The following is a 129,044-nucleotide window of genomic DNA, read 5'->3' as shown; positions in this document are numbered from 1 at the left end:
CCTAACCAACTGCCTTTCTAAAAAAGTATCTGACTTTTTGCTGTACATTTTTTCTTTTGTATACTGGTATTGCCAAATTTTTCTGTAGTCAGAGTACAATATTTTCTTTTAACAGCGATCAACTTCTTTTGAACTTCTATTTTTGCAGTCTTTTGTAGCAGTAAAATTATGGAGAAATATTACAGATTGCACAGAGCTCAGGAAATGACAGGTTTCAAGAGTCTGTGTATTTACACTGACATTTCACAGTAACGGAAATAAAAGGTTCCACCCTCAGGATATCACATTCACACACCCCTGGATTTATGTGTAAATATTGTGTTTTGTAGGATTTGGGGCCTGATTAACTTTTTAGAATATATATGAGTATTTCTTATACCATGTTTTACTCTCAAAGTACATGTAACTCCATTTAATTAGGCTAATTAGCTATGGTGTGACTGTGTGATTGTGTATGTGTGAGTGAGTGTTTGTGTGCAGATTATGTCACTCATAAGTTTTCGGTTCCATCCAGCATTTCATCTCCACCACCTCTCCTTTCTAATTATTTATTATTTCAATCACCCCCTATTCATCAGTTCATATTCATTCACTTTAATGTATTTTGTTTCTCTGCAGGCGCCTTTAGATGAAGTGGTAATACACCATGTTTAGTCTCTGGAACTGTTACTGCTTTAAAGCTGCCGTATTTCTGAGTTTGTCTCAGGCACTAATGTAAATAAAATGCTCATGCAACAAAACCTGCGTTCATTATTTTGTCGCTGTCACAACTTCTGATGGATTTATAATAGCCACTGCGTAACAGCTTAACTTTTTACCCTGTCATCAAATCATCCAAATCACATCCCAAATTTTTATACTATGCAACAAAAGTTGTATTGATTATAATTACTATGATAAATTATGATAGTACACAGTTGAAATAGTCTGATGAATATGTTTGTTCATTTTATTAAAAAAAATCAAATATCAAGTTGTTCTTGAAAATTCAGTTGCCTGATGAATAAAGAAAAACAAACTAGTATAAGTATATATTTATAAATATATAAATATGCATACATATATAAGTTATTTTATATTGTTATAAGTGTGTGATATATAATGAATTTTCATATCAAAATTAATCATTTTATTAGGAATGACTTGCTGTATATTTGTGAAAAAACAGTAAATAAGTTATTTTTTTCATGACAACACATATGCCATAACAAAAATACGCAATACTGAATATGCTTTAGATTTTATGAAGTCAGAAGTGGAAATTTTTGGTTATCTGCTCGTGGAAGCTGTTATGAGTCTATTTGATCACCAGGTGGTGTTATGGAGCAACCAGTTCTTGACAAAGCAGAAACTGTCCATAAGATTTGTCAGCATTTAAAGTTTCCTCCTCAGCCGTCATTCTTTCCAGTGAATGGCCTTTTACTTTGAGAGTTTCTCTCAGCTTATTACATTTTCTCTGCTTTTTTGGCCTCTCCTGCTGTCTCTGGCCTGCCGTCGGTCCACCCGCGCTCCACTCCAGAGCTCGTCCTGCAGGTTTTATAAGCTGCTTGGCACAGCTGTTCCTCCACATGTGTCTGCTTAGATCATAGTCTCTGAGCAACACTGTGCTGTGGATGACAAGTCTCTTGTTGAATGTATTTTGGAAATGGATAGAATAAGCTTACTGTATTCTGGTGTGTTCTAAAAGAACCACTGCTAAACCTAAACACCAAATTTATGTTATCAAGCATCTTAACAGATACTGGAGCATTCCTAAAGCATGAAAAGAAGTCTGAGAAGCAGTTTCAGTCTTACACACAAGAATGTGGATTGTCTTCTTTTGCTCTTTCATGTCAGTGCAAACAGAAATTAAGTCATAACATTGATTTGCTCAAATTCAGACTAAAGATATGACTTCAACTTCATGTGAGTTTTAGTCTTGGTTGGGGTCATCATATTACATTTGTATTATTCTTTGTCTCAGCAGCCTCTTACATATGTTTGCTTATCTCCAGCTCTTATGTCACTGTTAAAGCATTTTGAGGGAAAGTTTTGTATTTGCATCATCTTCTTGTCCCATGCCAACATGCCTTTCCTTCTGTCTGTCGCTTCTCTCATCACAAGGCTTTACTTCCAGTGTCCAGTTGCTTGGTAACCATAGCCTGAAATACTAGGCTCTTCTTTTACCACATAAAAAAACTGGCTCAGTTATGCAGTCATTCTTGTTCCAGCCTTTTCTTAAAGTTCACATAAAGCCCTGATTGACTAATTTCCTTTGGTTCTCCACAGACTGATCCACTCCTGTCTAAAATACTGTTTAGATTCACCATATCCTGAGCTTTTTTGATTTTATCTGACTGGATCAGCTCTGTTCCTGGACTCTGCTAGAACTCTGGTCTCTTGCTATATTCAGCATAGCTTCTCCCCCATTTAGCAATAAATCATTTTAGCTTTGACTCTCAGCCTCTGTGTCATGCATTTTGTTCTCACTGTTGCTGGCAAACGTGGACACCTCCTGCTGATGAAGCTAAATGTTTCTCTGTAACCACAACATTTCAGATTGCTGATTTGAAGCAAGATATGTCTCTTTCTGCAGAACTGTTCTCAGCCTGCCGATTGGCAGATGTTATCCAATGTGACTGACTCCTCCTTCCTTCCAAAGATCTACGGGAATGTAAACAGAAACGACAGGAAAGAGAAGCCATTCTTGAGATGCCATCACGGGAAGTGCTTGAACTCTTCAACTGAGACAGTCAAGGACCAAAACAACTGTTGCGTCAGATTTAAGCTCTCTTTTTTTTTTTCTTTGTTTGCACAGTTTTAGGGCACAAACACACCTTTGTCAGCTTGTAAAATCAATAAGAAGTGTGAGAAAATGTATCTGGCTCCAATATATTTCAACAATGCTTAGTTGGGTATAAACATTTTTAGCCATTAGAGATCCCTAAAACATAACTGAGTTTACTCTAAAACCAAAGACTTAAGCAATTAAGTCAGCATTGTCTCCATCATCTTTGAGTTTCAGGACCTTCATCCTTTATTAACCTTTAATATGAGTCTGTGCTGGGTAGCGTTTACATTGGCATGACTTCTTACAGACTCGGCCTTTGAGTCTGCCCCAGCAGAAGTGGCGTGTGTTTACTTTGGACTTGACTCTGCTACATCATATACACACCCATCCTGCAACATACAACAAGACAAACCTCCTAACCTGTATGCCTTTCCCACCTTCCCCTGATATCTCCCACTTCAGTGCAGAAAGTCATGGGCTGAAAATAAAATCTGTATGCCTGAGTGGTGCATCGGTCCTCAAATGTTTCAACTTCCCTCTAACTGATGTGGTCGTCCACAGCTTCCTGTTTGTTCCCAGTTCGGTAGCATGTGTTAAGCTCTGCAGTGGCTGTGCCTAACTTGTCGTGGATCAAGCGTGTGGTATTATGAACTTATAAACATTCCAGTTTGTGCTACACAAACATTTATCTGATATTTTTGGAGACTCAGACTGTTGAGAAACTTAAACTCAATTAACAAGGCTTAAAATTCACTTCTTTATCCAAATGGAAGTCTAACTAAAGATCTAAGTACTGAAGTTTGTTTGTACTATAACAACTATTATGGTCATCTACTGGGCTTTATATGCAGTAAAAGTATCTCTTAAGATTCAGAAAGAACACACAAGCCAGTCCACATTCACACATGGCCATTAGGGAAAGTTGGAGGTTGGGGTACCCTGGGGCCATATGTTAGGGTCAGAGAAGTAGTCTAAGTGCTGGGCTGGGGGCAGTCACACACAGTCCTGTGGAAGCAGTTGGTCTTGGGAGAAGAAAGACCTTTCAGTCTGGAGGACACATGCAGACAGCTGGAAGCTTTGTGTTGCTGAATGAACAGCCTGCTGCCCACCATGCAGTGTGCAGTGTGACATTAAACTATGTTTATACAAGTTACAAAAACCCTCTATACAGTATCTGTCATCTTACCGTGTAAATTTCTGTGTTTAACACACTGTTTCAAGGTTTTACAACAGTGGATAGCGACATATTTAAAGGGGTGGGTCACTTTGAGGTTAATGAACTATCTAGAATTTTGAAGTCTTCCCAAGAAAAATCGGATGGGATGTTTATTTATAGAACTTGTGTATGTGTATGACTTGAATATGTTCAAAGAATATGCAACCTTTTTTGGTCCCAAGAGGAACTTTATGTCAATTGTTGACAAGTAAAGCATCTTTAGGCCAGAATACACCTGTGTCGCCCTGCTGCAGCACGTCATATTACTTGCATTAAGTGCTGCCGCTAGCAACAACACAAAGTGTTGCAATACAGTTGACCACACAGATTGTAGGATGTGGTGAAGTTCCCAAATGTAGATGTCAATTGTTAGTTACCAGAAAAATGTGTGTTTTGATCAGAGATAATATGTCTTGAAAGCATCAGAGCTTCAGACATAGCTAATACCATGTACTTGTTTGTTGAATTTACTAAACTTACTATAAATTACTGAGCATACAAAATTTACTGTAGTGCTGCAGAAGCAGGGAAGAGAACAACATTTTAAAAAGAGAAGCAGAACTACAAGAAGATCTGCTATGGGACGTGATACAGGATGTACTTGCATGGAGCAGATATAATTGCGAAACATGTTATTTCAGGAGCAGCTACACTTAAAAACTGGACAGTGTCAAAAAGATTACATGGGATGGCACATCATAGCCACTGTTGACTATAATGGGGACTATAGCACAAAAAAAATAGGAGTGTCTGTCTTGTCATTATTAACCCCAATGTGCTCTGGCCTGTTTCTATCATGTTTTCATCATTAGCCAACTACTTTTGATTCCTAATCTGAAGTAAAGTGACGTTATTTCCTAAAGACAACCAGGAAGTGAGAAAGTTTTACGGCAGCAGTCTCCAACTCCGGTCCTCATGAGCTTCTGTCCTGAAGGTTTTAGATGTCTCCTACTACAACACATTTCTGCACAAGCCTGTTAATGATCCAGTGATTTGAGTCAGGTGTGTTGCCTCATGGTAGAATCCAAAACCTGCAGGACAGTAGCTCACGAGGACCAGAGTTGGAGATCCCTATTTTAAGGTATGTTGTTACTTTACTAAACCAACTGGCAAAATATCCATCAGTCGTAGTGGATAAATTCCCCTTCCAACTAGAAATATGCTTGTGATAAACTATAATTGTTTTGCATGGTATGGAGCCATCTGGTGGCATCAACAGAAAACTTATGTTACAGGCAGGTTCAAAAACTCCAGGAAGGGAGAAAACAGGTCAACAGGCCAAAGAGAAGGGCTGGAAAAGTTCAGGAGAATCCTCTGACGATCTGGTAGTGAGCAGCAGTGAGACTACTGCTTATCTAGGGAGCAACACAGGTGGAGAACATTAGTAATTAGAGTCAGAGAAAAGATGCCTTTAGAGGTGGCTGGGAAATCCCAACCCCAGCCCGAAACTGTGACAACATATTAGCCCGTGGCCATGCTTTACTAAGTCATGGCCACAAATTACCAACACTTAAGAATTAGATAATTAACTAATGGTCATACATTAGTTATGTATGGGGATTTATGGCTATAACACATATGTAACACATGGATTTTTGATTTGATTTCATTTCATTTTAATCTTCATTTTAATCAATATAAACAACAAACAAAGACCGGTATGCCATTTATCAGCAGCTTGACCACCACATTATTGTTCTCCAAAAACTACTACAAATCCCACGCAAATGGGAAAGGCCACCTCCTCTATGGTGGCCCAGGAGGGACACAAGTCCTATTTAAAAACTCCAATGTATTACAGAACAAGATGGTCTAGTAGTATCCTCCAGTTTCTGATAATTAAGCGCAATGTTTTAATTAGTAAAAAGCAACTTAATTCGAGGGCTTAAGGCATACGGTTAGAAACAAAAACAACATACAGAATTTGGATAAGTTATCAAGATGATAGTTACACAGCCACAACTTAATTATCTTGTTCACAACCGTTAGTAATCCATGGAAACAACTTGGTAACACATGGCCATATATCGTTCCCACACATATGTAAACTGTGGTCACACCATAAAATATATTATCTTTAAGTGTCACCAGACAGGCAGTGATTAAATGGGTTAACTTTCTGTCAGCTGAATTTACAGTCAGTCAGGCTTTTTCTTTTGGGGAATTTAATAATTGCTGAGCACTGAAGAGTACTAAATAAAATAAAGTAAAAAAGATGGAGAGAATTGAAAAGCTTCCATAGTAAACCTGCAGAACAAGATGTTAGGTTGTTCTACTTTGTTCTGTGAAAATCCCCAAAATACTGTAATTTGTACAGTTCCTGTTGTACTATTAGCACTACATTCCATTCACAGTGGGCTGCTACCTATAACATGTAATAAGATTTAACCCTTTGTAGGGAGGGACCATTCTAGCGCTGCCTCCTGTGTTTTACCAAATTTGATTAAGTTCATGCAAATCATTCCTCGGCAACCCACAGAGCTCCTCCCCAGAGGGCTTGCCCCAGAAGTCACTGCAAGGCTTATTTGGTGCTGTGATCCTACAGGGAACAGAGGATTTCTCAGATCGAGCACAGAGCAAGACATCCAGCCAGTCCTCCACTGTGAGAAACACATTGCGGTCAACCTGCTTTGTTGTTCCCACTGGCTGGAGCAGTATTGTCATGGAAATCTCTTGTTTTGTTTTGTGCGTGTGAGAGTGTGTATATGTGTCTGAAATACCCAGCAGTGGGGTGGGACAGACTAGAGAAAGCCAAGAACAACACAGTACTGCTGTAGTGTTGCCACCCACCCTTTTTTCATTCCTTTCTTCAATCTCACCTCATCTTCTTCCCCTCCTTCAGCACCCATCCTCTGTCCTCCCTCTCCCTTCTTCCATCTCAGTGCACTCAAAGAAAGAGAGGAAAAGAATGTTGATCAGGCAGGAAATCACCAGGGTGGGATACCATCACTCCTCCCTTAAAAGCAGGAGGGGGTTAAAATCTTTCAGATCTGGTGTGTTAGTGCTCCAACCAGCTGATAGGGTGGAGCTCCCCCCAGGCTGACACATACAACAAGAAGCAAACTGTATGACGCAAACTCTGAATGCATACATGCATGAAAATTATTTAAAAAGTAAAAGAAAAAAGGTTGGTAGGAGCGTATTTTAATAAATTGCATAACATTCAACCCTTGTTTTTCTTCTTGGGTGGGTTTGTGATTAAGGCAGAAGACGCTGAGCAAGTTGAAGGTAACATATTGTAACATGAACAGAGGAAATGCGGTCCTGAGGTGGCCCTGAAGGTGAAAGAGCAGGGTGAGGGGATGGCCAAAGCTACACAAGCTGGAGTCCAGCACACACACAGATGTGGTATGCAGGGCCTGACTGGGAAGTTATTTTAAGAGAGAGCACTTCTGGAAATTCACTCAGCGTTGTCTCAGCACTGCTTTTCTTTACCAGTGTTGCTCGACAGGCCACCCCAGTAACATTGCAAAATATATTGTATCACATTTTGCCTTTCTATTACCTTCAGAATGGATTTCTAGTGATATACTCAACATGCCTGACTCATCTCCACTTGGTTTCGATAATACCAAAACTAAGCGTTTGTTATCCCATTACTGTTTCACATTTCTTGCATTTTTCGGAGTGCGAAATTTAAATGGTTAAATAACATGACCAGTGCAAAGCTAACTGAGATGTACCCAAAATAAAGAATTTATGAAAGATCCATTTCACTTAAAACAAAATGAAAAAAGAAAGGGAAGGTTATGTAATGAAATCTGGATTACAGTCAGTGCATTAATACTTAACATATTTAGCAGCTTAAGGAGCCATCAAACTCAAGATAACTTCTGAGGGTGTACTGTTTTTGTTTTTTAATGAAAATAAATATTACATACACATACATGGACAAATGAGTAAAAAAAAACACAAGAAATCCAAAATATTGCCACAGACAACATAGGTTTTTCAGCTTTGTTTTGTAGTTTTGCTGCATCCAAGGAAACTGTGTCCTTTTCATGAGAATTTACTGTAAATTAATTCTCCTGAGAGCTCTAAACACAACAAACACCAGGAATGTGACTTGTTGACAAAGTGGGTGGATGTTTTCTTTGCTTGTGTAAAAGATTCCCTGGGATCTGTCAAATTTCTGGTAATATCTCTTCACAGTTTAGTCTCCAACCAAGCAAGAATGCTTGAACTCTCTGTCAAGAGGAGGGAGTATCTAGAAGAAACCACAAGCTACAATGTAGAAGGGAAATATTTTGGCTAACGTTTCACTCTTGAACACCAGGATAGGACTTTTTCTTATCTCATGCCTTTGCTGGGTGATTTTGCTCTGCCATTTACACAGGGTGTGTGGCTGAGCAGATAACTAGTGCCATCTTATCCACTCTTATTGCATGTTATTTTATTGGTGCATTGTTTATTAATGCTGTCTGAATCTTGTACAACTGTCTTCTCCTACTTGAAATAAATGTTTTTAAGTCCTGTAGGTCACCTTATTGAACCTTTTCTGCTTTATTAAACAGATAAAAAGGTAAAGTATAATGTAAAAGTTTGGGCACTCATACTGAAAGACAATAGGTGATATTGTAAGCAAGGTCAGGGCATTATTTTTATTTTGTTCAAGTTTGGAAATACCTAAAATATTAATGATGTGTGTCACATTTGGCCTGATTTTATATGCTATTATATACTAATATATAAGCTAAATACTGTTAATACTGATGTTTTACACATGTATTATTATTATTATTATTATTATTATTATTATTATTATTATTATTATTATTATTATCATTATTATTATTATTATTATTATTGATTTTATTCATTATTGTTGTTATTGTTTCTACTACTACTTTACAGCTGTGTTACAGCATCTGTGTTGTTTAGGATTGAATTTAGTGGTATTATATAGATGATTATTATTATTATTATTATTATTATTATTATTATTTTGAATATCTCCTCTTTTGTAATTAATTACATATTGTAATCTTATATAAACATTGTACATGTTATCATTATTATATTGTTGTTGCCATCGTAATGAATGTACATATTGTTATTGTTGATAATATGGTTGTTATTATTAAATAACTTCATTCCAAACATGTATTGTGATTTTGATGTATATGCTGAATATTGTTATTATCATTATTATTACTATTATTGTTTCATTATAATATTATGTGGTTATTATTAATAATGTGACTATGGTATATTTAATTACTGAAAATTGTTGTAATTTTCTAGGTTGGGTTTCAATAAGCTTCTGCTTCTTTCCATTCTTTTTGAACAGGGACATTTCATTGTGTTGATTTTTTTTTTGTTTTTTTGTTTGTTTGTGTCATTGTTCCTTTAATTTTTATATTTTTGCCTTCATGTTCAACTAAACTTTCTCAATCAATCAATATTTTGTTTTGTTAAGGTTTGATTAAGGGATGCTAATGCTTTGCTACAGCATGGTTAAAAAAAAAAAGGACAAATTTCATGTTAAATTTTTTCAGAAAGTTGACCTTACAGATAGCAGTCTTAGTGCTGTCTTTCTCTAAAGTACCAAGCATGTAGGATTTATCATGCAATAATCATTCAAAAACCTTTGACCAGTTCGCTGTTAAAGAAAAATTTCTGATTGGGTCGTTATTGTTTAATCCTCAGACTTTTGTTTAGTGATGGTTCTTTAACTGAGGGGGGTTTTCATACTCTTATTTAAGTATTGGAAATGTGAGCCACACTCTTACCGAAAACACTGAGGTCAATAAAAGCACAATCCTCTGGAAACATTTGGCAATATATACGGTAAGGGAGCAGTGAATCACTGACCTCGGATGTCTGTGTTGGAGGAATTAAAACTTTTTAGTCACGCTTGGTTGTATAATTTCTGCAGTCTGATGTTAGCTTTTCATTGTTGATGTTTGTCCTGTCCATTTCGGGAACAGATTATTCGGTCTACTGGCAAAGAATGGGGTCGGGGTGGCTTTCCAAACTCTGTCTATGGTTGGCTGACATGGTCACTGTTATCATTTAGATGTCAGTTTAATAAGAAAAATAGAAATTTAAAGTGTATATGAGGTCTTATTGCCCCATGAAAGTAATGACGTCCACACTTCTGTTTATTATTGGTGATTAAAGTTTTGGGGATTTGTTGTGTTGTTTTGAATTCCTTTTTCTTTTTTAGTTGGCTCTCATTTTAAAAACAAAACACCATTCCCCAATTTGCACACTTTTTGTCATATTTCATAAAAATGTCCCCCTCTGTTAATGATTCACAGCTATAAGCCAAACCATAAAATACACTTACCAAACATTTTATAATTCAAGTTATTTCTCATTCCCACTGTCACCAGTCCCTGTCACATTCTGCCCAGCAACACTCCCCAGTAATAACTCTCCTGATCATCCACGCCTGTTCCTGATTATCCTGCCACATACACTCCAGTCATGCACCACAGCAGTCAGTCCCCAGATTGCTAAACAGCCACACCTGAACCCAATCTTCTCTCCCAGTCCATTTATACTCCAGCGCCACACACATTCCTTGTCAGACCTAATCGGCGCAACATTGTTGGACATTCCTTGTTCCCCTTCCTGGTCCCAAATCATCTGGCTCCTCTCTGGACTCCTGTTTCCCTCCTGGCTCTATGTTCCGTAAGCTCATCCTTGAAGGAACACCCAGTGTGTCACATGCATCCACTCTACTAGAACCCCTTGCTATAAGATTGTATGGAGGACACTGCATGGTTACCCTTGTGCTGTCTTTCTAATTATCCGAGATTAAATTTGTGACCAAAAAATATTTTCCTTAATCCTGACAAAGTACAATTTATATCTAAACAAAGTTGGTTTAATGCCAACCAATTCTGATACCAAACAGCAAAAAGAGTGGTCTAACTTGGAAATAATAAGAGACTCAAACTACAGCCTTTAAATAAAACTAAGCATGAAAAAATGATAGTTACAAAACATATGCCATTACCAATCCTTAAACTTCCTATCCTGGATTTTGTTGCTCATTTATAAGGCTACATTAGCATCATTATTAGCATCATTGCTGTATTTAAAGCCCTCGGGATCAGTTGCTACCAGCTCCTGCTACCAAAATGGCTCTGGTTCAACACAGGATGGACACAGGACACTGGTACATTTACAGCAGATTATACTGGGTCCTGTTTATGGAGTATTGGTCATCTGCAGATCAGATTTGTGCTGACGAATCAGACTGAAACCAAGGGGCTAGGTGTGTGGTAAAATATTATTCTTCACCGGGATGATTAGTAGTTGTAAATTTGAGCCAACACTAACAAAATTTACCTCATCTGTGTTTCTCTTGGAATGACAAATCAAGACCCCACTTCCGTCTGTGCTACTTCACTGGGTGGAGTCCAGTTGAGCCTCGTTTTCCATTTGGTTCATACAGTATGCAAGCTCACTAAGCAGAACCAAACAGGTGTAAATGATTCATGTTTACAGTTTCAAATTTAGTTAAAAAAAAGAATAGATTAAAGGTAAACACAAACACACATAGAGTTTAAGTGATCAACTGCCATGCCATTGTATAAACAGCTGCTGGGATTTCTATGGGAATGGTTTTTCAACCAAGATAATCAGATGTAAATACATTTTTTTTTCAACTACTTAACCATATTCAACTCAACTGTAATCACTTTTTTGTGTTATTTGCACTCAGTAGCTCTGCTGCATTTTAATTGCCTCAAGTAGAGAATGGCGTCACACTCAATGTGACAACAAGGAAACCATGCCAGCTGGAAGAAAAGATGCATTGTGGACATTTGCATCAGGCTTTTGTTTACACTTCCTCAAATGCAGAACTTTCTGTTGCAACACGGCCTGCAGTATGTTCAAAAATAGCCTCCATGTTGCAATATGGACCTTGATACATGGATCCAGCCCACATCACTGTCTGAAACAGAGGTGAGATGGTGTAAATATCCACAAAAGAACTTTCACTTCACAAAACAACTGTTTTGACATTTATTTTAGGTTTGAGTTGTTAAGCTGCACATTTACACATCTATCACTGCTTGTCCTTTGCATGTGTGTGCTGGGTTTTTGTATTTTTAAAAAAAAAATATGAGTTGTTTGCATGGATTTTGAATAAATTGAATGTCTATAATGTCATTAAAGATGTAATTGAAACTGGGTCATGTTTTAGTAACCCTGATCCCCTTGTTCATAGGTCAAATGTTTTTCTAATGTTCTAAACTGAGGGAGGTAAACAGGAAAGAGTCTATTTAAAACTGAAAAGTGAACAACCTGAGGAAAAGAGGGTGAAGGGCAGAATCATAAACAGCAATCCATCACTTAAAGGACATCTTGATACCATCCACCAACTCAGTTTGGCTCCATTGTTTTATCCTAGCTAAGAGTGGCATTTGTTGATGTCATCATAATACAAATGTGATCATGTGGAAACATCAGTTGTGTCCTAGTAGATCTCCAGAAGCACAACACAGGTATCATCACTGATCCCATCCATGTTGGGGGGGGGGGGTTTACTTGCAGAAAAAAAAGAAAATCATGGAAAATGCAAGTGGAGTCTTGTGAATTTGAATAGACCAAGTTCCCATGTAAACTCAGTTGTGTTTTTATTGCCATTTTATGGACTAGTGGAGGGTTTTTTTGTTTTTTGTTTTTGTTTTTTTGACCAAGCAATTAGAAAAAAAGTTGAACTAAAGTTTGGTTGCAGACCAGCTGGGGTCTTTGCCATAAAACTCACCTAGAAAAGTATAGTAAGTAAGACTTATTAGTATAAGAATAAAGACAGAGACCATCTGTAAAAACAGATGATATAGAGAAGAAGCTTTCAATCAAACATGACACAATGATTTTTGTGGCTTTTGTTTTCCAGAGCAGGAATGTTGTTTACAGGGACACGACAGGGTCTCAGGAATGTAAGCTGGCTTGTGAGGAAATGCTTGTTGTCTCCAGCGGGAACTTCCACAGCCTGGCTGCAGAACCAGAGGCGAAAGGTCGACAGGGGAGTTCCTTGTTAAAAGAATTACTCAGACTGAACATGTGATGTCATCACATTATATCCATGACCTCACATGAGCACGCATTGAAAAAGTGGGGACAGAAGTTCTTGCTTATCTGGAAATGAAGACAGTTGTTGATAGCTTTCATCTTCATCCTAAATAAAGTTGAATCTGCGTCAGTCTGGGTTTATCAATCCCCTGGATGGAAAAACATTAATAATATCTGTAACTACCTGTTGAATCAAAGCTGTATGTGGGTTGTTATACCATATCCGGGATATATCTGGTGAACTGCATAGAATAATAGGTGGTTATAAAACTGCATTTAATAAGCAGCATCAATCCTAACTATCAATAACACAGTGGGTAGTGAGGAATACAATCACTGTCCAAAAATCCAAACTATTTATGGCTTTGTGCCTTTTATTGATGTCAGTTGCAATGGTTGAATTTCTTCCAGGTTTGATGTTTGGGTGGTTTCATTGTGCTCTTTTTCTGTATTGTGTCATTTTGCCGCTGGATCATAATGTACTCATAGACATCTGTTAGAGAGCCATTGCTCTGTAACTTGTACATCTTTATTTTATTTGGTATACTGCACAATAAATTATATAAGGACCACTCGGCTCACAAATGGCAATTGTAGAACATGATTGTTCCTCATTGCATCTCAATAAAATCATCATGATTAGTAAGGGGTATAAAAGTAAACTTGATAAGGCTTGAATTTATAAACTTCTGGGTACATTTTTGGAAACAAAAACTGTAAGAAAGGCCAGCGTACCAGTCCAAGTCCAGGTCAGAGCAGTTTAAAGAATGTTCTCAGTCAGCAGACTATAATAAAAAAAAATAGTCCACTTTGAGGTCACCTTTTGGCATTCAGCAGAAGGTTTTGGAATAAAAACATTTTCAATCATGAAGCACCTAAACATAATTGTTTGCTGAACTTCTAACTCTTTTTTAAAAGGCTTAATAGAGTTTTAGTATTAGGGGGTGGGATTAAATAAGTTTGTCTTCTTCCCACTCCTTTTCTAGCTACAACAACAGGTATATATATGAAATGAGAACATGTCTGTGATATAATGAAAAATATTGTTATTCCGATTGTTTCTTTTGCTTTGTTTTCTCTACCCAGTGTGGGTATTAAAGACATAATATTGAACAATGTAATTATTGTTCTATATGTACGATATATCTATTTTCAATGTACAATATATTTATTTTTCAATGTTCTGTGGTTCGAAATAAAGAAATCAATCAAATCAAATTTAATAAAACAATAAATAAAAATGCAGCTACTAAAGAAAGAAGACTATCTGGGTAAGGAAAACTTGCATAAATAATTTTGCATTGTTATATAAGATTTGACAAATGAGACTCATTAAACATTTTCTTTTGATTAGTCACACAGCTATTAACCCTCTTGTGTTGAGAAGGGTTTTGATAGTCATAGTCATTTATACAGAAGTACTTAGATTAGAAAAACAAACGCTGCAGTTTCCATGTGATGACACAGCAGTCTAGTCTGTATTGTGTTTGAAACAGAGGTTGTTGTCTGGATGTAGTAACAGCTAATTGTGATCCTGGACAGATTGTTTTTATTTATCTGGTCTAAGTCAGCACAGTTCTCCTTGTTGTTGCTTTTTTTCTCTCTTTTTCTCTCCATAACGGCCTTTTGTCTAGCTCATTTGCTATCTTTAGATAGATCTTTAGATTTAACAATCTGCCTTCTTTTTTATTTATGAGTCATTGCTACTGCTGGTACTTAAAATGCACTGCAGGGAAACTATCCACATGTAACTCACACGTTTCCTGTTCAGGCACCTGACAAGAAGAGGTTTTAAAGTGAAACACTAGCACATGTACACTCATAGATCAACTGCATGATCAGTCAAAGCAAACACTTGTTACAATTTGTGTCAAGTATTCTTACGACATACATTTTCCAAATGCCATAAACCACAGGACTGTGTCACGCCCTGTTTCCTTGCGTCATAGTAACACAATTATTACTTATTAAATATGTTGTAAACTCATGTACAACACCTTTTACAAATATTGTGGGAAAACAATGAGCAGGTCAACTCATACAAATACCTGAGGGTTTACGGCGATAACAACTTAGGCTGGCACACAGGTGGAGAATGTCAGCACCCGAGTCCATCAGCGGTTGCATTTCCTTTGGTTCTTTGTTTTGCAAACTCTTTGGTGTATGTAAAAATATTATGTTGATTTTTTACAGAATTACTATTGAGTCTGTTTTACAGTATGCAATTTGGTGACTTGATGATAAAGTCAGCAGTACAGCAAACTACACAGGATCTGTTCCAACAAACTACCTTTAGACAGGCTGAGGGTATCTTATCCGACACCTCACGTTCTGAACACCACATACTGAACTCAGGTATAAAATACAGGATCCTTCTCTGTAAATATAATCAGTGCAAACATTCATTCATCTGTCTGTCAGTGATGATAATTAATGAGGGGATATGTCGTGAGGAACATGTGAACAGGAAATCCATGAGGCTAAGTAGATAACTGTGGGTCTAACTACTAAGCCAGCTCTGTAGTGGTCCTCTTTTAACTTTATTTATTTATTTTTATGTTTTGTAATGGTTATTGTGATATGGGTGTATATCCGTTTATGTTGTCAGTGCAGCAAAATCCTCTGTCCAAGATAAATTTCTCCCTAAGGAGACTAATAAAGATCCTTTGACTTTGACCTTGATTAGCTCATTTTGAATTTTATGGCAGCAACACAACTTAGAAAGTTGGAACAGGGTGATATTTGTCATAGTGTAGCATCTCCTTGTCTTTAAAACTGTCTGTAAATTGAGGGATGTTGTCCCATCCCGGTCTGATGTGGGATTCTAGCTGATCAACAGTCCTGGGCCTTTGTTGCAGAATTTTTTTGTTTCATGGTGTGTGAGATGTTTTTGTTTGGTGAAAGGTCTGGTCTAGCTCTTCTCCCACAAAGCCATATTGTTGCTATTGGGTTGTAATATGTGGTTAACATTGTTTTGCTGAAATATGCAAGTCGTTTTGAAATAGACGTCTAGATAGGAGCAGATGTTTCTCAAAAATCATTATGTATTTCAGCATTGATGGGGACTCCACATATAGCAGGATTTTGAACTGTTCACTGATAACAAGCTGGATGGTCCTTCTCCTCTTTTAATTTGCAAAACATGGCATCCATGGTTTCCAAAAGGAATAAAAAATTTTGACGCATCTAACCACAGAACAGCTTTCCATTTTGCCTCAGACCATTTTAAACAAAGTTTTACCCAGAAAAGATGGAGGTATGTCTGGATTATGTTCATTTTTGCATTATAGAGCTTTAAGGCGCATTTGTGGATCCCACGGCAGCCTGTGTTCAGACAGTGATTTCTGGAAGCTTTGCCAATCCCATGTAATGATTTCTAGTAGATAATTATGCCTGTTTTTAATAAAGTAATGCCTGATGGCTCAGAGATAACAAGAGTCTCATGTGAGATTCCTCCTAATTGGGTGAATTGTTTCTTTAAATTATACACTGTAGATGGTGCAATATTCAAAGTCTTCATATGTTTATGTTGAGAAATATTTTTTTGAAATTGTTTCATGACTTTTAGATGCACTTTTTCTCAGAATGGTGAATCTCTGCCCATCTTTACATCGAAGAGACTCTGCTGCTCTGAAATGTTCCTTACATACCCAGTTATGCTACTGCCCTGTTACCAGTTAACTGACTTAGTTGTTAAAGGGTTTTTAACAACTAAAGGCTGTTTGTTTCAGCCTTTTATTGCTCTGTTCAAACTTTTTTAGAATGTGTTGCTTCCAACAAATTCAAAATAAAGTAACACTTCCTATAAAATTTAAAATGCTTGTTTCAACATATCACATCACATCATATGATGTTTGTTTTCTATTCGGAGTAAAATATGGGTTTATGAGATTTGCTAGGCACTAGATTCTGATTTTATTCATATTTTACACAGCACCAGGGTTGTTTTTGGTTGATAGTACTCAAAGTCTGTTTCTAGTCTGTGGAGCTATTCCATGTTTCTAAGTCATGGTTCAACTTTTTCAGCTTTCACAAGCTATTAACAAATTTTTTATATCAGTAACAGCTAAATCCACAAAAGGACAAGCTGATGAGACAGATATTAATATGACTGCTGTTATTGTGAGACAGTCTGAAAAAAGAAGGGAAAAAATACATTTGCACACACCAGGGAACAAAATAATTAAAAAAAAAATTATTGGGACTTTTCTTAAAAGTGTGAAAGTGTTTTGGGTCCAGCCCACTGGAATGTCCTTCCTCGTGGCCAGGCACTTTGAAACCAATTTGACTTTGGGTCAAAATACAGTCTGTTCCAGCAAGACGTATTTAAACTAAGATGAATGTTTTCATCAAATGTCTTGTCTAGTTATATTGTCGTGGAGCCAATGTGACCTTAAAATCTTACAGGCATCTTTAATCTACATTGTTAAAAGTGTGTGTGAGCTCGTGTTTTTAATACACATAACCAAACAGCTACATTAAAAAAACAGATTAAAAAAATAAAAAAGATCTATATAGCTGAATGGAGCTGAACCTACAGGCTTCACTGTGACCAACAATATTTTTACTTACACTGTGAAGCCGAGCCACCATCTGAAAAGCATTTTCTGATGTGTCTCATGCATCTGGAACAGGCCAGACAGAAATATGACTCACCCTTACTTCTTCTAAGAGTGTGAATGGGGGTCAAGGAGACACAGAGATGGAAGAAGTGAGAGGAGGGACATAAAAATATGGGAAAAGTGATTAAACAAAATAGATGAATGCAAAGCTTTAAAGGCTGAATGTAAAATAGATCTAAAGAGATATATTGATAAAAAACAATATGGATAAAAAAATGCTGGAAGCAAAAGGTCCAATTTAGACAGATAATAATTCATGCTGTGAATTAGCACTTTTTTCCATTTATTTATTTTTGTAATTTCATAGTATTTCATTTTGTTTATCCTTTCCTGCACCAAAAAACTAAACTTTGCTTTGTTCTAGTCTAGACATTTAGTCTTGTTTTGTGTCCTATTTGATACTTCGGTAGTAAACAAACAGCTCTATTTTTGTTACACTCAGATATAAGTTGGCAAACTTTAGTTACAGAAGGGCAATAGCAATGTTAGCAACCATTAACTATTCTCTAGTGGTTCTTCTCACACCACAATCAAGTTCCTTCTGACAAACAAGTCTTTTAATCCTTTTAAGTTTTTTCAGTGTCGAAACACCATCATATATCTTTTTTTTTAACTCAGCTTAGCTTGGTAGCTCTTCTTCATACAACATCACTGCATAATGCATAATTTTAAAATGTTTTTTGATCATTAAAATAATTTAAATTACTTTTTCTCAGAATTTCCAATAAGGCAGCAGGCTATTTGGAAAGCAATATCCTCTTGTTTGAAAAACACTGGTCAGTTCCACAGAGGGCATGTTTTCATCAGCTTCAGATCCACTCTGCATTCAGACAACACACGCATCATTGTATAGATCTATACAGTTTACTCTAAAGTCACCATGAAAAATGAATACGATTAGGATGACATGGAGAATGACACGCCATTTGCTGACAGGCATACACTTACAGAAGTGTATGACATACATCACTAGAAAAATTGCAAATCGGCTTGAAGGAGGTTATTAGTGAAATCCTCAGGTTCTGTAAGGGACTGCTTTCTAACTTAGGGGTTTGGATTACCTAAAGAGCACCCACATGAATCTTAAGGTAACACTATAACAATCCAACAACATAACAGTAGTTTTTCTGATTAGTGATATTTTACTAAGGTTTTGTAGGATTTTATTTCCTTGCTCTTCAGTCCTTCTGTGTGTATCTGTAAACCTGGATTCCCCTGGTTACAGACCCATCATGCATGTTGATTTCAGCATCTGTTACCTTTGTTTCCATTACATACAAGGGTTGATGGATGCGGCAAACTTCGGTACCAAAGGTCAAGCTCATGTCCAAGTCTTCAGCTCAGTCTGCTCAAAAAAGACTGAGAATGATGCGTGTTTGTAGTCTAACAGTTTATGCAGACAGTTGTGGTGCTGGGACCTAAAAACATGTGCTGCTATGGACTTCAGACTGATTTCTCATTAAGGCAAACTGGATTTGTCATGTCCTCCGAGGTATGCTGCTGAGGGTACCAGAGGAGTAGTTTTCCTCCCCATGCAGACCGTGAACCCTTCTTTTACGCTGCATATTTTTTCTTATTTTTTATAGACATCTGCTGGCACTTTGGGCCATAACGCTTTTACCATGTGCCTCTAAAGTCGCACCATGGGCCTAACAGAGGTCCAAACTTCTCCCTTAAGAGGAGCCAATCACGTTGCTTTGGAAACCAAAGAGCATAAAAAAAAAAGCCAGGTAACATAATACTGAATCAAAAAGAGACCAGGGACAACAGGTATTTTATTCTGTCATATCGAAGACTGCTCTGCTTCCAGATGCCTTTCTTTCTTTTTCTTTCTTTCTTTCTTTCTTTCTTTCTTTTTTTCTTTCTTTCTTTCTTTCTTTCTTTTATGTTAATGATCAAGCTTTTGCTTCTGTGCCACGCTGGATCTGTTCCCTTCTACTGGAGAAGAGGTGATTAACTCATCCAGGCTTCAACTGTGTCTGATGGAAAAAGCCTCAAAGAAGGCTAAGTTGACTGGTTTTCATTCCCCTCTCCACTTCCTCACTCACACAGATTTGGTTGCTACAGAGAAGTGCACAGTTAGCACTACTCTGGCACCACCTCAAGGTTTTGGAACTTTTTCCAAGGTGTCATCTTACTGCCATTGAGGTATTTCTGCTTCCCTAATACTCTGTGGTAAGTATCACAGAAGTGTGTTGAGGACAAATTCAGTTGGTTTGAAAATTCTTTCTAATTCTGCTTTCACCATTCTAATTAGTGGAGTGATTTCTGGTTTGAATTTAGCTTTTCATTCTTCTGTAATGCTTCTGTTTCTGACTGAACTTGATGGTAGCTTCTTCTGGAACATATCAAGAAGGTGACATCATCCCAGTTCTCAATTTGCATACCAAAACCTGAAGATATTACCATCACACCCAGGTTTTGGCTTCATACAGGCTCTTTGCTCCTCTGTAACTTAGACCCACATGATACTTTTTTTTTACAATAGATAACCTGCAATCCTTCGAAATCTGTATACAGTGTGTCATCACAAAAATGAGCTGTTTGCTTAAAGATGATGAACCTCTACTACTGCAACACCTGCTGTGTTTAAAACAAAATTAGGTGGGAGCACGTTGTCATCTGGATTAGCACCATCATCTCACTGATATGTGTTGATTTGAGCTGTCTGAATAAAATGCTTTCATCCAAAACATCTGGAACACCTGTTTTTCTATTGTTCTAGTTTATTATTATTATTATTATTATTATTATTATTATTTGTAAACTCTTTCCAAGAATGAAGTCAACAGGAAAGCCTCACTCATTAAAAGAAACTTAAAGAAATGCTCTTGAACTAATGTGTGTAAAACATTTAGGGAATCACCTCATTAAGAAGGAATCACCTTCAATAGATGCTTTACAAAAAAAAGTAATAAAGTAATATTTTTTAACAGGTATATGTTGTACACACAAGCTTTGAAAATTTGTTTTAAGTGTTAGAGAAGAAAACATATTGAACATGTTATATGTGGGTTTCTTTAATATAAGCTATGCTTCAAGGAATCTTAAAGGTTATTTTTATATAATTTATGCTTGCTTGGTTTTTAAAAGTACTGAAATAAGTATATTCATAGGCTTTTTATTTATACATTTGTTTTCTTTGATTTGTTTGATTTATTTAAAGAGAAATATTATTTCCTTTATTTAAACAAGTTGACAGTTTCCTGAGTTCTCCATGAAATGTCTGAGAAGCTCTTTTCTTAAGACATAACAGAAGCAGGGTTTCACTACTTGCTTTTCTATCATAAATGTAAGGCTCTTTTCATAGCAGCATGTGTGAACCACTTCTTGTTGCTGTGTGATAGTTTCACACAATTATGTAAATGTAAATTATGACACAAACTCACCTGTTAAGCACATTACTGATGCATTAGAGAATAAAATACAGTAAATAGTCTAAGAGCTAACACTAGCATACACAGCAAGCTGAGAGAAAAAAACAAATCTTTGTTCTGAAATATCTGTATTTTACATTGTCTGCAGCTCAGGCGTGGACAGTTGGTTCTGATCCCTCTTTATGACACAATATCATAACAAATCACGTGTCAAACTGGCCCAGGTTGTTAAAACATGGCACTGCAGGAACAATGTAATAGCCAGCAGGTTGTAAATGAGTCAAAATCACTTTGTAATTCCTCTGTCACATATTAACTCCAAAAACCTTGGGCTGTACTGTCATTCCATTCCTCTATGTTTTGTTTAAAAACTTGCTGCAGATGTTTTATATGTTTAACTTGGCAGATCACTATTGCTACTGACAGTACATTTAGTGTCAAATGGGAACTCAAATTTTCCAACTCTTAACTGGGAAAAAGTAATAAAAAAGAACTCAAATTAGAAGACAGGTTGTCTGGTTGGGATTATAAAAGATTTGGCAAAGGTCTGGCTTTATAATCTCATTTCTTAAGTTGAGAAAAATATATAGCTGTTCAGAAGAATTTGCTTACAAGAGCAAAGCAAAATATCAAAAGAAATGCAACTTCCCACTGCAGTGGTACAGTGAATGGAGCATAACTTATGATGTCCTTACTCGCTTATATATATGTATATATATATATATGGTTCTTTGGATCGATGTGTGTCAAAACCTGACAGAGAATACACATAACAGATGTCCACTCCATCACAAACCTTGCATTCAATGTATAAGATACTGTTCGTCTGAGACCTACTGACAAGATGCACACATATTTCTTTGAGTTCCATATATCTTATAGCAACATCACTGCTCTCACACACACACTTCTGGCTGTCCTCATTTTGGGTATATTCAGGGCAAACTGCTGTCACAAATATCCTGACATAGGGAGTGCAGACAGAAACAAACAATATGTTATATGACACATTAGTGAATTCATGGCCTTATGTATATTAGAGATAAGGATCAATTATAGATAAAATATTATGCATTAAGATTCAAAATAAAAATTGATTTTTTATTCAACCTGTGCGTGCTTATGAGTATCACAAGGCTTTGAATAATTTCTGATTAACAAAAACAACAAGCACAAGAAGCAATCATCATCATTACTTTTTATTAAGATTTATATGTCCCCTTCCCTTAAATCAAGTGACAAATGTCTTACTGAAAACCATCTGTTATTTCAGAGACAGAAGCTGAAGCATACAGCCCCCCTCTACTTATTAAGTCACACAACCATGTTAAGAAAGACCTGTGTGAAATACCTGGCATTGAATGCATCATGCAGCGTTTGGAGTAAACCATCAAAAAGGATTTTCACTCTTTCTTTGTATAAATTCTGTCACAGTCTTTAGTGTCCAAGTTTCTTTGCAGAAGGTTTTTTTTTTCTTTTTGTCTTTCCAAATGCTCTCTTCACATTTTCCTCAGAGCAGAAAGTATTAAATTACAAAACCAGAGAGCACATCTAACTGCACAACCATAGGCAGTAGTGCAGTTGCAAATCTCAGATTTCTTTGGTCATGGACAAACTGCAATGAACACAAACGATGACAGCAATATTTTTTTTAAAAAAAAAGGAAAAGTTTGAAAAGCAAAGGTTTGTTCTGAAGAGAAACAAACATAAACAGCACAAGCTGCAGATGTGGACTAAACAGTACCATTAAATGAAGCAGCACTGAGTAACACAGACACACACACTCAGATCATTTGCTTGCTGAGACACCTGCATGCTGAATCAGCACTTTCTTTCTCCTTATAGTTATGTGAGACTCATAAAACGTTTTAACAGACAGAAATTGGTCAAAGAAGTTGAAAAAAAAAACATTCCATTTTTCACACACACACATGCATTCAAACACACCACCTAGAGATCAAACCCTCCTAATGAAGAATCAGTGCCTCACAACTGGCACTATTGTTGATTTAGCAGCCACATGTCAAGCAAGTAAAAGCATTCCTAACACTTGTTGAGGTAATGCTTGTTCCTGCAAGGCAGGCAACACATAAACCTCTACAAATAACGTAGTGCTAAACACAAGTCACCATGAAAGTTTCCTCTTGATAAACATAATAAGTAGTTATTTTTTTTAACTTATGCAGAGTCATGTGGGTTTCAAATTCTCATAATTGCTTAAGTCAGTAAATGGGCAAACATTTTTACGCTTCACAAGAGCAAAATGAAAACAAAGGTGCAGCTAAATCACATCAGATATAAAAAATGATAATGGTGTATGAAATGTTACTGCAGGAATAGTTATTTTTAAGAAAGATTCATAATAAAGCTATACCTCTGTCATTTTGACCCATAACTGTTTAGTTTAGCTAAGCATAAAAATGGTAGGTTCTGGGAAAATGCCACTGTCTCACAAGCTAACAGCTCATCCAACACCTGACTCATTCAAATTAACATTTTATGTACGATTATAAAGTGTTACAAAACCAGTAAGAAGTTGCACTTTTACCAGGAACTCATGCTTACATCTATCATTTTAAATTATGAATTATTAAACATCAAACTCTTTAGCCAAGGCTAACAGTTTCTGCTCATTTTAAGCCTCTAAGTTAAGCTAGGCTAACAATGTGTTAGCTATAGCTTTGGATTCACAGGATCCATTTTTATTGTTACTCATAGATTTGTGATAGGTTTCTTTATACTGGTTATACCAGATTAGGTGTACATGTAATAATTTGATTTGTTTTTATTGGTTTTCATTTATTCCACCCATCCATCCATTATCTATACTGCTTAGTCCAATTCAGGATTGTGGGGAAGCTGGAGTCTATGCAAACAATTAGCAGGCAAGAAGCAGGGTGCACCCTGGACAGGTCACCAGTCCATCGCAAGGCCTCTTTACTTTGAATTTTATTTTATTCTTTTTGGCCCTAATGCTTTACATTAGCTTTTCTGAAAGAAGCTCAGAAAACCTTAATTTTAGTGCCTATCTCTTTAAGTTTAGTCACTAACTGATATTAGTCACTGCCAAATGGGAGGTGAGCATGCTCAGAAAGCACGTGATAACTAACCCTTCTTCTTGTATTGTTTATCCTAGATGCAGAAAAACTAGATGCCAGTCTTCCTGGTGGTACTTTGTTACCATGCATCTCTATTCATCTTTACTTTTTAATCAAATTTCATGAAATTTGAAAGGTTGTTGTAAATATGTTTACTTGAATATTATGATTGCTTTGGGTAAAAAGAAAATACCAAGATCTCTCCCTGGGGTAAAAAATGTCACAGAACTACTTTTTTTCTACACTTTCCATATTTTAATGGTAAGTATGATTATCTCAAGTAGTTTTTTTACATTAAAAAAAATCTTTGGGCAATGAGGTGCTTAAAAATTATTTTAATCACTGACTATAATACCAATGAATAAACAGTATTTTAGATGGTTTTATGGATCTCACAAGGGCAGCGACTCACAGTGACAAGGTCTTCTACTGCAAAAACTCAGTCAGCTGTTTTGGTCAAATATCGGTTCGAAACTGCCAGAGCATGATGTAGCTGCTCATTCATTTTGAGTTGTACCAAATATAGCCATGAGGCAGGCATTAAACAAATGTCCTACATATGTATTCTATTTAGTTAACAAGGTGTTTCAAAAAGTTCAGGAGCAGCGTCTTCTGCTGGAGAGAAAAATTCCCTTTTGTGTTGGTTTTCATTTGAAACTCTGCAGACCTTTTTCTATACAACAAAAACTGTATTACAAACAAATTAATGGAGAATCCTTAAAATTGTAGTAAAAGCTTTTTTTTAATTAACAGAATACCCATCACCCTATCCAGGAGAGTGAATGTGTATTTTTATTATGGCTACCTGAACACTTTTCATAATATATATTTAAATCTGCTGCTACATATAAAGATACTTTTTTTACTTTTGGAAAAACAAAATTGCACAGCTATTGACACATTATAGTCATGCAACATACACAACCACAAAGTATGACCAATACACGGTAAAAACATGTGCAAACTTGTCTGAAAACTCAGCTCATGCATTCCAGCGACTTGTCCTGTGCAACACAAGACAAACATCTCACCTAAGAAGATTCCATCAGAATGCCACATACCTTAAAGGCACACACTAAATGAACATAAATTCACTAAACCAAACTAGTCCCAGTAAGTCTTTGCCCCGATGCAAAGCTCAGACAGGCATTTGTGACTTGGTATAACTAACATGAAGCTCAAAACAGGGAACACCTGAGCTGGTTGTGTTCTCAACAAGATATCAGTAACATTCCACTAATGTATACAATGTTAATCCAGAAAACTCAGATGAATAAAATCTAGAATATTTATTGAGTATCGATAGTTAATCCAAAATATAATGTGTATGCTTTTTGTGTTTGATGGTTTTCAATACATTTTACATATCAGATGTAACTTGAATTGATCCCTAGAGAAGCCAAAGTGCATGATGTTTGAGAGAAGGGGACAATTTTAAAAACAGAACCCGTTTTATGGCTTTAATACATTATAGAACCATCAACTATAGATCCACTATGACTTTAAACCTATGCTCTTACAAACACCTTAAATTATGTAAAATAAACAATATGGTGTAACGTTGCCTATGTGAAGTGTATTTCAGAAATTAAAGATACAGTAGGTCTTTAAAAAAAAAGGTAACTTTGAATCCATCAAAGTGAAGGACAAACTGGTGTAAATCTTTCCAGTAACATCCGCTTTAATGGTCTTGTTAATCTGAGCCAAATGCCTCGGTAAAAGAGTCAAGACTTGAATCTTGCTTTTCTTTTGTGTTTTTGGCATCCTGACATTGAAGGCAGTTTGGTGTCTTTACAGACAGTCGTACATGCGCAGGGTGCGCTCCAGTTGCTGGACAACACGCTGATAAAAGGCTATCTGCTCCCTGAGGTAGGCCTGCATCATGTCTTTGAAGTCCACCTCTCGTTGTTGATGAAAGTGGCTCATTTCCGCTTGGAGGGCGAATCCCACAGTCCGGCAACGTTTCCTAATGCCATCTGCTTCATCCTGGTCCATCTTCCCTTCGTCACTCATCCGCTGACTCTCCTTCACCTTGGCAAAGGCACCTGAATTGAGACAGACATAATGACATTGACACTTAGGTAAACTGAGTTATTGCATAAACAGGCTGGTTAAAAGCTACACATCATCTAAAATGTAAGCCCAGTTACCAAAAACATGGTACAAGATGGATTGTAGATAACCTTTGTGGTATGAAGCAATGTGATTTGTTGTGTTTTGACTTCCCCAGTTCTTGAGATAACAATCTGAGATTTCTACAATGAACAGAGTGATAGCAAACAATGCAGAAAAATGACAGATTTTGTTTCTCAGTACAATAAAAAAAAAAAAAACATACACATCCTTTAGGTGCATCATGTACTACCTGTTGCGGATCATCTAAAGAATGCTTGCCAGTAATTTTAAAAATGGACATTGTTTAGTTTTTATCAAAACAAAGTAATTAAAACCACTGAAAGTAACCAGATGATGATCAGGAGGATCAATCTGTGACTCTTGGTGAATGACTGTTTGTGTTTAGTAAGAAGAAATAATGGTGGTGAAATACAGTCGAGCAAGTATTGAGCTAAATTGGCTAAAACATTAGCTTGGCTAAACAGATATGGAGAGATTTGTTAGTGAGCAAACTAAAAAGGCTAAATTGTTAGCTAAATGCAGTTAGTTTGTAGCCATGATAAAAAAATCTACAGTAAATTTATGTCGTAGCCAAAGATCGCTTATAAAATAGGTGCAAGATCTAACTGTTGCCCACCACCACTATTTACCATAAGCTAAATTAATAGCGGTGAGATACAGCTAAACTGGCAAAATTTGTTAACTTGGCTGAAAATGTGAAATTTTTTCTAGTGAGCAAAGCTAAAAGTTATAATTGTTATCTAAATGCAGTTAGCTTGAAACATGAAAACATAGCTAGCTCACTTAAAGGTGCGCAGTTAAGTTACAGACAACGAGCCTGCTCATCAGGTCAAAGGAGAAGGGAAAACTAGAAAACTACACTCTATATTTTTAGTGTAGGTGAGGGTGTGAACTGTTAGCAGTAGTCTGTCATGGAGAGAAATGTTGAAACCTGAACTTTCAGGTTAGTTCAGTTAGGCATTAAAACTAGTATCCTATTCACCAAACTGTTTGTTAGAGTTCAAAACCACATGCATACACACACTCAGAAAATGAAATACCAGTTCGGTATCCACTGTTGTACTAGTATTGTATCTCTGATGAATGTGTTGTACCCCAATACTGATCTTTATAAGCTACAAATAATTATTGACTGTTAAAGGTACAACAGCCGTACCTCTGAATGTACCACGCAACAATCCTTAGTCCCTTAAACCCGGCATCCTCAGTCCTGATCCTCAAGGGCCAGTGTCTAGCAGGTTTTAGAAATTATCCTGCTGCAATACACCTGATCAAGACGGATTTGTGCAGAGCTTGATGTCAAGCTAATTATCTATTGATCTGAGTTAGGCTGGGCTTACACCAGAAGACTTTTTAAAGATTTGCACAAGACTCTGAAAGACTACCAGCTCACATCTAAAGACCAATGTTTAGAGTCTTAAGTCTCAGCCTAGTCTCAGACTGAGATTTGACAAAGACCGTGAATCTATAGGGTCACAAATTACAAGACTGCAACTAGATTCTTTTAGCATTTTATTGTGACATGTTGGACACTTGATATGGAACAGGGCTGATCTGCACACAGTAAAGCAAGCAAGGGGAGAGTTTCCCTCCAGGAGGAAATTACACATCATCATTATTAAGTGTGGCTTTGCATCTCCACCAGGTGTTACACCGACTCATCGGAATCTGGAGGGATGAATGAGTTTTACTGTATTCTCTTATTTGTTATATCATTATACTGTAACACTGTAACGCAGATCCAAGACTGGAGAAAGGATTGAAGTTAAACAGCGCAGATTACCAGCTCACACCTAACGACCGAGATGACAGGAGCGCGCTGTGACTCCAGCAAAACTCCTAAGATTTCCTAAAGACTTCCGTTTTTAGTCTGCAACCGTGAAAATCGTTTGGTGTGAGCCCAGCATTAGGGTGTATTGCAGCAGGGAAACTTCTAAAACCTGCAGGACACTGGCCCTCGAGGACCAGTATTGAGGATCCCTGCCAGTGAGGTATTTTATTTTCTAAGTGTGCAGCATGTTCCTCACAGTTCCCTAAGCAACAATAGGCTCCTTCAACCCCCCCCCCCCCCCAAAAATAGGAGCAATTTTTCAAACATCTTTCAAGACTTCTGCTGTATTTTGGTAAAAGCGTAAATATAAAAGATGAAAAAAATTGGGCACACAAAGCAAAACTCACTAAAGGTTATATACCGTATTTTCTTTTAATTAGTTTCAGCGCAAAGTTAAACATAGAGTTAAAATAATTTTATATTGCTCTTTTAGTGGATTGAAATTCCAGTGTGATGTAGTGGACGATGAAAACGACAATGTTATGCTACTGCTGAAAACCAACATTGTTATCCCCCACCCTGCCTCGTCCCAAAATTAACTACTGGAAGCTTTACATGTTATAGGTAAAGCAGCGAACACACCACACAATCATTACTTGTTTTACTGCATACCAAACGTCTGGTCTCAGTAGGACAAGTTGGAACCACATTCATCCAGAATTCTATGAAGTCACTTTCCAAGTGCAGAACATGGCAGCCCAAAGGCATGTTGCAATGATGCGTTTCCCATCAAATTACTGAGTCTGTCTCAATCACATAACAGGAAGCAAAGAGATTTCAGTAAGACACTGCAAATTTACATCTCCTTATCTACTTCTACATCAATCAAACTTGCAAGACTAGTTTGGACAAGCTAGGTGTTCAGAATTAAATGTCCCTACCAGCAAAAAATCCATTAACTGTATCCATGGGGTCATGCTACACTGCATTTTGTATGTAATTCCTGGCAGAAGTGTGGGAAAGCATGAACACCACATGGAGTCTGTTCCAGCAGAGAGACGGTAGATTTCAGTCTGTGGTGTTGACCTACATTCATGTATTCTGCTTTCCACATGAGAGGAGAATGTGCATCACCAGATAGCACGTCTGTGGAACATAAAGGAAAGGCACTCCTGTGTGTATGTGTAAAGAGGCGGAATACGACAAAATCTTATCAAAAAGAAAGCTTGAGATGCTTCTTGCAGCTAACTCTATTCTCTAGCTTGGTGCTAAACAGGATTCTAAACAAGACCTGTTTAGGTGCAAAATCTAATCAAACGGAGTTTTTTCCTCGTAGCTAATTCAGTTTGTAGCTAAAACTTGCATGGCTATCATAACCAAAAAGAAAAAAAGAAAAAAAAAAAAAACACTGACTAAATGAAGAAGAAATGTGAAAATAGAGAGCTGGACAGAGTACAAAGCAGTTTCTCTTTTCTCAAAATTTCCCCTGCTTCTTTTTGTCCACTAAACAAATGACAAATGATACACAACCAGTGGTGTGCAAAACCATGATTTCTTTATCTTTCCCGAACAGACAAGCTACCACACTGTTCTGCATGTGACAGATTTATGTGTATGTGTGCTGGGTAGATAGGGGTACTTGACAGGGGTTTGAAGAAACAAGAAAAAAACAAGCCAAAGAAGAGGAAGAGGACGGTGAAGCTGAAAGCACAACATAACCAGTAGGTGATCCATTAACATTTAATGGGGTGATGACTACATCATCATCAACACTCTCACAGGGGTGGCAGGTTAACAACTTGGTCATTTTGTCAAAAGAGATGGACCCTTAAATTTGCTTTAAATTGCATCCTGGGTATTACCAATTTTAATGCCTTTAACAGGTTTTCTTTAACACCAGAAAAAGCTATTTAATGCCCGTTTCACAACCACAAGAGCGCATTACATTTATTCCTAAATTTGTCATTAACTACATCATAATATATGGGACAGCCAATTAGAAATATAGAATTTGCCTATCCTTTACCATCTTTCTTGCTAATGTACTTGCAACAACAGTTTTTGTAACAGATGGCGTTGACTGAAGCTCCACAAGAAAAAGATTAAAAGCCTCCCGCTGATGTAATCTTTTATTGTCTGAGTGTCTGCCAATGCCCCCAAAATACCTAAACTAAGCTTAGATAAACAACAAAATATACATGGTAGATGTATTCTCTGTGTTGGGACAAGGCGGAACAAAGTATGCTATCTATAAAGTAGTGAGGAAGATTAACTATCAGACATTCCCACAGTGTCCTCCCCACATCCCTCCAGGCCCAAAGTAACTGCAGGACAGCTACAGGAAGTGCAAAAAATTCCCTGCAATGCTTTATCCATTTCTTGCCAACATAAAATATGACAACGGAAATCCCGCCTTAAACTTATATTTGTTTACAGCAAAACCACATGCTATCACATGTGTAGGATGTGTGCTTCTGCTTCTGGGTTAGTTTTGACAGCATTTCCCCAGTTTCCCTGCAGCTGACTTCATATTGAGCAACATCAGCATAATTTTTCTTCACAGATTCTTTAAAGATCCTGGCATTAACACAAAGCAGTTTTAAGACAAGCATGTGTATTATAATTGTTTCTCGTCTGCTATCATCAGTTTCAGTTCCATCTAATTAAACTTGTTCTCCCTTCCTGTTTAAGCCTTAGAGGTGGCATCATAAAAATAGAGTGGAGCCTCTTCAGCTGAGACTAGTTAATATCAATCAACCAATCAAACTTTATTTGTAAAGCACTTTAAATAGCAACACATTGTGCTTTAAAAAAAAAATTCAATCTTAACCCATCAAGCACCCCCCCCACACACATACACACTCATACATGACATATACTTACGCATACATATAAGCGAACGCACATACATATACATAAAATTATGTTCTCCACAAGCACTATCCAAACTTTCATCAGTTGATTTGGGAAAACTTAAAACACTGAGCATAGACAGACAGACAGACAGATAGACAGATAGATAGATAGATAGATAGATAGATAGATAGATAGATAGATAGATAGATAGATAGATAGATAGATAGATAGATAGATAGATAGATAGATAGATATCATCAACTCTGGGTATTGCGTGCCTGAAAGAGGTCACTTTTCCCACTTTAAAAAGATGCTGTGGATGCATGCTTTTCTTATAGTGTATCTGTTCTATTTGTAATGCACTAAACTGACTTCATCTTTACAAATCAAGACATGCCTCCTCAAAGAAAATTTGCTTTCCCCCTATCAGTTACGTGGAATGTAACTGCAACTTCAGCTTCTGGGGGAAAAACGTTTTTATGCCTTTAGTGGTGTGTCGAGCTATAAGGAATCTAACAGTAGTGGATAATATATATTAGTAAGCACGGCTACCAGTACAGCAAAGAATGACCAGCTGCAATACAGACCACAAAATATACACCTCAAATTTTCCCCTTATGTTTTTGAACTGTACATCATTTCTCTCTGAAAAGTAAAGGTGAAAATATATTTAACAGATGGCAACATTTTCAAGTACAAGAAAAAATGCTGTTGATGTGGAAACAACTCACTGAAACAGCCACTTAACACACCAGTTCATATACAACTACAATATAGACTTAACTTAAACATTGTAAGTGAAGCTTTGTAATGTTTAAGAGTCCTGGCTGTAATAATCCATTCTAGGTCTGCATAAGCACTGTGACTCATCAGTGGACAGTAAAATAAACTAATCTGGGAATTGGGTTGAAAGACTTCAAACATCAGAAGGACTTACATGACTGAGCAAGATTAGTGAATGTTATTGATACTGGACAGATTAGTAAACATTTGCAAGCAAGGACAAATGAGGCTTGTTGTAGCAACACACTAAACGTTGGTAAAGGGTGTGTGCATGTGTGTGTGTGTGTGTGTGTGTGTGTGTGTGTGTGAGCAGTGGCTGACGTCTGTGTCAAGCACCACAATGAACTGATGACATAGTGTTCTTTGGTGCTACTCAAACAAGAGAAGTTAGGAAGCCATAATAAAAAGCTTATAAAATGTTTTATGACATAATACTGAACACATGTGTTGCATCTAAACTGAAACCATCAAGTCTGTGGTCACGCCAAAACACATGGCTGGCTGGTGAGCAAGCTATACAATATGCTGTCGCTGTAATAACTTCAATAACATGTAATTTATATCTTGTCAGTAAAATTTTATTTTTTATTGTAGCTTTTAATAATGCCACAATAACTCAGTGGCATCATTTTAGTTTTTCTAATGTTTAAGCATAATTGGATATAGAAATCTGTTAATTAATCTTATATAAATAGAAAATCTTGACCAAAAGGTTGTTTTCACATGCTGTCAATGTATATGTGTGTTTATATGTATGACAACACACAGCAAGGTGAGCTCAATGTTAGCATCACATGCTGTTTGTTTTAGCATCACATTAGCTAAATTGTTAGCTACCCACAAATATAAATATAGCAGCCAATACTGGGCCATAACTCACTGAAACCACTTCTAAATATCACAAAATTAGTTCATTTTTATATTATCATATAACAGGTCCAAAGCTAGCAACTTAAGCTAACTTTTGCACTGTGGTAGTTTTACTCAAAAGAAATGTGCCTTGTTTGCTGTTGGAAATTCTCTTTACACATTTTTTTTCAACTTTCTTTGATAGTGGTCACTGGAGACATAGCCTGACCCAATTTCTTTAGCAGAGCCAAGCTCCTAAGCACAGCCAGTCAGGCTGCAAACTTTACCAATCACCTAAAAGGATGGGAGATAATTGTTCCAAATTCAAGTCCAAGAAAAGATAGGACTGAAGTAGCAACATCTCTGCAGCACCCACTCTATGTCTCAAATGCAAAACTGATCCCATAAGACTTATCTCTCAAAACTACAGAGAATCTAAATCAAAGCATTTGCCAGCACAGAGATTTTCCTCTGTAACAAAAACTCCACTGTTTATCAGACCAAGTAATCACACTCAGAAATGTGACAGCTAGCTTAATTAGTCTGGGGCTGAGGTTCATCTGGAATTATGCTGTCGTTATCAACCTATAATCATGGCCTGTGAATCGTGGTTGAGAAGAATAACTCGATACATGAGATGAAGGATGAACATACTGAGCCCTGTTAAACAGGCTGTGTCTCAAACAGAGCAAATGCTTTATATCGAACATTATGTTTAAGTGCACAGTGCATTCACAGTGAAATTTAAGCAAAAACCCAGTGCACTGAACTTACCCAGATGATGACCTAAAATCGGCCAAAAATCCAGTGTAAAACTATGAACACTACACACACTAAACGGATGCCACTTTCGACCAGTTTTCCAGAGGTGGATAATGGCGGCCAACAACTCAGTGGTACTGGTGCAGGGGGAGGCTATTTTATAAAGTCATTCGATCATAATTGTAATGTGTATTGCAGAATGCTACTTATCTCATCCATTTCTGACAGCAGTTATGAATCTGATCATTTGTTACAGGCTGCAGTTATACCGACTCAGTAGAGTTAGCACACATAAATGTTAGCAGTTTTTTAGGTGCTTTTGCAGATGTAGATAGGCTATACGTGTTCCAAATAATGAATTTTATAGGTTCTCTATGTTCTTTCATCGTTGTTGAACCTCCAGATTAAGCACTGTAGTGTCTATGATGTAAACAAAATAGACCCTAATCTAAAAACTGGTTCGGAAACAATGGCAGTTGTTAGAGAACCAGCCCGTTTCGATGGTACCACTGACTAAGCAAAGGTTTAGAAGATAATGCGCTTAAAAAAGCTCAAGAAAACCATTTTGCCATTCAGCAGAGAGGCCACACATGTGCTAGTCTTTGTGAGGCCATACAAGTTACACATATTGCCATATTTCAGAGAAATATATCTGCTGGTATGTTTCTTTAAGTAGCATGGATGCAAAACATGAAAAAATCATAAGATGAAATCATGTATGAAGGGCTATATGTTTACATTATGACATTATATGGGACCAGATCTGAATTGTCCAGACTGAGCTGAAAAAAAGATGTAAGATGTATAGGTATCTTTTATAATGACCAAAACATTGTTTAATTAATAACTGTAGTAAATTGCAGTAGTGTAATTACTGTTAATGTGTAAAAGATTGAGGTGTGTAATTTTGTTCTGCTTGGCTCTGCCAGATTTATTTATTTTTATTTATTCATTTTATTAAGTTATATTGATGCATTTGCAATGTTGCAGGGACAGACGAGGACACCAGGACCCTTATTTACTGACGGGCAGCCAATCCCACATTGTTTGCTGGGAAGAGGCGTGCCAGTATTGAAGCTTACAAGTAAGTATAAATGTAATATGTGCATCAACTGTTTACATTAGCTGCTGAACAATTTCAAATGAACGTGGGCAGAGCATAATTTATAGGCAGTTACTAACTGGATCAACACAATTGCAAAATATTGTAATATACTCTAAACTGCATCTTTTTCTGTGCTTGGCAAATATAACTAATGTTGTACTTTAAAAATGCAGTAAAAACTTTGCTGCACTCCTGTGTTTTAGCATCATCCTTACTGCATTCCATTTTTCTAAGTATAATTGGTTTATTGCACCAATTAAAAGCGCACCGGGACACACTTCCTAGCATTCATTCAGGAAAAATTTAGACTGTCTTCAGTTTATTGCTTTATTCTGTATATTAGAAGCTACCAAATCCAGTTTAGGTCTATGCACGTGCCATCTGTAGGTAAACAGAATAAACAGATTTTCATATCACAAGGCTGCAACACTACATTTTAGCAGCTGAAGTAGCGTATTTCCCTTTTTAAAGGAACTGCTTTGGTTGATAAACTGACCTTGATGAAAAAAAAAGATTTATTGTGGCATTGCAATGTAAGTAAATTTGTGCAGTCTTACATAATGGTGTGAATGGGTACCGATCAGGCAATTGATGATATTTAAACTTGATAAATGAGAGAAGAGGAAAACATAGACATGAAAGGAAGGGAACATCATGTGCAGAAGAGCCGAGAACTGAGAAGAAGGGGGAAAAAAAATACTTGAGAAGTGAGGAGGAAAAACAGAGAAACTGCTTTAAGAATGCGTGACAGGGTCAAAAGAACTCTGCAATATCATCCACTGTTTAGAGTTAGCCTTAAAAGCTTTGAGGACAAACATGAAAAAAAAAACTGCTGAGTAAGCTAACTATAAAAACTGTTTAGAGCAGCCAATCAGATGCACGGATGAAGCAGAGCTGGAGTTTTCATCCTCTTATGGAATGTGCCTACAACCCATTTTAAGATTTAGCTCCAAGGCTCATCTTTATTCTTAGAGGCCGTTAAGCAATAACAAAACATAGAACATTTTTCTGATTCTTCTTAATAAAGTGTGATGAAAACAAAAACACATTTTTTTTCATGATGCTTTGGAAATTGTAGTCACCAGAAACATTTAATCAGCGACCTGCCAAATTCCTCGGCAAACTCGAAATTCCTTTGTGCTGATCCACAAGTTTTAGGAACATGACCATAACTGTTAAGCCTGTAGAAATATGACATGCTTCCAAAAGCTCCTAAACTCAAATCAAACACTGTTGATTAAATCTATGTGCGAAGATGTTCAACAGATGTTCTTTTTTTTTTTGTGTAATCTGTATTTAAACTATAACATACTTCATACTTCCACAGACGGTTATAAATCTTCCCATGTGTCGGACATTTATCCTATCACAATGTTTACTAGCAGGGATATGCTTCTTCAAAGGAAGGGTGATTCATTACCCTTAATAAATACTGTTTATCTCAGTATTCTTTTGCAATGGGATTTGTTTTGTACCTTTTCAGTTTAGCTTTCATACATTGTAGGAGGGGAAATGAGCGTTAGCGCAGTGAAATTAAAAGTTGGACTGGATCTGGATGAGCGTTTGGATTTGCAGTTGTCACTGACTGGCTTTATGAGATTTTGTTTACTTTGAGCATTTGGCCAGATCTTGGCTTCACAAAGTTTAACATAAGACCATTATAAATGGTTAGATCATATTATACTTGTATATCTTTTTTGTTATTACTTGTGAGACAGGAATTATGATGTCTTCAAGGCCTTCTGTTGTGTTTCTGATTGTAACATTACATCAGCTCTTTGGTTGTGGAACAGATGTACTGTTTCCGCTCTGTAAACTTGTCTAGTGAAAAGTGCTGCAATGGCTGAAAAGAGGGAGAACAAATAAGAGTAAGATAACTCCTGTAATAAAATATGTTTGGCCAGTCTAAGTATTAACAGTCCTTGAGCTGTCACAGCACATGTATCCATGCAATGTGAGTTAATCAGCATCATTTTAACACAAGAAAATTTACTGATAACTGTGCTCTCCTCTGAGAGATATTGTCTCCAAGCCAACCAGAAGTATTATGTTGGTATGTTGGTATTGAGTGTAGCCATACAAGATACTTTTTGAGAGTTTAGAATTCATTGTAAAGAATAGCAACTTTCAGCTAAATACTAGTAAAAACAAATGATGGACGCTTTAGATGCACTCTTGATCCACTGGAATAGGAGAATTGCATATTTTATTTCCAGTAAACTAAGAACAAATTGATCAAACTATGAACAAATACAGACAGCGATCATTTTTAGCTCCCACTTATTCCTGACAATTAATTAAAAGCTATCTTACAAGCTGGTATTGTGACAATAAACTCAAACAGACTCAAGTTTGCATGACCAAGGTCAACAGACATTGGCCCTCTGGTACCTGTTGCCCACCCTCTGATCATCTATCCATGGTAATGTTTCATGGCCTCCTGAGAAACATAGGCGTCCACCATAACCTGGATCATATCCCTGTATACCACAGTAAAACTTTGTCACAGAATTGTTGGAGTTCTACAACTGCCCTGGGCCTCGCACACAACCAGATAACCACCCGACGACCTGCTCAGAAGGCTCAACTGACTTTACATCAGGATGTTCATTTAAGGTATGAAAGGGGTCCCTGTTCACTAACTCGGTTTCCAACCTTAAACTTCAAAGCAGTTCCATGGTTTCACCCAGGTTGTCCATTGAGTGTTCAGGTACACAACTGTCCTCCCTCCTCTGCTGGAAGGACTGGGAGCAGGGAGTCAGAGACCCACGCGACGAGATGATAATAGCTTTATTATTACGGTACATTGTAATAATGAGTTAGGCAGTTATAAGTCAATTACCTTAGTTTTTTTATCCCATATGTATAAATGATTACAAGCCAGCAGTAGAATTTCAGCGTCTGTGCCGAATGTGCTCTTTAACAGCGTTGCTGAAACAGGCAGTTTGCTGCATGTCACAGCAAGAAAAGCTTCCATGTCTGACAGGGAATGTCTACTTTCACCACTCTACATCACGGGTCGCAGGTCAAACACGTAAACAAAGAGCCACTCTGACCTCACTGAATTGTTGTGCTAGATAAGCTGTCGGAGCACCGTTTCTAAGGCTGCACACAGGTCACTTGAAGATAAACAGTGGATCTTCACCTGATAGAGCCAGAGCTGTGGAGATAAGAGGAGCCTCTCTTTTCCTGTGTTGTGACTTAGAGGCAACTTCATCTACAGCATGTGATGAGCAGTGTGGTTAGTAATATATGCACCCTGATGGAAAGGATTAAATTGAGAATTGTGGTGACAGGGACACTGCTCACCCACAGAGAACTGGAAGGTTTTCATTTGCGCAACAATTTCTAAACATTTTGAATAACAATGGAATTGTTCAGAACCTAAAATATTGACTCAAAACAATTACTGTCACAGCATAACTAATTATGCCTAAAAGCTGTTTTTCAACCACAGGAACGTCCTCCCTCTAAGGGGTCCTTTCCTCAACATCATCCATTTCCACCACAGGATCCAGGAGCTAAACAGAATTTTGAAGTAGAGATTTCCACCTCAAAAACAGCCCTGGTAAAGAGGTAAACACCCATTACAAGACCAGCTATAAACTTTGGTGATCTCGTATTATTTATGTTACCAGCATTGTCTATCTCCTCCTAGTGGGGAGGACTTGTGGTGTTGGACTAGCAGAGTTTAATAGTCATGATTTTTGAATTTCCAGCTCAGTCATCAACAAGTTCCCTAAATTTTAATAGCTACCAACAAAAGTCTTAAAATTTGTTAACTTAAAGTTGTAATGCAGTTGTTACAGCTAGTAAATACTCGTATACTGCAGCTAGAATACACGACTACTTATCTAGCGCTTTTCTAGTCATGTTGACTACTCAAAGCATTTACACCACATCACATTCACCCACTCATACAGCACTTCTACTGTTGCATACAAAGTGCTTTACTCTATTACACACCATCATACCCTGATAGACACATTAGGCGGCAACGTGGGGTTCAGTGTCTTGCCCAAGGACACTTCAGCATGTAATCTGGGGAAGCCTGGAATCAACCTGGACTTTTAGGTTGGCAGACAACTGCTTTTCCTTCTGAGCTACAGCTGCCTAAACACGTGGGGCAACCATGATAATCGGGGTGTGATTAAAAGCAAGTATATTCTTGGACTTACTGATAGAACAGAAAACTTAATGTTGCATTAATAATATCTCACTGCCTAGCAAGAAACTTGCTCTTGTTTTTAACTCCACATGTTCAAAATCTTCAACATTAGCACATTTTGAATAATCTTAATCAGCTAAAATAAAACCTTTCACAGATGCAGGCTGTTTTGCTTTGTGTACACGTGTCTCGAAAGTTACCAAGGCTTGATATAAGGTTTGGTTTTTGCTAAGTGAGATTAAAGAGCTGGTGATCAAGACTGAATTGTTTAATGAAATGCAAAGTTTCCAATGATATAATCCATTTTCAGACAAAAACAGAAAATTACTATGGCCTATTTTTTTATCTAAGCTAACACTTTTATGAGCTAATGCCTTTCCAATGCCACAAAAATCTGTGGTTCTCTAAGAGAAAGAGAAAGGCAGAGCTGGTAAAGAAAGAGTCCTCTGAGACATCTGTGATCTCTGCGACTGTGAAACAACGCTGCACTGGGCCAACACACACAGGAATGCTGAAGCATGTGGATAGGCAGTGTGTGTTAAGACGAGGGCCTTTGTCAAGATTTATGAGTAAGCAGTCAGGAGAAAGAGAAACTGTTCCCTCTCTACAATCGCCACAGTCAACCAACCACATGACATGCAGTTTGTGTTCGAAAGGTGTGATAACCGGGCCACCGAAAACTCATGAAACCCAACTCTGACTTCTCCAGTTACAGTTTGGATACCTGCTGACAATGCCCTACTGTCCCATTTGTTCTAACAAAAGCACTATCGTTTCTGTAAGATTATACAAACAAAAAGCCTGTACTCCTGGTCAGCTTTAAGAAAACTTACACAACACCATGAAGCGTTGTGCAGCCAAAACAAAAAGAGACACATGTGGGCACGCAGTTAAAACCCTAATGCTAAAAGTCAGAGGCCTCTCTGGTATTCATGCCGCTCAAGGGGGCATTTGGCACACATATTTCCTGAGAGCTGGTAAACAAAATATGTTTTCCCTCAAATGATAGAGCCCACATGTGGTTTTTTAATGTGTTGCCATATGTAGGCCAACAATCCTCTTGTCCATTTTAAAACTCTGACTGGCTTTCATAGGATGACTGGAGGCATCCCATGGGAGCCAGCTCATTCTTAAACTGAACAATGCACTATTCTGGACTGGAAATGTTTTACTGTACTCTGAGCAACAGCTGAAGGTAGAAAAAAAACATGGACTCTCCACTTTAAAAAGACTCGAAATGGTATTATGTCCCATCACGTGTAATTTGAACCTACAGGCATCGTAAGTGATGACAACCTTTAAGTTTATCCTGGAAATGCACAAGAAGAAGATCAGGGGGATGGGAATGCTAGCGTGGGGCTAATTCTGGTGTCTGTGAAGCATCTTCCATTAAATTGTAACAGAGAAGCTCCGCCTTCTGTCATCAGCTGTTTGAGGTAAACATACTGTGACCAGAAGGAGGGGGGCGGTAACTTGGACGATGGCTAGAACAAAGACTAAAATTTAAGTCCATACAGTTCATTTTAGATAAAATTATAGTTCAAGTTTGTTTTCAATGTTTCATTATTGGTAAAATAGGCTCCAGCCCCACTGAGCCCCTGCATTGGAATAAGTAGAAAATAGACAGATTCTTGGTAAAAGTGTTAGCTTTAAAAAACAAAAAAGACTATTATGTTTTCATTCACTGGAAAGAAAAAATCACTTCTTTCTAATCAATTACTTTCACTTTCACCTCTGATGAAATCTCACAAGTGTTAGCTTTATTCTGACGCCAAGATGGTTTACACAGAGTTTATATTTGCGGAGAAATAATGAATTCTTTTTGGCTATGTCATTTTTAAGCAGAAACCTAAAAAAGAAGAACTTTGGGGCTTAAGGATTTACTTATTTTGTTTGTTTGTTTCTTGTTGTTCTTCACTTTTTTCTGTTTCCATTCACCTCTTTTAAATTAGCATCTTCAAAATCCACAAAACAATCATGGAAACCCATTTAATGAGCAGCTGTGACAGGGTTCTGTGGGAGCAGATTTTATGAATGAGGAGGCATCTAATAGGAATTACAGCAGTTTGTTGCTCCAGTGCATAACTCAATTGGCAATGATAACCCCACTGCATTGGAGTTGCTAGCTGTTAGTATTTTGCTCATATGAAAACAGAGCTTGCTCATCAACCAGTGGGACTTGAAAATGAGGTGGGATATAAGAATAAGCACAACAACAGGCAACATCGATGAGCTCTTTTTAATTTGTAATAGCTGGAAAGGGTTTGCAGTGGACTTGGGGAGATTTGGCGAGAGCACCGCTGTGGTACCTGTAAATACTAAAGAGTTGCCTTCCTTTCCTTGGTAATTTTCAGTAGATAACTACATCTAAAAGCAGCACAGTGAGAAATATCACTATCTTTAATGCTTGGCTTTACAAGCTGTAACACTGTTTAAAATATAACTGTAGCCATTATACAATTACCCAGAATACATCCTGCACGTTAATTAATGCAAAGCTCTTTAGTTCAAAATATACAAAGTTGAGGCTCTTTTAAATAAATAAAATATCTTTTTTTTTATCTAATTTTGGAAAAGGGTGAAATGAGACCATATTAGGTCCGTAACCCTTGTTAGTCTCGGTTTCTTTTAAGGCCTCAGATCTCATCTTACGCTGTGTGTGATCCGATCTGGGTGGACAGATGCCTGCCCTGTGAAAGTGGTTTCACTCTATTGTACGCCCTTTCAAAGCTCCAAGAAGTGTTTTTTTTTTTGTCTCAGACTGGAGCCATGAATGTTGTTGGGTGTAAAATCTACAGAATCTGATATCTACTTTAGCTCCCAGAAATATCACATGTAATTATTAGTGTAATTATATTCTTATCTCCTGAGAACACACATCTAAGAATTCAGCTCTGATTGAGTGTAATGCAACGCAAACATGCAATCATTAAATAACTGCAAACACTCAGCAGGAAATAATAAATAAATAAAAAAAAAAACAACAAACAAGTGAATGTAACAAGCTGTGTGTGTGGTTGCAGCCTGCAGTGCTCACATATTCTTCTAACAAAAACCTCAGAGACCATCTATTCTATAACAATACAATCTTATTAACCCATTGTATCAAACCTTTTCATTTTATTCAAATTAAATCAGGGTTTAACTCTGAGATTAACTTTGGCAGATTCAGAGTACTGCAATGTACTGTTAAGTTCCAGCCTCTGCATCAGATAGATTTATGTTCTTTGTTACTGAAACCAGAGCAAAAGCCCAGTGAGACAGCTCAGAGGTGGATGTCTGCAGGGGAAAAGATGAAAGAATTAACCAGATGTGCAGAGACTGAGAAAACTGAGAAAAAGAGGAGAAAGTGGCTGATGGGGCTCATTCTGATAAAACTCTGATGCAACCCAAAACCTCCTTCTGCTTTGGCCTATTTTATCTATTGCAGTTGCTGCCCACCACAACATCCTGACGCCATCCCTGTAGCACACTGGAGTCACAGTTAGAAACCAGCTCCTGTATACCTCAGTGAAGGCAGGCAGGGTAAAAAGCAATAAGTGGATAAAGAGGAGGAGGAACAGTGCACCGGAAACAGCCGACCTCAGTTTTGTGTTTGAGTGTTGCCACAGCTGTATCTGGTTGAGCACAACACCAGTTACATCAAAGGAAGTTATCTGGACAGACAAGGAAGACCCAGCAGAGGGAAAAGGTCCCTGCCTGAACAAAAACACTGCTGCACAATGTCCTCATGTGCTGTGTTTGCATAAGGGGTAAAATTCCAATATTAAACTTTAAGTGACTTGTTTTGAGTAAATTATCATATAAACTGTGTCTATAAAGAAATTTGCCTAACTATATGTGCCATCTCAGCTGATGTTTTCTCTTACTGTTAAATACAGGTTCAGTAGGCCACACTCATACATCACACTGCATATTAAAACGTGCAAATCTATATGGGACCATTTTTCTAAATGTGTCTTACCCAGTAAAAGTTAAGCACTGGTGGTGCTGAGGTGGTCTGGCGGTCAAATTCTGCTTGGGGGCAAAAAAAAGGGCTTGGGTCAGCCTGCGTGTTCTTGGCAAGTGCATCAGTCTTATGCTAAAGTCATGATTTTCCATATCTTTACATCTAGCTTCCAACCAGCCAGACTTCTGATCTTTTAAGTGGTTTTCTGAAGGTCTTAAAAAAGCTTTTCTTTGGACACTGGTTGCTTTATTTTAGCTTTTTTTAGTCTACTGACTGCTAATGGACTAACACTTTAACTAGTCCAATAGCTAGACTACTGGTTTGTCTGAAATGAACTGTACCTGGCTGTTCTTTTTGAGCCACTTAACAATGATTTGTGAATCATTTAAGCAGAAAAAGGCACCTAACTTTCTAACTTGAGAGATGAAACAAGCGACTTAGCAAAGAAGCTATTTAAAACTGTATCTTTAAGCATTTTGTCCTGCACCGGATGCCTCTACTTTTTGTCAAAGCCTCATTAAAAAAAAGTCTCTATAAAGGGGTGTCTGTCAAGAAGAAGAGAAGCAGGGAGAAAAGGCTGAGCTATGCCAAATGACCCAAGAACTGGTCTAAAAATCAAAGGCAACAGGTCTTATGGTGTGATGAATCCTCCTCACAGCGTGCACCCGAACATTACTGATGCAGTGTGAAATCATCTTGAGAGAAAACAGAACAAAAGGCAGCCAACAACCAAAGAGGAGATTCGGGAAGTCCTTCAAGAAACTTTGAGAACTTTTCCTTAAAGACCAGCTCAGACAGAACTCCAGGAGTAATTTACTTACACCTTATAATGGATATATGGTGTAAGTAAATTAGTGTTAAACTGTATGTATACAGTATCTCACAGAAGTGGGTACATCCCTCGCATTTTTGCAAATATTTCATCATATCTTTTCATGGGACAACACTATAGAAATGAAACTTTGATATACAGGACACCAAACTATAAAACTAAACTTTGATATTCTGTATGTCAAAGTTTAATTTCTATAGTGTCGTCCCATTAAAAGATATAACGAAATTTTAGCAAAAATGTGAAAAATGCGACTCGCTTCTGTGAGATACTGTATATCAAAAGATACAAAGGGCAAATCACAATATTCCACATCGTGTAGTCCTACAAATGTATGTATTTCAGATTTTTCATAGTGCAAATAATGATCAAAAGAGTAAACACATTTTACTTTTTACACATCTTCACATTACACAATTTAAATTAAAGAATAACAATAATAATAATAATAATAATAATAAGAATAATAAGAATAAGAATAAATTTAATTTTTATTGCACTTTATATTACTGAGAATCTTAACGTGCTACAGAAAACTGGAATAAAAAGAGTCAACCAGTAAACTATTCACATTAGTTACAAAGACACCAAGAAAATAAATCAAATGATTAATAGTGTGGGGTGGGGGTATATACATTTATTCTCCTTGCTATATAAAAGCATTATTATCCTCCAAGTGTGGGCCTATCAGACCCAAGCGCCCTTGGGAAGGTGAGGGATGAGGCAATCCCTGGCCACCAGCAAAAGACATGAGTTATATTGACTCAGCCCCAATCACTGTTACATTCTGTGATAAACATAAAAACGTTTCAGTCTTATCAGATGGATGATCACATGACAAAATCTCACAATAGTCTGCAGTCTCAGGACATTGCCTTATGTAAACACTGACATATGTAAACAAGTTCTGATTCCAGTTTCTTATATATGAATATTTCTTGTTTCTCTTTGACAGGAAAGTGAAGATTGTTGGGTTGTGGACTGTTGGTTTGAGGACGTTTTCTTGGGCTTTGGGGAACAGTGATCAACATTTTTAACCATTTTACAGAACAAAAGCCAAACAAAATAGTTTTTATTTACTTGTGGTATCAGTAGTAGCTAATTATCAGCAGCAAAGTTGATTAAAAGCTGTTTAAAAAGTTTAATCTTTCTTGTATTTATAATTAATTTACACATAATTAAAGTAATCTTGTGCCAAATTAAAAAGCTAAATAAATATAATTTAAAAATTATATGATTCATAATCCGATTAGCTGACTAATCAATTACTTAAAAAATGCCAAGAAATCTTGTCTAAGAGAACTGCACACACTATTTATTTTTCTTACATAATGACAGCAGAAATGCAATTCTTCCTGCAACCTTTCATTCTTCTTTAGTATCCTTGGATAATTTGGTTTCTGTGAGTATTATCAACAGTTGCTACTGTTTAAAATCACAAGTTTAAATGTTAACAGACAAATGGCAGAAAGAGGGGAGTCATGCAACTTTCAGAGAAGTGACTCAGTCCTGTTGATCACAACAAGGCAGTACAAGACGCTTGCTAACATTAGCCACCTGATGGTTTCATCATGTGACACCAACCACACACAACCAAGCTTTGAAAAATTAATTGTATTTTTTTGCTGACTCTTTATTTTGGTCAGAGGGCCTGGATTTTTCCTTATTAATTCCTTGGTGGGGTGACTTAAAGTAACTTGCTGAATTGTAAGACAAATGACTGCTGTGATAATGAGAGCCAGCTGTTTACTGGTGATAACATTTACTAGCAGCTTTAATCCGTCCCCACTGGTACAGCCCTTCCCTTCCTCCTGAACTCACCCTGATCAGCTGATACGTGGCTTGTTTGAGAGCTGACGCAGAATGCTGATTAACCAACACCCTGTCTGCACAGACAATCCTTCAACATTAAAAGTCAACACTTAAGAATTTATGAAAATCAGTACAAACACAACCGTGATGATGCAGAAAAATAAATTACTGTAACTGTTACAGAACAATGGCATGCTTTGTGATTTCAGGTCAGTAAAGTTAATAATAAACCAGCCCTGTGCCAACATCCGACGGCATCATTTATGAAAACGTATGAGAAGGACTTCATGTGTCTGCAAAAAGCTGTGAGATTATGTCTTGAGCTGATAAAGTCTATAAAAACTGGTTAAATGAGAAGGTAACTGCTCAGTTATTTACTCATCACATCATAGCTGTCAGCTGTAAGATCACTCTGCAGTAACGCTTTAGCCTGTTTGTGCCTATTCCATTTGCTAATGACAAAATTATGTACGCATACTTAGCATTAATGTCGTTAACAAGGTACTACAAGTTAAGTATTACACTAACACTTCTAGGGCAGGGTTCTTCGAGGGCCACCACCCTATAGGTTTTAGCTGTTTTCCTGCTTGCACTCACCTGGCCCAAATTAATGGCTCATTGGCAGGTTTGTGCAGAACCTGAGAACAAGGTGTCGAGAAGATCTGCTTTATTTTAATTGGGTGTGTTGAAGCAGTGGCCCTCAAGGACCCGAGTTTAAGAACCCCATTCTAGGGTATGTTGTTGTTTTCATCTAAGCCTTCAATTATTTAGTCACTTGCTTCATAATGAGATCCAAGATTATATCTTGAGAAGCGAAAGTCTGAGAATATTTGGCTTTTTTTTCTGCAAGATGGCTGAGGTGATTTACAAACCAATAAAAAAAGGTACAAAGTGACCAATTTTAGCAACATATGAAGACTCTTCCTTCAAAGATAACACCTTATCTCAAAAGACTTGTTTGCACAGATTGTCAAACTCCATTGTTGTAAATGTCAAAGGGAGAGAATGTGATGGTGCATGTGTGTGAGTGTGTGTGACCTGATGTTCATTCTTGGGTGACACATAAAGCATGCTGACATAATGATTCAGGCTTGGGATTCTGATGTTGTATGTCTGTATATTTGTGTTTTTCTGTGGGTGTATGATATGGGGGATTGGCTAATCCTGACCTACTCAGTGATCCATAACCAAATAAACTGCACAGATTGATTAGTAAAACGTGGTCACACTCCATAGGTTTACCACATTACCATTCCTCACTGTTAATGAAGCTTCTGCAAAACCACATCATAGCTAAAGGGTTAGTTCATGAGGAATTTGACATCTTGCAAGGCTACTATGGGTCTGAATCTCAGAGAATAAACAGGTATGTACATTTGCAACCTCCCATGTCCTCTGATAAACTCTTATGTGCTCAATGGCTGAAAAAACTAAGTTATTATCCGCTTTAGATGAAGAGTTATAGCTGATTATTAACCTCAGACAAGCAGCAGGAATTAGGAAGCTTAGACACATTCAACCATCTGTACTGATTATGGATGAGATCATCTCGTTGCTTCCCTTTCAGAAGTTTGTAGGCATTAGAAAAATGAAAAAATTCATATTTCGATCATTACCTTTCTGTAGATGGATGATGTCAGGGAAGTTCGCAAGCAGGCCTTGATAGAGGGACAGCTTATCCAGCATATGGAAGAGGTCATACTTGGGTTGCTCTGCAAACATCTCTCCAATGTTCTCATAGGTGCGACCAGTATGGGAGATGGCATTGTTGAGGGTGTCTGATTTATAAGGAGGGTCCAGCATAAACGCCTGGCTTATAGACTGGAAGGCATTTCCCAGCCTCTGGAACTCCTTCCTGAAACCACCAAGGTGTTTACGTACCAGCTCCGACGCAACATGCGTGAGCTGCATCACGCTGTCGTCCATTTTCTTGGCAAAAGCCTTGAAGTTGTCGACCCTCTCCTCAACGTCCTGAAGGTCTTGGTGCTCGGTAGGGATCTGGAGGGTCAGCATGAAATGGGCACCCACCATTTCATCTTTCTCTGCCCGCCTCTTGCCCAGTTTCCACTGTTTATCGTCAGCACACATCAGAAAGTGCTCAAAGCCTTCATACTGAGAGAGGACTGGGTGACTGGTCATGTGATTCATCCATAGTATCAGTCGCCTCTTGCGCTTCTCGATGAAGTCTTCCTCGAACCGCCCTGTGGCCTGCTTCTCAGGGAGGTGAGGCACAGAAATCACAGTGAACTTGTGCAGTAAGCGGTTGTACAGCCAGTCAAAGTGTTTGTATCGTCTATAGACAGGACGCCCGGTGTGGCTTGGCGTCACCCGGTATGAAATGTAGGTCTTAATACCCTTGAACTTTGTCTGTTTGGTGGGGTCTTCAATGGAGCAGATGAAAGGCTGTGGGTTGTCCTTCCACTTGGGCCCCAGAGGACCCATCTCAATAGTGTAGGACTCAGCAATCTTTGCCATCATGGGGACGTCACCAAGCACAAATGCCTCTACCCCTGAGCGAACAAAACTGGAAAATCTGTTCAAGTTTCTTCCCACCATGCTGCCCTTCCTGGAGCTGGAAATGCTGTCTTGCCCAGATACTGACTTGGCCCTATAGTGCACATTTGGGTTGTTGGAACGCGAGCTCTGATAGACATGTCCATTAGCTCCAGAGCTCCCGGTATTATCAGCATCCTCCACCACTGTGGATCTGTCGTCCCAGTCGTCCCAATCATCATAATCATCTTCATCATCAATCTGCACTGAGTGAAGCAGGGTGTTTGGGGTGGATGGGAAATAGGGGGAGTCATTTCCTAAAGAGCCTGCTGGACTTATGGAGCAATCCGTCACGTTGGAGTTTGAGCGAGTACGAATAATCTCCACATAGGATGCAGGGAAGAGACCTCTCTCTCCTCGGCTGTTCTCCCCCTGAAACCAGCCATTCACTGAGTTTTCATCGAAGATAACCAATTCCTCATTCTCCTGGATACTGATCTCTTCTTTGTTTTCACTTAAAAAAGTGTAGAGGGCTCTGGCTTTAACTGACATCTTGATACTCCAGAGTGTCCTAAACCAGAAACTTCTACATGCCTAAATTAAATGATGGCATGGTTTTGGTGCACGCTGTATTGGAAACTTTTGAGACTAGCCTACTGTAATATTAAAACTCATCTCATGTTACATGACAGTCATTGGAGCAGACATGCAAAAGTATAAGCTGACCTGTTTAAATTTAAAGCTCTGATGCCAAAAGTTACATAAAAATACAACTTCTAAACCAGCTAATCTAACAATCTTAGCCCACTGACAATATTATTCTATTATTACTGTATTATACCTAAACTTCTACCTCTACCTTTTGGCTATAATAACATAATATGACCCTCTTCGAAGAGGGAGTATGTATTTCCGTTCACATTACAAATAAAACAGGTTTTAAAAAAAATCCATCAAAAGGCTCCTCCAAAAGCACCGGAGGTCGTTTTAATCCTCTTAATTTGGACTGTTAGTTCTCGATGTTCGCTTATCAGACACTTTGTCATCACGGAGCCTAAAATCGACTCGTGATAAACATATTTCCAAGACAAAGTCGTCCGGCGTCAAGAAAAACAGAAGGATGAGTAATGGTATCCCAGTGCATTTTGAGCCTGCGCCGCTTTCCCTCTCAAGCTGAAACTTGCTGCGTTTTCCTTGTAAACAGGTTCCTGTGCATCTTCAGTTTTGTAGTTTTATGCTCACAAACGAAGAATTAAGAACCAAACGATCAGAAGAAAGTCACGCATCACCAGCCAACATCATCATTTTTAGATTATTTCTCGGCGCGCTGTAAGAAAGTAACTCTTTCCATGACGTGAGGTTCAGACAATTGAATGCAAGTTCGCCTTTTTTTCTTCACCAGCTCCTTTATGTTGTTTGAAAAAAGTAGAAACAGGATCAACACCGTCCCCGGTAGGTGGATCATGGTATTACAGACAGCACTAGTTACAACATCCCAGGAATACTTTATGTAATCAGGCCTCAGATGATAATTACCATTGATTAGGCCTTTTGATTTTGTGTGTGATATAATCTAGATTGTTCAATGACAACAAAAGGACACGTTAAATGTCTTTAGTAAGGACTACCGCAAAAATTATACTATTATCTATGGGTTTGGCTGGGAAAAAATCTTAAGCACAAGATGTTAGTGCTCTTATTTAATGGAACACTGTCTTGAAAGTTTAGGAAAGTTGTTTCTAAAGCAATAAAACATCCACACGCACATTTGAAACCTATAACATTTGAAACGTCGAACTAATTTTTAAGGGTTTTGTTTGTTTATTTGTTTGTTTGTTTTCTATTTAAAATTTAACTCAGTACACCGGAGATCAACAAACATTTAATTTTCATAATGTTTGGTTCTACAAAACTAAACTATGTGGGCCTGTCATGAAGTATTTCTATAAAGAGAAAATTAGTTAAACTCCGGAATAGTTTGGCGCTTTGGGTTGGCCCAAATAGAATTTGCCTCTCCCAGAAGAAAATGACAGCGTGACGTTTTAGCACCAGCCGTAGCAGGAGCTAGCTGCCCGGTAATAGTTAACAGAACCTCTGAACTTATTGTTTACTAATTAATTCTATGCTGCTGTGTAGTTTGTAGGAATTTGAATCTTTTAATAACGCTGTTAGGACAGGGTTGCTAACTGTTCGTCAGTCTGCACAATGTTACCAGATGTAGCGCGAAGCTAGTTGCTAAGTTTATATGATTGACTACATGCGGCAGTTAGCAAAACAAGCGACCAGGGCTTTTGCCACACTTTTAAATTCAGCGAGGCTCCTTATTAGAGGACAGGATATTTGCCTTGTATATGTATAATTATTGTTTAGGTATTGCGCAAAAATTAATTCAGTAAAGTTAGAATTTGTTGTAGATCAGTGGCACATAACTTCGATTTCAAATGTACTTTTGTTTTAAATTACTTAATCTGAGATTCTTAGACTCCTGATTTGTTGTGCAGAAGTTTTCAAAAAAGTTGAATATGAAAGGATGCTGGTGTTGACAGTGGCTGAAATGTTGTTACTGTAGTCCCGTTATAAGGCCCTAATGATTGTATTCAGCATACGTTGAGGTCTAATGTTAGTGAAAAGGGAAAACAGATTTGTCAGTGGTTGTCCTTTCTAGTAGATTATGAAGGAAAAATGTCAATATTCTCCCATCGTATCTTATCAGGAGTAATGATCTGCTAATGTTGCTTTTTTTAAATGTCATGTGAGATGACTTGGAAGTTAATTTCTTAGAAAGTTTGCCTAGACATGGCTTAGCCGATTGTTTAAAGGCCTGTTTAAGCATTTCAGTTGGATTTATAACCGGTCTCTTACTTGGATGCTTAAAAACTATTGAGAAATCCCTATTCTTTAAATAATAGAATTCACAGTTGAATCAGTCTCTATGTCAATGGAGCAACATTAAACCAGAACTTTTCCATTACTGTGCTTTACATATTTATATAGACACATATGCAGAAATATGAGCAGGAAAATGGGGATGTGTGAAATGCTGATCTGTCAGAAAACAGAGGAGTAGTAAATTACATGCGTATCTTTGCCCCAGGACCACAAATAAATGTAATGTAACATGAGCTGCTTTGCAAGAGATAATTGCACTGTATGTATTTATTGTTGCGGTCAGCATTCAGAGTTTACAGGTGTCCCATCAGAAAGAAATGGATCTGTCTTGCAAGTGGCTCATAAAGTTAATGAAAGACCTGCTGCACAAATGAACTGTCCTTACTTCAGGCTTACATAGTGTGATTTAAAAATAAAAAATAATCAAATAAATTTATTTCTTTTAGTTATGATAAAAAACATCTAACTACTGGTTTATTTGCAGTGTCCCCATGGATGACCTGGCCCAAGCCCTCTCAGCCAGCTTTGCTGTGTCCAAGGAGCTCAACAGTACAGCCGCCCCCCACCCTCGGCTGGCTCAGTACAAGAGCAAGTACAGTGTGCTGGAGCAGAGTGAGCGGCGCCGGAGATTTCTGGACCTGCAGAAAACGTAAATATCCTCCGCATTTAGTGTTTGCCCCAACCTAACATTTTTTTTTTTTTTTAGATGTTTACATTGTTAACAGGCTCTTTAGTAAAGCCAAGGGCCATGTATTTATTTATCTTTGGAATTAAAACCAGATCAAATGGTAAAAGAAAGTACACCTTCTCTCACTTCAAAAATTTTATGCATTAAAACTAGGGATGTCAAATGATTAAAAATTTAAAGCAAATTAATCACAGCTTACAAATGAGTCATGATTAATCACAATTGGTGACTTTGCCTGAAATCTGCCTGTTTTTACTGTATTATATCGAAATAGCCAATGCTACAAATATTTACTGTTAACCGACCTTCCCTTGGGTAAACATCAGATGTCCAAGGGTCAGTAAATGCAGCATGTAATGTACTTCTATTGTTCTAAGATAATAATTCAGAAATCATATGTCATCATCTCATCAATCATCTCCTTGGTGAAAATTTCTGTTATAAAACCACCAGATGTGACGACTGAAGTTAAACAGCCAACATTGATGAAGAAACTCTGATGAAACTGATCATCTGGATAAAAACAGGTTTTTCCTTTTATCATTGAAGTGTAAGTCTTTGTCCAGCAGTGGTAAAAGTCTTACAGCAGCTTCACCCAAAGTAAACACCTGTTGATTAAATAGATCATTGTTTTACAAGTTTTTTTTCACAATCTTTTTCATTAGATGATCACTTTAGTTGTAATAATCAGTGCAATATTTAAAAAATCTAGAACTAAAAAAACGGTCTCATTGTTGCCCCCCATTTCCTGGTCAGTGCTCGTGCCTGCCCCCCCCCCCCCATCTAAACTCTTCTAGACCCGCCCCTGCACAGCTGAAGCATAAACCCTGTCTACCACCAGACAACTACTGTCTGAGAAGGGTCCTGCCAAAAACAATACTTTTGGGTAAATATGTGATGGTGTGAACCATGAACCGTTAGTTACCGCCATTAATGTGTTATTTTTGACAGCCCTAATCAAAACATTTAAAAAATCTGGTGAGTACAAACTCAAATGAGCAATCCCTGACATTATTTAACAACAAAATGTTGAAGCAGTTTTTAAAAAAGCTACGTCCACCTTTTTTGCTTTCATAAGAACTTAACTCATTAGCAGCCAGGTGCTGCTAATCCGATATACTTAGCTGATCATCAGTAAGTGTAAACTCCCATTTAACAGCAGTTGTTTTGGCAGTTTGCTGTTTTGGATTCTTAATTTTAGTCTTAACTCAATGCCAAGGAGGAAAGACATCAGCACTGATCATAGTTTAGCAATTGGTGCAGCCAATCTATCTGGGAAGAGTTATAAGAAAATTTCCAACATATTTTTAGTTCTCATTACACAGTGAGAACAATTATTCTGGAAAGTGGAAAACATTTGGGATGGTTGTCAATTTTCTAAGAAGTGGACTTCTCAGCAGATTCTTCCCAAGGTCAGATCATGCAACGCTTAGAGAAACTGGTAAAACTAAGAGCTTTTTCTCAGACGCTACAGGCCCCAGAACAGTACAGTACAATCAGAAAAAGACTGGACCAAGTATGGTTTGAAGGATTTCAAGGAGACCGCCTCTTCTCTCTTAGAAGTACATGGCAGCATGGCTTAGGTTTGCAAAGTTGCATCATATCAACTGAAACACATCATATCAGCTATCGAGCTCAGTGTTTCAAGGCTGATGATTGGAGCTTGTTTTGCAGCCACGGGACCTTGGACATCTTAAAGTTATTTAGTCAACCATGAATTCCTCTGTATGCCAAAGGCCCTCTGTCTGACAACTAAAGCTTGGTCCAAACTGGGACATGCTGCGAATCTACAACAAAATGGTTGAAAAAGGAAACAAGTAGGGTGTTGTAATGGTTCAAAGTCCAGACCTCAACCTGAGTGAAATGTTCTGATGGTGCTATAAGAGAGCTGTGCTTAAAGAAATGCTGCAAACCTTAAGTGAACTGAAGTAAAGTTGTAAAAGAAAAATGGACCAAAATTCCTCCCTAACAATGTGACTGACTGATAACATCGTATGCAAAACGATAGGTTCAGGAATGTGAATGCTAATGGTGGTTCTACATGTCAGTGAATCATGAATGCATTTGGTTTTTCAAACACTGCTTTAGTTTAGTTTTGTTACATAAATAATTTGAGTGTATCGTTCATCTCAGGTTATATTTATCTTTTTGTAAGACCTGTTTCTTGATGCTTTTTTTGTTTTGTTTTTTTTTTAGCTGCTTCTTCATTTTACTGTCATATTTGGTAAAAGGCTATAGCAGAAATCTCTGAAGGAATATTTTCTTTTCTCTTTCTAATCTCAGTAAAAGGTTAAACTATGTCAACCATGCACGGCGCCTGGCTGATGGGGACTGGACAGGGGGAGACAGCGATGGAGAGGAGGACATGGAAAAGCAGGAGGAAGGGGAACAGGGACAAGATGGCAACACAGAAGAGGAGGGGATGGAAATTGAGAAGAGGAAGCTGCCAAAGCATTATGCAAACCAGGTCAGTGTTTGATGTCTTTTCAACCAGAGAGATTCCCCCTTGCTCCTGTTTGAGAGACAACACTTTCTCCCTCTGGCCAACAGAGGGTGCTTGAGGTTTGCAAGATGCTCTGCCCTTCAGCATCACTCATATACTTCCATATGTATTCTTTGACTCTTTAATGCAGCATCAATAAAGATGAAATGTTTCTTAATCCTCCTTAGCTCATGCTGTCAGAGTGGCTGGTGGATGTACCATCAGAACTGGACACTGACTGGCTGATGGTGGTCTGTCCTGTGGGGAAAAGATCCCTAATTGTTGCCTCCAAGGTAGGAACCAGACACCGGTTTTCTTTTCTTTATCTGAACTTCCAGAGTTGTGTCTAAATCATAAAATTACACTTAAAGACGGAGACACTTTGTGTGAGTCTCTTTTATATTTTCTTCCAGCTACAGTCAGTCTGACCAGTTTTTAACAGGAGTTGCTGTGAACCTAATGTACTTTAACAGCAATGCTGAATCCATATTTTGTAACTAGGCCTTTAAATTCGGTGCTGCTTTCCTGGAACTGGGGAGGATGATGTGATTGCATCTGTGAATATGACAATCCACTTTGTCCAAGCAACCCCATTAAAGAGCAATAGGAAGCGCTTTGATGGAGAAAGACCTTTCAGTCCAAAAGTAAAATAAGTTTGAAATGTGAGCTGAATTACTTGCAGAAAACTTAATCAAATATTTGTGAACTTTTTTTTTGCGTTTTGGTGAATTACTTATTTAGCTTGTTTGCACTTTTTTTTCTTTTTTTGGGTCGCCACTCTGGATATGTTTCAGCTTGCAAGTCTTTGATGCATTTTGCATCTTCTTGACACCTTTTTTACTAAGATGTACACAAACAAAAGAACAGCTTTTAAATCTTTACGCATCAATATTTTGTTTGCTTTTTTTCATAAATCACTTAAGCAACTTCAAACTTGTTTAAAACTACCAAACATTCAGTAATTTTCTGGATTTTAACCCTTTAAATGTCATTTTAATTATTTATTATTAGTGGTTTAACATTCTTACTGTATTTAGCCTGATTCAGCTGTTTTCCAGAGGGCACATATGACCCTACATAAAAAATACTAATTAATTACTAATTAATAAATACTAACATTTGACAAGACACAACCAAATAAACAAGGAAAGATTGAAACCAGCATTTAAAGGGTCCAAATTATGAGAGTAATTGAATGTTTGTTAATTTGAGTAGATGTAAAGTAATTTATGGGGAGGGGAAAGCCAAACAAAATATTGATTTATGATTATTTGGTAGCTGTTTTTTGTGTACAGGTTTGCCACAAAGGTAACAAAAGGGTAGTAAATATGAGAAGGGCACACGGGTTAAGGCTTCACTTGGTTATCTTACTTGGCTACTCAGTTTGTGTGTGATGCGTTTGTGTTACTTGTCACATAACTAATGATAAACTAATTACAAATAAAAATATTGAGTTTCTTCATGCCAGGTTGAGGAGATACCAAATGTTTGACCTATTTCCATTTTGAACAAAATTTTCTGTGCCTTCTTTTAAGTTCCTGTAAGCCCCCCCCCCAAAAAAAACCTGGAGACAAATTAGAAAAGTGGTGTCAGACAGTTACGAGAAAACCTGTAAGTAAAATGAAACACATCCCCAAACATGCCATTATTTAACCACAAATAACTTCTGCAGAAATCTCGGTATCATCATCAAGGATTTGTAGAAGTGAAATTAGCTGTCGATTAACTTTTGGTAAAAAAAAAAAAAAAGTGCTTTCAGTCTATCGTTTGGTTTGTTAACAAAAAAAAAAAAACTCCTCCAGCGTCTCTTATTGTGTAATAGCCATCAATGTAAAAGCAGTTTACCTCATAGTGTCTGTTTTATCATAAACGAGTAATCGCAAGGCTTGAAATTCCTGTGAATTACCTTATCTCTAGTGGCACACGCAAATGTCTTTGACAAATCCTGTTCTATGGTGCAGTATTATGACTGCAGCAACAGTCATCTGTTTCCTCATTCATGATTTCAAGACTTGACCTCAGAGGTGACTAATCTTTGAATCAGCACTTTACAAAACAAGAACTGAGTATTCTGACATCTGACGGGAACAACTGTTCAGTTGAATCAGACAAGTTTATTTCCTTTGAGCATTTACTCTCATTTGTTTGATTCACTCAATTTTACACTTGGAGGCTTTTTATCTCCTCAGTGAGGAATTAGATGACTGCAGGGATTTCCTTTGCTATTATTGTTGAAATTTTTCATGCTCTATCTGTTTTAGATCTCATTATCTGATTAACACCTTTCAGAACTCGTGCCATTATCTTCCTACTTCAGTGAACTTACTTCCATCTTAACCAATCAGACAGCACTTTGTGGATCATGTTCTTTTATTTCTCAGGTGCTTTTAATAGAATTCAGCTGCTCTTTTACGTGAGAAGCTCAATAAATTCCACATGGTTACCTCCACAACTACCTGGATTTATGACTACCTTACAAACAGACCACAGTTTGTGAGACTGAATATTTATTATGTGAGATGGTGGTCAGCAGCACTGGAGCACCACAAGGGACTGTACTCTCACCATTTCTCTTCACACTAAACACCTCAGACTTTCAATACACCTCTGAGTCCTGTCATCTGCAGAAATACACTGATTACTCTGCAGCTGTGGGATGTATCATTGAAGGAAGTAGCTGAGTACAGAGAACTGTTCAGTCACTTTGTGAGATGGTGCAGAAAGTTATCACCTCATCTTGAACACAAACTAAACAAAAAAGATGATTGTGGATTTTAGACTGAACAGGATTAGGTTAAGCAGCATTTAAATCCTGGTAGAAGAGGTGGTGGAGGAATCCAAATACCTGAGAGTTTAGCTGGTTAACAGACTGGACTGGAAATGCAACACAGAATATTGCACAAGCTGCTGAACGTAATGGCCAATTAATCACATCCTCTAAACCCTATATTCTCAAACTGTGGTACGGTTACCACCAGTGGTACACGAGAGCCCTCTTGGTGGTACTTAGAGGAAAGTCATAAATATTTTTTAATAAAATTATTAAACATTAAGGGTCGCGGGTAAGCTGGAGCCTATTCCAGCATTACCAGTGAGAGGCAGGTACACCTGGACAGGTTACCTGTCCATCGGAGGGCCAACACATAGGGGACAAACAACCACAACAGTGGGAGGAAGCTGTAGAACCTGGAGAGAACCCACACATACACGGGGAGAACATGCAGACTCCACACAGAAAGGCCACAAAGTTTGAACCTCCCCCTCCAGCTGAGATTCAAACCAGCGACCTTCTTGCTGTGAGGCTGTGGTGCTAACCACCACACCACCGTGCAGCCCAGTTCCTTTATGAACTGTCCATAGCTAATAGCTATGTATGTTATAGCTTAATATGTTTGCTACTGTATGTTCAGGTTTTTCATGATGGTGGTACTTGGTGAGCTCGATATTTTCTCATGTGGTACATACTGTAAAAAGTTTGAGAACCACTGCTCTAAACAACACATTAAGGAAACAACACCGTGTGTGATTCATGCTTTTATCACATCAAGATTAGATTACTGCAATGCTCTTCTTTCTGGTCTTCCAAAGAAGTACCTGAACCAGCTGCAGCTTGTACAGAACGCAGCTGCACGTCTGTTGGCAAAGACCAGAAAGAGGGCCCACATTACACCAATTTTAAAGTCTCTGCACTGGCTCCCCGTCAGCTTCAGAATTGATTTTAAGATTCTTTTATTGGTTTTTAAGTCTCTTAATGGTCTTAGCCCACCTTATTTATCTGATTTGCTTTTATCTTATGAGCCCACTAGACCCCTCAGGTCCTCTGGTACTGGCCTTTTAACTGTTCCCAGAGTAAAAACAAAAGCCCACGGCGAGTCCTCCTTTTATTTCTACGGCCCTCGTATGTGGAACAGCCTGCCTGAGGACGTGAGGGGAGCACCTAGTGTGGATATTTTTAAAAACAGACTCAAGACCCAACTTTTTAGTTTAGCATTTTAATCATTTCTTTTATTATTACTATTGTATTTATTCATTTCTTTATTCTTAACATACAGGCTGTATTCAGCTTCTATTTATTTATCATTTATGTATTTGTTTTATCATTCTGATTCTCTTATTTCACGGGTTCTCTTATTTTATGGGTCTTAGCAATATTGCTATTACTTTTATATCCAGGGTTGGTTTTTAGATTGTTTTAGATTTGGTTTTACAGTGTTTTATCTCAGTGTTTCCCCACACCACTAGACCCCAGAATTTATGGCAGCGTTTCCTTGGTCCTTTTAACTTGCTTTTACCCTCTGTGATGTGTGTGTGTTTGATGGGAAGGGGTGGGCTTGCTGCTATTGGGTTGGGGTTCTGGGGGATTTTACTCTCTGTAAAGCACCTTGAGTTGCTATTTCTATGTATGAAAGGTGCTATATAAATAAAGTTTGATTTGATTTGATTTGATTCAGCCAGAAGCCACTTCAGGTCTGCTGCAAGGCAGGTTCAGAGGTTTGTTCCTGCTAGCAGCCATCACTCTGCAGACAAAACAACAACGTACATAAACTCAAATTTGCTTATTTCAATACAAATAAAATTAAAATTACTCAGACATCATTATATTTATAGATGACTATTTTTTATACATTTAAAATTTTCAACATTTATTTTGTATTTATAAAAATTATAAGGTTGACTGTGTACTCTGGCATCACATGGCAACAACTCAGTTATTTACACAGTGCAGATGACTTGCTAAAGTTTAAACTGAGCATCAGAATAGGGAAGAAAGGAACTTTTAAGTGGCTTTGAATGTGGCATAGTACTCAGACGGGCTGGTCTGAGTATTTTAGAAACTGTGGATCTACAGGGACTTTCACACAAAACCATCTATAGGGTTTACAGAGAGTTGGCCAAAAAAGAGACAATATTCAGATTGCAAAGTTGTCTGGACCAAAATGTCTTATTGATGTCAGAGGAGAGTGGGCAGATTGGTTGGAGACGATAGAAAGGCAACAGGAATGCAAAAAAACTATTGTTTATAACCAAATTATGCAGAATGGCATCTCTGAAAGCACCACATGTCCAGCCCTGAAGCAGATGGGCTACAGCAGCAAAAGTCCACACCAAGCACCGCTCCTGTCAGCTAAGAACAGGAAACTGAGGCTACAATTCACATGAGCTCACCAAAACTGAACTGTAAACCTACTGAGCATTGTATTCTGCATTTTAAACAAAGTTTTGCACCATTTCAGAGGTGCTTTTTAAGAATTGTTTACCGTTCAATTAAATGAAGAGTTGCCGGGCGGCCATCATCCCTCTGTGCACGACAGCCGTGTTTTGGTCTTTAATTTTTGTTTTCGTCTAACTTTTACACAAACTGTTGCAGGATTTTTTTATGCCGCATCACATAATGACAGTGGTACAAGACTACATTTACACACTTTATGTAATTTTAATAAGTATGGAGCCAACCAGAGGAGGAAACACATTTATGTTGCACTGATCCTTTTCTCAATCAACCTTGAGTATGTCCTAAAAATGTCAGATTACAGACTGTCAAACGAAGGATAACAGTGCTCTCCTCTCTCCTGTATTGTGTCTGTTTTTTGACTTTCTTCTGAAGGGTTCCACTGCAGCGTACACTAAAAGTGGCTATTGTGTGAACCGTTTCCCCTCCCTGCTTCCCGGTGGGAATAGACACAACTCTGCAATGGGAAAAGGTACTGTAGGTGGGCTGGTTGTATGTGGAACACAGGGCTTCATTATGATAGGCCTCTTAGTTTTAAACATTTAGAGAACTCTTGAGTTGAAGAGTTTAGTTGTGATTATCACAAAGAAAGATGTTTTAATGCTTTGAATTCCCTCCAAGAATAATCCGACCTTTTAGTTTGGCTGATTTTGATCCAAAATCTCCTAAAACTACTCTGTTCTTAAATCTTTGTCAGATAGACAAACTGATAGTGGTTCATATTTGTGTGGTTATAAATTTAATTTAGTGTGTTTTCAATGCAGACTACACAATCTTGGACTGCATTTACAGCGAGGTGGACAGAACATACTACATCCTGGATGTCATGTGTTGGAGAGGTCACCCAGTTTACGACTGCCCGGTAAGGCTGGTTTGTAGTCCACTGACAGTCCAAGAATGCTTGTCTAATTGCTTAAGTAAGAGTGTCTGGGACACAGATGTGCTTTTTTTTTAAGCCACCTTCTTTTCCCTGAAATTAAGCCCAAAAAAAGGTATTTTGAGGTTTGAGACTTTGTTTATAGTTATTGTTTTCTCATCAACAGACAGAGTTTCGTTTCTTCTGGCTTCAGTCTAAGGTTCAGGAGACGGAGGGCCTCTCAGAGATTGCCAAACGAAACCCTGTGGGTATCTGCACCAGAAACCATGATCTTTTCATGCCACATGTGCGATTTCAAGTTTTGAGAAAGTAGCATGCAGGAATTTTAACAGTGCTTCAATTTTACAAGTCTGGAGGGATTGAAGACCATTCTCCCAAATATGGCCCCTTAATTGGTGTTTTAATGATGTTGAATTCAGATTTGATGACTCCAGAGGTCATGTCATGTAGTTCATATCATCTTCCTACTTACTGAATCCTTTAGTGACCCTTAAATCCTGAATGGGATCCCTCCCATCAGAACAAAAATGCCTCATACAAGCAATACAAGATTTTCTTTTTTTTTTTTTAACCTGATTTCCACATGTGGGATAAATAAAATCCCGGACTTCAAAGCAAATTTCCTCAGGATGAAAAGAAATGAAGGGAAAAATCAAACTCTAGTTACAGTGTTCTGTATTCATACAGAACTAAACTGATTATTACTCACTAATCTTTAAGATTTTGGTGCTTTGAAGAAGTCTGAGAGAACTTTGGGTTCAAGGCCCACATCTTAATCTTTAGTACTTTCATGGTGCAGCCCAGTAGGAACTAAATCAGGCTTTGTACAGTAAGCTCACTAGAAATTTGACACCAAGATGAATTGTGTTTGGAATTTAAAACATTGTGGTTTGGTTTTGTTTGGTCCAACAGTTCCGGTTTGTGAGTCTTCAGAGCGCAAACTGCACAGCAGAGTCCATTCAGAAAGCTTTGACAGCAGAGTACAGCTTCAGTGTAAGGATGAATCTTTAAGCACTTCTCTTTTTCATTTCATTAAAAAAAAAAATACATATACTGTATTTCTTGTTTTTATGTCTTTTCATTCTGATTTTCTGGCTGCAGGTGGATGGGCTCCTCTTCTACCACCAGCAGACCCACTACACCCCCGGCAGCACCCCTCTGGTAGGCTGGCTTCGCCCTTACATGGTCACAGACATCCTGGGCATAGAGGTTCCTCCAGGACCCCTCACCACTAAGCCGGACTATGCCAGCCACCAGCTGCAGCAGATCCTGGAACACAAGAAACCATCGAGTGAAATCCGACCGGCTAACAGAAGTGGAGGCTACGAGTTGGAGTACCTATCCACGCCAAGCCAGGACAGCGGGGATACTTTGAACTTTTTAAATCAGAAGCCAATAAGGGAAGCACACATGGAAATCTGATGGAGACACCTAACGAGATGGAAACGCTCCTGTAGTGTTTCTGCAGGGTGGCGGCTCACATGTGGCTTCTTAGAATAAATCGAACTAGTTGCAAAGCATGGCTCATTTTAATCTGGCATTATCAATGCCATGAATTAATAGAGCGATGCTGTACACTGACATTTACATGTCGCAGAAGTTTGAAACAACTGACGTCTTAAGTGTAATTGCACAATATGTCACCACTATAGTTCCAGTTTAACAGTGTAAGCATTGTTCCTAACATCAAAGGTAGCCAGAACATGACTACAGTGGATGAGAGGTGAGACAAAAAGTGCAGCCACGAGAAGTTTGTGGGCAGGTTATATCTTGCTGCTCTGCACTTTTTGCAGTTTGGAGGGATCTTGCATAAAAGTCATCCTGTCTTTGCTGTTATTTTCTTTTAGGTTTTGCAGCTGTTGTTAATGCTTACTCACCAAAAGAAGCAGCAGTTTTAGCAGGTCATTAGTTTCAGCATCAGTAACAAGCTTGCAGGTGGATCACTCATTTCTTTTGGTGGTGGTTTATCATAGACTAGTCAGATATGGACTTTTGTAATTCAATGGTAAATTTCATTCACAAATGTTTTTAGGTGTGACTTTCTAAATAAATGTTTTTTACAGACAGCTACTAAACATCCATGTTTTTGCAATTAAATATACAAAATACATATATTTTAAGTAACACAAATAGTGAATGAAATATTTAAAGCTTCATTTTTCCTATAACAAAGTTAATAAAAGCCTAAATTATAAGCCACTAGACAACAATTTATACCTGATTGTGTATGTGTCAAAACACAACTGTGCTTACTGACATTCTAGAGTATGGCATGACATGAGTCACTGCTGACACCATGGCTCATAAGCACAATGAATTAGCACCCACCCACTGCCATGTATTTAACATGCAGGACTATTTGTGTAACTGTGAAGACCAGGGAGGAAACCGTCAACAGGAAAAGACATGAAAAGTGTTTGGCATGGTTGTAAATTTGGCTTAAGCAGCTTGTGCCAGCACATCCTCTGCGAGAAAAGACCAGTAACATTAAGTTTTCAGATCCTGCCTTGTCTAAAAGTGTATAATTCACAAGAAAATTAATTTATTTTAGATTAATAAGTTACATTCCACTTTCTAAATAAACAGGGTGGCGGTAAGGACCGCGATCTCAGAGCAAGAAGGTCGCTGGTTCAAGCCTCAGCTAGGAAGGGTTTCGAATACAGCCTTTGTGTGGAGTTTCTATGTTCTTCTCGTTTATGTGGTGGTTCTCTCTGGAGACAGTGTCCATACATGTTAGGGAGAATTTAGTGACCAATTAACCTAAGGGTGAATGCTTCTGTGAGTGGTTGTCTGTGTGTGTTAGCCCTGCAATGGACTAGCGACCTTTCCAGGCTGTACTCTGTCTCTCGCCTGCTAATTGCTGAGATAGTCCTGAATTGGAATAATCAGTGTAGAAAAAAAAGGAATGAATAAAGAAACGGTCACAATTTTTAAGGGATCCACACAAAACTATCATTACCTCTGCCAAGGCTGACGTTATGTTTTCATTGTACGTTTGTTAGCAACATGAGTCAAAAAGTAATGGACAGATTTTGATATAAATTGAATATGAAATTTTTAAAATGGAATAAGGAACAAGTGATAATATTTTGGGGGTGATAATTATGGCTTCTAACTTATGCCCAGAATCATTGGCAAAACAAATAAGAAAATGACATCATGATAGATGTTATATTATGATTTTTTTTTTTTTTTTTTTTACCCGAATCATATTGAAATTCTGAATCTGGTGATTCTGAAGGTTAAAAATATAGGGGATACTTGGTGGGCTGTTGGGGGGTTTTCTCAGTGACCCTATGGCTTGGCAGAGATCTCTGCGAAGTCATTCTGACAGCTTAGCTTTGGTTTAAAACTACATATTTCCACAACTATTTGAATGGCTACTATTAAACTCTGTGCAGGTATTCGTTGTCCACAGAGGATGAATCCTACTGATGAAGTGATCCTTGGCTTTTCCAACTGCTCCATCAAGACTTCATCTCAGGTTAAATATCTTTAAGTTGAACAGATTTTGAGATGGAGCTTTATGATTCCAAATTTGGTATCTTCTCTTCCTCTTACATCTCCCCAAGGTTCAGATTTTTAAAATCTTAAAACATAAGATTTCTGTAGTAAAACATGAAGTGATAAATGATATGGTCCTTAAAATTGATAGTAGAAAATTACTAATAATGCATTGAAGTCCATATTTTGGCTAATCCTTGACATGCCGATGACACATTTTTAAAAATAATCCCCCATAATTTAAAGAAAAAAAAAATTGTGGGTTTTTTCATACAAAAATGTTACCATCATGGAATCGAATTGGCATTTAAAGGATTAAAATCCCAATAATTATTCAATATTTGTTTTGATCAGGAATGAAGTTGATCAAGTTGAAGGAGGACATTATTGTCCTTAATGACTGAAGAGCGTAGTAAACTTCAAACTTAAACAATACAGTAATAATGCATCAAATGGTAATTATTGACATATCCATGACAGATTAAAAAATAATCAGATGATGGGAAGTAGCTTATTTTCTGTTTTAAATAACAAAAAACACTGTGACAAAGTAATCGAGTTGGCACAAAGGGTTAAAATCGTCAACATCTTTGAATGTTTGGTAGTCTTGAGCAGGGCTGAAGTTGTTTGAGATCTGTTCAATTTTTCAAGGGGTTCTTTGGACATTGGACATTTTTGTCCTTAGTTAAACTGACAAGGGTTAACAGGTCTGTAAACAACACAATACCACTGTCACTTTTTAATAAAAACTAAACCAAAATGCAGAAACAGTGCGTGAAAATTCCTTTCAGGCTGCCTCTATTGGAATTCAGAGGGTGAGTGGGATCCAGATGTTGCTCATCAACTGGATTTTAATAATTGATCATCAACAAATGTGAACACCTTTTTAAAAGTTGAAGTTTTAGCAGTTTAATGCTCTGGAGCATTTAGGTGTTAATGCTCAGCAAATAACTTAGAGAAGCAGTAACTGCTTCCCACCAATTTGGAAGGGTTATAAGGCCATTACCAGACAATTTGGAGTTTGTCATTCTACATGAAAAAAGATTATTCACAAACAACATGGAAAACACTCAAGACAGCTGGCAGTTTTCCTAGGAGTTGATGCCTCAGGGAGCTGATCCCAAGGTGAGACCGTGCAATGCTCAGAGAAACTGTAAAAACCTTTATCTATACTCTATACTCTGTAGGCCCCAGTTAGCATGTTAAATGTTAAAGTGTATGACAGTACAGTTAGAAAACGTTTGAACAAGTATAACTTTTTTGGAAGGGTTGCCAAGAAAAAGGCACTTCTCTCAAAAAGACCTTGGCAACATTCTGCTTGGCTGAAAATCAAACAGCATATCAGCAGAAATGCCTCATACCAACTGTCAAGCAGGGTGGCGGAAGGCTGATGATTTGGGCTTGTTTAGAAGTGGTGGGATCTAAACATCTTGCAGGCATTAAGCTGACCAAGAACTCCTCTGTATACCAAAGTATTTTAGAGTCAAATATGAGGCCATCTGTGACAACTAAAGCTGGGCCCACATTGGGCCATTCATCAAGACAACGATGCTAAACACAGCAGCAAATCTACAACAAAATAGCTGGAAAAGAACAGAATAAAGCCTTTGCAATTCCAAACCCAAGACCTGAACCTGAATGGAATGTTCTGGCCTTTAGAGAGCTGTGCATAAACAGATGCTACAAACCTCAAAGAACTGTTGCAACATTGTAAAGAAGAGAGGTACTAAGTTACTGAATTATGGAGTAAACTTAGCTTTTTACACTCATCCTTGTACTCCAGAAACATGAGCAACTTCTGGCAGTAAAAATTGTCATCAGGTCAAATTGTTACAACTCATCAGAATCAGAAAGGCTTTTATTGCCAGGTACAGTAAATGGCATTTACAGTACTTGGAATTTGTAGTGTCTGGTGCAAAGATAGAGAAAAGCGCGCAAACAAACAATCTATCCATCCATCCATTTTCTGCCACTTATCCGGAGTCGAGTCACGGCGGTAGCTGCTTAAGCAGGGAAACCCAGACATCCCTCTCCCCGGCCACATTCACCAGCTCATCTGGAGAGATCCCGGGGCGTTCCCAGGCCACCCAAGAGATGTCTTCATTGACAGACTGTCCTGGCTTGTATTCGCGATCTTGTTCTTTCAGTCACTACCCACAGTTCGTGACCATACGTGAGGGTAGGAAAGTAGATCGACAGGTAAATCTAGAGCTTTGCCTTTTGGCTCAGCTCCTTCTTCACCTCGACAAACCGATGCAGAGTCCACATCACTGCAGACGCCGCACCGATCCGCCTGTTGATCTCCCGCTCCATCCTTCCCTCACTTGTGAACAAGATCCCAAGATACGTGAACTCCTCCACTTGGGGCAGGACCCTATTGCAAACCCGGAGAGAGCACTCCACCCTTTTCCGGCTGAGGACCATGGTCTCGGACTTGGAGGCGCTGATTCTCATCCCAGCTAGTGAGAGCTGAAGATCACGGCCCAGTGAAGCCAACAGAACCACATCATCCGCAAAGAGCAGAGACCCAATCCTGAGGCCACCGAACTGGATCCCCTCAACACCTCACCTGCACCTAGAAATTCTGTCCATAAAAGTTATGAACAGAATTGTTGACAAAGGGCAGCCTTGGCGGAGTCCAACCCGCAATGGAAACAATTCTGATTTACTGCCGGCAATGCAGACCAAGCTCTGACACCGGTTGAACAGGGACCGTACGGCACTCCATACCCCCCACAAGAGTCCCTTGGGGAGTCCACAAAGCACATGTAGATTGGTTGGGCAAACTCCCATGCCCCCTCAAAGACCCTGAAGAGGGTGTAGAGCTGGTCCGCTGTTCCACGACCGGGACAAAAACCATACTGCTCCTCTTCAATCCAAGGTTTGACTATCCAACTGACCCTCCTCTCCAGCACCCCTGAATAGACCTTACCGGGGAGGCTGAGGAGTGTGATCCCCCTGTAGTTGGAGCACACCCTCCGGTCCCCCTTTTTTGAAGAGGGGGACTACCACCCCAGTCTGCCAGTCCAGGGGAACTGTCCCCGATGTCCACGCGATGCTGCAGAGGTGTGTCAGCCAAGATAGCCCTACAGCATCTAGAGCCCTAATGGAACTCTTGGCAGACCTCATCGACCTCCGGAGCCTTGCCACCGAGGAGGTTTTTAACCACCTCAGCGACCTCAGCCCCAGAGATGGGAGAGCCAGCACGAGCTACCCCAGACTCTGCTTCCTCATCAGAAGACGTGTTGGTGGGATTGAGAAGGTCTTCGAAGTATTTCCTTCACCGCCTCACAACGTCCCGAGTCGAGGTCAGCAGCACCCCATCCCCACTGTACAAAGTGTTGACGGAGCACTGCTTTCCCCTCCTGAGCCGCCGGATGGTGGACCAGAATCTCCTCGAAGCCGTCAGGAAATCATTCTCCATGGCCTCTCCAAACTCTTCCCATGCCCAAGTTTTTGCCTTAGCGACCGCTGAAGCTGCGCTCAGCTTAGCCCGCCGATACCCATCAGCTGCCTCTGGTGTCCCACAGGCCAAAAAGGCCTGATAGGACTCCTTCTTCAGCTTGATGGCATCCCTTACTTCCGGTGTCCACCAACGAGTTCGGGGGTTACCGCCACGACAGGCACCGGCAACCTTATGGCCACAACTGCGGCTGGCCGCCTCGACAATAGAGGCACGGAACACAGCCCATTCGGACTCAATGTCCACCGCCTCACCCGGGACATAGTTGAAGCTCTGCCGGAGATGGGAGTTGAAACTCTTTCTGACAGGGGACTCTGCCAGACGTTCCCAGCAGACCCTCACAACACGCTTGGGTCTGCCAGGCCTGGCCGGCATCCTCCCGCATCATCTGAGCCAACTCACCACCAGGTGGTGATCAGTTGATAGCTCTGCCCCTCTCTTCACCCGAGTGTCCAGAACATGCGGCTGCAAATCCGACGACACGACTATAAAGTCGATCATCAAACTGCGGCCTAGAGTGTCCTGGTGCCAAGTGCACATGTGGGCACTCCTATGTCTGAACAAGGTGTTCATTATGGACAGTCTATGACAAGCGCAGAAGTCCAACAACAAAACACCACCCGAATTCAGATCAGGGGGGCCGTTCCTCCCAATCACGCCCCTCCAGGTCTCGCTGTCATTGCCCACATGAGCACTGAAGTCCCCTAGCAGAACGAGGGAGTCCCCGGAAGGAGTGCTCTCCAACACCCCTCCAAGGACTCCAAAAAGGGTGGGTACTCTGAACTGCTATTTGGTGCATAAGCACAAACGACAGTCAGGACCCATCCCCCCACCCGAAGGCAGAGGGAGGCTACCCTTTCGTCCACCGGGGTAAACCCCAACGTACAGGCGCCAAGTCGGGGGCAATGAGCATGCCCACACCTGCTCGGCGCCTCTCACCAGGAGCAACTCCAAAATGGAAGAGGGTCCAGCCCCTCTCAAGGAGAGTGGTTCCAGAGCCCAAGCAGTGCGTCTAGGTGAGTCCAACTTGATCTAGCCGGAACCGATCAACCTCGCGCACCGGCTCAGGCTCCTTCCCCGCCAGAAAGGTGACATTCTTTAGAGCTAGCTTTTTCAGCCGAGGATCAGACCCCCAGGGTCCCCGCCTCTGGCAGCCGCCCAGTTCACACTGCACCCGACCCCTATGGCCCCTCCTGCAGGTGGTGAGCCCACGGACGGGGAGGCCCTTGTCACCCTTTCGGGCCAAGCCAGACCGGGCCCCATGGGTAAAGGCCCGGCCACCAAGCGCTCGCCTCCGTGCCCCACCTCCAGGCCTGGCTCCAGAGGGGGGCCCGGTGACCCACGTCCAGGCAAGGGACACCTTGGTCCTTGCTTTCTCCTCATCATAGGGGGGATTTGAGCCGCACTTCGTCTGGTCCCTTCCCTAGACACCTGTTTGCCATGGGTGACTCTACCAGGGGCATGAGCCCCCGACAACATAGCCGCTAGGATTGTCAGGATGCACAAACTCCTCACCACGATAAGGTGGCGGCTCAGGGAGGAAGCAAACAAACAAACAAACAAAAGGCTATTTTCAAATATATCTGTATTTTATATATTAACACAATAAAATTAGATAAGAAATAGAATAAGATAAAGAAGTGACTTATGAGTTGGTCAGGGGAGTGGAGGGGGTCACTTGGGGTGAGTTGGGACACTGTTCAGCAGGCTGACAGCTGCAGGGAAAAAACTGTTTTGGTGGTACTGATGGACCTCATCAGCAGCAGCCAAAAGATAAGATTATGATGGATCATGTATTTGTTATTGCTTGCATTTTTACACTGGAGAAGAAAAAACAAAGAAACCTGATTATAATCTCATACTTTTGTTCTTATGATTGTATCACAATAGCTTTCACAACCAACACAGAACATTAACAGATAAAAATAGCACATCGAAACACATCTGTGCAGATAAAGATGAGTCTTTCTGGGAAATGTAAATAACCTGTATAGGAAGGTGCATGATGCAGTTGAAGAAAATTGAGTGTGTTAAGTCCTGGAAAGCATGAGATATCACGGAACATGTTGCAACACTGAAAGCTGTCAAATTGGGCGTTTTTGTGGAATTTCCTGCACCCTACATATGCACAAGGAAAATATGATGTAGGTTACAATAGTACTAAAGTAATATGTGAAATTTAGACTTCAAGTAGCTTGAGTTCTTCTTGTTATTTTGCATATGCTGCAGTTCCTAGAAAACCGACTAACCCAATACAGTTAGATGCTTCAAATTCAAGCTGAACTCTAAACTAAGCGGGCCTGTGAAAGAGAGCATATTCAGCCGTGTGGTTAGTGCAAGATTTTAGCTATGACTCAGCAGCACCCATCACTTTCCAAGAATTGAGCACCTGTCAGTTCACAGTTACACTTTTGAGCACTCAAAGTCTCCCACACAGACACTCAACGTGTGCTTCAAGTTTTTCTGTTATCTGTGAAAACTCTGTGGCAGAACACCTGAGGAAGGAAACAGTTTCTGTTTCTTCTGCAATTCTTTGACACAGATGATTCTCACGTCTTAAAAAAACTGAAAAAATATTAGTGAAACTGCAGAGCTTCACTTATTATTCCTTCATTGTATTAGATTCTAACTAAAAATAAATGCAGCATATTTAGTTTTAGTCTTCAAGTATTCTTCCAAAACCACCATACAGAATGTAACATATATGCGAGTAAAAAATGTAAATGCTTGTTTAGTCAATGAATCCCCTTTATATTATATTCCCACAAAGGAACATGGCATCTTTAGGCAGCACTGGGTCCACATTGGTTTGCTTAGTGCATTTGTAATTCTTCCAAAGTCCAATTAAATGTGTTTTCACCACAGTCAATTTAAGATAAGTCATATCTGGTAGATGTCAAGCAAGAGGCGCTTACACTACTGATTTTCTAGAAAGCCACAAATAACTAAACCCTTCACTAAAGTTATTTATTAGTACAGTGTGTTAAATTGGCCCTTTATTTTGAATACTTCATGCTTTTTTTTTTCTTTTTTTTTTTTTTCTATTGGGGTGGGGATTCCAGGAACTGACACTATACGGGCTGGACTAAGGGCTTACCATTTGCATTTTCCCAAAGGATGTGACATCAGCTTGTTTGACAGGAAGTCTATTGTTGTCCACTCCCTTTCCCCTTTTGGTTTTCAGCCCAGACTTTCTCACGCCTCCTAGTTTACCATTTGTCTATTGTTGGATTTTGTTTTTTTTTTTTTTTTGTGGAAAAAAATAAATAAATGGATTTCATGTACCTATCATTGTCGACCTTTTCATAGAAAAAATAAACAGTCTGGTGGTCTCCAATTTTGCATAGAGGCTGAACGCAATGTTTAGTGAAAAGCTGAACACGGAGTCTGTCCAACCTTTTGACCTCTTTTGTACCACATCACTTTTACATTCTAATTAAAACACATAAACATAAGGAAAAGAGGGGAACCAGTAGTCTTACAGGAAATGTAATGTCCTGACTGCACTTGAACTAACCATCCTGATGAAACAGTGAATCAGCAGCCCATAAAATTCCTTGGGGGACCAGCAGTGCGTCTGATGCTCATGTTACAGTGGCTTTATAATACTGTTGGGTACTAACTCATTCCTATGTCATACAAATCCTGTAAAATATACTGGAATATAATGTAGCCTCTGGGATCCATGAACTGAGAGATTCACTAATTACACTGCCTTTATGGAAAGGCTAAGTCATACTCCCTTTCACTCTGTTTCATACATTAGTAATGTGAAGTTATGGTTGGAGAGAGCTGTTGTGATGTAAACTTGCAGCTACAAAGACGTGCACAACAGCAGCATGCAAACACAGACAGATAAGATGAAATACAAATGCATACAAAGCTTGGCTTATCTTGTTTTTACTCCTAATTACCTTGAAGTTCATTTATGCACACTCATACAAAGTAAAATGTTTATTCACTCATTTGTTTAAGCTAGTTCGCCAGAGTTGGCCTCCAAACTAGACATCATTGTGTGGGCGGAGCCAGTGGGGTGTTTTGTCAGTTTTGTCAACCACTGGTCTACTGAAAATACCAAATGCTAGCCTCCTCTATTCTCTCCATGTTAAAGTTCTCTAATGTGCCCCTAGAGGAATCCTCCAGCAATAAATATCATACATATGCAAGTACATGAATAATTATGCTCATGATGGAGCTGCTTGCCTACACAAACATGAGGTTAAAAACCAAGTATATTCTATATATAATACATATATTTTCAAAACAGTTTGTTTCCTATATATATTTGTGAAATGTGAAGCTACAGTAGCTGTTAGCTAACTTAAAAAAACTTTCATATTTATATTTTCCTGTTTAAAAATATTAAACAGTACAATTAGCTTTAGCAATACAATTTAATTTCCTGACGTGACAGTCACTTAGAGCCTACTGTTTGTCACACAATCCCTTTCACCTAATCTTTTTACATTAGGTTTTGTTGTAAAACAATTAATGTCATGATAAAAATTATCAAGATAAATTAAGAGTTTTTTTTCTTTTGGAAATGCCTAAACTAGCTGTTTTGACACTTAATAAAAGCACTTTAAGCTAATTCTAACAGACAAGATTTACAGACAATTAGCGGTAAAGATGCGTAGTCTGCACACTTCAAAGTGTGTAGACCCTGAATTGGTACACAGCTATATGTCAAGCATAGTTGTGAGTGAATGGTGGCCTTCAGTGGCCAAAATTCTTGCAAGTAGATCCAATGGTCCCGGGTAAAGCTATGATTGCACTGCAGGTATCTACTTTTGGGGTCTCTTAAGGCATTACTCATCTGAAAGGGTGTTCTAGGATCTACTAATCAAAGAGTGTACAACAGCTTTAAAGCTCAGAGGATTTTCACTTCATACACAGAGTTGTTTGTCCATTCAGAGACACTGTAGTTGGCACAAATATGCCATGTAAGTGGACCTACTGCAATTATATTCTAAGACAATAAAAACATAACATTTGATTTTGTTACACGCTGCACCTTAGGCTTCAGGGTAAGTTCAAACAAACATCTTTATCAACAGCTAAATTAGCCTTCCCCTAACTCTGCAGGTGTAGGTAGCATGGTTTGACTTATCGGGGAGCTAAGGGGAGCTCAGCTCCCCTGAAAAGCAGATGAGCTGCCCTAAAGACATTTAGCTGATACTTCAGGGGGGAGCCCTAAAAAATAGTCCATTTTCAGGTTACATTTAATTTTTCCATAAGTTTCCTGATGTTTTTTTTTTAAAGAATGGCACTAATTTGTCAGCATTGTGTGTTGATTCATTCATTTAATTTAATTAATTAATTAAAATCTCTGAACAACACAGGTGATCTGTTCTGTCAGCACCATTGATTGTTTGTTGTGTGAGCCATGCAAACAGCGACCACCTAGTTTGTTGCTTTTTGTGGCTGTTAACAGAAGTCCCTGTGTAATTTGAGCCCTGGTTAATGGCATTATTCAGATTAAACTAAAGACTTGGTTGTCTAGGGGCACATTTACACTTGTGTCTTTTAGTCCGCTTTAAATGAACCCTGATACAGATCAGGGTTCACCTACATTCTGCCATGACCATACCCATGGGAATGCTGTAGGGCCTGATGTAACACACTCTGGTGCAGTGGATGGCAGTATGCACCTATTTACATTTGTTTGCAACCCGCTATAGAGAATGCACAGGTGACGTCACCATGGCTTTCTCCTCCTCCGCTTTACTGTGATAAGCTCACAAGTAAAGTGAAGAGTCATTACGATGCAGAAACACTAATTAATAATTTGCAATCTGCTGAGCAATGAATAAAATCCAGGTTTAGGGTTACCACCTGTTTCCTTCTCAGAAGTCTGTGTTTACCTGGTGTTTGATATGAATTTTAAAACTACCAATCATTAAATGTTCATGCAGCCATTTTTTAAAAAGTAATGGAATAATTACGTTCCCAAGTAATTTGTTATCTTTATAATGTTATAAGTCTGTTACTAAGTCAGTTACTTTTTATGAAAAGTAACTAGTAACTAGAATTAATTACTTTTTAAATTAATGTGCCCAACACTGGTGTTTATTACGTTGCCCTAATTCATTTTGCTATTATTAGTCATAATACTTTATTCTTTCATGCAAGACACTCTGCAAAGACAGCCAAAAAAGAAAGAGCTGCATGAGGCAGATAGTTAAAACATGTTTAGTAGGTACCAGCAACACACACACACACAAAACAAGAGCCAGAGTAAGCCACTTCCTAGAAGCGTTAACAGACTTTGTATGTTGCCATGGGAGCATGTGACACTGAGGTCATATCTGTCTGCTGTTCTTTTTAATGTCTCTAGTTTTATGTTAGAATTTGCTGATACAGTGTTGTTCTGTATGGGCCAGGAGTATCTTCACCTTTGCAAATGTGCCCCTTCCTTGACTTTGAGCACCTGGCCCTTTAGATGGGCCTGGGTAGGATGCAAGATGGATGCCAAATTACTTGTTGTTCGGGAGCGAAAATATGCCAAAGCTCAGTGGTGCTTCTTTAAAATTAAAGCCATATAGAGACGAGTTGAGGTGTGTCCACTTAAGTTTTTTATTATTAGTTATTATTATTGTTGTTGTTATTTTGACATTTTGTTCACATGGAACCGTTTTGGGAGCCTGAAATAAAAAAATTCTCATCATCAAAATCATCAAAGGCTGTTGTACAACAAAATTTAAAGCATATATTTTTAAACATCGGAAATAAAATGCTACTTAGTAAATGACACCTTGTGCATCCAATCAGTTTTCATTCATGTACTGTGTGTTTTAGTGAGATCAGCTGGAGCTTTGGTAACAGAGTAGTTCATGTCAATCCTTGATTTTTCAGATTTCATTAATGAAACACGTCTGAGAAACAGCACAGTGCAGATGATTCATTCCAATAAAATAAAATAAAATAAAACTAAGGCTGTATGTTAATAGTTACCATAACCTTGGTTTTATCAAAGGACAGGATTTAGTCAGAATGCATCATTTGTGGCAAGAAGCTGGCTAATAAACAAAAATTAAAACCAAGCATGGTTGTAGGGGTCAGGGTCTGTACCAAGATTGCCAAGATCCAGGCTCCCTCCTCCCTGTGTTTTGTGTATGTTTTATGAATGAAAGCGTGGCTCAGCACGCTCTTGTCATTTTGGTCTTAACCACCAGGGGGTATAGCAACATTCAGAAAGAAAGCCAACAGTCTCTCTCATTGTTCAGGGCTGTGTGTGTATATATGTGTGTGTGTGTCACTCTCCCGCAGCGTAAAAGGCGACGTTCAGAGCTAAAACCTTTCGATTCATGGCATGGAGGAGTCGGCTAACTGCTGCAGCCCTCTCATCTGTGACACGTTAGGTGGATGAGGAGGATACCATGTTCTGATCCCCGTTATTATCGAGCTGAAACAAACCTTCGTCAGGCAACTCGACTACTGTCCTCTCTTCTCTCCTTTTTTTTTTCTTCCCTGCCTTATTTTCCTTCTCGGTTAAATCTGGCGCATCACCGTTTTCAATCAACTTTGGATAGCAGATTTATGCCGTTTAGCCTGCGTGAATCGCAGCAACAGATTATCAAGGAAAAGAAATACTGAGCTCTCTGCGGGGTTTTAGATGCTTCCAACTTTGAGGAGGAGGAACAACCCCTAAACCTCTCATTAAAAAAAAGATTAAAAAAAAAACACGAGGGACGAATACAAAGTCATCTCTGTCATCTCCCACTTCATGAGAAGGAGAGGTTTCGGGGAAAGGTGATCAGAGAGTTGACGGGAATCATGGCAGCTACTTTATCGGCGGAGGAGGAACAGGTAGGCCTTAAAGAGTATTTATGCTTATACTTCTTCGTTTCCGGGCGATATCGCCCGAGATATTTCTCTCCCGACTCTACCTGGAAGGCATGTTTTTGTGCCCTTCGCCGTGTGCGTGCATACCGCAGCAGTGCGCAGTGGTGGCTTTGTTTGTTGCGAAATGGTCTCGAGTGCAAAGCGGAAATATTCTATCGATTTCTAGCGCGTTGTTGTCCTCGTTGCATCACTGTCAGTTCCTGTCCAGCGGCTCAGATCATGTTTGGAAACACGGGCCGAATGTAAAATGTTTTCTCATATTTACGGGGAAAAAATTGTGGAAGAAATGCTGAAGCGATTCCTGCTTCCTCATTCAGAGATTTTATTTTACAGTGCAAACTTGTCAGCGCCCATGGAGCGTTAGTTATGTGCATATTTAATGTCTTTTATGCAGGTACTTTACACCCACATTACATTTCTTTTCATTTATGTCGTATCACAAGTCAAGCTTCTCCTTACTGACTTATTTTGAAGGCAGAACTGGTTAGAAAACGATCACAAAACAAAAAACCAAGCCTTTTACATAAGTTTGCTCTCATTTTTACTTTAAAGCTCAGTAAGAATAGCTGACTTTTATAAATGTCTATAACACTGATCAATGAAGAATAAGTTCGTTAGTCCAGTTGTTTGACATTCCCCCTTTGTTCTTTTCATAAAGATGTGGCTTTAATTTAGTAGTTTTAGTCATAAAAACAAAGCATTTAAAAGAAATCCACTGTGAACATTTAAATAGTCCCTTTCACATTTTTTACACCACACTTCATTGAAATGTATTTTAAACATGAGAAGCAGCAGTTTGTAGTTTAATTATGAACCTTTATGATCTTGGATTCATATTTTGGGTTGCTTAAATTTGACTTCATTGAACGAAGGCTGCACAGTATATCAAATATTTATCATTAGTGCAATAACATGCACAGCTTCAATTAACACAGACATTTTGACTTGAGTTAGGATGAATGGGTGTATTAATGAGGACTGCATTCCAGTTTGAGAAAGCTCTTCTTTTGTGCTAGTGATGGGATAAAAGAGCATCTTTCCCAGAGGATCCTTATTGGTGGATCCCTGTTGATTAAAGGCTGAGGCTTTGAGGAGCAAAATCTCCAGTTTTACTGCAGATATGCAAGAAAATAATTTAACTGTTTGAAAATGGTGTTCAAAAAATGGAAATGTTTTGCATGTTTCTCCAAGTACAATGCAGAATATTAAAGAGTTCTGTAGGAATATCAGTGCATAAAGGCCATCTCTGAGCCCTCAGCCAGCACTGCATCAACAACTGTCATTCATCAGCAGCTGACATTACTACATGAGCAAACTATTGCTGTTAGAAAATGTCATCAGTCATAAATGTCACAGGAAACAATACCAAAAAAAAAGAAGAAGCCTTACATAAATTTTGTCCAAAGGCAGAGTCAGTTTCATTATATTCTGAGGCATCTGGGATGAACCATCAAACCTTGGATTCATGTATTATTGCCAAAGAAATCAATACTCCAGATCTTCTTTTTTTATTATCATTTATTTCTTGCATTCAAAAGATGTGTTTGCTCCAGAGCAAAGATGGAAAGCAAGCACCCTCCCAAATTTTATCACTACAAGTCTAAAATCCGGGCTACATGATGGTGCAGGGTTGTATCAGGTCACTGGACAAAGTAAATTTACACTGATAGCATTAATGTAGAAAATAAGAACAAGGGGATTTTTTTCTTTAAGAGAAACAAATGCTACCTTCAATAGGACACTTTTACAGGCACAGTTATTCATTTCTTACATTACAAAGGCATAGCTGTGAAAGTAAAGCATACCAGTTCTACTGGCCTGCCTGTGGTCTTGATTCACCCCCTATAAAAGAAATAACTCTGACAATGTAATATTACCTTAACCCTCTAATGCCATAGATATTTGGTACAGTTTCCGAGACCTATTGCATCACCATGTGGCAAAAAACTTAGCTCTAAACCCTAAAGTGTGTGTTACTTGTCTTCTGCCCCCTAGTGGATGTCATATGCTTTAAAGTAGTTCTGACATCACAAAGTATTATTCCATAAATGTATGTAAATTATTTATACATTAAACAGAATTTATAAATACAGCTGATGAAAAAACTTCATTTACATTGCATTAGTACCCAATAATCTTATCAGCTAAACATAACTGATCACACTCATTTTGGTTACTTTGCATGCAGCAAGTCTAAGCAATAACCGTACCAAACCAAATCTAACAGCAGAGTGAAACAGCTATACAGGTGGAATAACAATTGGTTTACTTCTGATAGATGTTTTCTATCATCTCCTTTTATTTGTGCTGGTCTCGCTCATGCCTTTTCCTCTGCTGACTCCTCATCATCCGGTCAGCAGAAAGCTTCTTATCTGCCTACTCCATTTCCTGTGTGAGCCAGGGCCCCCGCTAGGGTACCGGACGCCCTCATTTCATCCACAGCCTGGAGGGGGGTGGGTGTTTAGGTGGACCGTGTATTTGTGTATGTGAATGTGTTGGTGAGAGTAGCAGAGTGGTTCTCTTGGGACTGTACACTGGTGTAGTGGAACTTCATTCTGTATGCAGCTGTTAAAAGTATTTCCACTAGACTTTGGAGCAGAGAGGGGGGATGGGCAGTTTATGAGTAAGAGTGTGTGTCTCTATCATTTGCTTTAGAAAAAGCATATGTGAGTGTGCTCCCAGGAAGCAGCAGAGTGAGAAAAAGTGGTGAATAGGGAGATAGTGATGTTATTACTTCCTGTTTGGGTATTGACTCGTGGCAAATGGAACTCAGGTGAAGTGAAGCCACTTGGCAACAGATGTCCTACATCTGTAAGTGGATTAGCATGGCATCTGTAATCAAATAGATTCTGGAGACACTATGCAAAAGTGGCAGCCATGGATCCTTTAAAAAAACATGATATATCAGCCTTGTCTGCTGGATTAATGATGACACAGCGTTCACCATGCACAACCTTCCCCTATCCCTTAATAGAATTTCTCCCCAATGAATCATTAGTACAGTCTCCATGAACTCTCCATTGTGCTCAGATAATGACCAGTTCTTGTAACCAAGGATAATTACTAAAGGAAATATAACAAAATCGCTCTTTGAAGGCTTCCAGTTAACCAGCACTGAAATAGAAAAAGCATACATGTTAATCCGCTGCCACATGCTGTGCATGTTGGTCAGATAAAAAACTGAATATCTGTTGTTCCTTTTCTGTCTGTCAAATAAAAAGACTATTTGTAAATGCCACAGTTGAGACTTTGGAGATTTGATGATAAAGCTTATTAACCTTTAAAAGTTCAAGCTACTTTTTTCTTTTTTTAAAAACAGCTTCAGTTGTCCTTTATGAGGCTAAACTAACACAAAATGAATGTATCAATAGATTTAGCACCATAAAGGCCAAAAAAAAAACCCAAAACAATTTGTTACTAACAGTATTTTGTAGAAAGAACACAGGTCAACAGGGACCAAGCCTTTTCTCATCTGTGTCTGATTCTCTTTAAGTCTTGACTGTAAAAAACAAACACACAGAAAATCATTTTTACATATTTATAGTTTAATTTTTTTTTTTTTTTTTTTTGCTATTGATAGTAATTTTATGCTGCTATTTGTCTACTATCTTCAGCCACCATCCATCAAAAACATCTTGGCTTTATTCCAGCCTAAGATGACCATTATTTTTGCTCTTTTCTGACAAACTGTCTTCTCACTTGTTAATATTTGGCTGCTCCTGATTAGACATTACCATTTTTAAACTAATCTAACCAGTGGAAAATTTAACAAGCGGTGGCTTCATCATAATTTCCAGGTCAAAGTAGAGGTCTCTTAGCAACATGGTAGCAATAGCATTGATAGGATCTTTTTTTATTCTGAAAATGTAATAAATAATGGCATTATCATGGATAACTCATTGTGGATTTACCATGTAGGGTCTCTAAATAGACACTACATTTTGTGGCTGGATTGTAAACCTTGTGGGGGGTATATACATACCTGGAGTACTTCTGTAGATCACCTAAAGACTCAGCTATCCATTACAATTTACCCCACAGAGTTACACACTTCTGCTTCTGAGAAACTGATAACATCACTCGGAGGTGGTGGTGATGTAGCAGTTTTAAGTGTTAAACTAAATATGTGAAAAATTAGGGAGATTATCTGACAAAGAAGACAGTAAACAGAGTCTTTTAAGGTAAAATTTGGTGTATTTCTTGTGATTTTGTAGTATTACCCATCTGTGAATTATAGTATGCAGGAATAAGGCAGCAAGTTAGGAATGCACAGTAGCAGGCATCTGCTCTGTTAGCTGTGGGCACCTTAGTAGAAGCTAGTGGGCTGGAGGACAGCATCAAGACTGTAGGTGGCAAAGCTGTACATGGTGTTCTGGGTGATATTTTCAGAACATAGTGACGACCAGCGGATTAGCAAAGAACATAGCTTGTTGTGCATTTCACCACATCCATTTAATTTTAGCCTTTTGATCTTAACATTTAACTTGGTTTAACTCCAGTTTATGTTTAATTTTAAGCAAAAATGGGTTTTTGACTCTGGGTTTTAAAGATATAAGTGTGAAAGGCTATAATGCCCCCCCTTACTCCATGAGTTGTATGCTACTTTGTGCAAAGATGCTTAAGTACACATTAATAATGACACAAAATAAAGAGTCTGTACTGATACACTGCTGTTGTGTAGGGTTTTTAGATAAGAAGTAGTATTAATTCCCAGTTTCCCCAGTTTTTTCCTGTCGCTGTAGTTTTCTGGGATGTTACAGTGGTTTCCTGTAGCAGTGGTTTCTCTTCTGTTGGCCAGCTCTCAGCAAAGCAGGTCCCTATTACAGTGAATCTAATCAATTACTTATTGGCAGTGACTGTCCACACAGTGAGCAAGCCTGACAATAAACAGGATTATGTAATATCAGCTGTGTGTTGGAAAGCAAGAAACCACAAGCATAAAAAGTTTCACTGGCATTCAGAATGACTTGTGACCAGATACAAACCTTTCGGGCCTATGTACATCTACGTCAGATTCTGTAAGCCGGAACTAAGTGTTTTAAAATGAATAATCAAGAAGTCCAATGGTAGCAAAAAAAATCCAGTCATTTCAGAAATGGAGCAAGTCAGGCAAATATTTATTCATCCTCCAGGAACTGAATAAGTCACTCCTCCGCAGTAAGTGTTCCACTGCAGTTTGGTTTGCTATCATGAAAACAAACTGGTTCATCCTCAAATTCCACTCTGGCGGATATGGCCTAGCACGGAAAAACCAAACAAGACCAGCTTCTGCAGGAACAGAGGGCCACTGCTTGGAGCTGGCAGGCTGTCCTTAAAAGGCTAAGAGAGAAAAGAGCAGCTGTCAGAGCATTGAAAGTTTGGAAACCTGAGTGTACCTGACAGCAATCTGACAGGAAGCTGTCTTTGGCCTCCACTAAAGGATGAATGCTTCACAGTACAAAGAGAAAAAGCCTTGTATTAAATGAGGCATGTGGATGGCTTATTAGAACACACTCTTAAGTCAGGGATGTCTTTCTTGTGGCAAAATGCGATCTAATACATATTTATGAACACAAACAGTATAGACATTACCTGTAGTATTGGTGGAAAAAGTCTAAAACAACTGAAGATGTGAAACAAATGGAAACAGTTTGTGCATCCCTAACAGGCTATGTGGTGTGAGTACCCTTATTTTTCAACACAGCCTGAACCTTTTTAGACAAACTTTCTTGTCATTTCTTTGTTTGTTTTGAAGATCAGGCTTCTTAAATGTCTTTTTAAAGCTCTTTGGATGTTGAATGCATTTTCTTCCATTCTCTATCAAGATGATCCCACATTTTTACAGTATGTTTAGGTTTGGGCTCTAGGAGGGATCACTCCATCTGACCTGTTTCCACTGATTTTCAAGCCAAGTCATTTGGCATACCTCAGTCTTTTCTCCCTGTTTTCCTTCCCTAAGAATGGCTTGTTAAAGAGGCTGATGAGGCTTCAGTGAACAGTAGAAACAGATTGTTTTTCACCTACTTGTCCTACTATCCTCCACTTGTTCAATTTCATATAGTTCTTTAAATACAAACTGCTCATCATGCTGAGACATACAGTTTTTAACTAATGTCTCTTTGGAATCATGTTGGTGGTGTGGAAATACTTATTCTGCCAAACTGTTATCTTTTACTTTTTTTTGAAGATTGAACTTAAAAATGGGCACAAATTTAGTCTTTGTCAATATGCAGACACAACTCTAGTTTATTCTTTAAATTGGGAACTAAATTCTTCTTGGTCTTACTCAGGTTTTCTCAGAGGTTTGTCTAACTTAACAGTCTAAGCTAAAGTTCATAAGTTTGCTTACTTCTAGAGATTTTTACCTCCATCCTACAGCCCTCCACATTGTACTGGAACGAAACAGATCCACATGGTGATGAGGAACCTTTCTTCTGTTGCAATTTACCAAGTTAAAATGAGTCATTCTTGGATATTTTCATTATTTTTCAGTTGTCAAAATAAATAAATACATACATTAGATGTCATATTATGATCTAATTTTGCAGTTTTTCTTTTCATTCTTTAATGCAGCAAAAAGATAAAAATTCCTGATAAACACCCCTTTGCATTTGCACATGAACTGGCCTCAGCCCTGTCAGGTGCAATCATCCCTCATCCCTTGCATGCTAAGACATTTGAACAGAGCAAGAAGCTGCAGGCCCTCCTGTTACTGAAAGCGCTGGCTTTCCTGAGGAGAGACAGTGGCATCCTGTCTTTGGGCCTGCCGCTCGTCAGTGATCGTTTTGTATTCCTAAAGAGCTGCAGATTCCCAGAACTTGACTTCCTGTCTCTCGTGCATGCCCTGCCACCGCGGTGCCTGACCAGAGAAGCGGAACCTTGTGTTTAAAGTGCGAGCTTTCATTGCCTCCAATGCAGTCTGTTGAGGATTCACTCAGTGCTGACTGGCTTGCTCTTCAGGTGGTTGGGGGTGACAGAGTGTGTTTGGGAAAGGACCTGAGGGAGTGTATGATTGATAGAGTAGCAGGAAGCCCCAGAATGACATTTATGGCTAACAAGTTTCCCAGAAAGGGTGGCATGAATATGCGTATTAATCCAGGATGTAATCAGAATGAACCAGTTTTAATTTGTTTTGCTCTTCTGGGGTTCATTTTGATTAAATAAGAAACTCATTTTCACGTGAATCATGTCAGAATTAGATCACCAATCAATCAGATTCCTCCCGATAAAGCAAAATTCCAAAAAACATACCTACTGTGTACTTAGAAAAACAAATCTATCTTCTTATTTTCATTGACATTAGTGACATCTTTCCACCAAACGAATAAAGAACAAGTTTGTTGGTTTATAGTTCAGCAACTGACACCTACACAGGTGGCTTTAATGTCAAGTACTATAAAAGCTCTATAGTACATGTTAGTACACACGTTTTTTATTTAGTTCCTTTCTGTGTCAATACACTGTATATGCACCACTCAGTCTTAATCCTCATATATGCTCGCTGCCCACATACTCTCATGTCCTTTGCGTTGGTTGTTAGGCAACACATCCACTAGAGGGCAGTGTGACATTCAGAGTTCACCTCCCAGTTCTGGTGTCACTTTCAGACAACAGGAAACATTGCAATGGTGGAGGAGATCACGATGCACACTTTCCATAAGAGACATATAAAAGGCAGTGCAGTAGACCGTGGTAGTCTCTGCAGCCATTAAATACATTACCGCTTCCTCATCTTCTTCTTTGTTCCTTTTGCTGGTTGCATGGAAGCTATACTGCACAACACTGCCCCCCACCGTTTCCAGTGGTAGCACCCTGATTGCTATGTTTCAGTGCACATCTGCAAGTTCTCTGAAAAGGGACCAAAATATGTGCATAAAGGTTGCAGAAGGTGAACGAAAAGGCTCTGTTTGTTTGCGTATTTAGTGTAGAGCATAAACGAAGCTTTAAGGCTGTGATACAGCTCATTCAACACTGTTGCTAATGTCCTACCAAGCCATCAAATATTCTTTGACATGGCTATTTCTTTATGAATTTAAAGCGTAGTTTCACTTCTTGCCCCATTTTATCCTCAGGGCATGGTCAAATAATCCCCAAAAAATTACTTCCTATCTTCCTTTCCTAAGCTCTTTTCCTTGACCTTGTTGGAAAATGTTGTGGGGTTAAGGAAAGGTGGATGGAGGGACTATTGTGCAATAAGAACCCAACCACACACAAACACACACTAAGCTATAATGTAGATTTGCAGCATTAAAACTATATATTTTAATAAATATTCTGCATAATTTGCAGTAAAATGCAAGGAATTATGGGATGGAGGTAGCTCTTCTTTTCTAAAAGATGGTCTGATGTATGTTATGCTAAAAGAGATGATAAATGAAGCATTGGAGCTTCTTTCCTTTCAGAATTTCAACAGCTCTTTTCATGGTGGCCATTTGGATATTCTGTCCTTCTGCTCACTTGGGAAAATTCCTAGCAAAATAGACTATTTATCTGTACTGTTAGATTATGCTAGTAATAATTAGATTTATGTGTTTGTTTCAGGCAACCAGGCAGTTTCTGGAGGAAATCAACAAGTGGACCAGTCAGCATGGAGTGTCGCCGCTGTCCAGGGAATTGGCTGTCAAGTTCCTCATGGCTCGCAAGTTTGACGTCCTCCGTGCCATTGAGTTGTTCCACAGTTACAGGGTGAGCAACGATTAACAATGTTGTCACTATCAAGGGATGCAGCTTGCAGCAAACACATGTTAGAAATATAGTTTTGAGCAACTTTTTTGAACAACATTTGGAGTCTTTGACAGGACCTGTTAGCATTAGCAAACACAAAATGTAGTGGAAGCTAATGTTTATCGTAGTAAGTAATTCAACCACATTGACTTTTTTGTTTTGTTTCCCAGATTTATATAAAAACATTTTTAAAAGATGTATTTAAACAAATGTACTTTTGTAATTTGCTGTTTCATTGGTGTAATGTTTAGCTAACTTTTAGCTATTGCAAGCTCTTTATAACATACTGACCTGTCATCCGGTAATATGTTTAATCTCAGATCTTAGGTTGGCACGCATGAAATCCTCTTAATGCTGCAGCACATTTCATGTTGAGTTTTGATGCTCAGCTATGATACATAAATCCTCCCACATATTTAAAATACCATACTAAAGTTTTGTATCACATCCACAAGCAGAGATGTATTAGCAGTGTTAGATTCGACTGTGCGAGCAGGTGTTTTTCTGAAAGACTGCTGCTTCTGTTTTTCCTTCAGAAAAAAGGTCATGAGTGGGTGAAGGGAGACCTCAGTGACAGTGACACTCTTTTATGTGCTATAGCTTCACTGAGTCGCAGCTACCCAGAGCCTTGCTTTAACTTTGTGTACCAGGTTGTTGGAAACCATCACACAAAGCCAGAAAAGCCACATGTAAAAGTGTTTTGTGTGTGTCTATGTAACTTGCTCACTCATACTTTTGGCCAGTTTTGTGGAAAAAGTCAAGTCTTAAGCTTCCATCTCTGACACATTTAGCATCACCTTAAAATACCTCTGCACTGAACATAAACACAGATCCTTCTCAAAATATGCAATGAAATAAATGGGTTGATTAAAAAAAATGTAGAAAGCTAAAAGTCTTGCAGAGTGGCTTCACCCAACCCAGCTGAACGGTAACACAGGGCCTTTTTTATTGAACATATCTTTGAGGCTGCAGCCAAACAGGAGCTCGCCTGAGCAGATGCATCAACAGTCACAGGCCAGACATGCAAATAGACTCAAAACTGAATGATAAAGAGGGATATTTTAAGAAGCCATATGTAGGCGTCTATAGCTGATCACGAAATGTATTCATGAAAAAAAGAAGAGATTATACTTGTGCAGTTGAGATGATCAAGGCAGTCAATGGAGGAAGATGAACTTTCACATGTTGCCAAACAATATTAATTGTACATGAAAAACTGAGTTTTAAGAGTGTTTTTGAAGCATAGCAGATAAACAACTGCATAGCTCCACTGAACACTGCTAAGATTCTTCTTTTTTTTTTGCTTCTTGTTTGTTTTCTACACTTTTAGTCACATAAAACATACACTTGTGTATATGCTAAACAGCTGTGTGTGTTAAATATCACCTATAGGGCTGTTGTGGAGCCATCTGACACATTTGAGAACCAGAGAAGTTGAGTTTTAGGTGGCAGGATGATCAAATAATAATGATGGATGATTTTGCTCCAGGACAAGACCAAATAATCTGATTGCAGTTCTTATTTACTTAATGATTTTAAAATAATGTCTACATAATCACATAAAGATGGCTTTCTCATTACAGGCTGTAATAATTACCAAAAAACTTGAGCTTAAGATGTCTGCCTATTTTATTCTGTTCAAACTTGAACCTCCAACGTGGGATTTATCAGCACAGATCTCTGCTTTGTCCAGTCAGCAAATGGAAAAGTTGCCAGATGTCTCACACAGTCTAATGACCTGAATAGTTTCAAGACGTGGCAGGATTGTACCACCTACCCTTTTTTAGTACACTTACTTCAATCATCAAGGCGGGTACTTATTTCAGCAATGAATGGCTCGCCTGCCTAAATGCAACTCATTCACAAGCCTTGAATGAGACTTTGAGACAGATTAGCCTCCCCTGCTGCGCTACAGTTCATTTAACTGAGTTTGTGCTTCATCAGCACCGGGACAAAGGCTGGCAAAAAGTCATTTTTTAGAACGAAGTCAGGGAGGAAAGTTCTCTAGTATACTACTTGTTCGGTTGGGGGTTGTTGGGGTTGGATGTAGAAATAGAAATAGGCCTGGCGAGCAATTAGACTGAGGTGGTTTTAGTTTATGTATCATGTTTCGTGTCTTTGTGAGTATTTTAAGGTAAGACTGATTTTAATAGTTTGTGGAGTTTTAATAAACCTTCTAAACAATTGCAGATGCTGTTTAAAGGGTATGTTAAAATATTCAAACAAAACCTAACTTCCTGAAACAATGTTAAGCTGTGATTTTAGTTTTTGTATTTTCTGCTTATTTTATGTAACAACATGGCAACAAATTTAAAGTTTGTTATATAACGGTTGCACAAGAAGATTTGAGAGCATACTGAAGAGGAAGGAAACAAAAAGAAATGAGTTATATTCATGTTATACACCTAATTCAACATGATTTTGGTCTTAGAATTGGATGAGAAGGTTAAAACCAGTAGCTTAGTTTAATATAAACAACAAAAATTCAGTAAACAGCTGTTCCTGGTCCTGATTAACAGGACAAAGTTAGCCACTTTTGATACTAACTGATTTTGTCACATTATGGGCTCATGCTTGATATTTTAAACACAATCTCTACTCTTACGTATGTATTCATTTAGACGTTCTTAGCACCTGCAGACTGAAGCATTCTGGGTAACACAGACAGACACAACAATTCAGTCTGCTGAACTGACGCAATGCATTGATCAAATGCTGATTGGCTAGCAGCTCCAGCCAGAAAGACCAGAGTCCGACTGATGACTAGTGATTATTAAAGGCTCATTTATGTGTTTCCTTTATGTACGTAAAAAGGAACGTCTGTGTCAAATGTTGTCTTACATCACTGCTCATACTTTCATGCATCCTTTACGTTCGCATGATTGTTACACAACACATCCACTGAAGACAATGCAGCTTTCATTCCAGAGTTCTGACAATAGCAAACATGGCGATGGTGGAGGACATCATGCACAATCTCAGAAACACACATAAAAAAGGCATCACAGTAGACAACAGTGAACTGTGTGCCCAGTAAATACATTGCAGCTCTTCTTCTTAGAGTCTTCCGCTGGTCACACATGAGTTAAACTGCACTAAAATGCCTCCATGCTTTCTAGTGGTATTGCTCCGACTGCTACATCAGCCTACATGTCCGCTGGCTCTCTAAAAATGGACTGAAACACACATGTAAAGAATGCAGAAGACAGACAGAAGGCTTTGTTTGTATACATATTTAGCATTAAGCATAAATGAGCCTTGAGTGGAAAGGAATTGATAGTTTACACACTGTTTCACATAGTATGCCATGCAACTCGAACAGAAATTGCCTGCAAAATATACCATTAAATAAATAAATGCCACAATAATTGCTTACATTTGTCAATACCTACAAATGTTTCAAAATATATAGTTAAACGGTCCTTTATGCTCCCTTTACATGTGTGAATAGGCACGTACGTTTCAAACATTGCTGCTCTCGTGCTTCCATAAATCTTTTTACGTTGGCGTGGTTGTTTGGAAATACATCCACCAGAGGGCAGTGCTGAGTTCATGTCCAACTTCCAATGTCAGCATAAGACAATAGAAACAAGACAGAGGATTATCATGATAATGTACATTCTCAGAAAGAGACTGGCCCAAAAAGTGACAGCACCGTAGACAGAGGTGGTCTGTGCCGCCATAAAGTAAACTGTCTTCTTTCACTTTTTATACCTACCGCTGGTCGCACAGCAGCTATACTCTTCAACATTGCCCCCTTAATTTCTGATGGTACTACTCCATTTGCTGTGTTGGATACGCGTCCATAAGAACTATGAAATCGGACCAGATTACACACATAAAGGATGTAGGAGAGGGACAGACAGTTCTGTATCCGTCTTTAGCATAGCGCATAAATGGGCCTTAAATGGACAATGGGCAGACGGAAGAAAAAGTAGTTTTAGTCAACTACTTTAGTCATAAAGACGAGATCCTGATAGCTACTTTTCACTGTATTCCTATTTATGATTTGACCCCCAAATTATTACAATATGTATATATCTGAGGTCATAATATTTTAGTATTGATCCCTGCACGACTACAGACAATCAATTTTAAGACAAACAAGGTAAACTGCCAGACATGTAGCCTCTCCCGAACACAAAACCATCTACTCGGACAACATTCTGTCAGAGATCCATAATATGGTTTTCAATTCTCTAATTTCTCCACAAAAGCTAACGAGCTCTTTCCTTTCAGTGCAAAAATCAAAAATAGGGAAAAACAAAACCAAGAGGCGCCAACATTTCAAACTATCACTAATTTTAAACACTGCCCCCATGTGGCAGTGGGGTGCTAAAACAGGTAGTTTTGAGTTGGAAAGGAGTTTTTTTTCCCCCTCTTGTTGGGGGTTTGCATGACCAGGAAGTTGATGGGACATGAGTTCTAGAAACACTGAACAAGTGTTTTTGGTCCCACAACCATTTAACAGGATGCTGACTGCACATCAGTGTCCTGGTTTTGGTCATATCACATGAAACTTTACATGAAACTTAAGAATTCTGTTTCGTTTTGGTTTTCATATCCTTGTTTGGAATCATTAAGGGTTTGTAATTATGTGTGTGCAGTTTTTGTGTTTCATTTTTCAGCCTCTCAGCTGCTATATTTTTTACCAGTGGAGAATGGATCAGGTGTTTATCCCAGTTTTATAGAGGTATTTCTGGTAGGATACCTACATGTGCCAAAACCAGGATAACTTCAAAGATCCAGTTTTGCAACATGTAAACACAGTCAGGAATTTACCTTTGTTATGTTCTCATGAGTTATTTACTAGATATCAATTTAAGTAGATTTTAATTCCCTATCCTGAATTTAAGAACTTCCACACAACTTCCTACAGGGTTTAAAAGATTAAAAAAATAAGATGCAGCCTCCTGGAAAGTCGGGTGTGTCACTCTATTGTTCACAGTGAGGAATTTAAGTCAGTGACGACCTGCCGTAGTTTGCCTGCAGCCTGACTTCACCTGCTGTGTTCTGTTTTCTTCAGGAAACACGTCTAAAAGAAGGAATTGTCAGACTCCAGCCTCAGGAGGAACCCCTGCGCTCAGAGCTGCTCAGTGGCAAGTTCACAGTGTTGGTAAGAATCTGCTCCATCATTATTCCTTCAGTGGGAAGATTCATATTGTTAGATTATAAAAGAATTAAAGGATATGATGGATTATATTTCACATATACATATTATATTTCACATTAACAAAACCAAGCCCAAACAGTTGATGCAAACACAACCCAAGATCCAAATAATCTGCAGTAGAAAATAGTGTAAAATGAAATTTCTTCATTGAGTTTTCCAGTAAAATGTCGAAGTAAACTGGAGGGCATGTTTTAGTGGTGTTTATTAAAAGCACCGTTTTTCTGATAATTGCACCCACAAATCTTAAGATTGTCCAGGGATACAGGTTGATAAGATGAAGAAGAAGGAGTTTACTTTAGTTTTTTTTTCTTCCCCTAGCAGGATTTATTATACAGAAACATAGACTTAACACCAACCTTATTACATAATGTTCTTTATGGGGTTTATTGCTTTTCTTAATTTCTCTGTTTGGGTCGATAATGTATCTGTTGCGATGTCCTTTGTGGTTTTTCTTTCAGTGCTGTGCAGTCTTTTTTGGATAAAGCTGCACATTTCAGCGTGCAGAACATCACAGAGATTCCAAAAACAAACTCTTTAGTGGCCCATTAATGTTATAAACTAATGTTGCTGGTGTTTCATGTTTGTCAGCCAAATTACCACCATAAAAATGCTCCCTTCCAGCCCATCCACACAAAAACTCAAACCCCTCTGAAGTGCCACTGTGGCACTGATGCTTGCACATCCTCTTGTTTGACGTCTGAGCTCTCCAGCCTTCAGCAGCTCACTTCATATCCGGTCTGATGTATTTTTAGCCCTCATGCCAGAGAATACATGCAGGGTTATTTACTTACAAAGGACGGTTCCGGTGCGTCCGTGGTTAGTGGACTTATTCAAGAAAGAAGACTTTAGTTCCCATGACTCCCACACCGGGCAGCTTTGATGAGAAACAATTGTTTTGGAAGAAGAAAAGTAAAGGAGCTCCAGTACCTGCAGCATCTTTATTAACAATAACTGTTCCTCCTGCTGAAATGTTGACAGCCATTTTTTTGTGGAGTTGGCAACTTGCCAGCAACCAGTTTATGAACTGAAGTGCCCCCCTGTGGTCATCCTTCAGTTTTACAGAGCTTTCATCTGAATGTGATCACATCTAAAAGCAGCTCCTTCCAGGGCCACACAATTTGTAAGCACAGCATTTTCTTATGATTTAATACAAGCACCTGAAAAATATAGATTCCCTGGTTTAGTACAAACGGAAAAGGTAGATGACAGTTTAACTTAGATTTAATTTAATACTGATAATAAAAATTGTTTATCTATTTTCAGAGTGCACGAGACCCTTCAGGAGCCTCCATTGCCTTGTACACTGCCAAACTTCATCACCCCAACAAGACTGGAAACCACGTGGTGCTTCAAGCTCTCTTCTACCTCCTTGATCGAGCAGTGGAAAGGTACCAATAAGATTTTTTTTTTTTAAAGAAGCAGTACTGGGTCTCTTTTATTCTCTCAAAATACAATAGAGTCACAGTGGGACCTGGTGCTAAATAAATCAAAAACCAAATACTTCCCCCAGTTTATCTCCGTGTGGGACAGTTTTCCTCTAGGGAATTTGGTTTTTGTGAAGTCATTAATCGTTTCTTTCAGCTATTTAAGAAAGAAAAAAAGTATTTTCTAGCGTGAGTTGCATTCTTTTGCTATGTTTTCTGTAAATGTGAAGGTTCGGTTTTTTGTCCACAGCTTTGAAACCCAGAGGAATGGCTTGGTGTTCATCTACGACATGGCAGGCTCCAACTACACAAACTTTGAGCTGGACCTGAGCAAAAAGATCCTCAACTTGCTCAAGGTAAGGCAATATATATGTACAAAATGAATGTTCATGTGGAAATACCAAACTAAGGCTGGTGTCTCCAAATATACAGAAGAAAAAAGTGTTGTCTTGACTCTTGCTATAAAGGGTTTGCACAAAATTTCCTCAATATTTTTAATGAAATGAAGTGGTTTTAATCTGTGTCCACCAGGGGGCGTTCCCTGCCAGACTGAAGAAGGTGCTGATTGTTGGGGCTCCTGTTTGGTTTCGAGTGCCCTATAATCTGCTCAGCCTGCTTCTCAAGGAGAAACTACGGGAAAGGGTAAATGCTCTTTTCCTTCCTTTTCCGTTCTTTTCATATTTTTCTTACATTAGCTCTGCAACTCCATATTTATGGCAATATATCAAAACAGTGGAAAACAATAACTGAGAGCTGGATGTGGCATTTTGATTTTGAAATCCTGCTGCCCCATAAATACCAGGTGGATACCTCCACAACCACCTGGATTTATGACTACCTAACAAACAGACTATAGGTTGTTAGACTGAAAGCTTTTGTGTCTGAGATGGTGGTCAGCAGCACTGGAGCACCACAAGGGACTGTACTCTCACCATTTCTCTTCACACTGTAAAACTCTTTGAGGCCGGTCATATGCAGAAATACAGTGATGGACAAGAAGCTGAGTACAGAGAACTGGTCAGTCTGTGAGATGGCGTGGAAACAATCTTAAACACCAGCAAAACAAAAGAGATGATTGTTGACTTCAGGAGGAACTTGAGTAAACAAAACACTGTTTACATCCTGGGAGGAGAGGTAGAGGTGGTGGAGGAATACAAGTACCATGGAGTTCAGCTGAACAACACAAAAGGGTCTAGAAGAAGGGACAGAACAGACTCTACTGCTTAATGAAGCTGAGATCCTTCAGCGTCTGCTCTAGATGTTGCATATCTTTTGTAAGTCTGGTATGAAATGTGCAATCAGCTTTGCAGCCATTTTCTGGCTCAGCAGCAACCAAGACTTAAAGAAACTGATCTAACTGATCAAGAAAGCTGGTTCTGTGCTGGGAATAACTCTGGAGCTGATTGTCTAGAAGAATGCTGCACAAGCTGCTGAATATAATGGACGATTCTTCTCATTCTCTACACAACACAGTGAGGAAACAGTACTGTGTTCAGTCAGAGGCTTCTTCAGTTCTATTTCATTGGCATGCATTTCTTTAGAGGTCGTAACATGTACACAATATTTATGCCACACAAAAAAAAACTATTTCAAACTACTTGATCCATCTTGTTTTAACAATTCAATGTTGGGCGTAAACTCAAATTTTCACTGGGCCATAATCGATTCTGGCTTTTTCTGTCTCCAGGTTCAGATGGTGAAGATGTCCGAGCTGCGTCAGCACCTCCCCAGAGATTGTCTCCCCCAGCACCTGGGTGGCCTGCTGCCCCTGGATGCGTACAGCTGGAACCAGCAGCTACTGGTGGGCCAAAATGGCAGAGTGGACCCCGTTGATGAGCTGGTGGGAATCCCGGTGGAAGATTCCTCCATTCATGTCCCTGGGCCAGAGTCCATGCGGCCCCAGGAGCTCCTGGTGCATCTCGGCAGGCTGCAGCGCTCCGGCATCCATCAGGAATACGAGGAGCTGCGCAAAGACACGCTGCCTGGAACTTTCCACTGTGCACAGTGAGTTTTAACTTTGACCCAAGTCTCAAGTATAGGTACTTGGCATTTGTGTGATTTAACATTTAATTTAAGAAGAGATATTTAGTCATTTTTGGTATAAATAATAAATATACAGATATAAGAAGCTTTCAGTAGAAGTAAAAGTCCAGTGGGAAAGATTATTGATTCATCAAGTAAGAATTTAAGTTAGATGGCCACAGGTTGGACTGACTTCCTGTGGTACTCTGTGTAGCTTCTTGATGTCTTGATGGGATGATTTTTCCCACTTAACAGCCCAAAAAACACATGAATAATTTAGTATTGAAGTGTAAAAGTTAGGGCTAACATTTGAAGTTCTATATCTACATCAGTATGAAGCTGTATTCCTGCTCATATCCTGTATACTGTAAAGTTAGGTAGAAACAAAACAGATGGCAAATCATACTTCCTATTTTAACAATAGCTGAATGACTAAAAATGATTACAGCTGAAATATCCAGTTTAACAAAACCAGTAGGTTTTTTTTGCCACTGGTGACCAGCAGTAGGCATCACTAGTAAGCTTTGGTTCTAATCTGCTTACAGAACAGCCTACAATCAGGAGAAGAATCGCTATGGAGATGTGTTGTGCCTTGATCAAACCAGAGTTCGTTTGAAACCCAGAAGAAATGAGGTAAAGCAGCAACTCCATTTACAATCAGCATCAGCCGCCAAAAAATGTGCTCGGACCAGTCTGTCCAGTCTGCGTTTGATTCTGTCGTATTACTGTGGAACTCTTTTCTTATGTGTCAGTCTGGTCATGGAGCTGTTTTTTTGTACTGATGTGATGCTTCAGGTTTATAAGCGTTTTAATTGTTCTTGCAGAGATCTGACTACATCAATGCAAGCTTCATGGACGGCTACAAACAGAAGAATGCATACATTGGTACTCAAGGTACAACAGCTCAAACATTTTCAGACAAAACTTTCCTTTCTAAACATTTAGAGAAAATATTTTACAATTGCATTTTATTCAACTATATTCCCTCAAATGCTGTCTACTGGTATTATTTTTAGCTTTTGTAGGTAGGGATTCAAATTATATAAAATATTCTGCAAACCCATCCTGTTTGCAATTTGGGGTCAAAATCATTCATCTCGGCTAAGTGGTGCCAGCAGGAAAATGCATTTTATGAGAAATGGTGCACATTTTTAAGTGGGTTTGGTCTGACCTGCAGTGGCCTCTGACTCCGGGGTTCATTGTGTTTGTAAAGCTGGCTGAATGGATTCAACTCATTTGTTAAAGGCGACTTGACTGTTGTGTAAACTGAGACAGAAAAGCTGGCAGGAGATTAGAATGAGGAGTTTACATTAAAGATGCCCAGAAACAACCAGAGAGGTTTGTTTTTATAATTAAGGTTTTATTATCGATGCTTAGTACGACACTACTCAGATTTGCTCATTCATTTCACAGTAATCACTGAGTCAATTGTATTACTGTGTAGGTCCGATGGAAAGGACATATGGTGATTTTTGGAGAATGGTTTGGGAGCAAAACGTCCTTGTTATCGTCATGACAACCAGGTAATTTGAATGAGCAAGTCAAAAAGAAGAAAAATGGTTTAACATTTCCTTTTTAAGTTTAGTGAAAATGAATTTCATCACGTGCTGCAGGACAGACGAAGGCAGTCGGAGGAAGTGCGGACAGTACTGGCCCCTGGAGGAAGGTGGACAGGAGGTCTATGGCCATATAGCTGTGGTGAACCAGAGAGTGGACCACCACAGCCACTATAATCACACCACCCTGGAGCTGCACAACACTGAGGTACAGCCATCTTCTTCACTGGAAAAGATCCATTTTTCTGTTTATGGCTTTACGGTGTCCATTCATTTCAGTTGTCATTAAAGACTGAAATCAAGCCTCCTTCTGATCTACTTTCCCACAAATTAGTTAACAAACTTGTGGATTTGTCTGAGCATTTCATAGGTTTAGTGCAGCTGCAGAGGAAATAAATTAACATAAACTAGGTGCCAAAATATTTCGCAATTCTTTAAACAGAAAAAATAGTTTAATAAAATTTTAATGCAAACTCACGCTCCAACCATGACTACCAACCATGGCCATACCAGCTTAACACAAACAAAAATGCAAATGCAGGCTGCTGCTGAATGCCTTTAAGCAACATCAATTTAACCAGTTTATCCATCTGGGTTTGCTCAAAGGTAGCAAATACTTTTTGGAGTATCTAGAAAGATGAGAGGGTTACCACTGTGTAGTTCAAAAGCCAACCTCAGGCTGCTTCAAAAGACCTCTCAAACATTGTATTTGTGTGTCTAACTCTGTTTTCACTGTTAGTGCCAGAGTTCACCAGTATTGGTCAGTGTTGCAGCTTATTCACTCACAAGTAATGCTTAATTTTTAACTTGCAGTCCTTTGATGTGAAACAATATGCAGATTAATCATTAACATGTGTTTTTAAATAATTACAACTTTTTGAACTTCTCATAAATTGAGTTCACTTTTGATCACGTGGTTAGTGTTGTTGTTTAACGTACATTAACTTAAAATGCATCTTACTACAGATGTAGCCTGATGTTTAAACAGATGTTACTACATTGTCACTATGCAAGTGGGAACTATGATAAAAGCAAGATTATAATCTGAAGTCGTGGAAGTCTGTTTACCTGCTCACCAGCCACTGTATCAGATCCACCTTGCTAGTACCAGGTTTGACCCCCTTTTTGCCCTCAGAAGCATCTTAATTCTTTGTAGCGTAGATTTAACAAGATGTTGGAAACATTTCTCAGAGATTTTGGTCCATATTTACATGATGGCATCACACAGTTGCTGCAGAGTTGTCACCACATTCCAAATGTGCTCTATTGGATTGAGATCTGGTGACTATGGAGGCCACTGGACTACATAGAACTCATTGTTGTGTTCATGGAACCAGTTAGAGATCATTTGAGCTTTGTGACATGGTACTTTATCCTGCTGGAAGTAACCATCAGATAATGAGTACACTGGTCACAAAGGAATGGACATAGTAAGCAACAGAACTCGGCTAGACTGTTGTTTTTTTTATGGTGCTCAATTGGTACTAAGGGACCCAAAGTTTGCCAAAAAAAATGTCCCCACACCATTACACCACCAGTTACATCCTTACTCGAAGGCAGGATAAATCCATGCTTTCATATTGTTTACACCAAATTCTGACCTTACCATCTGAATGCTGTAGCTCAAATAGCCTCATCAGACCAGAATATCTTCTACTGTCCAATTTTGGTGAGCCTGCTGCACATTCAGAGATGGTATTCTGCATAGCTTGGTTGTAATCAGTGGTTAGTTGACTTACTGTTGCCTTTCTATCATTTCCAACCAGTCTGCCCATTATCCTCTGACCTCTGACATCAACAAGGCATTTTGGTCCAGACAACTGCCGCTTACTGGATATTTTCTCTTTGCCAGACTCTGTAAACCCTAGAGATGGTTGTCTGTGAAAATCCCAGTAGATCAGCAGTTTCTGAAATACTCAGACCAACAAACCATGCTGCGCTCAAAGTCCTCATTCTGATGCTCAGTTTGAACTTCAGCAAGTCTTATTAACCATGTCTAGATAACTAAACGCATTTTGTTGCTGCCATGTGATTGGCTGATTAGTTATTTCTGTTAACAAGTAAATAAACAGGTGTACCTAATAAAGTGTCTGTTAAGTGTAGGACAAAGAAAGCAGACATGACATGATATGGTATGTTCTAGCAGATTTTTTTTCCAGAGCTAAATTACTCAACTAATGGCATATGTCATATTAGTAGTCCTCTCATTTCCCACATTAATTACTTTATTAGTCCTTTTTAGGATGTATTATACAGTGTACTATGAACACGTAATTTCTTCTCACTGTGTTCAGACATGTGAACAAAGACATGTCAGTCATTTCCAGTACCTGAGCTGGCCTGACTACGGGGTCCCCACCTCGGCAGTGACCCTCATCGACTTCCTGGGAGCTGTGAAGAGACAACAGAGAAAAATGGTGAAGGCTTTGGGCCTTCAGTGGACGGGCCACCCACTAGGACCTCCAATGGTAGTCCACTGCAGCGCAGGGATTGGAAGAACAGGTAGACAGTTGACCTAGAAAAAAATTATTTAATAAACATCATCCATTTTTTCCCCCCAGTTGTCCTCTCCTTCTTAATCAGTGTAGCTGCTAATAAAGCCCTGTCATTTGCAGGTACCTTCTGTGCCCTGGACATCTGTCTGTCCCAGCTCCAAGATGTCGGCTCGCTTAACGTGTGTCAAACGGTGAGACGCATGAGGACACAGAGGGCCTTCAGCATTCAAACCCCAGACCAGTACTACTTCTGCTACAATGCTATTTTGGAACACGCCCAAAGGCAGGGCCTGCTCCCATCCAATCAGTGAGCTTCAGTCCTGATGTCCCCCTCCTCCCCACTCTCCCCCAATTCCACAAGCCCTGCCATCTCTGCAGTCAGTCTGTAAACCCCAGAGCCACGTTGTCTGACCAAGACTGAGTGTTGAGACAAGGCCATTCCTAATTGGCAGACCAGGACAAAGCAGTGACTATAACAATGCTTTGATTGTCGACACGGTGTTTTTAATGTGATATTGTGGCCACCAACAATGTGACGTCTTTGTTTTTTGCTGAACATATCTCTGGAGAAACACAGTTAAGTGACCAAACTGCTCAAGTGATGTGTGGCCGGGCACATTGTGTTACCTGAGGTGATGTTAATCTTTTTAATTTATTCATTTGTCAGTGATGGGACCTTAAACAGGATATGTCACCGTGCTATATGTTGTAACAGCTAACATGAATGTTATCATCATAGCCCAAAAAAGAAAAAAAAAAAAGCTGTACTGTTTCCTGTAGCTGCTGCTGTAGAGTAATCGAGTATTTCACGGCCAAATAAACGCCACCTAGTCTTAATTACTTCCTGTGCAAGAGCTGAGCTGGAACTGTGGTGGTTAACCTCATGTTTCATGGACAAATAATATAAATATTTAATGGAGTTTTGGGGTGAAATATTCCTTTAAAGTCATGGCACAACTATAATAAGGCCATTTTTGCCCTCTAGTGTGTGCTGAACGCAAGTATTCAGTGGAATTTAAGCTCCATACTGAACCAAGAAGTATTCAGCCAAGAAGTTATTTTCCTTGGATTTTTTTTTTTAACATTCTTTTCTGCCATAGCAAACAGCAGCAAGAAAGTAATCACATCCAAAATAATTTGCCTGACAACACACTGCTGTTGATGTGAGTTCAAACCCAAAGCCTTTTCTCTTGCCTAAACATTAAAAAGCCTTTTGCAGCCTTAGCTGTGCAGTAATGTATTGCAAAGCCACACACACATTTATTAAAGGCAGCATCTGTGTAAGTCAGCAGTTAAGACCTCGTGATTAGTGCAATACTTTTTTTTTTCCTTTTAAATAAACATAAATCACATCTGAGCACTTTGAATGAACTATTCCTGTTCTGAGATGAGTGGTAACAGCGTCAGGATGGGAGGACAAATTCAACGGCCTACATGTGATGCTGGGATAACTTGATTATTGTTGTAAATTTAGTGAACAGCTATGAATCATGTAGTGATATTTACTGTAAAACACCCACATAGAGCTTTACTGGGACCAATCGAGAGGATTTTTTTTCTTTATTGCAGGGAAACAGCACAAAGACAGAAGGAATAGTTGAAAGAAATAAGCACAAACCTGTGCCCACCACACACCCTAGCAAGTCCTCGCTGGGCACTGAAGTCAGACATATATTTTCAATAATGTCATTACTTTGCAGGCTGTGGTTGTAATCTGTGCTCTCACCTGGTCCCAGTATCTTGCCATTATTATAGTACATGTAAGAAAAAAAAAGCTGTGTTGTGTTGCATTACGATCTGTTCTTTACTACAAAATTCATATTGAATTTACTGGTAGTGAAGCATTTGTTTTAAGTCTGCCATCTTCATATACTCTGATTTATGATTTAGTTTTCCTTTCAATGATAGATGCAAAATGCGCTCTATTTTATTTTTTTTTTATTATATTCAGCAACTGTTTTCATACAATTACAATTATCTATATTTTATATTTGTTCTATTATAACCTATTATTACATTATCATTCATATAACTTGTTTCAAGCTATACTGTATTAAATGCAAACTACATGAAGGCATGTGTTTGTAAAGGGTGTGTTTCTTGGCTGGCTGTGATCTGAACTGCTCTGCTTGTAATTTTGCAATTTTTCATTTTGCAGGCAGCTACTCTGCAAATGAGGTTATAAAAAAATGGCTTGTGTGTAAGATGTTCAAACTTACGTCACTGAGATGCAAAAATCCAGTTTCAGTTTTATGAAATGACTTCAGAGCTACGTTTGTTAAGATTTTTGTGTCTCTGATTAGTCAGCTGTCAGTAAAAATAACCCACGAGGAGAATTCTGTGTGACCTCGCTGTTTAACTTCTCACCATAAAAATATAGCACCTATCATTTAGTTGATTTTTGGTGTGCAGCTTTACTATTTTGGCAAACACCAGCAGCTGTTTTTAGCAGGAACCGCCAGTAAATCCACATCAGCTGCATCTAGGATTTAACGCTGGCTTTAAAATCAAAGCAGACTCAGACCTCAGATGACTCCTGATTACTGAATCAATCCTAACTCATGTTAAAAAAGAGGTCAGGTAAAAGAAATCTAAACCAAACATACAGAAACATAGGAGGGAAAACTTTTGGTCACCATAAATTTAAACAGCCAAATTACAAAGATGCTTCAACATGTACATAAATAATTAAGAAATCAAATAAGCCCTTATGTTCAGATCAGATAAATGTGCTCTGATCATTTTATATTAATCATTATACATTTTCTCTCCAAATCATGCCTACTTCAGTGCTTACTGGATTTATGATTAAGAGGTGAAATTCTTGTAAAGATGGAGGATGTGGATTAAAGGAAAGTTATAGAAAGCTGAAACATGACCAACAGTGATTAAAATAAGTCTACGAGTCAAGATTTGGCCAAGAAAGGCCTGAAGACAGATTTTTGTTCTGGTGAAGTAAAGATGGCTGTAGGAGCAGATGACTGATAAGAGGTGAGACATCTGGAACTTTTAGGGCTGCAGATTAACTTAAACTTGGGGCCAGTTTCTGAGAGATGCTCTCTTCAAGCAGCTGCACAACGTTGATAGAGAACAAGACCCTATTAAATATTCCACTGAAACAGGACAGGCTATAAGATGACTGAATAATGATCCAGCTTCCTTACTCTTCCAAGTAAAATCCTATTGGGAATTTGTGGGACGTTCTCAGAGGTAAGATTAAGACCTGGTCCCAGTTCCTTCCCTTGGCCTTTCCCCTCCATGTTGAGGGAGTAAGATTCCTCTTGTATCCAGATGTTCACTGGCTTGAATTCCCATTAATCCATAATGTCTAACATACTAATACCTTCCCTACCTGCAAGAAGAAGGTTGTATTGTTGTAAAATATTCACCTTTCTTTTATTTTCTACAAATTTAGTTGAAAGAAATGTAATTTCCCTGCCTTATGATTTTGCAATCTAGACATGAAAAGATAGAATTTAAGCAATTTCCTCCAACAGAGAAAACCAGTGTAGTGTCTGGAGTTTTACGGTTATTGTTAGAGGCACAGGGATCCAAAGACTTGATATGATCCATTTAAATTAGCTTAACAGCAAAGGCTGACAATGGTTTCAACCTATTTGTGTCTGACTGTACCATTACCATATAAGGATATTTGAATGTAAGCAAAGGTTTTATGCAGAGCTACAGATTGTGGGCAGAAAATATAAGGGGTGGTGTTGCATGTCTAAAATCAGTTCTTCCAGCTGTTCTGAACTTGTGCTCTGGGACAGGTGTAGAAGATGAATGAACATGAAGATTATTGAACAGGCCTTTAAGAGAGGCTGGGTCCAAAACAAGTGCAGAGATTCCTCTATCCTGGATTACGATATCTTCAGCCTCAGGTGCACCAGGGCCTTAATTCAGATGTGGGTCTAATGAAAATAAAGTCCCTTAAAAAAAAAAAAGTTTGTATCAACTGAGCCATTTCCTGGGAGCATTGGCTGTTTAAAGGTCACCGACCCCTAGAGATAGTAACTAAACTCTGCTTGTTTCATTACAAGTCTCTGTAATGGAATAATGAAGGCCTGTTACTTCTAGTGACAGTTCAATGTTTAAAAGCACCCACTTGCTCTTAAAATAGACTGGTGTGGCTGCATTTCTTCCACAAATGGTGAACTTAGAAAATCAGTGGGTTTTGCCACCACACCAGATACTGAACTATGGTAAGAAATAAGATGGTGTGTCATGCTGGGAGTTAAATCCAGTTGCATTTGGATGTTTATTTCTCTGCAGTGCCAATGTTTGGGCCGTGGTTAGCTATAAGTCTTTCAATCCATGAATAATCTTTGCATTTAATATTCCCATTTTACCATGCAGGAAAGTAAACATGTCTATGTGTACTTTGAAAGCAATTTTCTCATTTTATCTGGTGACAGCCTCAAATTGTGTCCCATTTTTCTCAGTGAACACACTTTAAGGAGCCCTGGGAGACGTTGTGTGTGCCCTGATGTGCTGATAAACAGGTTAAATTACACCTGTCACCATGAGATACTGTGACAAAGAGCGGTAAGAAAAGTTTACTCGTACTAGAGTAGCTTGTAATCATCCTCATCTCCACCTAAAACAAAGAGAAAGTCACATAAACAAAGTCGGAAATGTGAATTATGTTTCATTTTTCCCTCCACTCCAGCCTAATGGGAAGGCATGTTTGACTCTTCAGTCCCTACATGAGACACGGCAGGAGCAGGAGACAAAATTTTCTAATTACTTTAAATTACTTTGAGTTTTTTCATGTCTACATATCATTTTTATATACCTCATGTACAGGGCTGCACAGTGGAATGACAGTACACACCATGGCCTTGCAGCACTAAGGTTCCTGTTCTTTTTTTTTTCTTTTTTTTTTACCACAGCTTTCTATAGAGTTTGCATGTTCTCTCTGTGCATGCATGCATCCAAAAACATGCATGTTAGGTTGACTGGCATTTCTAAATTCTCCCCATGTGTCAGAATGAGTGTTTTTTTTGTTTATTTCCTTGTTTAGACAATGGATTACACACAGTTTTGTTTTTGTTTTTTTTTCCTTATGGGAATTTATTATTTTCATTAAATTTCATTTTATTTATCAAAGATGGAGATGTTTTCAGACTGAATTAAACCCTAAAGTGGGTCATTTTCCTTATATCATCATTGTGTTACCATGCTTTTAAAGACATTTTACATAATTTATTATATTTCAATATATTATCCAAATGAAGTATAACTTACTGAATTGGAATCGGTGGAATAGAAAATGAATGAATGAGTATAATTTATCACATTCAATAGGCCTCATATCGTGTTGGAACAGATCAAGTTTACACATAAAAATTATATTACTCAATCTAGCTTTTATTTGTTTATTCATTTATGTTTAATGTTGCTGGAAGTTCTAGTCTCACCAACTTATTATATGAGAATTAAATTCTTCAAGAAAACCATGACCAAGCCTCCAATTAGTCAAGCTAACGCTGTAAGACTCAAACTGGGAAATGTAGTCATTTTAATAAGACAAAAGTTAGTTTGTGAAATTCTAACAAACTTGAAAGACAGCATTTGGTATGACCAACCTTCATGTTTTTTTGTTTCTTTTTTATCCTTTAACCCTTTAAACTCTATTGGCCATTACAAGGAATGAAAAAAATAATCTATAAAAAAAATAAAATAAAACAGGACAAATGTGTTCATTTTCAAAAGTAGTTCATATTTTCACAAAAAAACAAAAACAAATGGGTTTTAGTGCCAACATTTAGAAATTATTTTGTTGTATTGAGACTAATGGAATGTGTGTGCATGGAATCATTGTGGACAGAACTTTCAGATTTCTTCTGCAATTTACTCTTTTGACACTGAGAATACATTCTGATGTCTCTAAAATACCAACAGCATGCTTAAACCTCGTTATTGTGAGGCAATACTTGATTTACTTTGGGTTTGTCTCCTTTGGTGTTTTTTTTTCTCCTCTTGAAAATATGGTTATAGGGCTGAAGGTGTTGAAAAGTTTCAAGAATAGTTTAAGGTTTCTTGAGGAATGCTGAATTCTCTGTCAAGATGATCCCACACTGCTTCAGTAGTATTGAGGTCCAGGCTCTGGGGAGGAGCCATCACTCCTTCAGACCTGATTTTCAGTCCAGTTCTTGTGTCACTTGGCATAGCTCAGCCTTTTCTCCATTTTCCTTACTTAATAATGGCTTCTTGACACCCACACTTCCATGGAGATCATTTGTGATGAGGCTTGAGGGAACAGTAGTTGGATCAACTAAAGGAGAGGTAGAATTCACCATTAGACAAAGGGTGACAATTGCCTTGGGCTTTACCTCCCCTATAAAATATCTAATCAAGTCACTGCAGGGATGTTATTTTCAATTTTTGCCAGGGGATTTTTTTTTTTTACCTCAGCTACAAGTTTTATGCTGTCCTCTTGCCTGTTCTGTTAACTTCATACAGTAATGTCATTCATCCCTCTTCCTCTCTGAGCTGCATCGTTTTCTTCTTCCTTCTAGTGGTTCCCCTCTTCTCTCATTTTCATGTCATGACACCAATAACCATTCACCTAAAGACTGCGTGCCCAAATCCAGTCCTCAGGATCTACTATCCTGCAACGTTAAGATGCATCCCTTCTCCTGCACACCTGAATCATATGAATGGCTCATTACCAGGCAGCTGCAAAGCTGAGGCCTGGTAACGAGCCATGGTCATCTTCATCACCTAATTCCCTTCAAATTCACAGCATAGCAGAGCTACCACTGATGCAGGCAGGTGTGCAAAAAATACAGATTGAGCACAGCTGAGTGAATGCCATTTAATAAATAAGCTAAAATAGGTTTTACATTTATAAAGTTAAAAAATTATGAATAATAAGGACAATGGCAAGATCCAATGTCTGTGTTTACCTTGAGCCCTAAAATAAATAAATCTACCTTTGAACTGAACGTTCAGATGCATCCATCAGGTCCTCTGTCACATTTTTGATAGATTTTTTTCCTATTCATAATAGATGAGTACATATTATTTATTTGCTCAACTCTTTAAGGACACATTGCACTCTATGCCGAGATGCCAGGTTTTCTGCTAAAATCTCTTTAAGAATCACCTTGTTAGTTCAAGAATATTTTTTATTGTCATTTTTAGCAAGAACACTGACATTCAACAGAACATAGCAAAACGGGCCACTGCTGCATTCTGCGGCCTAATCTCAATCCCCACCTAACCCACAGGGGACAGAAAGTACTAAAATAAATACATTTTAAGAAAAAACACACTGAACTGACTGTCAGGTGCTGCCATCAGAAGTGGGGGTGATTTCAGTGTTTTCTGTAATAAAGGCTATCAAAGGCCCCCATATTCTGTGAAAAGATTTCAGGGAACCATTCTGCTGAGATCTCAGCTTCTCTAACTGCCACCTCTGATTAAATGTAGAGGGAGGACATGTTTTCATTTAACAAAAATGGCCCATCTGATAAGCAGGGTGACAAAGACTATGGCAAGCTGTACAGAGGTTTGTATGTCTTTGGATAGGGTCACATATTGATGTTCCGATATTGTGAGTTCATCCACTATGTTGTGATTAAAGAGACTGATCTTATTATACAGTGTTGAGACTGAGCTTTTCTGGTCTGGATTCACAGAAAGGACCTGATCCATCACTGACTGTGGGATGGTTGGGGAAGAGCAGGAATAATTTTTGGATAAAATGTCGGACTTGATAGTATCAGAAAAAGTGACTATTGGGAAGATCATGGTATCATATATAGTGATAAAGATGAGTGAGGAGGAGATTTAGGCAAATAAAATAGTAGCCTAGGCATTAAAGGACAGCCTATGTGCAAAAAGAGAAAAGTTATTTAAAGACCTTCAATAAGGCTGGATATCTGTTACTCAAGATCACCAGTAAGAAGTAAACTGACGCAGCACAAAAACTTCTGCAAAACAGAACTGAAAATTTGACATTTAATATTTAGAACCTTTATCCTTAAAAGTTTTTTTTTCCTTTTATGTTTATTTGTGAATAGCTCAACTCAATCATTTGAGTAAAATGTTCCATCTGGTCTTTGGTTTAAAACTACTCAATTCACACTATACATACACTATCCACAAAAAAAGTATATTAGGGATATTCAACTTTCAGGTGAAATTTACAGAAAATGTAAAAGCTTCATGCTACACTTATATTACATCACGATTGTAGGACACTGAAGTGGAATCGTGCAGTGGTCATTTTCATCTATAACAAATCTACCAATAGTGGTGAGTTTACCACAACATTAAATGTCAACGTCTCAATAACTTGTAGGCGTTGTCTTGGTTTGACGATGCCAAAATATGAACAGTATGATGAAGAGGACTGTTTCAATATAAACTGTCATTGAAGCAGCGCATTTAGTGCTGGAGTCATGGTTAATACATGTTTTTTTTTCTTGTTTTTGTTTTTTTTTGTGGACTTGTTAGAGTTGCATATTGTGCAATAATTACTTTAACATTGAATGGTTGTACATGTGCAAGTTAAGAGAAAATCAAATTACATTTACCAATAAAAGGTCAAAGTGTATTTTATGTGCATGTTGACATCATACATAAAGATGAATTTCTTTTACTTTTGTGAATAGTGAATATATGCTTTTTGTTTTCATCACTAAAGATGTTTATAAATTGTACACCTTTTTTTCTGGATACATTATCCAGCTCTGTTAATGCGTTTTAAATTCTGTGGTCATTCTTAATATATTGATCTGCTGCTATGAAGAGTCTAATTTGAGGGATTTCTTAAATCCATCCCATTTTTCTTTCTTTTGTAAAAGCAAATCATTTATTAGTGGGCAATTTGAATAAATAATCCACAAAACAATCAGCTGCAGCATGAGCTGCAACATTAAAAGAATAAAGCTGTAAGTTCTAATGCAGTCATCTACTTTCAGCATTGTTTCTGGTTATTTTGAAAAACAACATTAAATATGGTTTATCTTAACCTTCAAAAGTAAACTAAAGCACAAGGACTTCTGCCTCGTTTCTTTCCATCTCCGCCAAAATTGGATTTCCACCCATGTAAAGAAGAAGAGTTTAAATGAAGCTCCATGTTGTAGCTTCTGCAGACGGAGGCTGGAGCAGATGTTGCGTTCACTGTCTCGGTTTTAGCGGGTCATGTTCAAAACAAAGTGACGTGTACTGTGGTATGGGCCAATGCCAGCGGAGGGGGGCGTCTCCAACTATTTTGTTACAAACACGAATCCGGAGTAAGGAGTCTTTTTCCTGGGTATGTAACAGCTGCTTAAACTAAATAATATTAATACTTTTGCTGCATTAAAAAAAGAATAACGACGATTGTGTAAAACCTGAAGGCGGACGGTCGTCAGTCACGCATTTTGTGGTCGTAAATGAAATGAAAGGGGTGCTTTTTAATGCTCGTACACGGTGGAAACAGAACGTGGTGGATGGTCAGATCTGCAGCACGTCATTATGTCGGCTAGTAAACAATCTCTCGGGGCTGTAGGGGGACTAGTCGAGGCGTACGGCTGTCTGCAAGTAGAAACGCTGTCGTCTGTTGGGCTATGCGAGAATCTAACGCTTGTTTGCAAATGGTACGAGGGGTGGTGAGGAAAGGGGGTGGGAGGGGGAGTTGTTGTGGTGAGATAGGTTAGACATTTTACCCCCGACTACTCAAGTAAACAAAGCATATTACGCCTTTATAGCTCGATGGTCCTCTCTCTGGGGGGGTAATAAAAGAAAACAGTTTAGCGTTTTCAGTGGAAAAGCGAGGAATGGTATGGTTCCTTTTCCATACAGCGACGCCGTAGTTCCGTTTCGTTTGACTTTGGCATTGTTTAGTAAGGGCAACTGGCTCGGCTCTTGCCGCCCAGAAAAAGAGGTCCGTACTCGCTTGTCGAGTCTCGCTTTTCTGCGTCCACCGGTTCTCGTAAAAATATAGATATCGGGTAAAAGCTTCAATGGAGCAGTCGATGCGCTTTGGTGCCGCGAACCCTTTTGTTTGGAGAGTGCAGCAGGACTCGTCCGACGCACAGTTACTCGGTGTTGTCTTGGGGGGTGTTTCCACAGCCCGCAGTGCGTTTTGTTGCATGCTCTGTTTTGCGTCTAAGTTGACGAATGACTTTAAAAAATACTTCATTATTCCACATTTGTGGGATTTTGCAGCAGGTGTGTGTTTGGTCTCTTTCTGGTTTTGGTGTGGAGCGCCGATATTCTGACAATGACGGGGACAAAAAAAACTGTTGGAATAGACGAGGTGTGCATGTGCTGCAACCTACAGACACTGCTGATTCCTCTGCCTGGGCTGGAAGGAGAAATCCCGGGCTGGTGTTGCAGCTCCGCCTGTCGTGGGCGATGGTTTATTTTAGAAGTTCCACCTTTTGGGGGATTTGTAATGGCGGTTCTGTGCGCTGATTGGACGAAGCGCCTCCTGGGCGGGGCCTCTCAGAGTGCAAAGGCAGGCTCCCTCCTTACACAGTCACATGTCGCCAGACTCCAGGAAGTAGCCAATTATGTAGTTAGATTTCAGTGCATCCATTGGGTAGATGAATGAAGAGATCACTTTCTGAAAAGCAATGGGAAACTGCAGAGTTCAAACAGTTACGGTGATCTATACAGCCCGACAATAAATTAATTATCAAAAATCATTTAATTCATTTATTCTTTTTTTTTTACCGCTTATTCCAATTCTGGTGTGGGGAAGCTGGAGCCTGTCCCAGCAATTCTCAAAAGTCACACTCATTTTATTGTACCACCTTTCGTTTAGTTTACAGCCCACTTTCACCTTTGATTTGTTAAATGAAGCTTATGCAATGCCATGTTAATTCTCTTCCAGAATTACTTTTCTCTTTTTTTTTTTTTTTTGGCCATGATTTTCATGATTGAAAAAAGTGATTAATATAGTCCTAGCACATTCCACATTCTCAATGGTGTCCAGTCCTGCAGATTTTAGAAATTTCTGATTCAAATTAAATGGATCTCCTCAACAGCTTGCTGCGAAGTTTTCCTCAAGCCTAGTAATGACATCAATCCGAGTAAGATTTGATGAAGCAGAAACATCTCAATCTGCAGGACTATGGCCTTCAAGGACTGAAACTGGACATGAGCTAACTTGGTAAATCATGACTACTTAAATGTTCCTGTGCCATTAGAGGTAATTCTATAGAGACTGGTCACCTAGTTCTGAGCTTCTGATGCAACTTCAGATTCTTTCAAATCAGGTGAAGACTTTTCTTTTAGGCCAGGCAGTGAAAGTTACAGGGACAAAAACATGTAGTCAACATCTCAAAATTAAAACTTCAAACCATCTTAGAATTACAAATGTATATAAAAGATAGCTGAAAGTACAATGTGTCTTAGGCATAAATTTGTAAACTTGTATCCAACTGCAAAAGAGATTATCACCACCTCAATTCATAACATAAACCAACCCCAGTTACTTCAGTCTTGGTGCTTTATCTATCAGCAAGCAGCTTTATTCAAAAGACACTTTATGATTTGTGGGACTTCAGTATATAGGTTGCTGAAAAGAATGAGGCCATGTTCGGCCAAGAACACTTGCACATATGCATCCTGGGTACATTCACACCTGTACTGAGAGCTGTCCACCTGTGGCTGGCTCACAATCTATGCTGGGCTAAAGTTCCTGTTTGTTGCATATAGTGTGTGCAAATCCCAGTCAGCAATGTCTATTATCTTTTACTGGAATAGTAATATTCCACAGTACTATTAAGTTTTTATCATTAGCTGGCTGTGTGTTTCACATCTACTGGAAAATTAACAGCAGCGATTAGGAGCACTAATATTTTAATTTATTTTCTTAAAAATAGAAACAATTTGTATTTTAAAGTTAATATGGACATTTTAATATATATATATAGAGAGAGAGAGATGTTTTTCCACACAAAAATCACATTTATAGTTTACATTAAAAACGAACTCCTTTATGAAGTAAATTTGGTTATTTGTACAACTGCTTAAACGCCGTCATGTCTGTCACTAGTAGAGTTAGGACTACAGAGACGTTCATTTTTCCCCATTTATAATATAAGCTCGACTCAGTGAAGGCATTGTGCTTCAAGTACCGAGGGGGGTGTGCTCGGTTACGGTTAAACAAAATCCTTGATTGACAGCTCGAGTTAACAACACAAATCGTCGCCCCGCCTCTGCACGAATCCTCTGAAAAAACTGACCAATAGCGTGTATCCCAGGGCGGACCCATTTTTTTGAACTCCGCCTACCTGTACAGCTAACCGACGGAGATTGTTTTCCTCTCGGGGAGATTTTCACTTTGCAGCCACTGCTTGAATTGTTTATTTTAAGCCACAAGCCACTTACAATTTGCTTTTCACATATACGTCGCAATCGTTACTTTTCTAGTCAGAGGTGTGACGATTAATCCACACATAACGGATTATAAAATAATCATCCGCGAACTTCTTGCTGTTTGGGAGAGGGGTGAGTTCCAGCTGAATTCATTCAGTAAGCTAATGCTGCTATATAGTTAGCTTTCCACTGTTAGCAGACGGTTGAAGCGTAAAACATACAGGAGATTGGCGTCTCTTTACATGTTATTCACAATCAAATAGACCTAACAGACGTAGTCTAAATAATCAATAGTTAATTCTTTATATAGTTATACATGTTTTATCACCAACGAACCAGATCGCTTACAGTTACCTGCATGTGCTTCCATCCCCGCTCAGGACGGTGCTCCTTGTCGGGCTACCCATGTTGTTTACATTAGCTAGCAGCTAACTGGCTCCTCAAAACCCATGGTGGCAAAACAAGTTCTCGGTGAAGTTGTAGAAATAAACAGCACGATCTACCTTATACTTAATATTCAGTGAGACAGTTAGCAAGTCTGTTACTTTCTGCGCTTACCTGAAAGAAAAGGAGTGTATTTTGCTGAACTCCTGCGCCACGCTCTAAATGGCGGGCGTGTGGATAGCGACGTGCTGTAACTCGAGGTCGATGCTTGTGTTGCTAGGCCATAAACGGGGATGGTGAATTGGTGTTGTCGGCTAATAGCATGTAGCAGACATAGCTGGTTTCACACAGTCGACCAAAACGTTACTGCAGGGATTGAAGTTGGCATATCTCGTAATGCCGCAGTCTGCTTTTCTTCAGCTGTATCTGTACGGAACGAGATTTTTTTTTTTTTTTTTTTAGTTGGACGGTTCAGTGGAGCTCCGCTGTTTTTGGAGCCAGAGCGTTAGCTGCACACGGACCACTTCAGTCTGTCATTGTGACACTTTGACTGGACATTCGGGGTTTTGACGCTGTGTTTATTCTCAGCGGTTAGTCTTGTAGCTTTGTAACAGACAAACGCCATTCATTCAAACGCCTTTAGGTAGTTGCTGTCTGGAGGAAGTTGTGAATGGCAGACGGACTCCCACGTTCCCACAGCACCTGTTTGTTGCAGCGGTGACGTAGGCTGCCTGCGTCTCATTGGCTACGGAAACAGCAAGCTGCACATTCAGAACGTGTTACCATTTTGATACATGAGAGATCTGCACCACAATATTGTTTTGTGCAGAGCTCAAGCATTTTGGGCAAAAATTACGGCTAATAGTTGTTTTTGCCTATTTAAGTGGGGGTTGCTGTTATGATCGGTTATAATCAGCTGTGACACAAAGTCTGTTGTGATTTTTCTCATTTACATGACTTGAATAAAATCTCAGACTTTATTATGTAGACAAGAAGAATGACAGTAATAAATATTTTTGCTTAACCAACTGGATGGCACAAAGATGCAATAAGTTTAAAACTGACCAACATGTTAATTTCTCTTCTGACGTTAAGTTTCAGCAAAAGTTTAATCAGATGTTTGAAGTTGTTTCATGGAGCTGAAATAAAAATGTCCATAACTGTAACACAAAATAAACTCACACGCATTATCACTTGTTAGTAAATCACAGCGGTTCCAGATAGTTGACCCTTTGTAAACTCATTGGCTCCTTTGAGCTACTAAAATCTTTGGATGTCTTAATGACCATGTAGTCATTTTCTGTCTTGGCTAAACTGTTAAACTGACTAAGAGTGAAAGCAAAAGAATATTGCCACATATTTATTTACCCAAAAAGAATCAATAAGACCAAATGGGGCTGATTTGATAGATTTTAATAACTGGACCCAACTTTTGTCCACATGCTGCTCTTTGTCCCCAGGTCTCACAGCTCTCACAAGCATGAGTACAGAATGAAGCGACGTCTGGAGGATCAGGATACGGTTTTCGGGCCCCCGCAACGGCGTCTTGCTGGCAACGCCGAGGCTTTCCAGCATCGGGTCCTGGCCCCTGCTCCAGCTCCGGCTGTGTATGAAGCTGTGTCTGACAACATGCAGCCCACAGCAGGTGTCCAGTACTCCGTCCCGCAGGGATATCAGGTACGGTACAGTCTTTTTTGTCTACAGCAGATTTGCTTTTAAGCATTTGATGGGTTTTTTTGTGCTAAAAACAAGTTGTTTTTTTGTTTCTCAGCTCAGATTTTTGTTAACACCCCTGTCAGTACATTGAGTTGCTAAGATTTACAGACCGAAGCTCTGTTTTTCTATTTTTAAGTAAGTCTCACTTTGTATCGAGATGACTTGCTGTGCTCTCACTCTGTGTGCTGATTGCTGATTTTATGACAGGATAACAGTGCCAGCAGTCAAATCATTTTAATGAAACACCTCTGCTTTCTCAGGTCCCCACCGTGGCCCAGAACAGCGGCGGGCACGGGCACTCTCCGAGCCCAGCCGTCCACACAGGCTCACACCACCACAGCCCAGCAGTTCAGTCCCACGGGTCCTCCGTGATGCCGGGCCACAGCCATACAGCGGCTCCGCAGGCTTCTGCACAAGGCCACCAGCAGTTCCAGAGACTTAAGGTCAATAAGCACATGTTTTACTTCCCATGTCAGGGGTAAACATGCACATGTTGTTTGAGCTGTTTTGGCAAATCATGGGCATACAATTGTCTGCTAAAGTCTTGAGCCACCTTTAATTTCTTTAAATTTTGCTTCCAAAAAAACAAAGTTCTCATCTGTTTAGTGATCTTGAGTTGTACTTGTCCAGGCTGTCTGAAAGTCTTTCAAAGTTGTTCTTTGGACATCGGCTGCTTTTCCACTCTTTTTCAGTCCTTGGACCTGACTTTTCTTCTTTAAATCACTTAACACTAACCTTTGAATCATTCAAGAGTAACAAAAAAAGGCAACTACCTAAAGCAATGAACAAGGAAAAGTTTTCAGCTAAAAACTCTTTTGGAATCAAACTTTTTATAGCAGATCCAAGTTTAAATAATATACATACACACATTGTGTTTTATTATGTATAAGGATACAAAAATGTACCACAAGAAGCATGTGCATAAAACAAGAGAGCTGTAACTGCTTTCATGCAATGATGGTGTTAAAAGTCTGACAGCATTTAGGATGAAGGGTCTGTGATGTTGCAGATACTCTTGTGGTACCTTTATTTGTAGCTATAACTCCGTAATCCATCTAATTGTAGAATCTTTTGAATCCTTAACCCATTTTCATACATCAACACCAGTGAATGTGCAGAAAAATGGGTCCAGACTCTCTCCTGGACATGCGTTCTCAATACTTGTAATGTTTATGGACATAATGCAAAATGTACACTTTAGAGATCACATTGTTGCACATGTATATGGGCTTGTCCAATGAGAAGAGAGTAGAGAGCAACATGCATTTCAGCAAATGCACACATACACACACACATGTACTTGCTGTAACAGCTAAAGAGGATTACTGTACTTGGAGTATTCACATGTTGGTTTTCTCGCTAAGTTTCTGCAGGCGACTGGAAAATCAACACCAAAAGTCTGCAGCAAATTAAACAGATGTTTGGGCTCTCATGTTCAGCCTCCTCTGGAATATATCTGGAAAATTTTAGAGCTGCAGGGCACTTGTGCGAGCTACCTAAAATGGTTTCTAATATCTGAATCAGAGCTCTGCTGCCAAAAAAGGGATTTAAATGGATTTGGAGTTGGAGTTGATTTTACCCTCTTCTTTCTTCATTAGGTGGAAGATGCTTTGTCTTACTTGGATCAAGTGAAGCTACAGTTTGGCAACCAGCCTCAGGTCTACAATGACTTTTTAGATATAATGAAAGAGTTCAAGTCCCAAAGGTGAGATCACAGAAAGTTAAAACATATGTTGACTGATAAGGAATAGAAATATTTTAGTTCTGTCCTTGTGTTTTGGTGTTCTGATTTTTTTTTTTTTTTTTTTTTAAAGCATTGACACTCCCGGGGTGATCAGCCGAGTGTCGCAGCTCTTCAAAGGCCATCCTGACCTCATCATGGGCTTCAACACTTTCCTTCCACCGGGCTACAAGATCGAGGTCCAGACGAATGACCTGGTCAATGTGACAACACCCGGTCAGATCCACCACATCACCCCACATGGCATTTCAGTCCAGAACATCCCCATAACAGGAGCAGCTACCCAGCATCAGCCCCAGCTCCCATCTGCTGCAACAACAACAGCTCCAGCCCTTCTGACACAGCCCACCCCGGCTAAGATAAGCAAGGTGAGGGTGGAGGGATAGATCACTGGGGTCTAAACCAAGATTTAAGTACTCTTTGTGTGTGTTTTAATAAGCCCCTTTCATGTTTCAGCCTCCTCAACCCCAGGCTTTAACACCAAGCAGCCAGAGCAATCCGTCCATCCCTGCGTACACCTCTCCTCGCTCCCCGCCCGTGCAGCTCCACCCGCCGCTTAGCGGGACCCCCTCCGGCCCACCCATGCAGAACAACCAGCCTGTGGAGTTCAACCACGCCATCAACTATGTGAACAAAATCAAGAACCGCTTCCAGGGCCAGCCAGACATCTATAAAGCATTCCTAGAGATTCTCCACACGTACCAGGTAGGTGACTCCCAACTAGAAGCAATTAATCTGTGTTTGTGTAGCTCTAAAATGTCCATATTTTCCTGATTTATCACCACTTTGTCTGGTAGTCAGGATTAATCTCTGCATCTTGTATTTGTTTGCTGCAGAAGGAGCAGCGCAATGCCAAGGAGGCCGGAGGGAACTACACGCCGGCTCTGACAGAACAGGAAGTGTACGCGCAGGTGGCCAGGCTCTTCAAGAACCAAGAGGACCTGCTTTCAGAGTTTGGACAGTTTCTCCCTGACGCCAACAGCTCAGTGGTAGGAAGAGACTTTATAATAATTCTGTTACTTTCAGATGTAATCTACTTTGCTTCAGTGTTTGGGATTCTGGCAGCATGATGTGAAAGATGTGTCACTCTGTCAAGACTTTCAACTGACAATAAGGACAAATAAGTGCTGTATGCTTTAACCAGGGTCCTACAACGAATTACAGCATAGCAGTTGTCCTCCTGTTATCTGTGTTTGGAGACTGAATCCACAGGTCTGAATCATTGTTTCGTTTTCTCCACAGCTGTTGCATAAAACCACTGCTGAGAAGGCCGACCATGATCACGGTGTCACCACCAAAAAGCTGCAGCTCAACAACAAACAGAGGCCAAATCAGAACGGCTGCCAGATCCGTCGCCACCCCACTCCAGGGACCACACCTCCCGTCAAGGTTCGTACAGGTTTCAGGTATTGATACTCGAAGGTAGATTGGATTTGCAATAAGAGAGGCCATGCTTCGTACAAAAGGACAATACAAATGCACAAAAGAAAGTGGATACTCGTCTCCTCTAAGCCCAGGACATAAAAATCTTTTTAAAAAAAATACTATAAAAGAACAATAAATAAAATAATAGAATAAAATAAAATAAATGCCTATATAAAATACTTGGTCACTTGTTATGCACTTTTGTAGTCAAACAGTTTCCTTTTTATCTCAATGCTTCACATCCACTGTGTCTCTTTCTTTCTGTTCCGGTGAACACTGTAGAAGAAGCCCAAGTTCCTGAATTTGAAAGATTCCTCAGTGGCAGACCCCAGCAAGCACGGAGTCGGCACAGAATCTCTGTTCTTTGAGAAGGTGAGTCTGTTCTGTGTTTTTTTTTTTATACACTTCCCATCCAACAAAAAAGAAAAACACCTGCTTTTAACTAAGCAATAGATAAGAGTCTCCCACTGGATAATAATTACTGCATGGATGACAGTGTTTTAGCTGGCAACAAGTTATTTTACCGTAACTCCTGCAGTGAGTGGTTAAGAACTTGGGTTAAGAAGTTGCCAACACATTGTTATAAACTGGAAGGAACCATTAGCTTCAAGAAAAAAAAAATATGGTCAGATAAAAAATCTCAGATGATCATAATCAGCGTTCACTTAACTGTTGGGTGAAATCAAATCATTAAAAAAAACAACAGTAGAACTCACAACTATGTTTAATTTCCACACACATTTCCACACACAATATAAAGGGAACACAAGGGTTTGGGACTGAACAGCTGTTTATCATTTAAAAAGCCCTTATCAGTGTGAAGCTTATCAGGGGGAAAAGTTTTGGGTTTGCCAGGGAGCATAAAGATTTGACTCTGAAGTAGTGGTGAAAAATGAATGCAAAACTGAATGGAAATAAATGTTGTATTACATGAGTTTATTAAAAAACATGCCACAGCAATGAAGAATGATATATATTATTTAATTTTTTTTATAGGCAGTGTATTGTTAATGAGGGCTGAGGGAGAGATAAGGGAATTTACCCAGCAGGGATTTGTAGTAGACTGCGGCTGTGAAGGTTACCATAAAATTTAAGATCACAGCCTTGATATATCCAGGGTTCATCAAGCAGGTTTAGCTGCTTAATGTTGATATTTTTTCCTTCTTTTTTTTAAATGCTGTATTTAACATTTAGCACATGTGCACTCAGTCATAAAGGACAGTACTGACTGTTGTTGAGCCTCTACTGCTGTGAAACAAATTAATATCATGTTGGGAGCTGTCTGGGCTGCTGGGGCCTGTCTCAGCATGAAATGTGTTCTTACTCTTTTTCAAATAAATGTCCAAAATTTTCTTTTTTCCTTTATTCTAACATATTCTTATACAACACTAGAGTGGATATATGCTATATTTCTCCACACTTTCATGCCGTAGCTCACTTTAAAATCAACTACCAGCCTTTATAGTTTATTTTCAGATCCAGTGTGACAACCTTGGTTAACTAAGGTGGTGTGTAGTCCATCAATACACTCCCTGAAAACTAGGTATGTCATGGCTTTCCCCACATTATCTTCAAACTAATCTAGTGCTGCCATATAACTAGATTAGCTCTGGTACATAGCTTCATGCTAACATCAGGTTAATAACTTTAAAAGCTGTTTTTGCACAGGAACAATATTTTTAAAGGATGACTAAAAAGGAAACTTTTAAAATGTTAGTGGTGTAGCGACGCTGGTGATCCATGCATGTGTTTCTGTTCTCCTCCTCCATCGACCTGTCAATCACCTGAGGTGTTGACTGGGATGTCTAATCAGATTTTAGAGGTGGCCAATGTCAGTCTGGAAATCCCTCTTGACCTTAATTGAATTTAATTAATTCCCTAAAAACTCAACTCTTATTTTTCACCTGTTGCTATAAGTTATACATTTTAAGGTTTCAGCCAACAAAGAACACTTGATATGTAATGTAGGGGAGGCTGTACTTGTCAGATGATTATGTTTTAGCTTTAGTTATTGAATTCTAATTTGTTGAACTTGTTTCAGGTTCGCAAAGCCTTGCGAAGTGCGGAGGCTTATGACAACTTCTTGCGCTGCCTGGTCATTTTTAACCAGGAGGTGATCTCCAGGGCTGAACTGGTGCAGCTGGTGCTGCCCTTTTTGGGGTGAGTATCCTGTTATTTCCACAATATGGGGCAAAACTTCTTCTTTCTGAAGTCAACTCTATATCCCATCGTTTCACTTTTTTCTGTTTTACAGAAAATTTCCTGAGCTGTTCAACTGGTTCAAAAACTTCCTGGGGTATCGGGAAATGTCCCACATCGAAACCTACCCTAAGGAGCGAGCCACTGAGGGCATCGCCATGGAGATTGATTATGCTTCCTGTAAAAGACTGGGCTCCAGTTACAGAGCTCTGCCCAAAAGCTACCAGCAGCCCAAATGTACAGGCAGGACTCCTCTTTGTAAAGAGGTGAGGAAAGTAAATACTCTGTGCCATCATTAGGAGGAAATAAGAAATTCTCAACATAAACTCTCCAACATGTAGATGTTGATACTGGTGAACATTTATGTGAAAACAACTTCTTATATTTACTTAAACGTAAAACTTTTAATCACTTCTTTGACCAGTAAATCCTCAAAGACTTACACACACAGCTGAAATTTGACTGTTTATTTTTAGGTCTTGAACGACACCTGGGTGTCCTTTCCTTCGTGGTCTGAGGACTCCACATTTGTCAGCTCCAAGAAGACTCAGTATGAGGAGCACATCTACAGGTGTGAGGATGAACGCTTTGAGGTGAGTAGGGAAAAATGGTTGGTTTGCTTTCCAATTTATTTTAATTTTTTTTTATTTTTTTTTTGTCGTTGTTGTAATAACACCCCAAACAGTTTTAGTATGTAAACTTTAAACAAGACAATAAACCGTCTGTCTTTTCCCCCCCAAAAAGTTGGATGTTGTTTTGGAGACCAACTTGGCCACCATGAGAGTCCTGGAGACGGTGCAGCGGAAGTTGTCTCGCATGTCTGCAGAGGAGCAAGCAAAGTTTCGATTGGACAACACGCTGGGCGGCTCCTCTGAAGTCATACATCGCAAAGCCATCCAGAGGATATACGGAGACAAAGCGTCCGACATCATCGACGGTCTGAAGAAAAACCCTGCTGTTGCTGTTCCTATTGTGTTAAAAAGGTAAACCAATCAACCGTTTGCCTTGTTGAGATTAAGACAAGATGTGTGGTGTTCTCACACTGACACAACTATGTGGAAAAAGTGAGCCTCTTTGACTTTGTCTTGTCTTTCCAACCAGATTAAAGACGAAGGAGGAAGAGTGGCGGGAAGCCCAGCGAGGTTTCAACAAAATTTGGAGGGAGCAGAACGAGAAGTATTACCTCAAATCTCTGGACCACCAAGGCATTAACTTCAAACAGAACGACACCAAAGTGCTTCGATCCAAGTCCTTGTTAAATGAAATCGAAAGCATCTATGATGAGGTAAACTTTAATTAAGAAGGAAAAGTTTTATTGATGTAAAAGACTTTGTCAGAAAATGTCAGAAAACTTTTTTTTTATATTATTTTAAGCGCCAGGAGCAGGCATCTGAAGAGAACGCCACAACTCTCACAGGACCCCACTTGACTCTGTCCTATGAAGACAGCCAGATCCTGGAGGACGCAGCAGCGCTCATCATCCACCACGTGAAGCGGCAGACCAGCATTCAGAAGGAGGACAAATACAAGATCAAACAGATCATCTACCACTTCATCCCTGACATGCTGTTCTCTCAGCGCGGCGAGCTGTCGGACGTGGAGGAGGAGGAAGAAGAGGAAGAAGAGGTGGAACTGGAGGAGGGCGCTTCAAAAAAGCACAATGGCGTCCCGAGCAGCGGAAGCCCCTCCAAGTCCAAGCTCCTGTTCAGCAACACAGCGGCGCAGAAGCTGCGCGGCTGCGACGACGCCTACAACCTCTTCTACGTCAACAACAACTGGTACATCTTCCTGCGGCTGCACCAGACGCTGTGCTCGCGTCTGCTGCGGCTCTACGGGCAGGCGGAGCGGCAGATCGAGGAGGAGGTCAGGGAACGGGACTGGGAGAAGGAAGTCCTCGGGCTCAAGAGGGAGAAGAACGACAATCCAGCCATCCAGCTCAGACTGAAGGAGCCCAGTGAGTAACAACGGACACTTTCTTCTTGTTTGTTTGCTTTTCTTCCTTCAGAAAATGAAGATTTTTTTCTCTCCAGTGGACTTAGAAGTGGAAGATTACTACTCAGCCTTCTTGGAGATGGTTAGGAATTTGCTGGATGGAAACATGGAAGCATCTCAATATGAGGATTCGCTGAGGGAGATGTTCACCATCCACGCTTACATCGCCTTCACCATGGACAAGCTCATCCAAAGCATCGTCCGGCAGGTATTCATCCGTTCACCTAAAGGCAAATCTCACAGAGCTTACCAGTGATCCATCCAAACACTGCCTCTTTCTCCCCTCTTCAGCTCCAGCACATAGTGAGTGATGAGATCTGCGTCCAGGTGACAGACCTCTACCTGGCAGAGAGCGCCAACGGGGCCAGTGGAGGAGCCATGTCCACACAGGCCTCCAGGAGCTCAATAGAAACCGTCTACCAGCGGAAAGCCGAGCAGCTCATGTCTGACGAGAACTGCTTCAAGGTAAGAATACGAGAGGGATTCGAGGTCGCTGGGAAAGACTAGAAGTGATCAAATAGTTTGCTCTCTCTTAGCAATCTGTAAATTCTGTCCATATGTCGGCTCTTCTCTTTCTCTTAAAAGAACCTCGAAGCTAATTGTACATTTAGAAATACCGAGGTCCTCCACTCATTACTGCCTACACATCTCAGACCAAAATCTGTTTAAAATGGAATCAACTTATGTCTCACCCAAACCCCTCCCTCTATCTCATCTCCTCTCGAATCTGTCCTCCATCTATTCTGTCTCCTTCTTTTACCTCTCTTCTTCCCTCTGTACTTCCTGTCTCCTCACCTGGTCGGTAATCTATACTGAATGGATTGAGACCTTCAGTTTTAGTTGGTACACCTGTCCCTACCTTTAAAAATTTTCAATTAACCATCAGAGTTAATCCAAATGAGATTGATTGATGATATTATCTAATCTATTAAATACATATCTATCTTGTCTTTTTTTCCCCCTTTTAAATCTCAATGGCTGGTTTATTCCCAGTACTAAATATTTTAATAGCACCTGGTTTATGTAACTAATCTGCCAGTAATCTTATGTGACTAAATGGGGGCTTGTTGACTAGATACGAGATGATCTCGGGAACACATGACCCCCAAGTTGAACTCATGCAGCTTTTTATTGTAGCATTTCTGTATTTATTTACTTTTATCTCAACCGTATTTAGTACTGCACGTTTGCACAAAACTGGAAGTGCTGCAACATCAGCACTCAAACCTGAAACCTACCAAGCAGATCAAATCACTTTCCCTAAAACAGTGCTACACAGAGCCAACAGCTTCACATTTTCTCTCTCTGTAATATTACATAATAGTACCTGGAAAGTCCTTGATTGTACCTGCAGCACCAAAGGACTCAGAATGTGGTCTGTCTCGCCCTAGCAGCACATTATTCTCCTCATCAGATCACCTCTGCTTCTAGGTTATGATTTATTTCCAAATGTGTTGTTCCTATACATCGCGTTGTTGCTGTTTGTGGGGCTGAAATATCTCCACACGACTGCATTTCAGACTTGCAGTGAGTGAGCAGCACCGCTGCTGCAAAGCTACGACGTGCCTTATTTTGCATACAACTGTGCAGGTGGAAAAATAAGTAGTTCCTACCTGTCCTGATAGATAAGTAACGTTCCACTGTATGACATCAAAATGGAATTTAGTTTGAGAATCAGTTTTATTATGGGAGGAATCGATATTTTAGTATCCATCCGCACATCACTACTAATTAGCCTTCTGAGATAAACACGTAGCCCAAAAGCATTTATTTTTTTCTTTTTATTAAGTCTGATTGGATCTCTTCCCAAATCTTCCCACTTTTTCACACATTTAAATTAGATCTGGTTGGATCTCATCTCTTCTTTTTCACTTCAACAAAAGTGTCAGTAAACGCTGTTGTAGTTGTTTTCTCTCCATATTTTAGTTTTCATTTGGTTACTGGCTCATTTTGCCAGAAAAAGAAGTTGTTTATAAAAACTGAGAAAAAACTTGTAAGCTTCAGTTCACATTTTTTGTCACATTTTCTCAGTTTTCTGTATTTTTAATGGTAATTAATGAAAACTTGCTGTGATTCTTGGGACGTTCCATGTAACACAACTGTGTTTTTACCATTTTTTTTTATTTAATCTAAATCTTTCCATTCTCTTTCTGACACCTTTGTCTTGTTCTCAGGTGATGTTTTTGAAAAACAAAGGGCAGGTGCAGCTCACGGTGGAGCTGCTGGACACAGAGGAAGAGAACTCGGACGAGCCCATGGAGGTGGAGGTAAGAAAGCGTCCACCTGAAACCCGCCGCTACTCGCATCTGTTGAATGAGTAATCCAGAACAAACAAACAAATACAAATGGAGCGTGTATAATAGATGGTAAGCGGTCGGAATGAAAGTTGTATTAAACTGACCAAAACCAGCATAATAATCTGTGTTAAATTCCCAGTCTGTTTACAGGCCTTTTTCATATTCAGTAACATGTTTATTACCTTCATTTTTACTGTATTTGAGGGCATTTATAAGCAGCAAAGTGACGTTGTTTTTACATTTTGTCTAGTAAGAGGGTCCACTTTTCCAGCTGGAGTGGAAATAACTAGTAAGGACCTGTTGCCAACCTTTTGGTAATACTGGTTCAGTAGTCGTATTTATGCACATCATCTGTGCAGTAATCTTGGTTTTTGTGCTTGTTTTGTGTTCTCAGCGCTGGTCTGATTACGTTGGACGCTACTTAAACCCAGATTCTACTACTCCTGAGTTGAGAGAGCACCTCGCTCAGAAGCCCGTGTTTCTTCCCAGGTAACCTGTCACATCCAGGATTTTTACATCAGATTAGCCACAACTCACTGGTGTCTGATACATTTAACTATGTTTGAGTCAGTTTAGAAAGTAAACACAAGTCCTTTGGGACTGCTATAATCACGTCTGCATTCTCAACCAGGAACCTGAGGCGGATCAGGAAGTACCAGAAGGGCCGAGAGCAGATGGACAAGGAAGCTTGCGAGGGAGGCAAGAAATCCCTGGAAAAGGAGAAGATGGAGTGCATGTTCAAGCTCAACTCTTACAAGATGGTTTACGTCTTTAAGTCTGAGGACTACATGTATCGACGCACTGCCCTGATGCGAGCTCATCAGGTATTTACAGGCTGCTGTCAGCTGGAAGGTTGCAGACATGCAGATGTTTTAGTTTGTGTGATTGGACTTTAGAACTGCTGATTAGATTCTGGTGATAATAGCAAAACAAACAAAAAAAAAAAGTTAATTTTTTCCTTTTTGAGTTTGTATCACTTGAGATGCTAAAATATGCACCTAAAACTGTTATGATGTATTTCTTAATAATATGTTCCCTTTAAGCTTCTATATTTACTTTTGTTTAATGTGCATAAGTGAAAGATTCAGTTTAGTTCAATGCAGATAGTCAGTCTTCTTCTATTCAATTTGTTTGTTCTATTTTATTTGTTTTATTTGGCCCTGTCCAGGGTGTACCCTGCTTCTCACCTGTTAAAATGCTGGGATAGGCTCCAGCTCACCCGCGACCCGTAATGGATTGAGCGGTTCAGATAATGAATGAATGAATGAATGTATTTTATTTGTTTGTTTGATAATACAGTATCTGCAAAAAGACTATTTTTTTAATCAAGTTTAAATCAAGACTAAGGAATAAAAGTGAATTGTGTGTCAGACCACTTTGACTGAAGGCACGTTAACGCCAGGATAGTCTGGGGGACTCTGATTGGGCAGAGAAATGTTGCATCATCCTTTGGTCTGGTTTGCTTTCACACTGCAAACCAAACCGCCTGGATACCGCCATGCACTCTTAAAAAATATAGCGTGCTTATCCTTTGTTGAATAAAAAAATTCCTAATGTAGGAATTTTTTTGTTTGTTTTTTCTTTCTTTTCTTTTGTTTTTCCTTGTATGTTTTTTATAATCTCTCCCGTATGTCTTTTACAAGCATACATTTAATCACAATTTCAAAAACACATAAAAAAGTGATTAAATCGCAGCATCATTTTAACGAGCATCTTCTCTGGTTTTTCCGCAGTCACACGAGAGGGTGAGCACGCGACTGCACAAACGCTTCCAAGCCTGGGTGGAGGCGTGGGTCAAAGAGCACGTCAGCCGCGACATGAGCGCCGAGACTACAAAGTGGCTGATGGGCGAAGGACGTGACGGCCTGCTGCCCTGCACCACCACCCGCAACCCAGAGGTCCTCCACTTCATGAACATCAACAAGTACCGTGTCAAATACAGCTCACCCAGCAAGGCACCGTAGCTGACCGGAGCGACGTGGAAAAATGGGAAACAGATTGACTTCTGGGGGCCGTTTGGTTTGAAGCCAAACGGGTCAGGAATAGAGGTAGGGATGAGGGCTTATTAAACATGTTTTTAACGCCAACATGGGAGCACAATGAAGCTAGTCGCTACCATGTGTTGCACCCAGGGCGGCAGGATTACAGATTTTTTTACCAGCGTTTTTAGCTGGGCCCATTTTTTCCACAGGGCCTCAGTGCCAAAACTTAGGAATGGTCTCGTTTCAGTCGCAGGTCTGAGCTCTTAACCAGCACTCGGAGCCACATTACAAACTTCCTCGAGCCAGTTCGATGGAGCCTGGCAGCGAACCTGTGAGAGGCAGAGTGGTGCTTTTTGTACTTTATCAACAGCTGAGCTTCAGTTTAGCTTTTTACCGACCACCGCGTCTGAAGCCATCAGAGCTCCGTAGAAACCAGTCACACAGGGATTACAGGGAAAGTGTTATTCTGTAGTACTAATGGAAAACAATTACAGTGGACAAGTGCACTTATTTAGGAGGAGGAAAATGTTTCCCAGATCGGAAATACGGCGGAAGCTTGGTCACGTCTGAGGGATCTGGTTCCGACATTCCTGCGTTACGGCCAAATCACAATCACGCATCATCACTAGACGGAAACGGGTTGGTTTCCTTTTCCAAAAACACATGGCAGCATTATTAGAAACTGTGCCTGAGCCCCAAACTGTATTGTCGGGTTAACGTAAAAAAGCACTGTTACAACTAATGTAAGAAAAGAAAAAAAATAGCCTCACAACACTGTTTGGTCTCAGACTGTAAAATTGTATAGCTCGTGAATGTCAGATACTGACAGGTATTCCAGTGTATGTGTTGTGTATATATATTATATATAGTTCTATTAACACACACAATCCTCGCCGCCCTGGAAGTCAACCTTTTTAAGATGCCCTCTGCCAATACACCAGCTTGTAAACACACACACACACACATACTCTCGTCTCGTCCTGGGAGGACTGTCCACATGCCGCTCATGTTGTAAATACACTGTAAATAGTCTCAGACTTTTTATGACAGATCTGTGTTGTTGTGCTAGTAATACTTTCCAAGCTTACTGTGGACTTTAGTGATAAATGGCTAAAGTTAGTATATGAAAAAGACAAATGCAAGACCATTTATTACCGTTTTTACCAAAGGGAGTTGAATATGAGCTGGTTTTTTTGCCCCCTTTGTGTGTTCCTTTATGTATTTGCTTTTTCATTTCTGTTGTAAAAACATGGGGAAAAGTAGAAATGTACCCAGGTCTTCTAGTTTTTATAGAAGGAAAATCTTTTTTTTTTTTTCTTCCTCTGAATGTGACAATTGGTAAAAAGAAAAAAAACAAATCACTGCCCCCCCACCACCACTTCTTTGTTTTGTTTTGTGAGCAACGCCGTCCAAGGTGATGGCAGGGACTCATTATAAAGTTGGGTCTTGGCGACGGTCTCGCCCTTTGATACCAGCCTCCCTCCCTGGGTACATTTCTACTGCAAGCATCAATCCACACCATATTTTTGATAATGGAAGAATTCACACAAGCATGTCTTTAGTCCCTTTATTTAGACATTATTTAAAGTAATAATAAAAATGACATTTGTAGCTTACTGAGACTTTGTGGAGTTTTTGAGTGATTTAATTTCATTTGTCAAGTCATACTTTAAAGTAGCACTATGTAACTTTCTGATCTTAGAAATACGTATTTCTGATTTGTGTTGATGGCACACTGATATTGATGATGTACATTCCTGGAAACCATTGTTTCCCAGCAGCAACCTGAAGCTGAGAAACCACACTTCACAACTTTTTCTTCTGTATCACTTACTTATCTTATTTTTTACTTTACAGTGCGCATCACACGCTTGCAACTGGATATAAACACTGGTTGTTTTAAAACAACCGTAACTGATTCGGCAAAGAAAAACAAGAGGTCGTTATCAGAGGAAGAGAGGAAAAGATTTGTTTATACATGTGATGGGTAAGCCGGCAGGACAGGGCTATGACGGTCTGTAATCTTGAAACTACAGCCGCAGGCAACGCAGAAATAGCATCAACACGAAATCCCTGTAAGCCAATGGGCAGTGATTGAGATGAGGGAGGAGAAGATAAACAAGAGAGGTTTGCTACCCCGGCAAGTTGGAAAATGTGTTAAATTGTTATATGCTGCAGCAGCACAGGAGCCATTTTCACCATTGCCAAGAAAGTTAAAAAGGACACTTGAAAGGCAGCATGACCAGACGATACAAAAAAGGATGATCAACATCGCGCTAGTTAGCCTTTCCCAGGTGGAAGGAGCTCAAGGAGGAAGATTTTAATAGGGATGCTGAAGTTGCCAGTTTTCTCTTCGACTAGCAAATCAACGGTACTGCCTAAATTAGCATAAAGCTAACTTTTTTCATTTGGTTTTGTTTGACAGTGTTGCTCGTTACCATGGCAGCATAATGGTAGATCCTGTTAAAATACACCAGTCACTTTCATAGTCAGGGTAAATGCCAGCTTAAAGCCAGAATAAAAGCTGGTGGAATGGCTTTTACTGTGACAAAAAGCTGGTGTTGTTTTGAGGCCAGCTACTTCGTCGAGATCCGTTCACCCTGTGAGAACCATTCTTTCTTCTAAACACAGAGGAACCATTTCTGACAGTTTGATGGGATGCAGTTTGCAATATTTACGAAATCACGAACCACTTCACCTGAGCAAACACTGCGTGAACTAACGGATAACATGCTTTCATCGTTGTTGTGGAGGTTTTTAACACACGGCGGCTACCATTTTTGCAATATGTGTCAGAGAAAATGAGTTGCTAGAATATACGTTAGAATGTGATACGTGATTCCATCGTTAGATGGCTGTAAATCCTACACAATGTCCCTTTAAAAGAAAGCCACGTTATGTAGGCTGTGAGCTCATTTCAGCTACAATCTATCTAATTCGATCGACATCACTCGTATCATTCAGGCAGTGATTTCTGTCTTTACATTCCTAGACACACACACACACACAGATGAATTTGGAAAGTTACTGCCCATCCTACAGCAGTTTTAATTGCTATAGCTCCAAATTTTAATAGCAGCAAATATTTTTTTATAGGTTCTCAACTGAAAAAGTTGCCTGCACCCTTCGGTTTAGGGATGAGACTCTTGCTCACAAGTGACGGTTATTTGAAGGGATGGATGCATGGGCGGATTGGAGCTTCGTCAACAGTTACCAGGATGTTCCACCGGTCTGTTGTTGTGAAGCTGAAAGCAAAGCTTTTATTTTACTGGTCCATTTTTGTTCCAACTGTCACCAATGGCCACAAGGTTTGGGAAGTGAATGAGGTCATGGATACAGGAGGCTGCAGGACAGTGACTCTTGAAGACTAGAGCTTGACACCCCTGTTTTAGAGGGTTGTTGGGTTCAGACCTAGAGATTCAGCATTCATTGGGAGGTGGAAGAAGAGTCGCTGTTCCTCCACACCAAAAAGAGTCAGCTCTGACAGCTTGGATTATCTGATGTTACCTCCTATATCCAAGTGAGGGGAGACCCCCGGTGCAGACCCAGAACACGCTGCAATGATTATATTTATATCCCATGTGGCCTGGAAATACCACAGGATCCCCCAAGAGGAGCAAGAAAAAGTGTTACGTTTGAGATCGGTTTTCCTCCTGAACCTGTTGCCACCATGCCCTGACAGAAAAAAAAGGTTTAATGGGTGAAAGATTATACTACAAGCTAAATTTTGAGTTAAATGATAGAATATTTTCAATTGGGTGGTCCTTGTCTAGGTCACATTGCTTTCATTAATAATAATTTTAGGGAGTTGGAGCTTTGGGTCTGGAAAATGTTGCAGGAAATGTGATACAGTGATGAATTATTCTTTGCATTATCTCCTTCATTTTTATCACACTTTCATACCAGATCAGAAGGACTGTGATACAGGTTTTAAATGTCTTTTAACCATACATGGCATGTGATTGGTGTTTTAAAAGAATCCCAGAAGAATCACTCCTTCAGATAAGATTATCAGGAGCTGCAAAAGGACTTCAATTTCATTTAAATCCTGCAGAGGGAGCTCTCACAACATTCATCCACACAGAGACCTTCTTACATCTTGCACTTGTCTTTTTGTTCATGCTTCACACTTGTGAAAAAAAAAGATAAATTCATTGGTATGTTCAGTACACAAATTTAGGATCAGTTCAAAGTACCAAGCCTACAAAAATATTCTGTCTGCATAACAACTGACTCTGCTTTTTAAAGAAACATTTATATTTGAATATTTATGTAAACCTTTAGATCATTTTAAATGTGTTTAACAATCTCTCCATCCATCCAGCTTAGTCCAAACATATTTGTGGTTTATAACCAAATAATTTGGTCATTTTAACTCTTCCTTATACTGCATTTAAGTATTGTGCCAGCAAAGCAAATTAAGTTTTTACATTTCTTGTTTTAAAATATAGTAGAGAAATTCCATTGAATGATACTTGATTTATTCCTGAGGGGAAATGATGTTGTTACAAAAAAAAATTATTGAAATAAAAGCCGAGTATAACGTTGGAAATGTTGAGGGAGAGATGTGGCTGAAATCTCCACAGATCAAATGTACTGGGGTGTTTCACGTCACATGTAGCTTCACCAGGTAATACAAATTAAGTTTCTCTCTGTAGACAAATAGAAACTCATCAGCAGTTAAATATCTCAGATGCAGCACTGTGATCCTCCTGTTTCTCCATCTACTTGTATGGTCTGAACTCCAGGTACAGAACCATGTCTCAAAATAATACTTTTATTTTGCCAATTATCTCATTCATCTTAATGCTCAAATGATGAAGCCGTTCAAACTTTTTCCTCTTTGCTAGTCTTTAAGCTCATATCAGACATCTGTAACTTGTCTGTATAGGGGCTTCGAGTCCAGGTATTCATTTGGTTTTGGAAAGCTAGGTAAGCTGCTCCAACATATGAACAACTTTCCTTACTCAGTGTAACAGATGTTAAAGACTTCCAGAATTACCGGCAGCAGACCCGGGATTCACATCATCCAGAAAAATGTTTGGAAAATCTGAGTTTTCACAGAAAAATGGCTCAGCAGACCTTTTGAAGAAGATGGAAAGAAACAGGGTGCTGCCAGTGCAACACTATTCTATAATTAGATTGATGTGGCAACCATGATACCAAGTATTAGTCTTTGTTTTGAAGCTTTTAGTTCAATTATTTGGTCTTCTGGGACCTGATATCGCAAGCTGTGGGCCTAAATGAGAACAATAGAAACCATGTGCACCTGTTTGTGGTTTGTTATTCGCAATGTAACACTCCCCCCAAACATACAAACATCTTTTTTTTTTATTTGTTTTGGCATAAAGGGCACCATGGTTGGGCACCAAGCTGTGTTGCATAAAGGAAAACTAATTATTAGGCCCAGAAACTTAGAAAAGGCTTTTTTTTAGTTTGAGTTAATCTTACCTTCAACTTTAATAAAATTTAACTTAGAGGCTTTTTGCACAGTCCCACTAAGTTAAATCAGTGGAGAAATTGTTTGGGTCACAACAAATTAAGAAATATCAGGTCAGTGGTTGTCTGTGCACTTCCTGGATTTGTAACTCTCCTCCCTGTAAAACTCTTAAGTGGTTAAAAGAAATGTTGTATTCCCTCAATGACTCTGTCATACCAAACAGTGAACAGTGATGCTTATTTTCACTGGTCTAGAGATCAACAAAAGCACATTCACACAATGTTCGCCCACTTGTCGTCTCCTGACGAGGAGTGAGGTCAACACATGCCAGCGGAGTCCTCCATCCCTCCCATTAGCAGCACTAACAATGAGTTCCTCAAAGGCAGCACCCGCTGAATGAGACTACAGAACATTTTTTTCTCCCCCAAAGCTCTTCTGCGTGATTAGTTCCTTAGAGCGCACACTCCTGGACTTTTAGAAGCTTTCAACTTCCCAATGTCTGCACTTCCGCAACTTCTGACTCAAAGAGCAAACCTATTGTCATGGCTACAGAGTTGTCATTGTCCTTCAACCTCGGAGGCCTTGGCACTCCCAGTCCGGAGCAATTAACTCACCGAGTGACTACACAGATTTCTGCTCATTACTCTTGTCTGAAGAGTGTTTTCAGAAGTTCACAGACGCTCGTGGACACACTGACAAAAACACATACGTCAAGGTGAGACAGACAGTCATGGCGACCCAGTCTGGAGGAGGTTTTTAAAGCATTTGCTTGCAAATTTTTACTGTGCGCTGTAAAAAGCAGCAGCTTTCCTTGAGTACGGAATTATTTTTTAAATGGGTTTAAGGTTTGAAGCCAGGCAGATTAAAAGAATAAGAAGTGTGATTCAGGGCTTCTATATATAACACAAAGCACTCATCACCATTCTCACACAGATCATCTGCCTCTCAACTTAGGTGATTTCTACCTGCTGCATCCAGAAGCTTCTGAGTTTTATGAGAGGATTTTGTTTGGTGGCAGATGCCCTGCTGAGATGTCTACTTTATAGGATAATTTGTCTCCATGAAATGAAAGCGCTATCCTGCTGCAGGCTCCTCTTTCCTCTATAAAAGGATTAGCTAAGTCTGGCACTCTTACATAACCTCTGCAAGCTCGTGTGCTAACAGTTTGCTTGTTGATTTTTTTTAATATGCTGAGCTCCAGCAAACTTGGCTAGAAAAAGAAAAAAATCTCAAAAAACTTTTAAAAGCCATTTTGTCACAGAGAGACCAAACAGAAGACGGATTGTCATCCAAAAGTTCTGCGTACTGGATTAATATATTATCTGGTGTTGCTACATTTTTCAGAGCAGATTGCAGAGCACTTGGCAACAACTCATGAGTTGGTCTTTTAGGTTGTAATCATGCTAGCTGCATGACTGTAAATACTGGTCTATTGGGCTTGGAACAACACATTTGGCTTTTTCCTGAGCAACAGATAAATAAAATGAAACTGTTTCTAAACTAAACTACGCTCCCTTTTTAGTACCTAAATCCAGCCAGGAAGTTGTGTTAGCTAAAC

At 39.1% G+C, this 129,044-nt stretch overlaps 4 protein-coding genes and 1 long non-coding RNA gene across 8 annotated transcripts; 3 read left to right on the top strand and 2 right to left on the bottom strand.

The window, feature by feature from the left end:
* Positions 1-22,207: 22,207 nt before the first annotated feature.
* On the bottom strand, positions 22,208-49,079 carry snx33 (sorting nexin 33). Its single transcript, XM_041996690.1, has 2 exons — positions 46,759-49,079; positions 22,208-26,164 (listed from the first exon to the last, which is right to left on the bottom strand). Exons 1-2 carry the CDS (start codon positions 48,185-48,187, stop codon positions 25,911-25,913), a joined length of 1,683 nt encoding a protein of 560 aa, XP_041852624.1. The 5' UTR covers positions 48,188-49,079; the 3' UTR covers positions 22,208-25,910.
* Positions 49,080-49,630: 551 nt separating this feature from the next.
* Positions 49,631-61,867, top strand: snupn (snurportin 1). The gene is made up of 9 exons (XM_041996691.1): positions 49,631-49,710; positions 51,009-51,173; positions 53,496-53,679; positions 53,883-53,987; positions 59,300-59,396; positions 59,689-59,786; positions 59,968-60,045; positions 60,714-60,794; positions 60,903-61,867. Exons 2-9 carry the CDS (start codon positions 51,016-51,018, stop codon positions 61,221-61,223), a joined length of 1,122 nt encoding a protein of 373 aa, XP_041852625.1. The 5' UTR covers positions 49,631-49,710; positions 51,009-51,015; the 3' UTR covers positions 61,224-61,867.
* Positions 61,868-73,996: 12,129 nt separating this feature from the next.
* ptpn9a (protein tyrosine phosphatase non-receptor type 9a) lies at positions 73,997-97,343 on the top strand. The gene is made up of 13 exons (XM_041997614.1): positions 73,997-74,577; positions 83,134-83,277; positions 88,343-88,432; positions 89,753-89,877; positions 90,164-90,269; positions 90,445-90,555; positions 91,601-91,917; positions 92,481-92,568; positions 92,760-92,829; positions 93,380-93,458; positions 93,549-93,699; positions 95,786-95,993; positions 96,107-97,343. Exons 1-13 carry the CDS (start codon positions 74,545-74,547, stop codon positions 96,295-96,297), a joined length of 1,713 nt encoding a protein of 570 aa, XP_041853548.1. The 5' UTR covers positions 73,997-74,544; the 3' UTR covers positions 96,298-97,343.
* Positions 97,344-105,096: 7,753 nt separating this feature from the next.
* Positions 105,097-123,662, top strand: sin3aa (SIN3 transcription regulator family member Aa). Of its 4 annotated transcripts, none has more exons than XM_041996791.1 (21): positions 105,097-105,254; positions 110,155-110,371; positions 110,671-110,853; positions 112,009-112,115; positions 112,225-112,519; positions 112,608-112,856; positions 112,988-113,140; positions 113,394-113,540; positions 113,859-113,948; positions 115,618-115,736; positions 115,831-116,041; positions 116,252-116,368; positions 116,520-116,758; positions 116,877-117,060; positions 117,150-117,729; positions 117,806-117,975; positions 118,059-118,232; positions 119,942-120,034; positions 120,459-120,553; positions 120,696-120,888; positions 121,798-123,662. In XM_041996791.1, the coding sequence occupies exons 2-21, from the start codon at positions 110,186-110,188 to the stop codon at positions 122,026-122,028; spliced, it is 3,816 nt and encodes a 1,271-aa protein (XP_041852725.1). In that variant the 5' UTR covers positions 105,097-105,254; positions 110,155-110,185; the 3' UTR covers positions 122,029-123,662. The 4 variants fall into 4 exon arrangements, 3 of the variants coding, with proteins under 3 accessions (XP_041852725.1, XP_041852726.1, XP_041852724.1); XM_041996790.1 differs by lacking the exon at positions 105,097-105,254 and adding an exon at positions 108,213-108,442; XM_041996792.1 differs by lacking the exons at positions 105,097-105,254; positions 120,696-120,888; positions 121,798-123,662 and adding exons at positions 108,205-108,442; positions 120,315-120,353 and having other exon boundaries at positions 120,459-120,548.
* Positions 106,313-109,971, bottom strand: LOC121647410. The gene is made up of 2 exons (XR_006011842.1): positions 108,869-109,971; positions 106,313-106,550 (listed from the first exon to the last, which is right to left on the bottom strand). It is a non-coding gene; the product is annotated as an uncharacterized LOC121647410 (long non-coding RNA).
* Positions 123,663-129,044: the final 5,382 nt, after the last annotated feature.

Source organism: Melanotaenia boesemani, chromosome 10, assembly GCF_017639745.1.
Source record: "Melanotaenia boesemani isolate fMelBoe1 chromosome 10, fMelBoe1.pri, whole genome shotgun sequence".
In the NCBI taxonomy this organism is placed as follows: Eukaryota; Metazoa; Chordata; class Actinopteri; order Atheriniformes; family Melanotaeniidae; genus Melanotaenia; species Melanotaenia boesemani.
Note: the sequence above shows the minus strand (reverse complement) of the source record. Positions and strands in the feature narration are given on the sequence as shown.

Coding starts and splice junctions, on each gene's coding strand:
- snx33 (XM_041996690.1), bottom strand. CDS start 48,187: ATGTCAGTTAAAGCCAGAGCCCTCTACACTTTTTTAAGTGAAAACAAA. Junction 26,165..46,758: donor CATCATCCATCTACAGAAAG/GTAATGATCGAA, acceptor GTCTCAATTCAG/GTGCCTTTGCCAAGGTGAAG.
- snupn (XM_041996691.1), top strand. CDS start 51,016: ATGGATGACCTGGCCCAAGCCCTCTCAGCCAGCTTTGCTGTGTCCAAG. Junction 59,397..59,688: donor CAACTCTGCAATGGGAAAAG/GTACTGTAGGTG, acceptor TTTTCAATGCAG/ACTACACAATCTTGGACTGC. Junction 60,795..60,902: donor CAGCAGAGTACAGCTTCAGT/GTAAGGATGAAT, acceptor TTCTGGCTGCAG/GTGGATGGGCTCCTCTTCTA.
- ptpn9a (XM_041997614.1), top strand. CDS start 74,545: ATGGCAGCTACTTTATCGGCGGAGGAGGAACAG. Junction 90,556..91,600: donor AGGAGAAACTACGGGAAAGG/GTAAATGCTCTT, acceptor TTCTGTCTCCAG/GTTCAGATGGTGAAGATGTC. Junction 95,994..96,106: donor CGCAGGGATTGGAAGAACAG/GTAGACAGTTGA, acceptor TGTCATTTGCAG/GTACCTTCTGTGCCCTGGAC.
- sin3aa (XM_041996791.1), top strand. CDS start 110,186: ATGAAGCGACGTCTGGAGGATCAGGATACGGTTTTCGGGCCCCCGCAA. Junction 113,949..115,617: donor AATCTCTGTTCTTTGAGAAG/GTGAGTCTGTTC, acceptor AACTTGTTTCAG/GTTCGCAAAGCCTTGCGAAG. Junction 117,976..118,058: donor TCCAAAGCATCGTCCGGCAG/GTATTCATCCGT, acceptor TCCCCTCTTCAG/CTCCAGCACATAGTGAGTGA.